Source organism: Diadema antillarum, unplaced genomic scaffold (genome assembly GCF_040938485.1).
Source record: "Diadema antillarum isolate AM-2024a unplaced genomic scaffold, OU_Dant_1.0 scf00000072, whole genome shotgun sequence".
NCBI lineage: Eukaryota > Metazoa > Echinodermata > Echinoidea > Diadematoida > Diadematidae > Diadema > Diadema antillarum.
Window position 1 is genome coordinate 2,207,558 of NW_027270961.1, and position 144,179 is coordinate 2,351,736.

General features: G+C 39.0%; 1 protein-coding gene across 3 annotated transcripts; it reads left to right on the forward strand.

The window, feature by feature from the left end:
• Positions 1 to 43,867: 43,867 nt before the first annotated feature.
• Positions 43,868 to 114,329, forward strand: LOC139717191 (metabotropic glutamate receptor 3-like). 3 transcript variants are annotated; one of them, XM_071628691.1, is made up of 6 exons: positions 43,868 to 43,898; positions 76,747 to 76,821; positions 94,904 to 96,448; positions 96,860 to 97,932; positions 112,993 to 113,166; positions 114,258 to 114,329. In XM_071628691.1, the coding sequence occupies exons 3-6, from the start codon at positions 95,101 to 95,103 to the stop codon at positions 114,291 to 114,293; spliced, it is 2,631 nt and encodes an 876-aa protein (XP_071484792.1). In that variant the 5' UTR covers positions 43,868 to 43,898; positions 76,747 to 76,821; positions 94,904 to 95,100; the 3' UTR covers positions 114,294 to 114,329. The 3 variants fall into 3 exon arrangements, with proteins under 3 accessions (XP_071484792.1, XP_071484794.1, XP_071484793.1); XM_071628693.1 differs by lacking the exon at positions 114,258 to 114,329 and adding an exon at positions 114,186 to 114,209 and having other exon boundaries at positions 112,993 to 113,235; XM_071628692.1 differs by lacking the exons at positions 43,868 to 43,898; positions 76,747 to 76,821 and adding an exon at positions 80,637 to 80,653.
• Positions 114,330 to 144,179: the final 29,850 nt, after the last annotated feature.

Below are 144,179 nucleotides of genomic sequence, written 5' to 3' on the forward strand. Positions count from 1 at the left end.
ATCTGTTGATCGAACATCGGGCTGTCTTCTCAAGGGGGCGAAGCCGCTGAACCAGTGGCCTATTACCCTCCTCTTGTCACTCTTCTCCTGTGGGCCGACAAATATCGCACTCATCAACCCCAGCCTATGTTTGTACTACATCAACCATACCTTCACCTCAAATACGTGTGTTTGTTTTTAGCGCCAAAGAGGTGAGAACGAGAAGGGAAGAAAGACAGGAAAATCGCGAGGTGTGAGACCATGTGCGTTTGCGCGTGTGTGCGTGAGAATGTGTGTATCTGCGCCCATGTGTGTTTGAGCAGTGACAGTTACATGATTATGGCGAGCCGACTGGGAAATCTCGCTGTGCGGTAGCCAGTGACAGGGAAGCATATATACCTCAAATTGGCAATCAGCAGTAACCCCCTCAAGAGGCGATTGCTATCAGCAAATATTCCATTCACTTTTTTTTTTTGTCAGCTTCGTTTCCGCAACTTGTCTGTCTCTCGATCAAACATAACCATTACTCCCTTTCATTTTTCCATCGATATGTCATCGCATTGTTGAGAAATTTGCAAAAAGACTGGAGTGATACGCATGGCCTAGTTCCTTTTTGGTAATATCAAAGACATTGAGCAAGTAATTAAGTGTAAAAAAAAAAACAAGCAACAGCCAGGCTGTAGAATTTTGTAATGATCCAGTTCGTTTCAAACTTTGACAGGGATTCGATATGGCTATACCTACTTTGCGCGCTTGATTGACGTGTCGTCTTGTGAACTTTCCATTATGAACAAGTGTTTGGCTAGTATATCAACCACATCCATAATTGACAAAAGTGTGAAAACTGCAGGTAGCAAGCTATGTAGTCACGCTCTTTATTAACAAGGTGGAGTTGAGATAACACTATACGTGCAGGATGAGGGGAGTTTTGGCAACACGAAGCCGCCTCAAACCAACAGCGGAAAGTCACTTTTGCTTGTACACTTTCCCCTTCTTTGTTTGAATTCCATTATAACACCCAAACCTTGCTCATACAGACTTACTTTGCTCCTCGATGTAATGTTAGATGACCAGAGGGGGAAAAGAGGGAAAGAAAGGAAAAGAAAAAGAAATTTCAAAAGGCGAAGTTTGTCTTCCATTACAAGCGATCCAACAGTAATTCCCGACCAAACTATAAAGCCATTTACGCTTTAGTTATGTGCTTTTGGCAACCTTTCAGGGATCACTAACGGAAACTCCCGGGAATTATGAAAACTTCTATGCTGTACCTACTCCCAAGAGTATCTACCCAAGCATACTTTACGGAAATTCCAGGGATTATGAAAAGTTCTACGTTGTAGCATCTCCCGAGAGAGTATATATAGTCAAGCATATTGTCGAATTACGTCAAACAAAACGTATACGCACGTGCTTGCTATTTCAGTTCTTCAAACTCATTATCGCTATGAGATCACTCTCATTATTGCACACATTATTGCACACAAGTGAGGCTTTATCAAAAAAAAGATCTTGATCCTATCACAGGGCAGGCATGCGTACCGCATAATTACAACGAAATCCGAAAAAAACCCTCCTTTTTTACGAGGTACCCCGGTTGCATTTTCAAGCAAAGATATTTTTAAACATTCTTGAACAAAAATACAAACATAATTGAAGAGAAAACCATCAGTAACAGAGTTTTCAGATCAGAGTTCCAAAACATAACGATCAAAAAATTATTATGAAAGTAATACCTACTATGTGATAAGTTGAATATGACTAAGATTTTTTTTAGGACTTCAGGTTGTGTGCTAGACGGTGTGAGGCATTCTATTAAGAAGTTCAGCAAGGCAAAAATCCAGAAAAGTGGAGAGAAATTACAGAGAGAATACAAAGTGATGTAGAAAAGGATAAGAAAACGGTTATGGAGCAATATAATCCGAGTACAAACGCACTCAGGGCCATTCATTAAAACTGAATATCCATTGGGATCACTTGTTACGTGACCGCCAAGTTATTATCCATTTGTAAATATGCTGGTATTTAGCGCATGGATTTGTTTCAGTGTTGAAACCATTATATTGGACTTAATGTATTTTCAAACATGGGAGCGTAAGCCTCTAACCCTCAGTAATTTTGTGATTTTAAGTTATAAGTTGTAACCTGTCATTTCAAAAATCACACTAGGCCTATACGACAAAGTAATCCTAAACAATTTGTGATTGACCTAGATTTACCGATTAAATGACATTCTTCATAATTCTATGCAGATCAAATTGAAGAAATATTTTAGGATGTTAAGGTCAGATAAACACAGTCGAAGTCATTACTTCACATTAACAGAAAATACGTCTGGAAAATGTTTATCCAGTCGCTCGTCATTGCTTTGGGGAGTGAAAGAAATGTGTGACGGCACAACCAATAAGTTAAAACCGCTTAAAACGAAGAGCATGTAAACATATAATGTTTACATGCTCTTTGCTTAAAGCCGTTTACCTTATGTCTCCAATTCAAACTGTAAGAATATATATATATATATATATATATATATATATATATATATATATATACAGTGCGAGAAGAAGAGCAATCGTGGACGTAGCTAGTGGTCAACGATTGCCCTTCTTCTCACACTGAATATAAATAATGAAGGAGCTACACTGGTGCTGTAAATGGTCGAGACTCCTTCTCGCAGTCTATATATATATATATATATATATATATATATATATATATATATATATAAATATACACATATATATATATATATATACAATATATGTGTATATGTGTGTGTCTGTGTGTGTGTGATGTTGGGCATGAATTAGTCAACATTCAAACACTGATGATGGACAGAGATATTTGGCAAGACATTTGTGTATTCAATCTCTGAAGCGTCCGTCAAGTAGTAATAGAGTATAGTAGTAGAAGAAGAAGAAGAAGTAGTAGTAGTACATTTGTAGTAGTAAAAAGTAGTAATATAGGAGTTCCAGCAGTAGTAGCAGTAGTGGTAGCAGCAGTAGAAGTAGTAGGAGTGTGGGTATACTCAATTCATATCTTCCGGAAAGGATTGTACAATGGTGCATTATCAAAAAAGAAGTCACTGCATCCTGTTCCTGAAATAATTATCAAAATAATGGTAATGATCCAAATGGAAGGTTGCTCTGTCTCCATTTAATAATCATTACAGTGTGGTGATGATATCCGAGGCGTTGGGTTCCGTCTTCTTTCTTTGAAACGGATCTTAACGAGCGCACGTCAGACCTGAATCAGATTATTTCGCCGATGATGGCTCCCTTTCTAGGCTAATTGATCTGATTGAATCGAGCCCTACACGTCTCTAGTTCTGGCTCCAGTGGCGAGGCGGGGGCTAAGCACATTAGGAGCTTTGGAATCCCACGAGCCTGCTAACTTCGTCTTGCTAATGCTTTGACGGAAAAAAGGGGGACCGCTGCAAAATTTAAACTGCAGAATTCACTCTAACTTTCATTGATATGCTGCTTGAGATAATGTACACGCCATAACAAACCAACAGCCAAACAGAGCTAAAAGGACCATCACAAAGACAGAAGAACTTTATATTATGTGGCTTTGGGTGAATGATACACGACTTATCCATGTCAAATTCATATCTTGGATCCCCTGCCATGTGACGAAGCTTTTGCAAGTTTAGAAGTGAAATTCAACACTCTGGTCCACACCTTTGGTGAAAAATTTTGAAACTTATTAAAAAGAAAGTCAGACAAATTAATATTCAAGGAAGATGTGAATGGCTTAAACGTATAGTATCTGCAACCACTTGATCCGCGTGTGCGTCTTCACTTTGTAATGGAGGTAGATTGAAGTGGGGAGAGTGTGTTTGTTGGAATATTTGGAATAGCGTTAACTAAACCAAATTTGTCCTTTAAACAGGCTCCCAGGTACAAAATCCACCAAAAGGGGAAAAATGAATGTCAAGCTTAAAAAAATCGGGTAGGGGGGTATATCCCCCTCCCCCCCCCCCCCCCCCCCCCCCCATCACCGCCTATGTTCCACACCTGGAGAATGTTGTTCATGTTGACAGTTTAATCAGTATGTAACAAGACATTATGTTCCCCGTTCCAAGTGATTAGTTTTTGAAATCAATATAATTATATACATGTCGCCATTTTGGCGGCCATTTTGAAAGTATTTTTAATGTCTTTGTCCCTATAGAGTGTAACATTTTCATCTCTTAAGAAACTGTTAATTTCAACCTTTTCTGCAGGAGTAAACACATCCTACAAGACGTAGAATTCAACGTCCTGAATCATAATTTCTCACTATTTATAAGACAATATATAGGAATTTCAGATTTTGATTTCAAAATCACAATTTCTCACTACATTGTATTTATAAGCCAATATACAGGATTTTGATTGAGGGTTCTGGAATTAGAAATTTCAAAATCTGAAATTCTGAAATTTGAAAAATATTGCCTTACAAACAAATTCTCACTGTTTATAGTATAATAAATTATTGTCTCATGAATAGTGAGAATTTCGGATTTTGACATTTCAAATTTCAGAATCACATATTCTCACTATTTATAGGACAATAAATACAGGAATTTCAGATTTTGAAATTTCAAATATCAGATTTGGAATCAGCACACTTGGAATTCACTTGACACCATTATAGCTGCTATCTTGAATAGCACAACTTGATTGTATGATTGTTCACAACTTTTGCGGCAATTACAGCTGCCATCTTGAATAGCTCAATTTGATTGCATGATTGTTCTGCTGTCTATCTAGTTTTGTGGTATCAATGGCAAAATGGATGGTTGCTGGGGAAGGATGAACATTGAGTCTTATCGTTGTTCAGGGTTGCGGTGGTGTCTGGTTGCTGGGTGTGGGTGTGGATAGTGGTGTGTGCGCATGTGTGTTTGTCCCGGTGTGTTCATTATTTTCTCGTTTGCGGAGGGTGCTTGTGCTGCACGTCCACTCATGGCGACCACCAGGGAGAATTCCGCCCGACCATCCGGGGGTTGCATCTCTTTTATTGACTTCTTGGTGTTCTGCATGAATGATTCTCGAGTAACCTAGTCTTTTTACGCCAGCCGTTTTCTCTAAAATCTAGAGAGGACGGTTTCTAAACGGCACAGCTACATTATGTTGGGTGATGCGAAAAAGTCTTGCGCGTGGCAACCAATCCCTTAATTGTCCGGATTAAGTGCCCACGACATACGTAGCCACAGAATAAAGAATTACTGTAACCCCCTCGAAACCACAAATTAAAAGCTATTAAAGCTATTGACCCCATCGACACAACAAAAATTGAAGCTATTCAGTAAAACCACAATCCCAGAGTTCCAGTGATTCTGAATACAACAGGTTGCGCATAGTGTTGGCATCAGTTTCAATACACCTGTAAGTAGGCCTTGGCCTTCCCTGAAAAGGAACTTTGACATCAAGCATTCTTCCAGTATTAAGGTCGAGGATTAAGGTTACAAAGACTGGAATGGACAATGGATAATGCCAGCCGGGTTTTCTAAACGGATTGAGTAAAAATACCACGGTTTAGTGTCGAGGCTTTCTGTACGTTATTTATTCGGTCCGCGATTAAGGCAGGACAGGCATAGGCGCAAACTGTAAGAATACAGCAATTTTAGTACGGCCATTTTAAAAACCATCTTTTTTGGGTGTTGGTATCGTGTCAGACTTTCATCTCTTCTAGAGAGGATGTTAGTATGAACACCTTTTCAGAACGTGTGGAAGAAATTTATGAGACTTACATTACTGAGATATCATAGCGTGAATTACCATTGTGACGGCTAGTTTGGATAACAAATTCATTCAACAAAAATTTGCATTAGAATAGATTTTTTAAAACTTAAAAATTCCTATAAATATTTTGTATGGAGGAATTTTAGATTTTGGCGACTATCTTGAATATCTGAAACTGCAAGAGTTCATCCAGATTCGGATTCAGCATCCTCTGATTTTGGCACCCAGAAAATGGTAAAACGGCAGGTATTTGTGTGGGGTGTGGATGCAAATCAAAGTACCCATGAAAACCTGAGTCTCCCCATAAACCACAGTGACACTCTTCCTATAGAACACACCGAGAGTCCTCTCTCGTGTACGATTTTTTTTTTATGTGCACACAAGCACACAAACATACAGACAGACACAAAGGCCCGAATTCACGAAGGTGGTACAATCTTGTCCATGGTTTAAACCATGGCATGGACAAAGACCGTAGTTTTTTCATGGGGTGCCAAGTGTCGCGTGGCCTATTTCGTTCATTTCGTTACGAAAGAGGCCGTGCGACACTTGGCGCCCCATACAAAACTATGGTCTTTGTTCATGGCTTAAACCATGGACAAGATTGTACCACTTTCGTGAATTCGGGCCTTACACAAAGAGCTCACAGGGCTTAATGATCCTCGCACTCGAATTATCTGATCTTTAGAGGAGAGGAGGAGGCTTTAACCCCATCACTGGACAGGAAATGTCTGAGCTCGAAGTAGAAATCTTGATTGACAGATTTGGATACCGGTTAAGAGACAGGAACACAACACGAGTATACCGGCGATGAGCAGTATGTGCTTACATGTTTGTACATGTTAGAAAAATATATGAACCGAGCATCTAGGGCACACCTCTCCTTACATGCCATACAGTCTGTCGAAAGTATACAGAGGGGTACTAGTAGTGACCTATTTACTTTAACAATCATGGATTTAATTTCATGAGTTTACTGGTACACAGATAGTTCGGTGGTTGGCTCGGAGTTGAAAGACGCTCCCGTTTGTGAATTGTTGAGGGGGATGGAGAGTTGTCTTTTTTACAACTTTGATATAAACGAGTAAAAAATAGTTGCTAGCACTATCATCAACATGAATATTCATGAATAGACTGACAGGTCAATAGACTAAGAACGATCCACAAATGGTGGACACATAATGCATATACACTTGTTTAATTCTTAAAATAAAGCGACGAATGTGAAACGTTCTAAATCTAAGACACGCAAACTTTGGGAAAGTAGTTGATTCATGATACAGATCTAGACGTTTGAATATTTTATGTCATTTGATGAGCTTCCGGAAGTAGCGAATATCGGACATGTTCATTTGTATTTTGAAGCCTTTTTCGTATCTCAACTTGATAATCAGAATCCAACACAAAATCATGAAGTAAAGCTGCAATGCATAGAAAGCACACTATACGTGTGCTTGATTATAATACTACACACACCGGTAATGAGCTCCTTTGTGGAGACAATATGAGCTCCCTCGTGGAGACGATATGAGCTCCCTCGTGGAGACTTGGTACATACATATATATTAGACAGGGCAGAGCCAGGCAAAAACTGCCTTTTTTTCCAGTCAAGGTTTTCTCACTTGATTCTGGTACTTTAGACCATACTTAACAAAATAAGCTTCTGCGCCATCTTGAAATCTGTCCCAAATCCAAGATGGCCGCCAAATATCCAAAATGGCCGCCAGAGGACCTAAAAAGTGCCTTCTGTGGTTAAGATTTGTCTGGGGATGGGTTTTTTTTCACTCTATTTGATGATAAATGGTAAGAGGAATAAGAATCAGTGAATTAAAATCAAAATCAGTTTCTTATTTATTGCGAAAATCCAACATGGCCGCCAGACGCAGCTCCCGAAATTAATAAATGTCATAATAACCGGAGGGCCAAACCCTAAAAACTTGCTTACTTAACAAGTGAGTTCCACTCTCTCTACAAACTAAGTAGACCATGCTTATTTTCAAATTTTTATTGTAACAAACAACATTCCACTGGTCTACCTCAAAAAATTTGTTGCGAAAGCCTCCAAATCCAAAATGGCGTCCAAGATGGCCGCCATATTTACTGAATTTGCTATTTGAAAGATAGAATTTGATAAAAACATCAGATTTCAACACATGTGATGTCATATGAAAGAGAATAAAATTTCCTACAAGTTGATACCATTTTTGTGGGCGATTGTGATACGTGAATTGAGATATAAAGGAAAAACACTAATTTTTTGATATTTTTCTGAAAAAAGGAAAATCATGAAAATGCTTGATTCAGCATAAATCAGAAAAATACAGAAGGATTATCTTGAAAAGTTTTTAAGAATTTTGCTTAACATATAATTAATATTTGGAGAAAATTAGGGGTCAGTACCATTTGCGGTTCAGGAGTTATAATGTCTCAAACTTGAAAACTCACTATGTAAAAATTTCCACTTTAGCTGTGACAAGACCTTGTTGGTCGTAAAGAGAGTCTGCACGCGCCAAGACTACTACAAGCACCACTGGCACTGACGCTTGTAGCAGTGCCAGTGGTGCGTGTAGTAGTCTTGGTGCGCGCAGACTTTTTTGACAAACAAGAGTTTGTGCCTGCAAACTAACTTTTCATACCAAGTGGTAGCTCAGGTGACGCTGATCATTATTATTTCAAAGTAGATTGTTCTGATATGTTTTTATGCCTCCGCCAACGAAGTGGCCGGAGGCATTATGTTTTCGGGTCGTCCGTCCGTCCGTCCGTCCGTCCGTCCGTACGTCCGGACGTCCGTACCGTTTTGTTTTTGTCGATATCTCAAGAACCGTGTGGCGGTTTTACATCAAACTTGGTATGAGGGTATATCCTGGGGGATAATACTTTGTTTGGATTTTAGGGTCATGGGGTCAAAGGTCAAAGGTCACAGGTTATTTTGTGAAAAAAGGTTGAAATTTCATGTTTTTCTCCATATCTCGCAAATGGTTAAGGGTATCTTCATGGAACTTAGTATATATATGCTTGTACCGATGGGCAGTGATTATCTAGGAAAGTTGGGGGTCATAGGTCAAAGTTCAGGGGGGTCAAAGGTCAAGGTCAACTCCTCAAAATATCACTACTTATATTTATGCAATGCCTGAAGGTTTTTTTTTTTAACTTGATGTATGCATGTATTACCAAATATACATTCTTTGGGAAGTTTTTGCCAAAAGGTCAAAAGTCAAAAGGTCGAAGGTCAAGTGAAAGTGCTAAATTGCACTTTTTCCTCCATATCTCGAAAGTAACTCAAGGTTTCATCATGAAACTTACATATTTATGCATGTTCTACCTGACAGTGATTCTCTTTGGAACTGTGAGGTCAAAGGTCAAAGGCCAGGTTTAGATAATGCTATTTGACCATTTGATACTGAAATTATACTTTTTCTCAATACCTTGAGAATTACTCAATGCATAAACTTATAAAAGGGTCAAAAGTCAAGTAAAAATCATCAGTTCCCGAATACCTGCACTCTGACATTTTAATCATTCATCCAATTGAACCTAGTTCTAAGAAAGTGAACATTCAGCACATTTGTGGCAAACCTGTCATTTTAATATCTTGCCAATTGTGTGAAACTGTCATCACGCATTGTCAAGACATTGATTTGTGGCAAACCTGTCATTTTAATATTGTGCCAATTGTGTGAAACTGTCATCACACATTGTCAAGACATTGTACTATAGACCTATTAGGAGAACCATGCAGTATGGCGGAGGCATACCAGTCGCCGTAGCGACATTTCTAGTTTTTTATACTAAGCTGTCAACAGTTATCAATGTTATGGTTTCTTGAAAAGAAATGGTGATATCTCCGTATGTTTTAGGCTTCATTATGTGTATATATATATATATATATATATTTTTTTTTGTACATGGTAGAATGTTTTGTGATACAACTAACCTGCACATATACATCGAATGTGATATCTCTTCCAATGGTAAACGATACCTTTAGTGTGTTGCGTCAGAGTCAAACCTTGATTAATAATTTGATATATTTTTAGAATTTCTTGTATTGCTGTCTATCATATATTGTCCTTGTTTAAACCATATTGAGGGTTTATTTATTTATTTATTTATTTTTTTTTTTGGGGGGGGGGGGGGAGAGGGGTGGAGCTCATTTTAGTGTTTGGGTAAGGCCCGATCTTTGATTTAAAAAAGAAATGCTTCTGTATCAAAGATATGCTTTTGTATACTTGTATGTTACTGTGCTGTTGTAGAAACGTGAATGATGGTGGCATATGTGTAGTAATATCTGATCCGTACATGTCCTTGAAATCCCTTCTGATCCGAGCACCCCCCCCCCCCCCGAAAAATCCGACATGGCAGCAATTTCTCAAAGTTGCTTTTAAATGTGTTGTGCGAAATTACTTTTCAGTATATTGTTCAAATAACACTGTCCAAAATGACTATTCGTGCTGTATATTCACATTTCTGAGGGGCCCACATTCTACAGGACTTGTCTTTTTAGTGGGTCCCTCCATTTTTCGAATTATCCACAATGTTTACTTACTTCAAATCACTCGAGTTTTATGATAATCTGTAATGATTGTAAGGTGCTACAATTATTGTATTCTTTTCATCCTACATAGTTTTCAGCACCTGATTTTCTGTTACCAAAAAAGAAGAAGTGATGTTTATATGTTCTTGTCGAAAAATGAAATAAAACATTGAATTGAATTTAATTGAATTTACAAATAAGCATGCTGGAAGTGTATTCACTGTGAATAGATTTTTCATACATCGTTTTAGGCTGATTTCATGTGGGTTATAGTGTCAAAATTAAATTGAACTAATGCCATTGGTAGATGCTTTCACATTTTAGATATCAGGATCACTCGAGAATGGAAATGTTCATTTTCATTCCTTTTAGAGTGATCTCAGGGATCACTCCAAGAGTGACGAGTGATCCCTAAGGTCACTCTAAAATGAGTGAAAATAAAAATTTTCACTCAAAATTCACTCCAATTTTACTTTAAATTTACTGATTTCCGTTATCAACTCCTTCAAAAATTAAACTTCCACTCCATTTTTTTTTCTTTTTTCGGAGTAGAATATCACTGGTTTTAAAAATATCTCCATAAAAACCCATGACGGTTTGAAATAGCACTACAATGTTCAAAATATATAAAAACTATAAATAGATAGCACAACAGACAAAATTGTACCAAAATTAAAATAATACATTTAATTTGGTGCAATAAACTATGTCAGCTTTGATGGCCTGCAATCTTGAAGTTTTTGAGTGATTGATCCCAATTTTGTTTTAAACTTTCTATAGCATGGTTGTTTCAAGCTTCTATCTCTATTTGAAAGACATTTGTTGTTTCATCTCATCTGCTCCAGAACAATCTACTTTGAAATGATAGCGATCGGCGTCACCTGAGCTACGTATGAAAAGTTAGTTTGCAGGCACACTCTTGTTTGTCAAAAAAAGTCTGCTCACAATAAGACTACTACACGCACCACTGGCACTGCTACAAGCGTCAGTGCCAGTGGTGCTTGTAGTAGTCTTGGCGCGTGCAGACTCTCTTTACGACCAACAAGGTCTTGTCACAGCTAAAGTGGAAATTTTTACATAGTGAGTTTTCAAGTTTGAGACATTATAACTCCTGAACCGCGTATGGTACTGACCCCTAATTTTCTCCAAATATTAATTATATGTTAAACAAAATTCTTAAAAACGTTTCAAGATAATCTTTCAGTCTTTTTCTGATTTATGCTGAATCAAGCATTTTCATGATTTTCCTTTTTTCAGAAAAATATCAAAAAATGAGTATTTTTCCTTAAAATCTCAATTCAGTTATCACGATCTCCCACAAAAATGGTATCAACTTCTAAGAAATTTTATTCTCTTTCATATGACATCACATTTGTTGAAATCTGATGTTTCTATCAAATTCTATCTTTCAAATAGCAAATTCAGTAAATATGGCGGCCATCTTGGACGCCATTTTGGATTTGGAGGCTTTCGCAACAAATTGTTTGAGGTAGACCAGTGGTATGTTGTTTGTTACAATAGATATTTGAAAATAAGCATGGTCTACTTAGTTTGTAGAGAGAGTGGAACTCACTCGTTAAGTAAGCGAGTTTTTAGGGTTTGGCCCTCCGGTTATTATGACATTTATCAATTTCGGGAGCTGCGTCTGGCGGCCATGTTGGATTTTCGCAATAAAAAAGAAACTGATTCTAATTTTAATCCACTGAATCGTATTTCTCTTACCACTTATCATCAAATAGAGTAAAAAAAAAAAACCCATCCCCAGACAAATCTTAACCACAGAAGGCACTTTTTAGGTCCTCTGGCGGCCATTTTGGATTTTTGGCGGCCATCTTGGATTCGGGACAGATTTCAAGATGGCGCAGAAGCTTATTTTGTTAAGTATGGTCTAAAGTACCAGAATCAAGTGAGAAAACCTTGACTGGAAAAAAAAGGCAGTTTTTGCCTGGCTCTGCCCTGTCTATATATATTTAATAATGTTTATATTTTTCTAAGATTTCTACTGTCTGTTTTATGTTAAGTGCTGTCTGGGGCAAATTGTTTGTATAGGGCCCCATTTTTTTTTCTCTCTCTCTTCTTTCTTTCTATAAAGCAACAACAACAACAACACCGGTGAAGACACAAATCACAATACAACTAAATAGCGCCCTCATAGATTTACTTCATTATATTGATTATTCTTTTTTTTCTTCAACGGAAAGTTGTATTTTGAAAACTGCGTAACATAAGCCTGCATTAGCGAATCCTATTAGGGTGTGCCTTTAAGTTCATAGTCAGGTCACCAGTATGGAAAAGCACTCATAAGCTTTTCCTGCAATAAACCTCCTCCATCAGCGTGTGGCGATTCGTATGTCACTGCTGCTTGCTGCCAGAATCTGCTATCAATGATATGATTTGAACTTCCTATTATGACGTAAACAAAAACATGTATTTCACGTCAGTGTTTATCCAAGTGTCCAAAACTCGCCGTAATGGCGTGGTCATTTTCTTTCTTTCTGTACAGTGTTTGTGTACACTGACTGCTGCTTGTTGTAGGCGGGGTGCAAGTCGTGAACGCTGAAGAAAAGCCATCGAGAAAACCTGGAATCTGCAAAATTATACCAAATGGCGTCAGGATGATGAATATTGTTCTTAATAAAAGGCACTCACATTACTTATATGTTACAATATAACGTATATTGGGCATTCACAAAAAGTGATTCAATATATTGAAACGTGCGGCACATGCAGACGGAATCATCGGCAGCTGAAAGGCCACTCACAGAGATACTCTGTGCATGTGTCGATGAATAAATGCATATGAATGTGATGAAAATGCAAGTTTGGAGAATCACAGTTCCTCTTACTCTCATATGCTTTAGTTGTATTCTATCGACGCATTTTGTGATTAATATGTTTGGCGGCCACCAATTTCGTCTCTCATGAGGGTGTAATGTGGGCGTGAAATATGGAGTGAAATATTTGATATCTTGAATTTCTATGAAAATCTACATCTTGCTGCAGCTTACACTCCTGTAGTTTCAGCACACTTCGCTATAATTATGATATGAATAGCGGGAAAAGAATGAAATAAAAATGAATTTAACGTTTTCCAAGAGTAGACAAACTCATCTTTTGATTTTGATTTCTTGATTTCCGTTCTAAATTTCAAGTTTTTGTTTTTAAAGGGATGGTACAGTATTGGTGGAGATGAGAATTGGGCTTTTCACTTTTTGCAAGATACCAAGAAAACACTTATGATATAGTACAGAACATACCATTTTAAGAGGAATTCAAAGTTTATTTGATGAAAATCGGGTTTGGAATGACTGAAACATCCAAAACAAAGTAAAACAGAGCGATCGTAATAAAGTGTGGGTCCCACACTTTATTAGAATCGCTCTTTTTTGGATATCTCAGCCATTTCAAAACCAATTTTCATCAAATTAAAGTTGAATTCCTCATAAAATTACATGCTCTTTCATATTTCATAAGAGGTTTCTCATTATCTCACCAAAAAATGTTAGAAACCTGAAATTAGGTCTCAACCAAAACTATACGATCCCTTTAAGATAACTGACATACTCGAAGGTCTTCAAGAATATTACACATTAGGCCTATAACACGCGCATGGTTTAAGTATATATTGCTGAAAAAAAGAAATAAGACAAAAAGGATAAACTAGTAGGTAATATACTCGTTACAAGAGTTGCATCCGTAATTTGCTTTTGTATATATTTCTTGGAATGCATATTTGGATTATAATTATAATGATTTACATACAGGACCTTGCTGAAAAAAGGACAACGCAATGAATAGTTGTCCAGACCTATGTTGAGACCCCAACCTCGGGGAATTGTATCCTGTATTCACCTGGAGAGTGAACCGCTGTTTTCTGACTAACATTTTAGAGGAATGTATTGGAAATATTGTGAGGATTGAAACGGTTGTATTTCGTGTAAAATCTGATAAGGAAGACCACAAATTCCCATTATTCATAAAAGGCGATTATTAACAATTCATTTTGAAGTATTCATCACTATCGACTCCTGAATATCATGTGGTTCTTCTATAGCTTCTCACGTCAATGTATGTCCGCGGAGTAGCGGAAAATTGTGCTCTGTATGATTCTATATTGTTCGTTGCGAGATAGGACAGCATGTTTTTACCAGGTTCAGGCTGAAAATGTGAACCATGAATTTAAGGTCCTCCAAGTATGTGGGAAATAGTTTCACGCGGATGATGAAGAAACTCATACCTCATTATTGTTGCTCATCAATTCTTTACATTCCTCCCACATACGTGTTTTTTCTTCTATAATAGTGACTAATGGGCCAGGCATATTCCAAATACACCTAGTCGCACACCCATTCCTCGTCATCTCAGCAAGCCATGGGTGTATATAAGTGTTCAATTATGGAAATGAGCTGACTTCTTAAGCGAGAAACTAGGAGTCCTGAATTACTCAGAGAGAGGCGCTCAAACGAGTTTCATCAATAACATTTAATCATCTAAAGTGTGGCTGCTATTTGTCTCTAGGGAATACGGGAAGGGATGGAAGAATTCTTCCCGCGGTGCTGAAGAAAACTGTAGGCATTGCCTCATCACTATGCCAAACAGATCTATGCGAGTCATCAGTTCTTTTCATGAGATGACGTCATTTGTAGGGAAACAATCAACCGCCTCTCTCTCCATCCCTCCCTCCCCCCCCCCTCTCTCTCTCTCTATCTCGCACTATCTCACTTTTTCTGTCTCTCAAAACAACCACAAAAAGGACCCAAATTTCAATCCGGGTTAAACTCAGCTCTTGCAGCTACCCTAAGCTCCCCAAGGAAAGCCCTCTGAAAATATCCATGGCCAATTTTGCACGCCCCTGGGGGTATTCAAATTGGAAGGGAAACTCTTTCTACAAAAAGTGACTGTGAGTTACGGCTATAGTGCTAGTCTTCGGGTAGGTTTAGCAGTATACAATCAACGACAAACTGCTTTCCCTGATAATATAATATCTTCAAGCAAAACAAAGCTCTAAGAAAAGGCATGTCTTTGGCCCTCAGTGCATTGCGAATTGCCAAATAATCTGTTGCCTGGGGTTCATTTGCTGAATGACGTCAGCCGGCCGGTGGAAATTACTTAATGAAATTGAGCATTAGATAGCGCTTCTATCGTTCCGTAATGGTTCACAGCAGGATTTTTGCATTTTTTCTTTCGTGGAAAACGACTATGGAGACAAACCATTGCACTCTGCAAAGAAGACATATCAAACACGTCAAAGAGAATGTTATCACTTAATTCCCCTCTTAGGGCCCCTTCACACTATCCGGGATGTCCAGTACTCCAGACCGTCTGACTACGAGCTCCCCAGAGGGTCCAAACCCTGAGTATTGACCACTGCTGAATTGCACCCAGGTCGATAATGGCATGACTACACGATGACGCGCCGGTATAAACGTGGCTTAACGAAGTGTAAACCTGAGTGCACCGTGAAGTCCTCCGAAATGGTCTCGGATTTTCAGGGAACCACTACGGAATTGCATGTCTCTTCAACACGGAAATGCTATCGTGCTAATCACGTGACGCTTTCTTTTTTTTTATTTATTCATTTCCTGACAGCGTCGTATTTGTCTTACATGCAATACGATATTAAAATCTTTAAGTGGTCAAATGTCATTATGATATATTTCCATTCATAACTAAACCTATACATTTAAGACAATGTCCGGGATTATAAACTGATGATCATTTCAATAATACGCGTGGCACTAATATTTCACATGCAATTTCTTACTTAATTTCTCTCTGTCACTATTTGCTTAGCAGACGATAATCTTCGCATGACCATCATGATGAACTCACTCGTTGAGCTTTTTTCCCTCCACAATATGGTGTGCTCGATTACTTAGATCATATAGTGTCTCTTGATAGATGTTCGCAGTCTTTTGATGATTTACTCTATTTTGAGGGTGCTGAATCCGAATCTATAGCTGATGCAACTGTCGCATACTTAATAGTGTTCTGAGGCATTCAAGATGACCTCCAAAATTGGCGCCAAAAATTGGGTGTTTCTATATATTCCTGATGAATGCTGAAAACTTGCATAATCTGTTCTTTTGTTCTACGATGAATTACGGATTGCATGAATTATAAAAAGTAATAATCAATATTTGTATTCACATTCCAGTCAAACATGTTTGCCAAATCAGTAAAACAAACAAACAAACAAACAAAAATATAACAATAGCAACAAGGAAATACTTATAATAAGGAAAGGACTATAGGTCAACAATGATATGTATGGCAAAATAATTTTGTACACATTAGTGTGTTTGTGTGTTAGTGCGTGATGTGCGTCATTTGAATCATCACAAACAGTAACTAACTATGGACCACGTTGGCTTAATGACCATCCTTCACCGGCAGTTTTTCCACTCTCGCGTGTTTGTTATTGGTGACGAATTCAATATTCAATGTTTTTCTGCCAAATTTGTCTTGATGAATTGACAGTTATTCGAATCTCCTCTGCACGTCAGAAGAGTGGCGAGATTCTATATTAAGAATACGGGCTATTGTTTGTTTCGATTGAAGTGCGGGAATGACGTTTGAAGAACAAGCAAGATGTCAGAATCACATCAGCGGAATAATTGAGAAAACACGTGAGGTCAGACCGACAATGTGTATTACTCCCTTCATTTTCCCCCCTCGTGCTCGATTATGTTTATTGGTTGCTATGGATACGCAAAATGGAGGTGAAGACCTGAAATCCATCGTCAGCTGTCATCCTCCTCCTCCTCCTCCATGAGAAAAAAGAAAGAAAGACGAAGAAACTGTTTCCCGGGGCAGGGATGGGAATATGTAATGGTTCGTTGAGCGGTCGATGCAAATTAAAGACTTGAACTGAAACATGTTTTTCTTCTTCTTCTTCTTCTTTTTGTTCCTCCGACCGGCCCAGTACCCCTGTCATAGTAACGTTGCATGACAGCCCATACACGCAGTGATGTTATCTCAATCTCACCCCGAGTTAGCAGACGAAGCAGAAACATTTTCTACTCCTGCAGCCCTCCTCCCCATCAATTATCTCTCCCCTCTATTCGCTTTCTCTTCTCCATATGTTTCTCTCTCTCTCCTCTATATCTTTCTCTGTCTCTTCTATATCTCTTTCTATCTCTTCTATATCTCTTTCTATCTCTTCTATATCTCTTTCTATCTCTTCTATATCTACCTTTCTCTCTCATCAAAAATATCATCCTACGCCTGATATAGAGTTACGCTCCAGCACAGATTTCTTCGCGCATCAATATTCATACACACACCTCCTTTCTCAAACAGTTTAATGTTGCGTGCAGGTGGATTCCCAACAGATCTATCGCTTGTCGTATGCCTGTTGACGGCGTCCACTTGTTTAGCATCATAAAACGACAAGGCTCAGCACGACATCTGGCACAAGTGCACTAGACAATAATTGGGACATCATGTGAGAAGAAATGCTCTAAAGACAACTGGTATTTGTTTGAGGAGAAAAAGAGGTATTAATTACTACACACGACAAGATTCAATTCAATTCAATTCTTATCGGAACAATACACACACACACAAACAAACAAACACACACACACACACACATAATTATGTAAAACTTAAAATGGCATGCGATTTGTGATTGCGTTTTCATATTACAGCAAAATAACTTTTATTCCAGTCAGGTTTTGCAATACAGAGTATATAGATGATTATGACATTTATTTTCACATGCTACTTTTGCATGTGTTTCCTTTGTCACCACGTGTTATGAATAACTGCATGATCAGCAAGGCCAGCCAGCTTATCATCGCACTCGTAAGAAGAATAATAGCCCTTGTGAGGGTCATTAGAGAAAACTCTTCTACAACCCATGCAATGATATGTCCCAAGCCAAGGTTTTGTAATAATTATTTCCCTAACGACACCTATCATTATTGTCCCTCGTCGCCCCCAACGCACAAACTGCGTAACGTAGATTATACACAGCTACATCGAGACACCAGTGAACTTGTAGTTGGCAGTTTCAATTCTGATTGAAGAGCGCATGCGCACAGTGCTAAACAACACGCCCGTGCCGCCTTCACTATTCCAACAATACCTATCGAATTTTAAGTGGCAGAGGAGCTCAGTGCGTATGAGACGCAGTTATCAATGTGTTATCAACACTTATCACCGCCTGCCAGCTTTGCTCTTGCCTGGACCACATTTTGCATTGTGTATAGCAGCGTGGATGAGCGTCCTGGTGTTATGTTGCCCTCGATCTGTGTGACATCTTAAATGTTTTATCGTCACCACGGCAGCGAAAGCACAATTCAAGTTTGTCATCTACGAGGTACGTTGGGGTTTCCCCTCTTTTCTTCCTTGTGAACCCGTGCTGATCTTATAGCAAAGCTTAAGTCTCATTACGGGTTTCGCTTTTTGTCGTCGGCAGAAGAAATCAATATAACTTTTCTAACATTTTCTAACAAATAATGAAGTCTAACTGGCGTTGAGGTTGACAAAGCAAAGATGGCAAAATAATGGTGAACATGGCATGGTTTCTACTTTGAAAATCTTTTGGGTTAATGCGCTTTCAACCAGTTTACAGTTTGACTAATAGCTATCTAAATATCGTTTTGAGGAATTTGCCATAAACTTGACAATGACTATATCCTGTTTTCAGATATCGAGGGCAAAGATAGAGAAAGCAATTTACGATTGCTGATTGTTTCAAAGATGTTTTTTTTTCTCATTTCAATATTTAGCATTTCGTCCTACGAGAATTCAAAGAGCAAAAGATATATATATACCCTTTTCTTGTCGGTACATTAGTTTCATTAACCTTATCGCCAATGTTTCCATGCTGTATTAAATGAAAAAATAACACTATCAAAATATCGCACATTTTGTGCATTCTATCCAGCCACATCATTGACTAAGAAGCTAGACTCGGATAACGGTTTGGTAGAAAGCCATTTGTGAGGCAGGAAATAAAATGTTGATGGAGAAATGGTTTCGCGTCTTGTTGAATCCCGGCAAGGAATCGAAAGAGCGGCTTGTAGCGGTTATTAGGGGGACAGGTGCGCCGTTTTTGTGTGTGGTAAAGACAGGTCTTTTCCCTGTAATCCAACCCAGTCAGCGCTTCAATTGGATACAATACTTGATACAGAGCAGAAGCTATCATACATACATACATCATGAATTGCAAACATTTCACAAAGTGAATGGACGGTAAAGATAGTTTTTTCAACTCTCCATGTGTGTGTTGGTGCGTGTGTGTGTGCCTGTGTGTGTTTGTTGTGTGTGTTTTAGGTGTGTGTTTTTGTGAAAGAGAGAGAGAGAGAGAGAAAGTGTAAGTGTGTGTGTGTGTGTGTGTGTGTGTGTGTCTGTGTGTCTGTGTCTGTATGTTTGTGTGTAAAGGCTATCAAGGGTAGATGTGAATATATTATGATTGCGTCGCCGGTTTGGATGTTCATGGAATACGTGATTGGAATGATATAAAAGAAAGAAACAAAATATAAGATTTCGCTAACAATGAATGCATCTCTTTACCGAAAGGAGAACATTGCGTTTTTGCACTCAAAATAGATAACAAGAGAATAAGATGATAACATTTTAAGAGAAGAATTTAAAACGTTTGTTATACAAATTCACCATTCACGGCAAACATTAACAAGATATGAATAAACCAATGATTTTGATCGAAGGGCGAATGAGAATGATACAGAACTCATGAATAATTGGAATACAGCCCAGTGAATAAGTACAAGGTTATTGTATTATTAATAAAACTTAACCAAACGCTGCAATATTTACTCTCTCTCTCTATTCTGCCGTCGACACAATGGTTGATTTATTACATGGTGTGATCAGAAGATTCATTTGTCTTGTAACAGGTTGATAAAAAGCTGTTCAGGTTTCCCTACTTGCTTCTAATTTGATCATGTGATGAACACGCTGATGCTTTTATCTCCTCGTTCATGACAGGCATAGATTTTATCGGCATATGAGAAAGGCTTACTATCTCGCCGCCCGCCCAGGGAAGCTACTTTTTAAGTGATGACGCACCCATCAATACTAGGCCTATTTGTTACACTTCTTCCCAGCACATTCACCTGACAGCAAAAGTTGTATTTAGCAATATCGATTTCTTTTTTAATAGAAAGAGATTGTTAATATACATCCAATGCAAAAATAATGAAATACTGTAGATGCTTTCCCAAGTGTTAGTTGACGGATCATTCTGGTCATCTGGTCTACGCAAGTTCATTCTCTAAGCGTTTTCCGCTCTCCACCATTTTAAACAGCCTACGTAATTACCAATTTCTTTTAATGCAGCGTAAAGTAATTCCGTATGATTTGGTATGAAAATTTGATACGCCCGGAGCAATTCACATACACATGTTAATATTAAGAATATCTCCAATCTTTATGATAATGTTGTGTTAATGACTGAAAATAATTTTTGTTGAAAATGGAAAATGAAAGAATTTGAATGAAATAAAATGAACTTTGCCAATCTTCACCTTTTATTTCCGGTGTCTACTTAGCCACTTCTTTCCAAGATACTTGTTGTAGAATTGGTGGGTTACATACAGATAGTGGTTAAAGTCAGCTATGGCATGGCTCGACACTAACTTTTTTGTTTGGTGGCCCGATGGGGCCACCAAAATCCTAAATTTCAAATTTTTGGTGGCCCGAGAGAAAAATTTGGTTTCCCGAAAAAAAAAATCATAAAAAACATTTAAAGTCCTTTTTTTTAGTCATATATTTAAGATTTATGATAGTAAGAATTAGAAGTTGGACATATCTACTCATAAATAAACTTCAACAAACTTGCAACATTCACTCTCAGGCATTCATTCAGTCCTTTTCATCCATCCTTTGAATAAATTTAACTGCTAATTTCCTGCGCAAAAATTTACGAATTTATTGACATACTTTTCAAAAAATTTTGGTGGCCCGAGGCGGGGCACCAAATTTGCCCTTTTTTGAAATTTGGTGGCCCGACTTTCATTTTTGGTGGCCCCGGGCCACCGGGCCACCTTTAGTGTCGAGCCCTGGCTATGGTATTCAAAACTGTTCAGATATTTTTGTTTCGCATATTGTTTTGCTTTCATGAGATAGACACAACAGAATGGAAAAACACAGTAACTTTCTATTTTCTAGTAATGTTGGTTGTGTGCTAATCATTGATCCATTTTTACAGCTCTTGCGAGACCGGTTGTCTTCATAAAGTAACTGATGACTATAATAAAGTCTCAATTCCTCTACGTAGACATGATTGATATTGATTCAGACAAGAGGCAAGATGATTGAGGAAAAATAACCTGTAAAAAGAAAGAGACAAAATATTACTTTAAAACTGTTTAGGACAGCTGTTTACCGCAACAGCAAAAAGTGATGAAATAGATTTTATGGGTTATATAATTATGCTCGACATGATGTATTGCCGAATATTAAAAAGGAAGTCAGTAAAAGGGTAAGCGTTGCGGTTTCTGTAGACATGATACTTGATATTCCTCATCATTTTTTTTCTTAATCTACCCATGAGACAATGATTATAATAGAATCTATCTCAAAGAGTCTCTTTGCCAGAACGGACGCAGCTAGCACCTGCGGTAACATGTCAAAATAGCACACTCACGGGCGGCTTTGTTCAAGTTCTCGACAACTTACAGTGAAACAGGTGTACGGAAGCGTGTTTCTGTGCAGAACCACCGGTGCGAGTAATGTCCAAGTGACGAAGCGCACCAGTAACTATTGTAGGACTTAGATCCCTATGTATACCTTTGCGCGCGCGCGCGTGTGTGGGTGTGTTGACTATGTGAGTGTGAAAAACTTCTGGTATTAAACAAACTTCATTGTACTCGTCTTGATCATAATACATGGGTGCCGCGGAAACGGGGAAGCGGTGCAGCCTACTCGCCCCCCCCCCCCTCATTTTTGACTCTTAAAAAAGGTCAGAAAATCAGAAAACAAACAAACTAACAAACTAACAAACTAACAAACTAACAAACAAAGAAAGCCCTGACTTTCCAGGAGTTTTACCTTGATAAAGAGAGGGGGGGGGGGGGAGGTCACATGGACCCTTTTTTGACCACCCAATGCAGGTTGTTCGTTTGTATGCACTTTCTTTCGGATTAAAAAGCTTTATTTTTTTTTTTATTCTTCGGAACAACGCACCCCATCTCTCTCTCTCTCTCTCTCTCTCTCTCTCTCTCTTTGTTTTTATCAACAAAAATGTAGGTATTGGGAATTCGGGTGTTTTGGAATAACTAACCTTCGGCATAATACCGAACTTTTTTTCATGCTCGGATTAACGAACAAGAAGGTATAAGGAATTTGGGTGTTTCGGAATAACGAACCTCAACTCAATTTCGGATTCTTCTTGTCCCTATTTATTGCAAATCCAGTTCTTTTTTATGCAACTCATGATTCATGTTACAGTGTATAACGACATACAGTTTTAATATTGTATATTTGCTCATGGGATCAGCCTCAAAAGGCCAATGGCCTACTGCGGATTTCCTCCACCATTTATTTTAATTGTTATGTCAATCTTGAACACACACTTTTTAACTTTTAACTGTGATTATGTACTTATCCAAAATAATTTTTGGTTTGTATATGTATGTGTTAGAACTGATTGATTGTATATTTATATGTTTTTACCTGAACTTGTGGAAATAAACTGAAACTGAAACTGAAACTGGATTAATGGACCTTCGGAATAACGAAATCATCCTTCTGGAGTAGCAGTAAGTTGAACAAATTTTACGAGAAAACCTGTTACATTGCCATGGAAACGTGAGAAAGGGAGGCTTTTGTGAACACATTCCCCATCACAAGTGTCTCCCGGCAAGTCAATATAGAGAATGTACATTACGGCCTTAGTCAACATGAATGTATCATCGAACTCAATTGCATTCTTAGTTTTAAAGCTGCCGCGATACCACTTTGTATAATCGAGGTCATATCGCACGTAACGAGAACTCAACGCATGCCCGCAGCGCGCTGCCGGGGTTTTCTCCCTATTGGATACCCAAATCAAATATCCAATATAAAACCATGTATACCTTCGGGAAAGTAAACGAACAACCGTCACTTTTCAGAATTGCAAACAAGTATCGACTGGCGCTGAATAAAATGACGAAGCTGTGTTAATATCATATTGAAAGTCATGGGCACGCGACACGATGCAAGGTAATTTGTAGCATGTTTGGAGTGATTTTGCGTGTATGTGTCGAGTGTGTGGGAACATTATATATATATATTATACATATATATATATATATATATATATATATATATATATATATATATATGATTTGCAGGGGAAAAGAAAAATTCCTCCGGAAACTTACCTTGCTGTCCGCAAAAAAGTTTTGGTATATACACAATTTTGGTCTGTTCTCTTGCCATTGATACTATTTGGCCAACAAGTGGACTATACGATACATATATATTTATATATATATATATATATATATATATATATATATATATATACATATATATACGTATATAATATATATAAATATATATATATATATAAATATATATACATATATACACATACATGTGTGTGTGTACGTATGTGCGTTCGTGTGTGTGTGTGTGTGTGTGTGTGTGTGTGTGCAAGTGTAATGGGCAGCATACAATTTCAAATGAGTTGTAAACATAAAAAGCACTTGGTAAGAATCAAGAATCAAGAAGACCACTCCCATTTGAGCGCATTCTTTAAACAAACAGAAAAGAGCAGCGCACATACATACACACATACACACACATATGGACACAAGTTCACATGCACACACACAAAAAAAAAAAAAACACGTGTGACATCTGTAGGGAATTATATTCGGCGTTGGTAAGACATTAGCGTTTGTCGGATGTATAGGAATACGCTTAATTCGTACGTGTGACTTACAAATTAAGCGCATCGGAAGACGAAATGTCAGTACTTATAAATATTCATGATTAAGCTTACCTGAAATGTTCCCCACATCGATCTGAGCAGGACGTAGAAATCTCTTATCAGGACAGCTTACGAATAGGAAGTACATTTTGAGCAATTACCTTATCACGCAGCACGTTGCCTTGGGTTGCATTGGATTTTACGGAATTTAATGTAATAAAGAGTATTGTGTATGGTATATATCTATCATTTAATCTTTGTCGAGACATATCACTACCTAATTTGGCCACTTGGGTTAGACACGTTGATTTGAGGTACCATTCAAGGGGAAATAACATTGCCGATACGGATAACAAAATAACGAAAAAATTAACATGATTACTACTGAACCATCATGTTTGAAACTTAAAGTAAGACTATAGATGCACTAGGCAACGGCAACTTTTACGCAACCATCCTGTACAACATTTTGAGTCAAATACATTTGCAAAACATGTCATGTCCTATACACCAATAGGGAATGCGACCTTAATTTTGATTCCTTGATGAATTTTTGATTACGGAAAACAAAGAAATAGGAATAAGGGCCTCATGTTGATTGTGCAATCAATTATACACATGTGCAATGTTTGAAGAATGAGGCTTTTACTTTCTTTTTTCTACACTTGTTTTATACAATTAATATATTGCTCATTTATTGGAGAACCAATACGAGATGATAAATTAGGATGAGTGAATGTAGGCATGCCTTAGCAACAGAGTAAAGATTATCGACATTGTATCTTTCGATAACACGTTTTCCTTGCTTAGAGGGGACCGCAGAGCTAAGGAAGACTTTCTTTTTATCTGTTATGCTTTAAAAAATGCCAATGAAATATCAATAACATGGCTATGATATCTGTGGAGAGAAAACCAAGAATATAATTAATTGGTGTTTACGGAATTTGTCGAATATCTGAATTCCACACGCGATTTTAATCTGTTTGTGTATGTTTAAAATTATCGGGTTCAGTGTATCGATGATAGTTAAGCATCGGCCGCAAGCAAGCGCAGCAGGCATAGACAAGTTTTTTCATCACACACGAACCGGCGCTGGTTCCGACTTTGTTCATGCATGGGTCAGCGATATATCGCTCTATTTTACATCGACTGCATTGATACAGTTATTGTTATAGAGCGTCAACATAAGGTAAAGTTTGTTACAAGTTAGTATTCTCACTGTGTTGAGTTGGTATAGGATTTTCCTTTCTTTAAATATAAAAATAGCGATTCGTTGATGTAGTGAATGACATTAATGTCAAACCAGCACCTTGCCTGGGGATATACCCTTTAAACTGTTTTATGCGTCTTAACATATGCTTCTCTTCTTTCCTGTTTCTAATGTATGTTAGTCTTGGATAATTCCACTATCCAGGCTAGAGAAGACCTTTGTTTATCTGGTTTTGCTGTAAAAATCATGTCAATGAAATATCTAGCGTGGCTACAATTAATGTCAAGAGAAATCAAAACATATCACTCATGGCATTCACGGAATGTCACCATTACTATAGTATACCTATACATGATTTCCGTGCATGTATTTCGTCTGTTTGTGCGTTTCCGTGATACACATACGTCCAAAGCTCATTACTTCTGAATTTCGGGTCCACGCCATGAACCGAAAACTCCATCACCAGTATCAACTCAGTGGACCTCCACTGATTTTTTTTTTTTCAGTTGGAAAAAAAGTTTTGAAATAGGGGAACGAATGGCGTATCTGTCATTTCATCACAACGAAAGGACTGTACTCTTTAACCGACAGATAATCTGGGGCGTATTCCATGAGTCGTAGTATGAAGCCATACCTTCTGTAGTGCTTATGGAATTCAGATTCTTCACCTCACAAAGTATACACACCAACACAAACACACAAACATGCAGACATACGTACACACACACACAAACATTCCAGACACGCAGACACGCAGACATACACACACACACACACACACACACACACACACACATGCAGACACGCAGACACGCACACACACACACACACACACACACATCACATTACCAAACCCTCAAGTAAAAACACGGAGATGCAGACATAATGACGAAAGAAAAGTAAACTACTCCTTGCTAGCAATAGCAAACAATGGCGCTACAGAATACTGCAACAACAACAACAACAGCTAAAACAACAAAGAAGAAGAATACACTTCGTTTAGATGTACAAGAAAGCAAACTTGTCAGACATGGTACACCATGAAATCCTATGTGGCGCTTGTCTCAGTAGGCAGAGTGAGGACTTCAATTATGAATCAATGAAGTGTGTTTAAGCGTCGTCTGCTCATCGGGAAGCGCCAAGGCAAAGTGTTCACGTATATCTTAACTGTCCGCTGGGCTTTTCTTCTTGATGTATACACAATTCTGATTTATGGAGATCCAAGAGTTCCCCTAAGATAAGTCTCCAGTTAGCGATTAACGTCAATACCGTATAATTATGACGGCATGTCCTTCTGCCTCCAGCGGTGTATGACTTTTTTCTGGCATTGCATTGATTGTTTCAAGGATTCATTTATCAAATTTCCTTTTTAATTTTAACAATATTCATGCATCTGGAGATACTTTTCAGGTTACTTACAACGAGGAGATCATCCAATCGTTTCTCCTTTTGTTTCTCAAGTTCGTTATATTTCCCAGAAGCAGGTTGCCCAGTTCCAATGCTCGTTCCCACTTTGTTAGAATATTGTGCATTTATGGGTGAATTTTCTATTGCATGTACATGCTGTATCTGTGAATAAATCCATCCCCTACACATGAGACATGGAGCACGTTGTCAATCATGCGTTAACATCACTGAATAATATCACTTCGTATGACTACGAACATCACCAATGAATCGGCTGGACTCTATACGATTTTTCCCCAACAAATCATCAAAGCAGTTTTCCAGATGATGTTTATACGTCCATTTATGAAAAAAATAAAAACAACAGATTGCGTTTCTTTATTCAGGGAAAAGCTGAGCGTCATCTTTTTGAAATTAAGGAAACATTTGATATCCAATTCTATATAATAATTTCGAAATTAATCTTTGAAGAAATAATGAGTTCATGTTTTGTAGGGATGAGATGGTGGAGACACGCAGCAGGACATTTCATGCTGGACGTATTAAAGATTCAAATCTAGATATTTGTAGAAGGGGGTGATTTGAGGACGCAAAAGTTTATGAACTTACAATAACACTTGCATGCCACTGTCATCATAAAGGGCTATGTAGAGAGAAAGGGGAGGGGTGGGGAAAGAGGTAGGCAAAAAGGTTAAAGGTCCTGTTTACCATTGGGAGCAGTGATTTGAAAAATGTTCGAGATAATTATCACATTTGATGCACATGCGCAAGTCAGTTGTATCACAAAACCTCCTAAAAATAAGAACTTCAAATAAAGCCTAAAATATAAGGAGATATCACTATATTTCCAACTAAACCATAACTGTAGAGGGTTTAGTTTAGGAACATTTTTATTATAATCATTGTTCATATTCTGTATGTTTTACAATACCTAACATTGATTATACTGATTCAATTTTTTACATTGTTTCTATCCCTACTCACATGTAAGAATATTTTGGAGCACTAAAGCTGAGTTTTTGTTTCATCTGCAAAATAATGGTAAATTATGCCTTTACGGAGAGATAAGGAGGGGGAATTTGAGAGAGTTTTAAGCTGCATTTTATAAAGATTTTTTAGGAGAGGTTGAGAAATGTAGAGTCTTGTATGGAGCATTCAAGCTCTTTGTTACTTTGTATGACCAATTTATGATAAAAGAATTAATTTGTCAAAGTAAATTCCACATGCTTAGTCCAAGTCCCAATTTCACGTTGCCATTTGAAGCAGAATGCAAATGAGCTCTTATTGGTATTTGCCTAGTCCACCGATAGACACACAATGAAATGCGACTGTTTCTACCGATATTGGACGACGTTGGAAGATCTAGGAGAGATTAAAAAAAAAAAAACCCGTCGTGAGTCATTCTTCTACGTCACTACATCTCCCAAGCCTTTTAAAAGGGCACAAAGAGTGATTTTGGCATTTGGTTCACCATGACAACGGTGCGTGCCAAAGACTGTACGCAATTCCAACGGTCACATTCACTGGCGAATCGCACATGACTGGCTGAGAAGAATGGAATGTGACTGGTAGTATGGCAGGAGTAAAACCTCAGTGCAGTCCCTTGCCGCTGTGTGAGGCGTGCCGAATACCCAAAGCACCAGTGAGGGTGGCAGTTAGGGTAAAAGCTGTTAACTTATCTGAACAGAAGTAAAGCGCGGGAAAAGGCCTACCTTAATTCTTTTTATCCCCCGGCATTTTTTTTTCCTTCACAGAGGGTCCTTAAGGGCCTCCGGACGATAGTGCATCGACCTTATTCTGACCGGTCGGAGAGAAAAGCTGGGTTATCTTGGAATCATGCGCAATTTCTCTTGCTATTCTTGCGTCAATAATTATGTTTACAGGAAATAAAAAAAGGTCTGTCATGGCGCTACCGGGCATGGTGTTACGGGGACGTTAGTTCTTCAAGCTTTTCCTTCAGTAGAGCTCAAATTAGATGGAAAATGTGAGTCGGCGGTTCCTGGAAACCGCTACAGACAACGAATGGACGAATACTGCATATATTACGTTAAAAATCTTGCCGCTTTTAACGTAAACACATCACATTGCAGCTACAAAAGCGCACACAATATAGAAGACATTGTATTTACATATTTCACTGAATTTGATAATATATTTCTGTGTCTACATATATATCATGCACATCTTTGTATTCTTATGCAAATATATACCCAGCAGGTGTATACGTATAAATAAATAAATATGTGCATCATGCGTATACGTGTCTCTGTATATACGTATGTAAGTACAGTATGTAATGCACACAATAGTGTAACCATTGGTAGAGAGCACTAAAGAAATTAGCGCCGAGGGTACCTCTGAGATCTACCGATCCATTTCTTGATCTGTGTTTTTATTTTTACTTCGACATACAACGATTGGGACTCACAGTTACGGCCGGGGGGGGGGGGGGGGCTCATGATTGTGCCGTGTAGAGTCAATTGATGATGGAGCATCGCTTTCCATTACTATGAAAGTGATTAGAGAGGAATACCATCATAATAACTTGAAGTCACAAGGAAGGATACATCAAGGAGTGTGATTTTTCACTGTCAATCATAATTATCATGTCCATCTTGCCATCAGGTGTACTGTAAGCCCTCTCAAACAGGCTCTCAATGATACCCCGCGATCCTCTTCACCAACATCTGACTGGTAGTATGACTATCATTTGTGATAATGTGAGTCTTTAGTTGTCCCTTCAGGGCTCAGCGAAGGGGGTCGTTGGTTCTTTCCTCGTTTAACCCATCGACATTTTTACAAATTGGGTCGCATACGTGCCCTGGAACATCAAATAAACTGTCAGACATGATTCATACTGTTTAGTATCAACTCGGGCTTTAATATACTTCGCTTCACTCTGCTTTCAGATCCAATGTCTTATTATACTTTGTGAGAAAGTCATTCCTTGTATACGAGGAGAAAGGAGCAGAAAAATGAAAAAGATCAAGAAGATAAAACAGAAATGCGGAGGAACATAAAAAACAGAAAAGGTGAAGGGAGGTGGAAGAGGAACGTAAAGAGGAGACACTTCCATTGGTACAGACATGGAAGAGGGATTTAATCCCCAGGTATGCAATACTTCAGCCAACACTGAGCATGACGAGTAATGGATAGGGAAAAAAAGGATCTCAGGAAGAATGCTTATGACTACGCATGTGTTAATAATTCAAACTTCATTTTCTCTCATTCTGTAATCAGCTGATGGCAAAACGAATTAGATTGATGACTTGCTTGTGGGAATATGACATGCATGAGGACGGAAGGGGGGGGTAGGGAAATAAATGAATATTCCATCATGAAGAGCAAAGGAGAATTTAGCTGCAACACTCGGAAACAGACACACACAAACAGACACACAAACGCGTACACACAGAAAAAAAGACTCGTGATTGCAAAGAGAAACAGAAAAGGCCTTAGACAACATAGAGGGGGAAAGGTTGTGTTTTATCGCATTAACATACAGTCAGTGACGAACTAATGCCGGCAGGAAAGTAACGTCATTGTGTTTGATATATTAAAGTAAAACATAAATCTGTCTTTACACTGTTGATATCTATTTTGCACTCTCAAAACGGAAGACACTGACATCGAGGCGTTGCTTCACTACACACTTTGAAATAGAAATGCCCATAGATTCTCATGGCCCACCAGAATTGTCTACTATCTGCGATGCTAAAGGAAAATTTGCGCATTATCCCACAGCGTAGAAACGATGGTTTCAGTTTACAATTTACAAATGAATTACATCCAAACACGAGGTTAGAAATCAAGAAATACTATATTTTGTAGGTTTTCAAGGTATCCATAGATAGTATGATAATCCGAAATATGATACCACAATATGAAAATAATCCCGGCAAAGTCCAGTAGACGGAATACCACTCCTTCCGGAGATTACATGCATTTCAAATGGTTCGCAAGATGATATCCCAAGTGACCTAAATCCACGCTGACTTGTTTTCATCTACGCTTCCGGAATTTCATATTCTGCCCTAAAAGTGTGGCATCTGTTAGAAATTTCCAAGGAGCCTAAATTATCTTTAGGTCGCGGTTTTATTCTTCAGGTTTTGCTTTGAAAAGTCATGTTAGACCTATTTTTTATGAAAATGCCCTTTGGACATAGTCAACATGCATCTCTTCTGATGCCGAAAAGCCCAGAACTTCACAATGGATACAATTCCCCGTATCGAGAAGGGATCTTAAAGTTGCGAAGATACGAGAACACGATGTGGATTAACAGTACAATGTCTCCGGTATAAGGTGCCATCAATGATACCGCGAGGTGATGTAACACGTCGTGAAAGTTTAAGATAGTTCGGCTGAGCAAAGATTTTCCTGAGACAGCGATGCGAGCCATGTAAATCTTCCACGCGTTCATGGAAGAATATTGATTTCTGGTCAGTCTTGAACGAGCGCTAGAATTCTTCCAGCAAGGTATTGAATGCCGATATCGAAAGAGGGAATAGTTTGATCACCTCTGTGGGGACGATGGTGTCGAGATAGAGTTATCTTTTTCTTGGTGTGCACCTGTTTCTCAGCCAAGCGCGGGTAATAGGTCCTGGCCGGACGAGCTGTGGTTAGTTGTCCTTCCCTGTAGTCAATACCTTCACACCTTGGATTAGATTGGTGGGATTTCAGTCGGGTAAGCCAAGGGGGTTGTTGTACTTGCTTAAACCACCACTCGTGACTGTCATGCCTCAACTGAAAGTCAAGTCTTGCATGACAAAAACGCTCAGATTTAGCAAATTCCTGCAGATCCTGGTCGTGTTTTACGTGATTCTGTTGATTTCGAGAGAACCCACAATCGCCCTTGGATTTCCCCTCATTCTTTAGTCATCGACTCTGTAAAAACGAGAAGAGAAACATAAAAAAGGAAAATCAAGTCTATGAAAATACATGAAAACGAAGAATACTTTATGACACGACATAAGCACAATCCAACAGAGTAAGTAACACGACACAATCGCTTGTTTGATGCGCGTTCAAGGTAAAAACAAACCTTTGCTTTCCTTGTATATAGAGAACAAAGCCTTCATTTCATGCAGCAGATTGCTTATTTGCACCGAATGTATGATCTAATCTATTTTTGGCGAGACCATCTATCAATACAGGTAATAATCAAGAACAATGAAAAATTATAGCAACAGTAAATTGCATTACGCATTACATCAGAATTCATATTTAAAAGAAAAAGACAGAAAGAGAGCGCATCATCCATATCTCGATACTGGAATATCAATCCCCGATTCATTACGGCTTGTCAAGTTGGGTAACCACCTTGTACTCCTGGGTAACGAGAATTCACCAGCCGAAAACGAATCTCCAACACAGAGCTAATCACCTTAGAGACTCAATTACCATAAATTCATTTTCTTTGTTCGGTGGGAGTGGGAGATGTCACTTTCAATTGGTGAATATGATGAACGGTTCGATTCCGACTCTTCGAGCGAAGACTACTGGGATCTCAGTGACGTCAGGGAGTCTTGCAGTATCTTTTTTTTTTAATGTGTGTGTGTCATTTTCCCAGTCCAGCTCTTTTTAATATTATTCAGCACTGTCTACAGACAGAAACAAACAAAATTTACCAACCACAATTGAGTTCTCACAATCAAATCATGACGGATTGTTTCTCGCTCTCAATACAAACCATGTTCATTCACCCGTCGCTCAGCCATGGTTACGTCAAGAGTTCGACTAGAATTTCCTACCACCGCTCATCCAGCTGCTATGTCTGGTGGTGTAGTTTTATACCATTGTTTTTTCCCTGCGACCAATATTACGAACAGTCATCAAACTTTCCCGTTGAAATTATCCAGTACGTTTGTGTACAAACGCACACACACACACACACAGATACATTACAAACACAGATATTTCCTCTGTCCATCTCCCTCCCTCCTCTTGCAAACTCTCGAAGTCTCTATTCTTATTCTATTTCTCTCTCCCTCGTTCGATACCTCTCCGTCGTACACACAGAAGCACAACCCAATATTACGCACACACACACACACACACACACACACACACAAACACACAAACGCACACACACACACACACACACACGAACACACACACTTTTTTCCAGGAATTGTTTTATTACGTCCTATCCAAGTTATACAATGATCTCATAACAATAGCTATAATGATACGCAAGCACACACACACATGTAATAATGCCATATTGTATTCACATGTTTAATACTTAGATAATAGGTAACAAGGGGGGGGGGATTTCAAAAAATACATCCTCTGAAAGGGGAGGGGTACGGAAACCTGTTTGATCGTCATAACTTGTCTTTTTAGTTTTGCTGCCGGCACTTTTTTTTTTCAGAACCTAGCTAATTTACCAAGAACTTCAAGCTGCTGTCTTCTCCCCCATGAAGGTGGAAATAAAATAATACAGTACATAATCTGCCCAATACAGTCCATATTTTCAATCTCGGCCATGCTTTACTGATCTATCCCGTCGTATTCCAAATGCCAGTAATCCATCTTTTGTGACGGGAAGAATGAATTATCTATATGTTTTAAAGAAACCTAAGGATTATGAGTGCAACCTGTAACTCTGACTCTTCCGATATAGGTAGGTTGGGACGCATATCAAGCAGATCTTATAAGAATACCCCGTGGATATGATGTATACCTGTGACCATAGATGTAATAAACTGGAACAAATGGTGATGACATTAAGAAAGAGTGCATGAATATACTTCAGCCGTTTCCTTCACTCTCTCAATGTTGGCTAACGTTGAATAGGCCTCTGTTGTAGCAATGATGACTCGTGAGCTATGACGGGTTTTATGGGTGGTAACACGCCGGTTACAGTTCGTTCGTTATGAAATGAGGTTCATATTCTACAGATTCTTTATTCCAAATGGTCCTTGATCCAGAAATGAAATAAGGTTCGTTATTCCGAAGGTTCGTTAGTACGTTCCTTGTTTTCATTTTCAGATTAAGCATTAACGAGCCATTGGAATGACGCTACAAAATGTCTGGATTAACAAACCCTTTTTCATTTTCGGATTAACGAACATCTAGGTATACGGAATTTGTGTCTTTCAGTGTGAATAACAGACCTTCGAAATAACAAACCATATTTCATTTTCGGATTAACGAACCTTCGAAATAACGAACATAAACAACATGCCTAAAGTTGTTCTGCATTGTATCACTTTCTTTCTCGATTGAATATTAAAGTTAGACAAATGGTAGCGATACAGACAATGTCACTCTTCGCTTCATGCAGCTTGGGCAGTTTCAAGGAGCCTACCATTGCCATGATAGTAGTGGTGGCGCAATTTGTTTCACGTAATATGCAAGAATTTTATATCTACATAGTGTCGTGAAATCGAACCTGTGTCATTTCAGCACGGATTTTTTTTAATGATATGACATTGAAATTATTTCTTAGCAGGCTATTTGTAAAACTTACAAACAGCCGCTATTACTTAGTCATTGCGTAGCGGGCACTGAACTCTTTCGTGTAGACTGTCTTGATCAATCACCCATGTTCACAACTCATTTGTATTCGGCAGGTATAGACCAATTCGGTTTGGATACTACTTTTTATGGTAATTTCTAACTGGGGGCTTCAGCCATGCCTAACAAAACAGTACATAGCAACGCACCTAGCTCATTGCATGACCCATTGAAAGTTCTTTTGTTCTCCCTTGGAACCCCCCAGGGATTCACAAAAGTAAGTTATTCTTGAAACATTGCATTTACGTGTTTTTTTTCTTTGGTTATTTTCTTTCTAGTATTTGAATCTTTTGGCAATTATGCAAACTTCCTACTCAGTTACAATCCACAACAGCCGTTCAGTTTGTCAGTTTATCTAGTACTTTTATTCATGGTCTATGCATACCTTCAAAACAAAGACTTTTTCGACAACAACTAAGAAATCTTGCCCGAGGCTAATATTAGACTGTTTCTGTAATGTATTACAATTCACGGATGTTGCTTATCCTACAGCCTTGTAACGAAGCATTTCATTTACCTGTTTCCTCCGAATTAAGTTCCTTAGGCAGGAATCCATTACAGAAGCGATCTATTGCCTGAGGCTTGACTTGACATAACACCAACTAGTGTGTCCAAAGTAAATTCCAGGTACTGAATGTTATTGAGTATGCATAGGTGAATGCGCTAGTTTGTTACAAGGTTCTTAGTGAAAAAAAATAGTTGGAAACTGCCCTACTAGGCAATTTGTCTATTGCTACAACAAAGGTTTCCCAAACAGGGAGAAAACTGTTCCAGGGTTTGTCAAAGATATCAACAACGACTGTCCTCGAACTTCGCAAGTCCAGATATCCGAACGTAAGCATAAGAAACAGTACGCCTGAAGAGAAAAAGTATACATAAGTACATTACTTGGTCTAGTAGTATACCTTCTTATTGCCTGACGATCATAATAAATGATTAGCAACATCGTTTCCGCACGAGACGAAATCCCCCTGAAAACCGGATGTACGTTGACAGAGCAATATTATAAGTTCATCTTTGTGGCAGAGATCTGTCAATATGAATAAGTTAAACATAAAAAGACATACCTTATTTTAAGATGGGATTTTTGGAGAGAGCTCATGACAAATACGAATGTCAATACATCCGAGTCTACTCAATGTAGTCTACTCAGAGTACCAATGCATCTCATAGTATCTACACTTGTGATCAGTATTTTGTGCAAAGGGACACTTCTGTAGGAGCCAGTGTTATTGATGGGCCATGCAATGTGGCTGGCAACCGCGAGATTAGCCTACACCTGTACCGTAACACCTGCCGCCCACGCATCCCCGCACCTGGTTGTCACCGCTGAGAGTTAGTTAGGAAATGCGTCTATGACTGTCACGTTATGTCAGGTGTAAAACGCTCGCCTGAGTGTGAGGCGAGAAAATCATCGCTTGCTCGAGGGTTGCGGGAGCTGGAAAAAAGTGCATCTCACGCGCTGGCAGACTGGTAAGGAATGGCCCTGCACGACCGTGGAGATAAAAACTAACAAAAACAGCAAAAACAAAAACAAAAAAGGGGGGCAAGGAGTGGAGAAGAAGAGGTAATCAGATGAATAGCCAAGACCTACCAAGTGACATCCACTATTGCCCAAAAGAACCTTTTGTCTTTACCAAACTAACTCCAGCTCACCTAGTGCACACTTAGGAAATTCAAACATAGACGATCGGCAATTACTCTTTTGAAGACTACCAGAAACTTGCAATCAGTGGTGTTAGTTACTTACACTTGGTTGAATAGAAAAAAGACGAGAAACCATATCATTAAGTCAGTTTGTAGTTCCACTTCGCGCATGAACAGAAAAAAAAAAAACATAAGTCATTTGCACTAACAGGCAGACAGGCATGTTGGTTTTTGAACTCATTGACATAAGCATCTGTGATATACTGATTACTCATGTCATTCCTTATAAATGGTGCTTGTCATAGCATGTACAAATGATAACAACAAAGTTTTCATAAATGCCTAGTGTGTGGCAATATTGACAGGAAAAGTTTGTTCATGCTTCGATGCATAGCAATGAAATGGATTCTTGCCGAATTGTTGATTGACAGACCATTCTGGTCACCCGCTACGTAACTTCATTCTTTGTTTGAACATGAATTCCATAAGTTTTATGTCGCTTTGAGAACGAGTGAAGTGTCTAACCAGCTGAGAAGGAGGTAAAATCATTTGTGTCAGTGTGCACACGAGCTAATAACAAAGTAGCTCATTCAACTGTATCAACTTCCAGAGCTTGGCTATCAGCATGGTATCTGCTTTGACATTCCTTAAAATGTACAGACATGTCAGGCACTAACAGTAACAGCTAACGTTCGCGAATTATATGCATGTATACATTTATCTCTACGATGTGTCTTCCTCCCAACGTTCTTACCTCTTTTTCCCCTCCCTTGATGAGTGTCGGAAAGAGAGGGAGTGAGAGAGAGAGAGAGAATGAGAGAGAGAGAGGGAGAGAGAGAGAGAGAGAGGGAGAGAGAGAGAGAGAGAGGGGGGGGGGGGAGGGGGAGGAGAAAGAGGGGCATAAAACGTGAGGAGGGAAAAGAGCTCGATCAATGAGATTGATGGAATGTCAACGACCCCAAAACTACCTTGCGCGCAGCCTGGATACGTAAATTGAATTAGGATGTAAATTTGGTTGCATCAAATAAATCAGTGGCAAGGATAGGCCGGCATTTCTAGCAGTTTTCGTTATCCTGGCAATGATTTCAACAATAAAACTGTCATTTGAGAGAGAAGTCACTTTTCTTCAAAGGATGCATTTCAAGTCTTTTTCAAGTTGACATACGATGATATAGCGAAATAAAAAGGGAGCAGATATCAAGGAATTATGTTTTTCTGAGAAAAGTTTTACTGCTCGCCTGTATATCCTTACAGTCAGCACTCACCTTGTCCAATAGACAGAGAGAGATAGAGAGAGATTGAGATGGAGGGAGAGAGAGAAGAGAGGAAGAGATAAAAAGAGGTGGAAAGGTGCATATCCTCGGAAATCACGCAGTTGCGAAGTGAGAAAAAAATTCAACAGAATAACGAATTACAGATATTACTTTGACTCACCAGCAGTTTTCAGTCTTTCTTCTAGACTTCCAGCTATTTTCTTTGCACGTCGCGACGTGTTATTGATTTTTTGATACATGCTAAGACTAGTGAATAGGCAAAGTATATGGCTATAAATGCAAAATAATATCAAAGTAACCTTCATATCATACAGCATCACGTCAATTCTGTTTATTTTTACCTCAACGTCTTAGAGACAGGTCAGTGTTATCTTCCGAAGATATGAAATAACTATTCTGATTGAAAAGTGACGCCTGATTCGGTATCTAATGGCAGATGATGAAAAGGAAAGAAAGAAGCTAACTTTGTTTTATTTTTCGACAGTATAAGATGTCCAACACTGACCTTTTCTACTTGTTTGTTGCGGATAGCCTTATAAGAAGAGTCTTTGTTTAAAAAGAGATTTTCAACGAAGAGTGTTTTTCTTTGGTTATTGCATGTGAGGAGTATTGTTTGTTTACAGTGACGGAACCAAGAACATGATTTGAGGGGAGCTGAAACCGTGTATATCTACCAGCCCTTGGTTCATGAGTAGAATGGGAATTAACATAATGGACTCAGTCTGTGATTGTCCGTGACAAATGACTTACCCGTCACAGTCCCCTGATCAGCGGTGATTGAACGGCTGGTGATAATCCTGGTAACACGACTCATGTTTAGCATACAGACTCCTAACGAGATTCAAGCAGACATATCCATCTCCTCTCCCCCAGTACCCCACCCCCTCTCTGTCTCTTTCTGCCACCCTTGTGCATTTAAAGGTGAACATTACAAGAAAAACAAGCAGGAAGTTGCTTGATAGTATCGGGGTATCGGGTGACGCAATGAAAAGCTAAATATTGTACCGCAAGAGGGCTTGAGCAGAGTAAAAATGCCTTGCATTTTACTCGCAAATCTCTTTCAGGATCCGCTCGTGGAAGCGGCGAGTGCTCACCGGGACTTTGATTTCACCATGCAGACGATATCGCTACTTGTCTAGGGTTACCGCTTTTAAGCGAGGTAACTGCAGGGTGCTGAGGGCTAAGATTTCCTGCAGTTTGCATCAGTTCGCTGCCCAGGGTGGTAATGAGAGTAGGGTTAGTGATTGGAGAGAGCCCTAAGTGAGTTTGCTACACTAATTGGAGACACAGTAATACCAGGGTTATACCAATCCAACGATTTGATACACAACATCGAAGGTAGGCCGTGGCACACGTCGCTGAATGTGCCATTTTGTGGACGGCAGCGCGTGGGAAATTGGGTCACGAAACAACCATGCTTGTAGCTCCATCAAACAACTATGAAAGTTCGACCTGTTTATCTGTCAGAAACAAGGGTAAATAATGGGGTAAGAGAAGCCGAGAGACGCTCTAATCATGAATGACAACCCCAGGCGAGCAGATAGTTGACATAGAGGTAAACACAGAAATGAAGAAAGAGAAATACAAAGAATACAACGACGGTATGAACAGACAGACGGACAGACAATGCCAATGTCTTTTCCAACTTATGTTTCGGAAGTTGTTTCGTAGATTTCATATATACAATACGAATTTAGATAATAAACACATGAAAACGTATGTCTCCCCTTGTTTCACGTGCTTACGAAAGTGACCACTGACCACAGTAATCAACCCCCCCCCCCAAAAAAAAAAAAAAAAAAAACGTTCGACAGATACGACGCTGGATGCTATAAAGAAATTAGTTGTTTGATTCTGCCGGAGAAGTGGAATAAGTTGCCAAAATATTTGCAACAAAATATACGTCGTTTCTGGTGTTTGTTGACAAAAAGACGAAAATAAGAAGTGAATGTAGAGCATTATACATTGTACATTCTTGTTAAGTATGACTATACGAAATGAGCTAAAAACGAAGATACCCCATAAGCGAACTCTGGAATACTGGAAAGGCTGCACGCCAAACATTTCAACGTACCATTACTGTGCTCAACACTCATGACAGTACAGTCATGCTCACATAAATTATGTAAGTTGTGTTACTATGTGCTATACATCACCGACTGCATTCTATATTAATGTCCATTAAACAAATTGATTGTCATCTACGGTACGCTGGCTCTTCTATATATATATATTTTTTTTACTCCTCGTTGCTGATTGAATATACTCTTTTAATATTGTATAGTACCTGATGGCAGTGGCCTTGAGCAATGACCTTGTTGCCAGACGATATCAAATCTTATATGATCAAAGTCCCAGAAATCAGCTTGTGATTTTTTTTTTTTTTACTTTTTTTTTACGCGGGTAAGTGACTTTGCTAAAGGCTACCTTGATTCGTTTTCAAATGCAACACTGAGTTTCTTCTCGCTCTCACATGCTCGTAATCTCCACGTGTCCAGCTTTTGATATTGTTATTTTGCAATTTGTTGTGTGTGTGTGTGTGTGTGTGTGTACATTTAAGATCATTTGTAGTAGTGGCAAACAGGTGAATGGATTATTTAGCTGAGTGGTTTATTTAGATCTTGCGTTTCGTTTCAGAAGATACGAATAAAAAAAGACAATACGCTATAAAGAGACACAGAAAAACACACGCCTTGATAATATTGTTCTTTCAATGGGAATTACCATGCCTAGGGTAAGTAAACTGGCACAAACAGCAACGTGGAAAGTAACCACTAAGTGCATTGTTCAGCCAAGCCGTCGGCTATTTTGAGTGGTGGGACAAGATTCACCCACACGCATGAAATCCCTTCCGAGGCGTTACACTCCCAAGTAACCCTCAGGAATGGTTCGACAGACCAACTCCTGATGCCGTCATGTGAGAAGCAAAACTGTGCCATTTGGAAGACAGAATTATTATCTTTCATGATCGGCCGTACAATGTTTATTTTACAACCCAAGACGATGAAATCTTCCCGGACCTACTTTAGAACGTCAACGCATTGCTGACAGACGATATGATTGATGGTTTTAAAGATATTTTTTGTCTCTTGACACAATGTCACTTCGGTGTGGAGCCACTAATACGGGTACAAATTGAAAGTGGTGTAAGATGACAAGAAAGTATCGACATGTTCTCTAAACTGGAGATGATTTTGCGGGTGAACCCAGGATGAATCTTCTAACCAAAGTGTCCAGAATTGTGAAGATTTTCCAGACTGTCCACCAGAGCTGCAAACAGACACAGTAGCGTCTCCCAGGTCCTTATGTACAGGCAAACAATATCACAGCTGATCACAGTATCTTGCGTCTTACTGTGGAATAATGAAGGAAAGCTAGGAGGAGGCGCACGGGGAGGGTATGGTACAGAGAATCATGATCACCCTTTCCGCAACGTATCGGGTTCTCCACTTCATGTCTCCAGGGAGCAGTTGGAGGTCTGGTCCTTTACACCATTTTTTTCTCCTCTTTTCGAAAGAGGCGCTTAAGTTTTGTGTCTGTTCACCGATGACGTCACCCTCTAGCTTGCTCGGCGGGGCTCGAGTGGCAGACACACGACTACTGCAGACGAATTCCGACTTTTAACATGAATGGTTGGATTTCGCATGTCCTTCTGTTGGCTTTCTCAGCCAAGGGTCGTTTTTTGCTGCTGTTGTTGTTCTTTTGTCAGTGCTTGCGCAGTCCGTCGTAACCGACTCACCTCACCTTTCCGGTGATAGTGTTCCCCTTCCAATTCAGCAGTACATTAACATCTCAAAACTTTGTTTCACAGAAGAAGTGGTTAACTCACACCTTACTGTAGTTGACCGACAGCTCCTCTGGTTTCTTGCAGTTGTAATTATCAATTTGAATGAAGCATATCAATTTTTCATAAGAACTCTGAATAAATATCAATAACTACGTCAATACGTTACTATGATTATTTCAAGTAGTTTACCACCTGTTCTTCATGTATTATTATGTCAATTACGTATATTGAATTCGGTCTGACCGAAGGTATCTAACATCATTTGAGATTAGTGAAACAAGCGCTAAAGGCGAAAGTAATATCAGAACAAGTACAATAAAGAGTGTGTGTGTGTGTGTGTGTTTTTTTGTTTTTTTTTTTTGGGGGGGGGGTGGAGTTGCAAACATATTTTTTCTGCTCGGAATGTGAAAGAACATTGAAATGAGATGAATGAATTGATGCAGTTGAAAAGTCTGATGAATACGACAAAAAAAAAAAAAAACAACAGCCAGGTATCTGATATACAAGGCCAAAATACTACAAAAATAAAATAAGACTACTGCGATGTTGGTAACAATTTCCCGTTTCTCGTCCAATCATGAGCGTCGACAGTAGGAGGCCGTTCAGACGGAGAAAACCGGATCTACAGATTCAGCTCTGAGGGGGCCGAAGTGATAGGCTCAGCCTCAGCCGCTGCTTCATTTCGAATGCCAGTGACGATAAAGATCAATCCGATTAATTGTGTGTTCACGAAATCGTGAGGTTCTCAAAGTAGTTGGGAAGAAGGAGAAGAAAGGGAGAGAAAGAGAGAAAGAGAGACACAGGGAAAAAGAGAGATGAAGAGATGAATAGAGGGAGAGAGATACTCTGTTGGAGTTTGACTTCATCATTTCTCCACCTTGAAGAGCCCTGATTTGTTGTTGTTACGGGGAAAGCAATTAAGGCGTTTTTCTTCCACGCAATGCGTTCCCGTGTGAGGATTACCTGACGTTGATGAAACGCGTTGACAATTGGCTTAGACGCGGCGCTCGATCAACGCTCCTCTATACAAAGTTTCCTCCCATCTGAAGGTGATTCCATGAAGTCTACTGTCGGCTCGCCCCATAGATAGCCCCGCAAATGTTGCAGGGAAAACTGATTTGGAGTGGGGGCCTAATAACCACTGCTGTTGAGGCTATTAAGGTCAGGCCAAAATCACGCCATAAGAACAAAATCCGCCTGATGTCTTCGCCAACTGAACTGGCGGGTGGTTTTACACATCTTGGTTGCCGTTCTGCTTTTTTTCCCCCCAGGACTTCATCTCCGTGGATGCTCTCGTCTTCTGCAGAAAATTTGAGCTACAAACGAATCAGGTTGAACCAGCTGAGGGTTTTCAGGGTAAAATCAACAAAAGGCATAATGAGAGGAGATGTAAACTAAATATCGATTGGTTTGACATTACAGTGACAGCAAGTGCGAAACTAATAAAGCCATTCCAATACAAACTGTTAACAATTTCCCCCATGATGCGAGTCGGTTTAGGCTATTCGTGGCTCAAATCTTACAGTTTACTGAGAGTAGACGTAAAATCAAGTAATTTAATCTTATTTCAAATTTTGTCGTCAATTATCAACTGATGATTTTACCTTTGGCCTAATGTAAAGCAAAGGAAAGGTTCATAAGGTCAAAGTTCATTGTATGCTCCGTGGGCAGTGCAGTCTATTTTCTAGGGGATTTTTTTTTTTCGGCGGTAAGTCATGGATTTCTGCTCATCTTCAATTCAACAAAACTGCAACAACCCCATAATTTTCTTTTTTACTAGATTATTCATTCATAAATTACATGATGCCATCACAGGTGTGTTTCCGTTTCAATCCCATATAAACGGTATTGTTTATTTTGTGTAGTTTAACTGCATTCCAAACATTGCCTGCACAGTCATTCCCAGAATTTTCGTGAAAATTTTAGTTCATTCAACCACTCACCTAGGTATTATGCTTAAATTTGACGATATAAACCCTCTCGTGGAGAAGATACACAGTTATGAATGCAATTATAATGTACCTCTGTGCATTTTTTTTTTAAAGAAAACGTGACATGATAGATGATGACGTGCGGTTTTGATTGGTGGAAAGAGCGCGTAAATATCTAACAGCCAAACTTTGTCAGTATTTATTTTTCTTTTGATTTTGTTTAGTTATGAAAGTCTTCGATGAAATAGTAATGTCATCATGAAAATCGAAATGAATCTGAAATCAAACTAATTAATGAACCTCCTGGAAGGCAGAGCCAGATTAGGAAAAACTTGAACAACAACAAAACAGAACCCTGTGTAGACCAAAAGTGAGCAAATCAGCTCACTATGCCTCCATATTAAATGGAACAAAATTGGGATATTCACTCTCCAACTCCTCCAATCCATCAGTCCAATTATGAAGTAGATAGGTAAACGTTATTCTGTCTGTTTGCCGGTAATGTTCCGGGCTTGAAACGTGTACGTCGGGAAGAGGAGACTCCGCCGTGGTTTTCTGATACTGTCTCGTCTTCCTTTTCCGGGCTTCATTCGAAAGGTAATCAGAGAAGAGGAGAACGAGCACGCGACGAGGACCACAATACTGCTCTAGTATGTGTAAACGGAACCGTTCATAACGATCCACAATTGAATGAAGAGATATGGAAGGACTTTACAGCGCGGGTGGAGTATTGCTATATATAGCCAGCGTGTTTGATGTGAGGCCACATAAACAACATTGAGAGAGGTGAGCCTAAACGCCCCGCTTGGCTGCCCCTTGTCAACACAATCTATGGATCAATGTGATCCTTTTCCTCTCATCTCTGCATCAGTCACTGGTTCTCTTCGAGAGAGTTAAAGTGTGAATTTTTCCGGATAAGCCCCCAGTTTGTTGCGTCACGTTGCCAAACGTCAAACTCGATGCCCATGATTCATCAACGCGTTCCTAGGTAAGTAGTGACTTGCCTGCAGAGGCTCGGCAGCAATTAAATTGATGCATGTTTCTTTTGTCTTATCCCCTGAACGGGGTAAATGGGTCGTGATTGGATGCCCGCTCCAAGCTGCAATCAGTCTTCCACTGACTTACGGTCAACACAGGAAAGAAAACGAAGACACGACACATGGAATTCAAGCCGCCATTGCAAACTTCGTCATTAATGTGTGTTATGTTTGAAGTCATCTTCAGCCCTCTGAGGGAATATCAAGAAATGCTTTGCCACGAGCAGAATGTCAGATTTTAATGGCAAAAGTCTCCCCCCTAATACTGACATGCTTTGATTGATAGATAGCCCGCCAAAAGAAGAACAAGACAGTGAGTGAAATTGTCTGCAAATATTGATGGCACAAAGGAAAATATTTGATCAGCATTGATATTGAGGTCTTTCTACCACTAAATTTTGTTGCTGCATAATTGACAATTTATCATTTTAACGCGTAACAGTGCTATTGGTATTCTGTTCGACAGTCAATATTTGTGTAGTAAAGCCGCGGAGGGTGTAAAGTGTTGCGGAGAGATTTTTTTGTTTTCATTTCGTCAGGCAAACTATGATTAATCGTCGAGGAAAACAATACGGAATTTTCTTTTCTTTAATTCCTCACACTTTGTAGGAAAGAAAAACATTGATCTCATTTATAATTGTTTCTTTAAAAATCTACAATCAATGAAGAACAACTGCGACATTGCTAAATCCGAGGTATCCCTACCTTGTCCATGTATGCTCTGTACGAGAATGACTTGCCTGCATTGAACGTGTAATCATCACCAAAACCACCAACTGATTAACCCTGGCTGGTGTCTGCATTGATAATCACACAGAGAACGTTACAACCAATACATTATTGACGCTCGCGGCTATCATTAGGCAACAATGCGTGTCTTCATGCAAAGATGAATGAGGCCGTCTCCGTTATTGACATCCTGTTTGCATAACAAAGACATGACTTAATGATTGAATAGGAGGAGCCCAGCCTTTCTCACTCCACCGACTATAATTTATCATTTTATCATCCTGCTAACATAGCTGCCATCAAGGACATACCATTTATTATACCATCAACACTTCTCGGCCTATTTTTAGGAGCTTGATGACTTTTCAACCTTAACTTTAAAATGCTCTTTTTAACTCAATGTTTAAGCTTTGTTTCACTATGTGTTAATAAATATTAACTAGTCATTCAATTGACCGGCACAAAGAGTTTCTTAAAAATTTCAGTAGACTCTACTCCTCTCAAATTAGCCGTGGTACAGTCACAAAGTCGTAACCATTATCAGCTGATTATCGAAGGCGTGAACGCAGCATCCGTGTATGATATGCATGCAGTCTTCTGCAGCACAACTTTAACAGTTTGGGAAAAGTTGCTTAATGACCGATAGGAATCCAACATGACTCTTTTCTTAGGTAGTTAATTCCACAAATAGATTGACTTGAGTTTTCGGGGCTTCGTGAGCCAATTTCCGGTTCCCTACTATAGGACCTGCGTACAAACTATTCGCCTGTCATCTTGCATACAAAAAAGAAACCTCAACCAGTAAACGAAAGGACATCTTTTTTTCTTCAAGGGACTGTGCAATATGCTCTTTTGTCTCAAAGTTACTGGGCATTCTCCTAATCAAAATCGCGAACTGATTTATCATTCATATTTCTCTTATCACAATCTCAGCTTCAGCTTAATCCTTAAAGGGACTGTATAGTATTGGTTGAGGTGAGGATTTAACTTTGAACGTTTTGCGAGATATTTAGAAACCACTCTATGAAATAAGAGCATACAATATTCTGAGGGAAATTGAAATTTTGTTTGATAAAAGTCGGTTTTGAAATGACTGGGATATCAAAAAAAAAAAAAGATAAGGTAACACAAATAGATCCTAACAAAAGTCGTAGCCTGTCGCATTTTATTAGGATTGCTATTTTTGGATATCACAGCCATTTCAAGACCAACTTTTATCAAATAAGCTGTGAATTCCTCTATGAATTGCATGTTTTGTTCATATTTCATAGATAAGAGGTTTCTCCTCATCTCACAAGCAAACACACACACACACACACACAAACTTGGAAACCTGCAGCCCCATCTAAACCATAATCATGACAGAATTGCAGTGCCTATATGTCTCCTAATGTTTATACACTTGTACATTTTTGTTCTTTTCTTATGAAGCATTTCGTAACAAAAGCGAAACGCAACGTAATGATAGTATTATGTTATGCTGTATTTTATACCTTGCAGCCGTACGCCATGTTTAAGCGTGTGTTTTTGTTTGTCTGTGTGTGTCAGATTGAGTGCGAATTATTGTATTGACTAAACTACTTAATGATGATTACCAGGGCAATCATAGTGATGATTATGGTGGTCATAAGTAATGAGGTTTGAGGATACCCTGAGGTATACCACGTTGAAGATTTTTACCGTTAAATACCTCCGTTTCTGTGAAAAACGCTACCAACTGTAGTATAACAATGGCAAGCTGCACATTGATTAGTAATATGCGTGTTGGTAAAATAGACACTGTTTACGTGAAACATCCATATGATCATATAAAATTGACGGAATAACGTTAACGAAAACAAACATTAAAATGTGAAGGTTTTTTTTTAAAGCTGCCTAAAAAAAGAATGTTAGGATATTTTAAAGCTTTATTTTCTTTCCCTAGAACAGTAATATCGGTCACTGTCACGCTTGCAAAACAAGGCAATGTCTCTGTCAAGGAATAAGCAAGAGCTGCCCTTTCGCCCTTTCATCGTCATCATTGCTGACCATCATAACCGTAGAAAAATTTGATTCCAAGTGTTTATTATAATATATCACATATATATATATATCTATATATGTATAAATATAATATATATATATATATATATATATATATCCCATATTCATGTCCAAATTGTAAATTTGTCAAGATTTATATCTACGCGACCGGGAGACTTGTCTGACCAAGACATCAATCAGTTGTCTACTGGTCTATGCACGTTTAATCTAATCGATCTCAGTACTTGGAAAGTCCTTTAGATTTGATTGTTTCCGGTTGTTTGCGCTTCTTTTAGTTGCCCTTTTTACACCAACTTGAACTTTGAGCGGAGTTGCCCTTTAAGACAGAGACGGAAATAGACGGACAGAAAGAATCATAATACAACCAATCATATAGCCGGATGTCAGATGGGAAAAAGTCAACTAAATCAAATTAGTTTACGCACCGTATGGCGCCCCTGGAAGCGTTTAACCGTAAAACTCTTTGACAGGCCGTCACAGGCATTGTAGGAGCTGAATGTTTCGATTGGCGATCTTCATTAACGGAAGTCAGTCGACCAAAACACACACACATACACACACACCCTCATATATGTACACACACATATATATATATATATATATATATATATATATCAATAACACATATAATGTAAATGAATGCATGTTTTGCAATCTGTACAGCTTCGAAAGGTAAGTTTGAAGCATCGGGGTTGTTTTTTGTTTTTGTTTTTTTATTTAATAAAGTCGAATACTTTATTCCTTATGATTTTGATAGATTTTCTTTTATTTTACTGCGTAGGCCTACATGTCGACTGAAAGAGCAGTTGGTCATGTAGGCCCTACATGTGTCTGGAACACTGCGATAAACTATATCTATATTGGTAGTATGTACTATACGTGATGTTTATGTGTATGTGTGTATATAATGTATGCATACGTACAAACAAAGTTACATGCGTAGCATGTGTGTTTTAGTTCATTTTTTCTTTTTATTCGAGTAAAATTTATCATCATACCTTTGAACATATGTCACGTCCTTGACGATATTAAGTGTTTTGTCATATCTCTTACCCTAGTATGTTTTATGGCCTATGAATATCAAAATATTTACTTTGAAGTATGAGTTACGATCAGCTGATTGCAACCTTGTACGCCAACACATGAATGGTACGTGATACTTAGTTCAATTAAAGTCTGTTGTATTAAGCAACCTATACACGTAGATATCCCAGCACACAATACCGCATAACGGTCACTCCGACGGTGCGCCGAATCTATTGAAGTCACAGAATGGTCAGCATTGAATAGAACCAGGTCAGCTGTAATTAATTGCGAATCTATAGAAAGGAAGGACCCCATAGCACGGCACAGCATAGTATGTTGCTTCCTGTAAATGGAGTGTAGGAAACTTTTCTAGAATTTGAAAATCAATAGGCTTGGGAGTATCTCCACCTGTGTTGGTGTTGATTCTTTTCACCTTGCAGAGTCACCAGTTATATTTCAGTTTGACAATGGCTCAAATGATAAATGTAGATTGCATTCCAGAGATTGCAATCTTGACATTTGGCAGAGTGTCTGGAAGAGGAGGAGCGAAGAATTGCGAATCTAGAATTTGCTTACATGACATCAAGGCTCACTGTCAGTTAACCATATCCAGGTCAGAGTTTCCGACAAGTCTTTTCACATTTAGACTTTGAAAAGATGCAGAAGAAAGGTGAGATATTTTGCGGCGAGGTTTTCCACTCTTTTAACATGTCATTTTGCCGCCTTTAGTGAGAGAAATAGCGGAAGTAATGGTGAACAGGCGAAAAGGCCGTGGCCTAGAAAGCACAATGCTCTGACGTCATCATCCATCACCATGGTGATAAATCAAGATGCCTAGCTCGTGTCCTTAGCGGAATTGAAAAGGTGTTCGCCGCCGTTATACACCAAGACCACGCCTAGAAGGTGGACGAAATAACGACTTCAAAAGAGACAAAACATTGAATTCATCTACAGCTCGACTATCCGGAACTATACATCTCATTTGTTCGATGCTCAATGCTTCCTTGACGGTCTTGACTAAAATGTAAAGGCCAGTAAGAAAGGAACGCTGACTTAAGTGTTGACGTACGATTTCTGTATTCACAATGGTATTTTCGTGGTTAAAGACTTTACGATAAACTCACTCAAGAAAGCTATTTGGATCGTACGTGAAGCATGAGCAAGTATTAGTCGTGAATGACTGAGCCGAGTTTAGGTCAGCCTCATCTGTTTACCTATCCAGACATCTCGGAATACCGGATGGAACTTTGTATCCAGAGGCTTGGTGTTTCCAATGTGCACGTTTTCGTTGATATGTTGTTGTTGTTGTTGTAGTTGATGTTGTTGTTGTTGTTGCTGCTGCTGCTGTTGTTGTTGTTGTTGTTGTGGGGGTATTTAAGAAACCCGCTGGCCAAGTTTTCATTTAGAGAGAGACAGATGCTAAACTTACTGTAAATCGTGGGTCTGTTCAACAAGTTTCAAAGTTTTGTAGTTCATCTCTTTATCTGTGTATGACGAGTTTCTACGCTTTATACATAAAACAATGTACTCTCATGATTATCTTTTCTGTTAACCTTGCAATTTTGTGTTACTCAGAAAAAAGGAAATACGATATATAAACATATACTTGTTGTTTCTTGGTATCCCTGTCAAAGCAAAGGCCAAAAATAGTTTAGGAGATTCGTACATCAGTTAATTATATCATAGAGATTCTGTGAGCAGTATGATAACATACAATAATTTAAAATGGCGCGCTTTTGATATGTCTTCCTAACCGTGAGGTGAACAGGTAGCAGTGATGTTTTTTTTTCCCTTCCAAATACATCAGTCATTTTGCCGTTCCTCCATTTCTAGCGTGGGCAAGGTGTTCGCGCAGTATTGAGCATGTTGAAACTCGCAAGGAAATTGACACTCAGTTTCTATGACAGTATACTTCGTAAAATTCAAACACGTAAATGAGTTAAGTGCAAAAGTAATCCAAGGATTTTTACGGGAGAAGTACAACCATAGCAATTGCATGGAAATAAAATAACATTGCATGATCATTCCAATCAAAGTGTTTGTTTTTCATCGGGGTGGATGGACTTTACTCATAAAATGTTGTCTGAGCTTGTATGAACTCATGAAATAAAAACAGAAATATAGCATGACCTTTTGAAGAATCCTTGTACTGCGGGGCACTGTTCGCCTCCAAATTTGATACATTGCATATACAAGTGCGGAAATGCAGCATTAATCTTATGTTCGCATTTTAAAGTAGTACATCTGACGCCACTAAAAGCCGCAAGTTCTAGTATCGTTGATGAGATTATCACGGATGGTGTATTTTTTTTTTTTTTTTTTGGAGTTTGCGCATTAATCAAATTTATTCCTGCAGTGCTCCCATTTGATGCGAACGAATCCCATAGTCGCCATATTGTAACACTTTCCTTCTGCCTGTGACTATATTTCAAAGTTTCATTTAAACAAAATGCCTCCTTGTTTTCAAACTGACGGACAGACGCAATTATGAGTTTGTTCATTGTGACGTCATTTACCATGACACGCACTTAAATCCTAAACACGAATTGTACCAAATACCTTACAGGCCTACATTATATACGTACATACTATATCCCGAAATACTGTACAAAACACCAAATGATGTACTTTTCATGTTTTGCGTGGAAACTGCTTCAAGGACTCTAGCTTCTGTTCGTATCCGTTACAGATTTCAATGAGAACGAGGAGCGTAATTTTCCTCGCGCATCACTTCGGTGACCCTGCACTATTTCGGCATTGAGCTTTGCATTATCACATAATCGTCAAATTTAAAAGATTAAGATAAAGTATGTGAAAGACGGGAAAGTTCATGGGCATTATTCTGAGCGGTATACCCGAGTCAGTGTGATCTCCTATTACCGATGTTACAGTTAATAGGATAATGCACCGAAAATTGGGCGAGATTGCATATCCAAACATAACTCGTCGAGCTGACTGCAGATTGATAACATGGTTAGCTTTCCACTTTTCACATCATTCAATCCATCAACCCTATTACTTCAAGCCATGCCTCATGTTATGACTGCTTTATGATACTTTCTTATCTACATCAGGAGGTTCATTAGCCCAGTCAATCTTGCAAAGTGTCATGTGAAAGACATGCTGATGTCTCTGAGAGTATGAATTTGTTTTTATGATTAGTGGGTTTTCGACAAAAAGAAAATAAAAGAATATGTTACATACTAGTAGGCCAAACTTGACCCTATTTCTGCCACTATCTGTCACAAAATTCCGGAATGGCTCAATTTTCGACTTGCCAGCAATCGTAAAGGTCATCGCAACCAGGATTAGAATAGTCAAAGGGGAGCAGAAGATCTCTATCTAGCGTTTGGAACTCCCTCCTTTCTCCGTTTTCGACTGAACATATGAATATTCGATCCCACCCGGCCGCACTGGGACGCCTGGCCGCAAAGACAGGGACACACACTCATGAAGTCACTGTATCTTGTCCCGATCTGCTTCGCCATACTTCATATGCAAATCGGTCCAATAAGCACTGCTGGTGACATCTTGATATTATGGAAAAAGACAACATCTTGTTAAAAAATCTTGTCTCTGGTAACATCACTTCTAGCCATCTTGGCGGTTAACGAAACGCAGAGCACGTACATTGTTTTTTTTTAACGACCACCAGAAATGACAATTGAATAAAGCAGTTGCCTAACAGAGAAAACAATGACAACAGTGCCATCAGTGTGCAGATAAAAAAAATATAATTAAAAGGAGCGAGTGCGACATCTGAAACTTTCACAATTTATCTCATGAAGATATCTGCACTCTATGCCAGTATTCTCGAGACAAAGTGTTTGAACTATGCAGAGACCAGCTCGCAGAACAACAACAAAAATCCCACCCATATCCGCTCGCTCGGGAGTGTTACGTCAATGTCAAACCATACCTACGGTGTGGTTTGCCACGAATTCACACTGCATCAGTTTAGGACCTCTCCGACGAAGCGTTTTCCTAGGAGTGGTCCTGGTGGGTAATAAGGGAAAAGATTCCCAGTCACACAGCGCTGTTTACGCAGCTTTTGGGCACAATCCCGCACCGCATTCATTACCTTGAACCCTTGGCCTGGCGCCTTTACAAAAACGAAACTCCCCATAGCCAAAGGACCTACTACTCGTCTTTTGCTCTCACTTTCTTCGCCCATCTCCTTCTCTCTTTCCTTCTCTTCCCATTTTCCCCTCTCCTCTCTCTATTTTCATCTTCATTCTCATCTTCCTCTACCTCTCTATCACTCATTCCCTCCTCGTCTCTGATTCCTCCATTCTCGGTTCATGCTTTTCTTCGACTATCTCTCACCGTCTCGGTGTTTGGTAATGTAATTTGTCGATTTTCATGGAAAGAAGAATGTTATTAAGAATACAATGCTTGTAGCAGCTGCGACAACGATATTGTGCGATTTTACCAGGTACTTATAGGGGTGCAGGGACACAGAATGATACCAAGGGAGAAAGGTCGTTCTTTTGACGACACGGCACTTATGCAAATCCCACCTTGCCGACCTCTCATCTGACAAGCGACCGCTGAACTGAACTGGAAGCACCTAGAGTAGCAGCCAATCGTGAGATGTGTCTTCTCTGGAAAACCTGGAGAATGATGACTTTTCAGGAAAGAAAAAAAAGAGAAGGTAAAGATGTGAAGGGAGGGGCAGGGATGCCCGGTGATGCTGCTTAATCGCGAAGCTACTTGCAGCGTCACGTTGGTATGATCGCACGCCTCGAGTTGGAATTTCCAAAATCTACCGTCAACCTGCTCAATGGCCAGAGTCGTCGTATTTTATGAATTATCCTTTCAATGTTTCCGGGGGGGGGGGGAGGGGAGGTGCGGAGGAGGAAGAAATAAAATGGTCTGCAAAGAGTCTTGAAAATCATCCCACTCGTATGCATGTGGTGAGGCGGTACGCCTAGTCTTTTTTTTTTTACTTTAAAAATGCCAGTTTAAAGAATAGGCTTGAGCTCCTATAGGGGTACTCCCGTAGAATGCAAATCTGTAATTAGAACAAGGACGACGTCCCTCCTGGTGTATCCCGTTACAGCTAATAACTGTTCCAATGATCTCCGTCGGGCTGACAAAATGTTATGGCATTAAAGGCATGATGTTTCATATGTGTCAAATAGGAAGGTTGGTTGTTTGGTGAGTGATTATAAGAATTCAAGAATAAGCAAATATCTGAATTAGTAAATGAACGAATTCATATTTCGTCATAAAGACCTCAGTATAATCAAATGCGTTTGCATGATATAGGAAATGCTTCTACAGATACACACGATAAAGTTGAAGCGAAATTAAGTACTCAAAATAATAAACGAAATTTAATGTTCTGTAAGATAGGACCTGATAAGATTCAACTATAAAAACATATTTCTAAAGAAATCAAAGAATAGAAACAATAACTGCTAGTACTACTTTTGGACTTTATACTTTAAGTATCCCAGTAAAAGAAATCTTTGTAAAATGTTCCGTGAAGGTTAACTCTGATATAGGTGGCAAAAATGTTGGCACCTCACTGAATTTTGTTTTAGAAATGCATTGGGAGAGGGAGATTCGTATTTGTATTACACGATTTAAAGTATATGCATGCTATATCTGCATTGCATTTGATCATGTCTTTCGCTTTAAGATATAACTTCCTCTTAATTTTGGATGACGTAGAACAGTGACACTTCCGGCAGTGTTCTGTATCCCTTGCTGATGTTTGCATTACATTTCATAGTTGGCATATTGATAGGAATTGGGGTGTAATCGCATTTGCGCAACATTCATAAGACTCCAAAGGTAAACACCCTAAAAGCCATCAGGATGCAATATCTCCGAAGCACCACCAACCGTTCGTACTACTGGACCATCGAGGATGCCCGAATTGAGGTTGGAAAGCAGATGAGTCCTTCAGGCTTCTGGCGTTCCTTCTATTTGGCAATCGATATCCATTTTCAGTTTCAGAATAAACCAATCACCGTGGGGAGGGCCGTACTGTTTGAACATGCTTCTGCGCTGTACGGTGAGACTCATCCGAAGTACACGATTGCTTTTTAAAGATCGTTTTAGTGGACAAGCAGCTAGTTTAATTCATTAATGTGTTTAATCAAAGCAATAAATATTTACCCCCGCAATGGGGCCGGAGATATCGCCATTGTGTTCGGGGAGCTGGGATCGCATCGATTTGGCTTTGGAAAGGAGGGTGGGTTTGCTTGGGGGGAGGCTGCGGAAAGACGGAGTTGTTTTAATAGCCCTGTAGGTATTTACCGATGAGCTGTCCCCGGCTGGCGAGGCAAACAGGAGGGTAGGTCATGATCATTATTCCTCCGGCTGTTAGCCGTCGTCATCAGGGGTAGCCATGCATGTATGTGGGTTGGAAAAGGGTGTAGCTGGGATGGTCACCGAGGAGAGCTGCATGAACTTGTTGGGGTTGGAATGGGGTGATGTTGGAGTTGGGGTGGGGCAGGAATGAGACACTTGTGGAATGGAAACGGTATTAAATATAGAATGTTCCGGCAAGATATGGACAGGTGGTAGGGAGGGGAATATATACAATAATGTCCGCCAAGTCTACCGCAGTGTTTCTTATGTGATCGGTTGATATTGCCACTTCTTGGTGACAGCGGCAAGCAATTATTCATGTTTCTTCCCTAACGCCATGGGCTAGATATCACATCCGAATCTTCACCGCTTCGATTGACCGACAAAGCTCCGAAAATGTCTCCGTTGTTCACACTGGTCATATCACGAGTAAGCTTATAGATCGGGCTGCCTCCAGTGGCTCTATTTATACATTCATCTTGTCTTATGACATGTTCTTTTAAGAGGTTTGTTCTCATATCTATGTCGTGTTAAGAGTATTCAAGCCGTCCCGGTCTTAGTATGTACACATCTCGTGAATATCTTGTTTGTCGTCCGTGACTGTCACGACCATTTGTTTCACAATCCCAGATTAAAATAGATAAGAAGATGAGAAAGATTATACGATTTCGACAGAGATTCCTCATGACAGGCTAGGAACTGAAGTAAAAGCGGCTGCACTGCACATCGGTTCGTCTATTCTGGGAGCTCGTGAAGGAATATCGATTGGAATACTCAAGAGGATCCCAGATCCGCCATTGAAGAGCAGTCTTGGGTATCTACGATGCAGGCTGCTAAAGGTACCAAGTGTGATGCATGCACGTTGGAGGAAATACCACGTGACCCCGTCCACGTGACATTCTGTGATTGGCCCCTCCTCTAAGTGGATGATGATCAATCGCGTTTCCCGCCTTTATACTCTTTTCTTTTTTTCATCATCAATATTTGAGGTACAGTGGTGCGATGTTCTGTGTCTTTATAGTCTGTACAGGTCATCGGGTCATGACAAACTACGTCATCCCGTGTCCAGGAATATTCCAAATCTAACGCTTGAAACACCTTCAGCATTTCATCTTATCGTATATTAATGTGCGGGGTTTTTTTAAAACTCAAATGGATTTGTTTTCGTGCATCCTGTCTGCAAGAGGCTTATCTAAGAACATCATAATTTCGTAAGTGACCTGATAAGGTACAAAGAGTATATACGTACCTATAGATCTGCACTATTGTCGACAGTGTTTAGCTTTTGCAAGAACTTTTGGATTGACGTAACGCATATTTATAAGTCACGTATCATTAGGCAAGCGTGAGATTCTTTGCAAACACATGACATAAACCTTGACAGAAAACAATAAATTACGTATTTTGAAGGAGTATTTAAGGCAAAAAAAAATGACAATCAATTTCCCAAAGGGTCGGAGATCAAGACTCGTGACCTGTTGAAGTGATATCTTATGTCTGTTACTTCTCGCATGCACATTAGCAAGTCATGTGCTAATTCTTATTGGCATCTTATTAAGGTTATTTGTGGTGAGTTGGAAAGTGCTCCTACAGTTCAAACGAAGTAGGTCTACCGTGATGTAAACTTTCCATAGTGCGATAACTTCACGACGAATATGATCTTCTTGTCCAGGGATGGTTTGCTTGAACTCTGACTGTCCCTCTTCAGTCTGTTTGTCATTCCTGGTTTAGATGATACCCATTTGTGGGATTTCATGATATTTACAATATTCATCAAGGAGGCTTTGGGCAGAGAGAGGGGGTCAGCATTTCCCCCTTGGGAAATATCCAAGCAGAATTCAAGCACGATGACGGCGTATTATCAGTGGACCTGAATCGGGATGACACGATATCCTAACCGGGACAATTATGCAAATGAGCTTTTTGGGAGATCATCTTGACCCCAAATCATGGAGCTGTGTAAACCGGGTAAGGAGCCGCCCCCTTAGAGCACGTCTCCTATTTGTGCAAGGTGGATCAAAACATATCCCTCCCTCCAGAGGAAGAGATGGAGTGGTCTCCAGTGATGCCTTCCAGACGTGATGGACAGAACGCCATTGTGTGCACCTGCGGATGGTCCTCCCGCTAAAGACGTCACATACCTGCTGCCTGAGAGAAGAGCAATCTCAGTAATATGATTTTCTGTAGAAAATAACTTTCATGCAAACACGACCACACACGTACCTGTTCGCCTCCCCTTTTTACACTGTGCGAAAATATGATCTTGCGATCATTTAAGCACGTTGGTATCAAACGCTTCTATTATTCATCATAGGATACACCCCAGTGGGATCACAAATTTAACAAAATAAATCATGATTACACTGTATCTAAATATAATGATATTATGTCGTAACCATTTGCGATTTGTTATTTGTAGTGGTGACTGGAGTTGTAGAGATGTAATGTAACATTTAATGACAATATCGTCGAATTCCATGCATGTTTTGGCAATGAAAAAAAGAACATCGTGGCAGCAAGCGATCTGTCCACTCTTTCTAGGAAGCAGAACATCATATATCATCATGGCAGTTTGGTAGGATGGATCTTGAAACCTGTGAAAACGATGTCTTTAATCATCGTTCAATTGTGTATTCATCATGTATATAGGTGATTCCAGCTGGTGCCGCATCGTCCTATATACTGATCATTTTAGCCATTGTCCGGTTCATCAAACAGTGATTTGTAGTATGCTGCAGCTTTTGGACCAGACCGTAGGCTAAGAATTGTGAGACTGTCAAAAAAAAATCTCTCGACACCCTCACCGTGATTGACGCTAACAAGAAGCCTGCCTTATCATTTTTATGTGTGTAATTCAACAAAATGAAATCATATTTTGTTCCTTTTCATTAGACTCATACACCCAAAACCGTTCGAACTTCTTGTCGCTTTTGTAAAATCTTCAGTTTTGAAATGTAATGTATCCCTTTTATGATGGAATTTGAAACACATCCTGAGCTCGGCTGCATAGAGGATATTCCTTGGACTTTTTTCGTCACACATGTGTTATTTTGTAACCATGAGCGCCACATATATTTCCGGATAATCTGTAAACCTGTCCAGAGATGAGATGTTACGACCGGGGAGCTCACCTTTGGTTTATTTCTGGTCGTCTGGATCCCCTCCGTTGATAATTACCAATCCTGTTTTCCAGATTCTCACAACCTGACAATGACGCTGTAGTGACATTCAAGTAATCAATACTTGTTGCTCGTACACAAAGAGGTGAGATGTCGTATGTTTTCCATTGTCCACGGTAGGACCACTATCCCTGCTACCAGCTCCGGGGGATGAATAGAAGCGTCTTTGCTTACTCCAACAAAATATAAATCTCGAGGCTATATGGAGCGATGTTGTCTTCCGTTGCCTCTTTTCTCGGTTGTCGACACTGCGATCAGAGCGATACTGCCACCAGCGGAAATTAATCTTTGCAGCTCAGGGTTGTTTTCTTGTAGTTGCTTCTCCGGTATACGAACGGAACTCTACTTACACGGTGAAATGCAATTTGGCTGGCAGGAACCTTCTAAACCCGGAAGTAGTCGCTCAGTCAAAGAAATTCCACACCCTCTCACAACAACTACCTAGAGTACTTAATCATTCATTATGAAATAAAGTAATAATAAAGGTCTTTTTAATACGAACGAACCCAACTTACACGGTGAAACGCAATTTGGCTGGCAGGAACCTTCTAAACCTGGAAGTAGTCGCTCAGTCAAAGAAATTCCACACCCTCTCACAACAATCACCTAGAGTACTTAATCATTCATTATGAAATAAAGTAATAATAAAGGTCTTTTTAAGGGATTTTTGGCTGATGTTACATAATCTCCATTTAAATTTGATACTCTTTCCACTCATATTTAAAATTCTTTATTCAGAAAACTTTGTCACAGAATTATATAGATGTACAGATGTATTAAATTACTTGATTAGATTGTGAAAAAGACATCAACATGCCTATCATAATGATCATCTTTGGTTTGGGTCAACCATACTATTATCGAGTATCAGTGTCTTTCAGCAGGTAAAGAGATTGAGCCGCAGTTGGTCAAGTAAAAATTTTGCGGCTTTCATTCTTACTTAACCAATATTTCGTTGCTGGACATCTCCAGAAAAAAGAAACATCCCCAGCCATTGTTTATACATTAACTTCTTGAAACTTTGTGAAATGTTTTTGAGAAACTACAAACGCGATGAACCCTTTGCATTTGAAAACTTTTACATCCTACATCATGAGAAAATCGAAACTAGGATCGGCAATCAGGTTTGGTGAAGTGGTTTGAACTCGTAGCAATTTAGACCAAATATTCCCAACATTTCGCTTATTTTGAACCTATTCGAACAATTTGAAAATGTAATTTACTTTTCATCAACGCAGTAATGAAAAAATGATGATAAAATATCTGGAGGTCTCTCATCCTATCTAAGAACTACGTTCGTTTACATTCTGAGACGCACAACTAGATGATGTAGTCATTTTTTGTGCACTGCTTGCAGTGACAGAGAAAAACTTAGGTTACAGGTTGACCCTAATTTGGTTTTAGACGAGGCGAGACTACATAAACGCCCCGATCGGAACGCAAATTTTCGAGATTCGTATATTTAGACCCCCCTTTTCGCGCCTTAATTTTTTTAGATGGTTATCAGTCATTGTATCTTTCGCGGCATTACCTTACTGGCACTCCCTGTCAGACATCCGTTAAGAATGCAAGGTTTGGAGGCACAAGTGAAGCATGGTGTAAATCGGCGACAGGATGTTATTAGTTACCATGGTGACAGTTTAGGGATAAGATGAATTTAGCATGCTTCACTGAGGAGAAGCTGGCGCGCGCTGTGTACAGCCGACTAAAGCGTTTGGCGCCATTTTGTCAATGTCACAATGCTGACACTGAGAAAGACACCAGATACAGTATGCAAAGACAACATATTTGTGAGTGCGATATATCACTTATATATCATCAAGGGCACAAGTTATGATTCTCATGCCTCAGGAACTCACTGGCTGACGAAATAAATAGGTGAAGATTGACGAAATTTTACATCACTCTCATCATGCCGCAAACCCCTGGGAGCCGAACCATGCTGAAACCGAAGAAATGTCCACTGGTAGTGTTCTGTTCGGCAGATTCTATTCGGTTTGAATACTGTGGGATGAAGCATGTTCAACCTACGTTCACCTATAGCTGCTGCATGACTGAGAGGAAGTCACTCCAGGATTTAAAGAGAAGAGGTTAGAAAAACGGAATTTTGTGTCTTAACACTGATAAAAAGATGACGTCGAGTCTGCAACATATACGATGTTTCTCAAAAATGTATATCAGTCCACTAGAATCTCTGAAATAATTTTGGCCCTATCAGTGCTGCAAATCGTACCTCGCAGAATTAACAATCTTTTTAACGTGTACGAGTTGATCTCAAGTCAGAGGCTGACTTGGAGAAGGTTTCGCCCACACAGGGAATTATGGGAAGTACCTCCGGATAGTGATCAGCAATAATCACTTCCGGGTCGTTATTCTACCGCCTCTGTAATTTCACGGCGCCATTCGTTCTCATCCGAAATATTATTGCAGGCCATTACGCATCATACGCTGAAACCGCTTTCTATTGTTTTACCTGATTTCTAATTTTACAGGCTATTTCATTCAGGTCCCACCGGTATGGCGAAGCCGCTTCACCCTCCTTGACGGAAGGATGCAAAAAGATCGAGTACAGTTGTCAAAACAAACCGCTCCGTCGCAATTGCGGTTAGATGCGCTAACCATATCCATGTTCTGGATGGTTGATTATCACCTCTGATACCCGCAACATCATCTCGTGGCTTTTCTGCCGAGACATTAAGTTGCTGATGGTTTCTGGCGAAACTTTGGTACTCTTCGCTCGGCTTTTATTTCATTCTTCTTTCAAGCAGTGTTGGAAAATGCAGCGTGACATGAAAAGAGCACAACGGCCTGAAAGAGAGAGAGAGAGAGAGAGAGAGAGAGAGAGAGAGATAGAGATAGAACTGGATAAAAAAGAAGATGGAAAGAGCTTGCAATTTTACACTCGGAAGATCAATAATCACCTTTATGCCCTCGACTCCAACAAAAATGTAGATGATGTTTTCGTTTTTTCTACCGCATTTAGTTTTGGGAGCGAAGTCGCAGTAAAGGATGTCTGCCAAGCCGAAAGCAATAGGGAGAGTTGGTTACTAATATACCAACACGCCATCATCACAAGCCTTAATTTGCTTTGAGCGAGTGAAATTTATCATACCTTAAAGGCGTGCCCTAGAGGGAGCACTTCATTCCCATTTGGCGGAACACTTTGTTCTTGTTGGTACGGTAAATAATAGGATCTGTCCTTGCTGTTTTTTATCGAGTTTTGCCTAGATTCCAAGATCTATTTTCTTATCCTTGTCTGTAGGCCAGTAAAGTATCTCAGAGCTACAAACTATCCCACATGTTGGCAGTAGAGGCAATGAATATGTACCATTATGCAGAAAAAAGGAGAAAATTCTTAATAAATGCAGTAATAAAACAGGTAAATGGACATTACCTGCAGTTTCTTTGAAGTTTCCGCATACTCATCAGAGAGTCAAGCTCATCTTATGGAAGAAATTACAAATTGACCAATCTAGATGACTAAGTGTATGATGGACATCGTCCTTTGGTAAATTACATTACTGGTCACAGAACACCAACTTGACAACACGTTATTTGCAACAACGTTGCCTGTAGTCCACCTTGTCTATCCTAACGTTGGGGCTTTCTCGGTGTTTGTGATTTTTCCCGTTTCCCTTTACATTGATATACGCGTAAATATATTATGCTATACGTAAGGACTATGATACGCATCAAAACTGTGGACCGTTTAGCTAAGACAGTCTCCTCAGCATGTTTACTTGACAAAGAGAAACATACAGACAAACAAACAAACAAGCCAAGTAACTATGACACAACGTTATCCCAAGATTCTCTAACCAGAAGAAAGCAGTTTCTTGAGGCATCTCTGTCACATGATTTGCTGTAACCACCGATAATTTGTCACACATTAGCACACATAATACACACATAAACACGCAATCTTACGAACCTTTGAGCAAATAGACACATTCTATATTCTCACACGGAAACGAGACATCTCTACTTCTGAGAGAAGAAAAACGATGGACAGGGAAAGTTATTGATTATATCTTCAGGATGTGTGGTATGGAATTCCAAACGACGGCTGTCCGGCGGATGCAAGCGAAGTTCTTCGGGCAGTTAACAAGCAGGAGTAGCTGACCTATACTGTCGTTCTCCTCTTAAAGGGAGAACTCATCGATTGCTCAAAGCCACAGAAAATCTTAAATTCGATCCGGGTTGGTCGTGATAGTTAAGGCTCATTTTGGAAGTTCATCCACAAAAGTGGATTCCGGTTATGTACTTAGCGTTTCCCTGCTTGCATGAAAAACAGGTTCTTGGAAAGTTAAGCTAAGACGATCATCCTTCAGTTGCTAATGAAAGATGGCTTTAAGTTAAAATGAGACAGCTCATCTATATCTGGTTGTCGCAAGCTGTGTGGAGGCGTTGTTGATCAGATGCTAGATGTTAGATGTGACAGAAAACAGGTATTATTAGAGCTTATAGAAGAGCTCAGAAGAAGGAAGTTTGAGAAGTTAATTTCGTTATTTTTAGCACATTATTATATTGATTAACTGATAAACAATGCTGTAACTTGACATTATGCGGCACTGGAGTATTCATGCAGGGCGGTAAGCATGTACGGAAAATCCCCTCTTCTTTATATTTTTGGTTCCTGGACAAAGACGTTACTCTTCCCAAACGAAATCAATCAATTTTAATCAGTCTCCCAGGGCTCATCTTAGATTACAAAACACAATCCCACTCGTGTATTTTTCATCATAATTTCAGCGATGTATTCAGTGATAATGATTGTCAGGCATGAAATAACAGGTGTATTTTTACATCGACTGTTTGTATCTCATCTTTGACAGACAAGGACTTCTCTTCAGTCTCTGAGGATCTTCTTTAGTGGCGGTGTTGGTCGATTTGCTCTAGGACAGCGAGCTCGGAGCGGGAGTGGCTCAACCAAACACGACCGCGTCAATTAGGAGCTGAATTTGTTCTTAAACGATCGTTATAAAATCTAGGGGGCCCCCATCACTTGCGGTGATTTCAGGGGCATTTGAGTGGAAACCAAAGGATTAACTTAGCGGAACACACTTCCCAATTTAGTGCATTTCGTATCTTTATCCGAAAAAAAAAAATAAAGAAACGCTGCGCCCTGCTAAAACTTGGAGGAATGCATCAGCGAATTACAAACAACGGCAATAGCTGTCCATGTATGTATGTATGTATGTAGATATATATATATATATATATATATATATATATATATATATATATATATATGTGTGTGTGTGTGTGTGTGTGTGTGTGTGTGTGTGTGTGTGCATGTGTGCTTAAAACTCTATAAGTATGAGGAGCTCGGACATCCTCACTAATCATGATTAGAATACCCAGGCTGTTGTGTAAACCCAATTCCGGTCATTTTTCGCTCCTGAAGTGCTCCATACCGCAAAGTCATTTTATAATCTTTTGAATCCTTTTTTTTTCTCATGATACAATACTTTTCTGGAAAATCGTGATTGAAGATGACTGGACTAAGAGCGTAAGATGATGTCATATATGCTCGATATCGTAACTGAAACGTGTTTCATAGTAACGGTTAGCTGATCATTGCGAGAAATCATCATCATGACTACGGCAAAAATTAAAACCGTAAGTTAAAATGTGACTTAAGCCCCCCCCCCCAAAAAAAAGAGGAAACAACAACAACAACAACAACACACACACACACACACGCACACACACACACACACACTAATGATAATACTGCTTCATATCACGTGTCTTCGCCTAGCCGATAGCACCGTGGAAGACATTGCCAATTTGATGCACTGCAAACCTCGATCTTACTTAGATAATCATTAGGAGGCCAACCATTATGCAGGTTGTGAAGTAACCCCGCCAGGCGCACGAGGAAAAAAAAATAAGGCAACACGATACACGCCATGTCTTTCAGGAATCTTGCGTCCCCAAGGAAATTAATTTTGCGAGCTTTCCTTCGCAACATTTATCTTGTCTTTCTACGAGCAAGATTGACATTTTATTGGATTCAAACTGCCACGAAATGGCCTCAAGATATAGACAGGCTGATGTCAAAATACTTCTCTCCGGAAAGAAATAGTTGCAAGATATTTTCTTTAATAGTGAGAATCACTTTTGAGTGGCATTTCCCAGGCGTTTTTACTATCATTCTGCATGGTCGGAGTCGCCATTGTAGAAAGTGATATTATATACGTGCGGACATAAAACAAGAGTGGTCGTTAGATTTTCCTCCCGTAGGCTCATCGAGCGACATTCATCTTGCACTTGAAGCTATTACAACCTTGTTTACTCTCTCTTTAAGGGCATCAACTCCAGAGTTGTGGCCAGACACAGAATTTCGTGATGATTTTGTTTCCGTCCTACAAAATGAAAGGTAAAAGTCAAGCATTTTATTTTCTTGTTGTATGTTATTTTCTTTGGTTTGTAGGTTATAACGTTGCAGTTAAATGCAATATGTGTACTTGCGAGATTTTCTTTTCAGTGAAGCGTTTGACAGGTGAATCATTCACGAGTCATTCACATTGCAGACAAAGTAAACAAACGCTTGAGAGATGTAAAGTGGCTCTTTGCGTGCTTCATGAACACTACACTGTTTAACAATCTCTGATTAACCCTGAATCAGCACTAAAAAAAGAGAGAGTGATGTAAATGCCATAGGACTGTGAGGTTTTCAGTCCAGCATTCAGTTAGAGTAAATCAAGCCGTTTAAACAAGAAGAATTTCCTATATGGACAATAAATGAATCTGAATCTGAATTTGAATCTGAAATTGAAAAAAAATATGATGAACGATAGAACACTGTCTGACTGTTGTTTATCAGAGTAGACTATCACCTGCCTTTTTATTACAATTGAAGCAACTTTTAGATGTTCACTTGATTCTAGGTGTGCCCTATTTTTACGGCATGGTAGGTATCATTTACAATTTATTCTCCCCAAGTAAGATGGACACATTTTTTTTTTCTCTTTTTTATCGTGATAACCAAATTGTGCACCTTGCTACAGTGATCCTACTTTGGATGATATTTTTAGGACGCTTATTTCATAGACGAGAGATATAGAGAACGATTGAAGGGAAAATAGATATAAATCGATCAAATATTCGGGGAGCATCCGTTCCGATGACATCGCTATTGTTAGCAGTCCAACTTCTGAGGGTATATATCAAAACCTCGCATGACGACAAAGCTAGCCTCTCTCTCTCTCTCCCTCTCTTTCATTCCAGCTCAATCTCTCTTTCTTACGTTGTAAGGGATCGCCTTTCGTACAATCGCTGTGTCGTTGTGTCGGGGATTCGTGCATTGCTACAGGCGAGACACGAACCAGTTATATTCTCTTTTTATACTCCAGGAGAAAAATATAGCGGGCTTTTCTCCTATAGAGCCAATTGATACGCGTCAATTAAAAATTATTCTCGCGAGGAACATATCACATGGAAGACGCTGGTTATGGTATTCATAACCACCTGTAAATGTGCGGTAGTGCTACTCTATCTGTGTGTGTGTGTGTGTGTGTGTGTGTGTGTGTTTGCATGTGTTTGCGGGGTACTCCTTCAAGTACCTATTGCTAGTTTGTGTTTGTGTGTGTGTGTGTGTGTGTATGCGTTAGCATGTAGATTAGAATTGTGGATTTCATGCGCTTCACGCGTTCAGAATACAATGTGTACAATTATGTCACCGAATAGCACGTGTTGTGTTTATGCTGCTTCAAAGAATACAACTGTGTAAATCATGATATTTGGAGTCGTCAGATCCGATGTGATTTGGGATTTTCGCTAGCTATCATTTTTACCCTACTAGAAAAAATTTGTAAAGTGCTTGAGTAGAGAGTACGGAATTACTGTTTAGAGTCTTTTTAAGGAGAAATTTCTCATGCCTACGATACACTTAAATATTTCAGCTCCTTAGTGAATATTACTGTGAGTGAGAAGAAAATGCTAACTAACTAGATCTCAAACGGCCAGATTAGAGCAAAAAAAAAAAAAACAACACAACAACCCACAGAATTACGGTTGGAAGTTTGACAGAAATATTTCTGTGGCTAGAACTATCAGTCAGGGATTTTCAGCTGTGACATTTTCCCAACGTTTTGAATATAGTCATAATCAAGTCACTTAAGTCACTTCAAGAGAGTATCAAAGACGCAATGTCTGCAGCTGTAGCTTCTTTCGCTTTACGGAGTATGTTTGGCCGCCTCCGTTGATGTGGAGCAGTCGAAGAAAGCAGGCGCCACTACAAAAACCTGATCATTGCCTACTTACTGGTGAACACACATTATCAAAATGAGTCTGACTTCTAGATAAATGATAACTCAACAACCGCAACATACTTTCAATCATGCAGTAACCAAATCCTCGGGACACTTGTCTGACTTCCTGAACATTCACAGGAAACCGGTCCGTGATTGTCTCATGAGGATCTTGGCTCTTCCCTTTTTCTTTTTCTTTTCCGACGTTGCGAATAATTCATAACTCTTAGCTCGGGGCTCCTCTACTTTGGCGCGTCCTTAAGAGCGCTGAACCTTCGCGTCTTTACAACGTCAGAGTCCTTGTCTGGGAACCATTTCAAGAGCGAGCTTGTATCACAAGGGTCGACCTCCCCTCCCCCCTCCCCGCCTCCTCCCCACCCTAAACACCCCACTGCTGCTGTCCTTTTGACGTCAAGATTCAGAGATTGAGTTCTATGTCTCTTGTGTGTGCAATAGTGTTTTCCCCCTCCCACACACACATTCACACAATCCCACTATCACACTTATCACCATTCATCGGAGCGTGACAGCTACATTTGCAGCCATTGGCAGGATCCTCCAAGTCTAATTTTGGAGGGTACAAACATCCTCTGGTAAACGCTGTGAAACGATTAGGAGTTAAATTTTGAGTGTACATTTTAAGATCCTGGCAAGCCAAAGTATTCTCTGGTGATGCGGTTGGCTACAGCAGAAAAGAACTTGCATGCTGTACAAGCACTTTGAGGGTAAAGCCTTGTGATAAACCGTTGCATTTATTCTATGTATTGATTTTTAACCTGGCAGCAGGCATGCCTGAGTTCGTTAAGACTTGGTACTTGAGTTCAAACTTCCGACCTCTGCATCCATTTATTGTTCGACAAACATTAAATAGTCAACCAAGAGCAAAATGCGATAAGATCTTCGATAGTCGACTACTCGTTGTTTGCAAGAAACTGACCTCAGAAGGTGTTTATCTGTTTGTGGTTCTTCTCCATCTCACAAATCTCTCTTCCAGTGCCGCCCCCCCCCCCCCGCTGCCCACATTCTCACTTTGCATTTCATTCTCAACATCCATGTCGTTCCACCCGACCCATGTTACTCCACTATTGACCACCACCTGTTGTCTTGTCTCGTCTTATTCACATTCCATCTCTTCTTCTACGACATTTCTTTTCATCTTCCTGTTACGTAACCCTCGCTGAACCGTAGACTACGTTAACCTTGTCCTTGTATGTCCTTCAGTGTGGTCAAGATTTGTTGTCACGACTCAACCCAAATTCAGCAAACGTGGAATGCGTTCCTAACAGGATGACGTTGCCTTTTCCACTGCCCTGGGTCTCAATGACCCAATTAACTGACCAAGGTTAGACCGAGCAGGTGTATTACCCCACATTCCTGGTGAGGAACACTCCAGTAGATAGATAGTCGATAGCTTCATATTTGGGTACTAGTATGCGAATGTTCTGACCCTAAACAAGTGCTATAAGAAAGTGTTTAGGGAAGTACGTAGGAACTGGGTTCTGACTCTGCTGAGCTGCTTTTCACTGGACGAGGTAGTATTGGCAGCAGTGGGCGTGGACGTGGTGGTAACAGCCACAGAGAGTGTTCATGCAGACACCAACTTGCACCATAAACGTTGCTTGCAAACTCGACTACACACCTTAGAATGGCGAGGTAATCAAACTAATAAACAAACAAATTACCAAGGACCGACGTTTGCCAGCGATCGGTGAGAGTATAAGAAAAAAAGGTCTGCGACGAAAAAAAAAATCGTTTCACTGTCGTGACTGTGGAAGATGATCAAAGTACCTCGACATGAGTATTTGTGATTCTACACATTACAAAATTTGATGTTACAGCAACCCCTAATGAAATCGAATAATCGTATTGTTCATGCTACTCAGATGTTTCCGTATCATCAAATACCTGTTAGTAATTGAATCACAAGTGAAATCAGGGACATTAGCGTTGTCGATATCAGACTTTCCAGCGAAGGGGTCCAAAGACAAAAGTGCAGTAATCATACTTCCGCATTCCTGCTGAATTATCAACTTGAAATCAGAACCAAAATCAGGGAACGTGAAAATTCTACAGTGTTCCAAAAACTGTTATTACTTGGGGAGGAACGTGTCCGGCATTTCCCTACTTTCAAACCACAATCCGATTCCTTTACAAGTGATGCCATTATGACACCACTCGGGAGTTGAATTCTCATGAGTATCGTTAATCATCAGCTATTGCACTGTGGATATGTTAACAAAAACAAAACAAAACAGACTGCACTACAAATGAGGTCGGACAAATGTGGAGGAATTGAGACTTTGATGTCTGAGCGGAATATCAATCATGTTGTATAATTCTTAATATCGTCGTGATTACAGCATCTCTACCAATCAGTATTCTGTAACAGGTTCAGCAGGGTATTTCTGCTGTTTCCTAAAAAAAAGTTCCCCTTGTGAAGGAGCATTTCTAATTTACCCGTTTTCTTGCTGGGGTATAGTTTGTTCTGAGGGAAGTTGTCGATTAGTATGGACATGCTGTATCCAATCACTGGCGCCCTAACGACATGGGAGCCGCAGGGAACCGTTTCAAACAGACGATGGCTGAAGGACCACGTGACAGCCGCTATCACGACAGTATCTTTATCGAACGCTTTCGTCTAGAAAAAAAAAAAAGACTCGTGTTTGGTCTCATGTCGTGCAAGTCGCACTGCATTGGATCAATACGAACAGTAGTAATTTCGTCGAAAATTGGGACGGTCCATTTATCATCATTCATCATCTATTGCCTATCAATTTGTGAAATGGAGAACATGTCTGCCCACCCATTATCGAGTGCTTGTACAAGTGATTCGATGCGTATTACATCTACAAACAACTGAGCGAGATAATTGTTTATTCTGAGCGGGACTGTAGGGAGTCTAGTCCCAAGTCACGGGATGCCAGTGGGGCAGACAACCCGCTCCATCTGGACAGCAGGGACGTGCTGAGTCGACTGACTCATTCAAACAACTCCCTAAGTGCGGATGAAATCCGTGCAGCCATCGCGCTTCTCAGTAAGCATTAATGGGTAATGATGCTTTTTAGTATCATGAAATGAATGCCTACCATTATTCTGGTCTGGTATAATCGATTGAAGCAGGGTTTGTTCAGTAAACGAAATCTGATCGAAATATTTGGCCGTTTACGCTGAACAAAAGAGTTCCATTACTGTTCCGTTTGATGCGATACTGCGAAATGAAACGCGATTGCTTAGCAAAGGTAATTGACAAATAAGTTATACAACAATGATGAGATAAAGCGGCCCTTACTCATTCTTTTCTCGGCAAACATGCAACGCACACTCACACAAACATACACACACACACACATTATGTACATGTGTGTGTGTGTGTGTATGTTCGGAACCTGAAGAGGCTGCAGAGTGAACGAAACTCGATGAGAGATGGGAATGTTTTCATTCACACAAATTTCGTATCCCATGCAGGGGCGGATCCAGGATTTCCGTAAAGAGGGGGCACCTTTACAAAATTAAGGGGGGGGGGGCGCACGCACCCCTCCCCATTTGTTTTTAACCGTGCGCTCCTCCCTGGATCCGCCACTGCCATGTTTTCCTTCTCTCTCTTATATTAGAATCGGGAAGAAAAAGAATGACATGTTTAACAGAACATTATTACAGATATATAGTACCTGAGCGGATTAAAAAAGGAAGTGTTGTTTGCGGTATAAGTTTGCGGTATAAACAATGAGAGAAAATGCATTTTTTGTTTAAAATTCAAATCGACATTTGTATACTTTAATCAGTGGTGTTTATTTGATCATCATTCAAATCACAAACTTCATTCATGTCTGCATCGTATGTCACTAAAATAGATGATATTCTTTCTATTTTTAAAGGTTCTTTAAAGGAATAAAAGCGGTAGAAGGATGACGTAGAAATCTAAAAAAAAAAATAGGAGAGGAAAGAGGCTCAGATATTGGATAAAAGCAGCTGACATTGATTTCAGTATTTTAAAGATTCATAGCAGAGAGATGGCAGTGCCCGAAATGCGAATAGGAAGTAGATAGAAGTACATCTGACAACCACAAGAAAACTTACCTTTTTTCTTAGCTTGTTATATAGGAAAAGATGTAGTCATGCATGCCCATAATTTGAGGTGATGGTAGTGTTCTATTTGTCTCTCTCTTTCAATATGAAACTTTGGACGAAAAACAAGAACAAAAAGCACACATGCATGATCTCATAGGGATCAAGGTAACGGAGTTGATGAGAGTGAAAGTAATGGCCTCTAGCATACAGCTTTCGGAGGTTGAGACAGAAAATAATCGTCCACTGTAGCTTCAAAGCTCACACTACCTCTTTCTTTTTCTCTCTGTCTCTTTGTGTCTATGTCTGTTTGTCTGTCTCTCCAACAAACACACACATACACACACACACACACATATATATATATATATATATATATATATATATATGGGGTATATATATTCTACTCATATAATTGTGACAGAGAGAGAGAGAGAGAGATATGGAAGGGGTGTGCTAGATATTCGTGGTTCACATAATCTTAGTTACACAGTCCTTGCATGGAGATAATCTAAGTAGCGTATAGCAACACAACATGTTTCCTTCACAATAAAACACGTAACAATGTGGACTGAGATATGTTTTGCATTTACCAGTAATTAAACGTGAAACCTCCTGTGGCGCATCAGTCTGAAAGCGTGAAAGTAGTTTCGGTTTGCACTTCGGCCGGAGTGATTGGGAAAATTTCACGTTTTGCACGATCTCTTTTCCTTTACATGTCGATACATTGTACTCCATTCCCACTACTTCTCACCTCTCTACCTTTTCTCCACTCAGCATCTCCGGAGCTCTCCACTTTCAATCTCTTTCTCTCTGTCTATTACATCTCTTCATTTCTTCCATGTCTTTGCTTCAAGAGCATCTATTCCTATTTGTTTCGTTTCTCTTTCCCTGTTTAATGTTCTCCTCCCTACTAATACATCTCTACATTTTGTTCAAACGACTCTCTTCAGTCGCTAGATTTTTTTTTTGTCTGTTCCCTCCTTGTTTCCCATTCTCCCTGCTCAATATATTTATTCATGTATTCGCCATTCCCGCCTCTAACTTTAACTCTTTGATATTTTCTTCTCCGCTGCGCTTCCGCTTGAATATCCATCACGTCACGTGATTTTGTTAGCATGATGCTAGAACCGAGCCGCGCTATTCGTTTACCGTGTAGTAAATGTGCGATATCAGGTTACGCCGCTGTAGTTTGTGAGGAATTTAAGACAGAGTCCCACGCCTCCTTCTTTCTTTGCTCTTCTTCGACGGTAGCGAACATGGAGCAAACATAATGGACGAGCCGTGTTTCGGCGGGAAGGCATACCTCTTTTTTGTCGTCATTCATGTTTTATTAAATCGGTGCGCCCTAAAGCTGTTGTGACTGATGCTTGAAACGCCGTATTTTGGAAAAAAAGACCAAGCTTTCAGCTACAAACGTATATTCTATGAGAACTACCTTTGTGTCCTTAAAGTGCAATCCCATATCATGCTCAAGTTGACCTGGACAAGAAGAGTAAAATCAGGCAAACAAAATCGTAGAAATTTCATTAAGATCGAATCAGATTAAAGAAAATTGTGGAATTTAAAGTTTTGAATGTTTTCCTGAAAAAGGTTGTGACAGGAGGAGCAGCCACGTGCGCAAATTAGAGATAGCGATGATACCATTTCCTCACAAGTTGCCCCTTAATTTCATTTCATTTCATTTCATTTTATTTCATTTGATTTGATTTTATTTCATTTATCTCCACTTTAAATCATCATTGAATTTATATTTGTACATAGACCCTCACTAAATATTCCGTTTGGGAGAAAGAAAACGACAGCAGCAACAACAAAACACATACACACATACACAGAACAGATATCGACGTAGCACTAGGAATGGTATCTTTCTCAATAAATAATTTCTGTTTTGCAATACCATAAGCTCTTTTATTTTCAAGGTTTTCCGGCATTGGCCTCTTACGAATTGAATATGTGATTGAGGCCACATTGATAATACATTTTGGTAAATATGTGAACATTGATTTGTATTCCACTACATTATTATTTCATATCTTACCTTGATGAGGCATCTATAATTTTTTTCGCCTGGTTTCATTTTACCCATTGCATTCAACTTACTCAATGTGGAGTGGAACTTTGAAATTAGAGTTTCATGATGTTTCTACAAAATCACACGTTTTCAAAAGTTAAAAAAGGGAATTTTATCGTAAGTTGTTTGACAAAAAGTACATGCTTTTAACATGGATGTAATGAACATAACTGATTGGCTTTCATATCCATTTCCGAAGAAATGATGAACTCCTAGATTATTGCTTAAAATGCATTTTTTGTTTAATTTTAATTCCAAAGAAATATAAAAGTGATAGATTAATGCTCAAAATTTGGAGATATGTGGACATTAACATAATCATTCTGAACTGTTGTGTCTACTCTACATAGCAAGAACACGTCTATAAATATTGTCAACCATTCTCTGGTCAATGGCAGTCTAGCATTCGTGATGTCTCGTCGGCATGGTAGGTCATTCTGACAGAAACTTTGAAGTAAGTGATCCTTGAATCAAGTCTATCCTTGATAAAGTGGTTACCTCAGCATTACTCCTTTAAAAGATTAACGACGAGTGAAATGCATGCAGCTGATATCATTTACATTCGCTCTTAAAAAAGCACAAGATTTAATTTTTTGGATTGCACGGTGTGAGCGATTTCTCTAGCTCCATTGATTTTCTATGAGGACTAGGCGATGCTATTCTTAGGTCGAAGCAACATGAATGCTCTTGAACAGAGACTAGCTGAGGCTGAGGGAATTTGGTCTCTTTTAGCTCAAGCACGCCACGCTGAATAACTAATGGCTGCCTAAGAACGAATTCTATCCGCTCTAATCACGGCGATGTGAGAACAAACAAAGGACTCATGCGATGTGTAGGGACAACATAGCCATCCAGGTTCCAAAGATATCCTTGACGTCTGTGTGCAAATTGCATGAGCGATATGATGACGGAACCGTCTGCTAAATTATCCCCCTAAGCCCTGACGTGGTACATACTAGGTAGACCTCACCCCCCTGTATATATGTATATAAATATATATATATATATATATATATATATATATATATATATATATATATACATATATATACATACATATAATATATATATATATATATATATGTATATATATCTATATGTATATATATTGTAGTTGTTCCGCGTATTGGCAGTACTAGAAATAGCAATAATAAAGTCACAACAGAGGAATGCAGGGAATGCATTGATAGCCAATCTTGATTTAATGAATAATCCGAATTTTCGAGGAACCTTCCTCTTCTTCAGGGATGACAGTGCGAAAGTCATCCCTGAAGAAGAGGAAGGTTCCTCGAAAATTCGGATTATTCATTAAATCAAGATTGACTATCAATGCATTCCCTGCATTCCTCTATATGTATATATATATGTATATATATGTATATATATATATATATATATATATATATATATGTGTGTGTGTGTGTGTGTGTGTGTGTGTGTGTGCAGTGGCGGATCCAGGGAGGACCACAACCGGCGCACGCCCCCCTTTATTTTTTGTTGAAACAAAAGAAATAAAAAGAAAAAATGGGGGAGGGGTGCGTGCGCCCCCCTTTAATTTTGTAAACGCGCCCCCTCTTTACGGAATTCCTGGATCCGCCCCTGGTGTGTGTGTAAAACTTCTTATCCACTGAAGATGTGAACATATCAAATTGCGAAGGATAATCATATGGTTCCATGACAGTTTCTCGTGCGACAATATTGCTCCCATGGAATAATTATCTGCACGCGAAGCCAAACATAAATTCTACCAAGAAACATATCCTAATCCTAATCCTAATCCTTAAATCAAACTAAATCTAAAACCCTATCACAACCTTAATTCCCTGGAGAAAATAAGACCACGAGCAATTGTCACAGGAGTATCATGCCATGTCACGTAATAAATACACATTAATAATTCATGAAGATACACTATCCACTGAAGATATGAAACCAGTTTCAGTTTCAGTTTCAGTTTATTTTATTTAATCACGGCAATTTGCTTCAGCAAAGCTGTTCTTCTGCAAATCCGTGAACAACATAAAAATAGCAGAAATACATACAAACTGCATATACAATGATAAAGAAAGGAACAAGTGTCAGGTAACAACAAAAACAACGATAAATTAAAATATGTACTATACAAAAAAAAAAAAAGGAAAACGGAACATATACCTACGGTAACATGTTATGTTAACAATATCAAATAGAGAAAGAGAGAAAAAAAAATCCTGGGCAGTTGCTTAGGCTACAGCATAGATATATCAAGAGCTCGTTTGAAACTGGTGAGAGAGAGCTTACTTTTCAAGTCATAGGCTAACTGATTCCAACTCTGGACTCCTCTAAAGGAAAGAGTTCTTTTTCCAACTTCTGTTTTTACCTTATACAATACAATTTTTTTCATACTGTTTCTCAGAAAATAATTTGTTACATATTCTTCAAAATATTGCAATACATACTCTGGAAGCATTCCATTAGAAATTTTATACATAACATGTAGTAATTGTTTATACCTTCGTTTTTCCAAAGTATCTAATGACAAACAATTGTAGATTGCTGAGGTCGAATATCTTGGTTCAACCAAAAGGACAGTTTTTAAAGCTCTATTTTGAATGATTTGCAATTTTTCAGAATCCGTTTTTCGCAAATTACCCCATACAACGCTGCAATAATCGAATTTGCTCTGAATAATGGACTTGTAGAATACAAGAGCAGTTTTTTCAGTTATACAAAATCTTATTCTTTTCAATAAATAAAGACTTTTCACTGTGCTTTTTATCACCTTATCCACCTGTTGGCTCCAATCAAGATGTTGGTCAAGATAAACTCCTAAGTATTTACAACAAGTAACAGAGGGAACCTCACATTCGTCAATGCTGACTCTCAATACCTTGTTCCCAATCCTCTTTCTGGAACCTATTAACATCGCTTCACACTTTTTCACATTCAAAGCAAGTGAGTTTACTTCCAACCATTGTGACAAGCACGTCAAGTCTTTATTGAGACCTCTTTGTATTTGACCGAGATCTTTGCCAGGTAAATAAAGACATGTATCGTCAGCGTATAAATGGACCTTACATTCCTTAATGCAATCAGGCAAATCGTTGATGTATACATTGAATAACAAGGGCCCTAACGTAGAGCCCTGTGGGATTCCACATGTTACATACATAGGCTCGGATATGGAGCCATCAATAGTAGTATATTGAACACGATCACGGAGATAATTACCAAACCATTTACATGCATTACTATTCAATCCAAGGAGAGATAACTTATGAAGAAGTGTCGCATGATTGACTGTGTCGAATGCCTTTTTGAGGTCAATGGAGACCATTCCAACCATTTCACCCTTATCTAAGCTACGAAGCATTTCTTCTGTGACACAAAGTAAAGCAGTCATTGTGGAATGGGCAGGTCTGAAGCCTGATTGATTTGGGTTAATAATATCATTCTATGCAAATAATCATACAACTGATTAAAGATGAGCTTTTCGATTACTTTTGTAATAACAGACAAAACAGATATCGGTCTGTAATTACCCATCTCACTTCGACTACCACTTTTATACACTGGTGTAACTTTTGACACCTTCCATTGTTCTGGAATGCAACCACAATTCAAAGAAAGATTAAATATGTACCTAAGTGGTTTTGCAATTATACGTATAACAGGCTTTATCAATGTCATTGGAATAGTGTCCATTCCGTATGAGTTTTTCATTGGCATACTTTCAACCACTTTCACAATGTCTTCTTCAGTAACATCTTCAAATGAGAACATGGAACTCCTTTTCGGTACATATTTTGCAATCTCTTCCTCTGTTCTTTGATCATGACTCTTGCAAATCGCATCTCCTATTTTTGTGAAATATGCATTAAAACAATTTGACATATCAGTTTTACACTTGACCTGTGTGTTATTTTAATATAACCATTAAACAATATACGGATTGCGGATCATGGATAATGTATGTTCACGTTTACACACACACACACACACACACATTATATATATATATATATACATATACATATACATATATAATTTGAAAACATTGTACGTGAAACTTCATATCCACGAGAGATGTGAACACATCAGAGCTGTCGGATTCAACCTGGTCTAACTTTAGGGTCTGACATGCTATTGAGGGAGGTTTGCGTTTATCAAGAGACTGATAATCTCCCACACCCTCCGGTCAGAACATTGTGTATTAAAAGTCATTATCTCTTATACCAAGTGGGTGTAGTATAATAGAAGAGCTTTGAGAAAGCACGCCTGCACCTCCAGTTTTCCATGATTACTTCCCGTTGCATAAGGAATGACTGGCGGGAGATTCTACATACAATAACCATGGTGTTTTACCCGAAGGATTTGAAGTGCATTGAGAAAGGCATTAAGCCCCTAAGGACTTATACTCTATAGGGACTCATAAGCTTCCAGAATAGCATATCAAGCTTGTATGGTCCTTTCGGCAAAACTCATCATCTGCTTTATTGTAAGGTTTAGTTCCAACCACAAATACATTCAACTCGAATTTTCCCTGGTAGTCATTGTCGCACCGCCTAGGCCAGAGCACGCACAATGCAGCCTTTGTGCCACATGCGCGCGATGGGTATCAAACATTTAAATTTTGCTATTTCCTGATTCCCTGAATAGCATGTATTGATCGCTCCGTTTTCAGCATTGCATAGAATACGATTGCAAAGATTGCGCTCATGATATCTTTCCAGCGCTTGATACCATTTAGCGTTTGTTTACATTAAAGTGTTTGCCTATGTAGTGGAAGAACAGTTTCAGAATCCTCTGCGGTTGAGGATCATCATAAATTGATCCACTATTGCAAGATTATATTTATGTAATCTTTGACGAGTATTATCTTGACTGACCCATGCAGTAAATCGAAATATTTTGACGTCCGTCGGCAACATAAATTTCTGTGCTGCATTGTGTGGGCTCACCTGATGTGGAAATAACATACAGATGTCCGTTCTTGTCCCATTACAGTGTGTATTGTCATAGCAACGGCTCCTTCATGCTGCTCTGCTGCTTCATCGTAGATTGGAATATCTGTCGCTCCTTGTTGAAAATCAATTCTATTTTTCTTGTTTCTACGCAGAATGAAGAGTTCGTTCTCTTGGCAACCGTTGACAACTAGGACTCTTTATGATTGTCTTTCAACAGCGGAAGGTAGGTAAGTGGCCGCTCTCATGACATGGAGAAATTCAAACTTAAAGTAATTTCAATGAGAAAGTCAAACACATGAACATTCTTTTAATAATAGGAGGGGAAATAACGAAAACAAAAACCAAGCTTGTGTGATGATTGCCAGTTTAAGAAAAAGGATATGGGACAAAGCGGGTGACGGTAAATGCGGAAGAAGGAAACTCCACAATTGCTTCTGCTCGATTGTTCTAACAGTGTGATTTTTATTGTTAAAAAAAGTACAAAGTGAAATAGAATCTTGTTCACAAGGAACTGTATGTGGCTCTTTATTTCTCATCACACATTTGGTAGATTCGAGGAATGAGATGGACATGACAAGAGTATGACAAGTAAAGACAGTAAAATACAAATAGTCTTATTGAATCATACTTGGCGTCATTCTGTACAAATATAGATTACGGTTTGCATTATCCTATCGTGAAAACTTGGTCTTGTTTTTTTCTGAATCCGTTTACCCATATTTATGACATGTGTGATTTTAGTTTCTCCCTCAGACCAATGCGAAGTGAAAAATGAAATGCATTGTTTTTTTGGCATGGTTGCAAAATGCATTATGAGTCACTAATACTGGAGGGGAAACAGTGTGGTGAAGACACAAACATGACCACACTAATGGTTGTCCGGTTCGCCCAAATTTCCTTGATGGAACGTCTATCTAACCTGTTAAGAAAAAAAAAAAAGGTCACTACCACTCACGCCTCAAATCGATTGATGGACGGATTCAGGAGATGGAACGGTGGCGTAATAGGCTGGTTTCCTAATGTATTCAATTGTACGGATGCTTTTTTACCCCCTAGAATTGTTCAAGTCGTCCATTTCCACTAACGTTTGGTTGTCAGGCCTTACCGGTTTTCAGATGTTTTGAATATATTACTATTTTGTACATCACCGTTGTATTACAAGATTCCAAACAATAACAAGCATACTAATTTTGGTTGCATGTGATAAGAAAATTGTGGTAGATCTTGATGTCTAATTAAATGTCTTTTGATACATTCACGGAGGAGTCAGGTATAAGCTTTATCTAAAATATGTAATGACATACTGTAAGCATGGTAAGGACACATTAATTTCTAGCGGTCAATCCAGGAAGCTACTGGATTTCCTCCGTTGGTCATTGATGAGGATTGTAAAAATAATGGGCACAAAATCTGATTGAATTACAATATTAAGAGTTTGAGCGCAAAAACGGCTTAAGTGCCATTTTTAACGTTTTAAAGTAAGACCGTCGTCAGACAGAACAAAATACAACCTTTTCAATGTTGCCTCACTTGCTATAAAAACAAGAAACGTTCTTGGTGTTACGCTTGAAAAAATTCCATAATTTATTTAGATTTTCTGTTTTTCGTCATCTTTCACCGCAAATATCTCAAATTGACAGAAATCGAGTTAACTCGTTTTGTTACCAAACTCTTCACACATTGCGATCAAATGCTCAATTAATGTTCCTTCGTATATATATATATATATATATATATATATATATATATGCGAAGAATCAAATATAAACACCATGATGAATGGAGGAATTAAACGCCATGAAACAAGCATACAACAAACTAAAATAGACGTTCCAACACAGTAGGTGAAAAAATACAAGAAACAAGGAAATAACAAGAGCACTATACTTTCACACTATTATCTAAAGTAGTTTAAGAGAGTTCAGTTCAGTTCAGTTCAGGTCAGTTTTTATTCACCATCAATTTAGGAGTATATAATAAAAAGATACACAGAGATACATAACTATATCTTCTTCTTCTTCTTCTTCTTCTTCTTCTTCTTCTTCTTCCGGATGAAGTACTGACCTCTGGAAAGAGTATTTTCGTACTTTGTGCAGTGCTGAAGCTAGTGTGCCACGCTGCATTGTTTGATGCTTTTTTTGTGCAATTGATGTAATATACGCTATAAAAAGTTAAAAAGTGATCTTTGTGCAAGTAGAATTAGCTTCTCTTCCAACTAGATTTGACGCAGTGTCACCGCAGTGACGGAGAATGTATATCAATATACATTTCAAGTTTGTACATTTGGTTTGGTGGGAGAGGGAAAAAACAGCATGCATATATATATATATATATATATATATATATATATATATGTATATGCATAGATACCATGGCAAACAACGGCGAAAATCCAGGAGAGATGAAAAAAGAGTAGAAAACGAGGTGAGTATGATTGGAAAGATGGGAGTATATAAGCGAAAGATGGACTCGAGACATAGGTGCTCGCAACCGATGATTTTCATTCATGTGAGTACAAAGTGTGAGTAGGATGACAATAGATTTGTCAATTTCCCCTCGGGAGGAGCATGTTAAAGGACAATCTCTCAAATCGTGATAAAGTAGAACTATGCTTTATGTCTTCTGGAAGAGCATTCCATAGTTTGGGGAATTTTACTTAGAATGAGTTCAGGGCTAATGTTGTGCGTACCTTTGGTTGTCTCCGTTAATTCCTCTGACGGGTATCATACAAATGAACAGAGCTAACTAATACGAATAAATCATTAAACACATTTGGTAATAATAAAGGGATCTTTAGTTTGTAAAAATACTGTGAGAAATTACACCTTTAAATGTTGATAATTTAATGTCTCCTTTACTCACATTCTTTGATTTGTTGGCAGTGCTTTACAAATTATGAAACGTCATTTCGCTGTAAATTTACTCGAGGTTATACAATAATAGAAAAATGTTGTTAGTCAAAATATATCTATGCAACACATCCCCTTGAGAACATGATTTTGACTTTAAAAGTTATTTTATTCACAAGAAGGTTTCCCTTTATCATGTTTATCGTTTCTCCTTAAATATTGATACTGGATAAAATTTCACCACCCAAGGCTATTACTTAACATGAAAAAAAAATGCCAAAATGATAGAATCTTTAGATCCTGTAATGATAACAGTTTTCAAAGTTTCCTAAGGACTTCTGCGGTAGTCAAAGTGACAGGGAAATTGATAATGCAAGGAAGAGGACAGCATCAATCTCCACCGACCCTTTTATATAGCACATCCATCCTTCACTTAGATTTGTCTGTATTTGATTATTAAATGCAGGTAAATAATTTCGCATCTTGAAGATCACTACAATGTAGAGAGAGTTGCTAGGCACTTGAATTATTAAACGGCATGAGATCCATCAATGTGTAGTATGACACCATAAAGGTAAGATACTATTAAAATGAGCAGGTAGCACAAGAATTATTCTTATCATAAATGCAGCACCATTCCTCTCACTTGCATTGCGGACCAAGTTGAAAAAAAAAAAACACGGAGAAAAACTTGTGTGAACAGCACGCTCGCCAGCTTGCCATCACAGACGCTGTGCGCATGCGTCCCAAACCACCACCGTATGAAGAAGCTGCTTCCCGTTACTCTTTAAAGCGACTTGAGAGCTAGGCGGAGCAAGAGCACACCGTCGACCACCACTCTCGTTAGCTAATAAGCCTCAAAAGCAGCTATAGGGAAGGTTGGCTCTCTCTCTCTCCTCTCTCTCTCCCTCTCATTCCGGGTAATGCGTGTGTTGATAAAGTCCGTTGTTTGACCAGGCTTGTCACACGGATACCGTCGCCGAGTTCCATCTTGGAGTGGCGCGCCGCGCGCTTCTTTTGTGAGCCTAATGCAATTTTCATCATTTGTGAGTCTGAAATGCCTGCAGTAACGATATAACGTCGTCCTTGAGCGTACATACCTGATCATTTGCAGCGGATTTATGCAAGGAATCGCAAGAAAAGAACTCATCCTGGTACTTGATTGAAGGATATAAGCCACGCGAACCTGTAATGGATATTCCTGGTCTTGGTAAGTGTGTTCACATAGAAAAAGAATGTCTCGCATAAAGAAGTAAAAGGATATGTTGCTCTAGAGAAAGTTAAACAAACATCTTAATCCAAAGCGACGTAACATCTTGTAGTTTTTTTTTTTTTTAACGTAACTTCATGGATTATCGGTTAGAAAAAAAAAAACTATTCAGGTCTGAATGTCATTAACTTGCAATTGTAAACTTTACACTGTCTTTTTCGTCGGGTTTGTCGCTGTTTGTTCCGTCAGATTTATTTTGTTACTTACCTTCTTTTGTTACTTATCTACTTAAACAGCCGGTCCTATTGCTAGTAATAGGTGCTTGCGTTTGTATGTTCTGCAAAATTTTGCATATTGGGAGAAAAGCGACTGGCATTACTCATAAAATGTAGTTTTCAAGGCCTCTACTCTTCATTTCATAGCCGTTTCGGCCCTTTGAATATCTAATTTTAATTGACACTGTCTCCACTCGCGTACCCATGGTAACATAATAAGAGAGAGAGAGAGAGAGAGAGAGAGAGAGGGAGAGACGGGTCAAAAGAGGATATAGTTTAATGATAATTTTTTCTTTCTCCGCGTGATCTCTTTGGAATTGGACTTAAAAATTGGAGTCAAGGCGTTCGTTAATAATGGATACATGCTGTGACGTGAGAATCAAATCAGTGGCTAGCTTGCTGTGGGTAACAGTTCATTAAGCACACTCTAAGGAAATGGAGGAATGGCGAGCTATACACTGCCGGCGACTCGTTCTCTTCCTCCGCCACGGAGAATCCGCAGCTATTCTTTTCTTCGCAGACTACAGCAGCCTGCATCTGCCGTTCGAATCTGATATTCATCAGAATACCTTTCCTTTGCTCATCTAACAGACAATGAGAGTTTGCCGTCAACAATGGGTCACGTGAAAGATGAGATCCAACGCCTGAATGACATGGCAAAAGGGGTGATTCGATGGAATGGGTCTGCTTTTTCCAACATACGACTTGTTCTCAAAGCGACCATCATTTTTACCCCCGATAAAGGCCGCCCCTTGACGTATGTTAGCAGTTTCCTTTATGTGCCGTGAGCCATGACGCGTGGCGAGACTTTTTATTTTTGTTCCTTCGTAGAGAATAATTCATACCAATCTGACGGTTTGAATGGAGCTCACAATCCCATATGAAGCGATAAATTATCTAGATGCAATTTGCGTTTTGGAATTTAGTTGCTTTTTTTCATCAGGAACAAAATTTAAGTAAACGTCGAGCTGCACAATATTATACTGATAAAAATTTGTCGTGATGCTAGTTGATGAAAGTGTCATTGACTTATCCTTCCCGTTGGACTCACAATCACTGTAAATAACTGAAAATGTGAATTATACGTAAGTGTATCAGATGCTACCTTTCCTAGACCTCAAAATGATATTTTGATGATAATGAGGATAAAATCGGCTAAAAGGAATGCTCGTGGACAAATCTACTTCACTGCGTTTTCAAAGTACATTGATGGACAAATCCATTGCATGACCATAATTCTTCAGGTATTAAAAAATACTTGAGGATGATGCGGTATGAGTGTTTTAATGGGAATTCCAGAGGGGATGTACATGAGCTCAGAAAACATAGTCGTCTGATACTGTAGACGTTATTGTACTGTCTGTGAATGAGGTAATACGGCGTCGTGCAGAGTGACAAGATGAGAGACACCGCGATACGAAGGAGATTGATTGCGGAGACACGTGTATGACCTGCAGAGGCTAGGGCACCATGGAGGGGGTCTCATGGTCTTGTTTTCGGGCTTTAAAGAACCCTGTGTGAAAGTTTCACAAGTGAAACTTAAATAAAATCTGTCGTGTACATGAAAACAGGCACCTACGCAAGCATTTGAAGTACAGCCACTTTGTGTAGAGTAGAGTGAGTAGAGAAGAGTGCATGACGCTCAATGATATCAGGACTTCAAATAAGATCAAAGTATGATGGTAGAAGTTTCAAAAAGACCGGTTACTGTTTAAAAAAATGGTGACTGTAGGGCGATGATATCAACAAATAATCTACTGAAATATAAATTCGTGGCGGCGACTGACATTACTGTTCCATGAAGACATGAACAGTGTGAAATTTCATAAATCTAAGTCCTATCTAGATAAGGTATTTATAATTCTGTCGTTTGGTTTACCCTTGTAATGTTCAAGTGTGTATGGAGTGGTGTTCGACCTTGATATATCACTTTTTTCTCTATGTCAAATAGCCACACATACATAATATTCCAGTCGAATTGACTTCTCAACATTTTCCAGATGATAATCAAAATGGTCATGTATATCTCATAGAAGATTAAAGAATAGCCTTGCATTCGCTACTGTACAATTATGTTAATCGCGCGAAACATTTCAAGCGTTTCTGATCCCTTTTCGTTAAAAAAAAGTGAAAAGTTGAAGTTCAAGGAGACACCGCGGGCGTATTTTTCTGCCGACTTGATTTGAAATGCTGTTATAGCTCGACGACAGCACTGTGGAAGATCAGTAAACCGATTGGAAAAGGAAAGGGTAATCTATGGATAGGAAACTCTATGGTTGACTTAACCGACTCATGAAGTGAGAATTTTCAGCTCTAAATCCATAAACATGATTTTCCGTGAATTCCTCAGGGTCTGTTTCTCTTAGGAAGAGTACGCTGGTTAGTATAAGACTATTCTTGGTGGCATTCGTATGAGAAAAAAAATCTTTCAGTGAAGCATGTGAGATTTTCACCAAGGTAACAGGGAGGTTTAAAAGGGAAACCTACAGTTCCAAAGCAAGATTGACGATGATGCAAACCACAATTGCTGGCCAAACTAAATTCTCACTTCATGTCCACTTGTCTTTTCCTTGCCAATAGCTCATTTTTACCTACTTGAGGTACCATCTTGCTCAAATTAACCTTGTGTATCACGGGATTGTGAAATTCGTATGCTGAATCATGAGATGAAATTAAGACTACGTCATTACTGGCACCGGCATGTGAAAGTGTTGTTACATGGTGAATAATATCATGCAATATATTAGTCCATTGTCCCTAACTGTTTAGATATTAACTTTTTACGAAAAATGAAAACAATAACAGCAAGAGATGGAGACATGACATCTGGTTTATGAATAACACAAATATCAGTCGGTTTAGTAGGTTGATAATTATATAGCTTGACACGAACTATAGTTTGCATTTCGACCTTATAATATTTGTGGTTAGAATGATGCCAACATGATGTCAACAGATAAATACTCATTTCGGTCGTGTTGGTGTAATCATTATTTGTAAGCATTTGTCTGAGATCCGTTCCTCTTATATCTATATCTCTAGCATTCCTAAAGACCCCTGATGAAAATGTTCCTTTGTAAGATTGTCCGAAAAGATAAGAAAATTATCCAAGCCAGAAATCTACCAGTTACAAAAAATAAACATTTCCCGATGCGTGGTACAAGCTCTATAATGACTGTTTGAATGTAGGCCTTTCCCAGGTATACCAAAGTCTTATACATGTATCATATCGATTGCTTTGTGGCGTATTTAGGGATCAATTCTTTCTCTGCACACTTTTCCCGTTTCTACAAGTTAACCTGTATCTGTTAGGCGCAATTAGAATGACACGCCTCGACTCTTGGATAGAAATTACGCTTGCAATGGAAATCGGAGAAGAAGTCGTTTTGTGAGTTGATTCGGAGTGAATGATGACGAGATTTCTCCTTGTCAAAGTCGCCTTGAGACTGTACCGCCATCATGCAAATCTGACATTCTAACCATGTCGTCGTTTATTAATCTGACGATTCGTCAGCAGTTGCTGTAAGTGAACTCATTCAGAATGAAACTTTGACATTGTGATAAAGGCTCCCTACGATGGAAAAGTAGATAGATAGATAAATAGATAGATAGGGAGAGAGAGGGAGGGAAGGAAGGGAAAGGGGCTTACTGGGGAAAGAGAATGGATGCGATTGTAATTTCCAGTAGAGATGAGGTTTCGTGACTCCACATTCCCGGCAATCATGTGCGTTACTGGCTATTAGCGAGGCCAAAAGTCTCTCACCCTCGCAACCGCCTTGCGGACGGAATAGCATTTTATCGGCATTAATGCCCACCACTCCTCGCTGTGTACACATTCATGCATCACGCCAGTTTTCAAAATAAGCAAACATGCGTGATTACACATATCGTATCTCTCAAAGACTGCGTGATTACTCTCAGACCCCAGCATCTGACAGGGAACAGCCTCAAATGATAAATGGGTATTGCAGTTTGAAGCGTCAACGACTACTTATCTTTATCACGTACTATTTTGAACGTTATTGAATGCTTTCTTTCATTCTAAAGCTCTTCCAATTATCTTTGTAACTTTACAGAAACTATCCATTAACATTTACGGCCAATTGGACTGGTGTATTGTCTTTAAGATCGTATGTGTCTGCTGCAAATGCCCACACCCCCTTTCCTGAGACAGTGAAAGTGAAATGACTGCAACACTTCATTTCTATAAATGTTGCAGTTCCTAAGAAGGGGCAAGACTATGATCACGTTGGGGGAACTTTTTCTCGAGCCATTGCTTGAACGGCACTCTTGACACTGTTTCCAAGTCTGGATAGAAAAATCCTCAAGATGCTCATATTATTTTGAGCGCTACCCAGGGAATTAAAATTTTAGAAGACCGTGCACATTATGACCACTCTCCCGCAATATATCGATGTATATATTACCTTCTTCATGCATTGAATAGTAGCAACCCAACAACAACAACAACAACAACAACAACAACAACAACAACAACAATAATAATAATAATAATAATAATAATAATAATAATAATAATAATAACAACAACAACAACAACAACAACAACAGCAGCAACAACCAAAACACCAAAGGCTCTGTCGAGCCTTGTCCGACATAGCATAGTCAATGTATGGATTCAATCTGGAGGCCTGGAAATTATGCATTCACTCAAACTTCTACGACATTGATACATTGTGATATGTATTTGTAAAACCGCTGTGGTACATTGCAGTCGATAAAACACTGGCCATGTGCCTAGCAGGTTCTGGGGTCGAATCTTGCATGCTGTATCCCCTCTTAACCCAGGTGAATGAACGCGTACATGGCGTTGCTTGGGTATCGGACTGGCAGGGCATTGTTGGGAAGCAGAGTGTTTACATTGAAGACACTTTCCCGGGCAAGTCTGCCAATTCCCGGACGGACGGATATCAATATAACATCATTTCCACATTATTGCTCCCCATCAAAACCACTCTGGTACTGATGTGATTGAGGCTCAGTAGAGTCGGCCATTCATCTTTCGGTTTTTCAACCCACCAAAACGTTCTGCTCAGGGCATAGTGCTGAAATGTAGAGCCGTAATCCGATTTCAGTCGGAAGTCTATATTGAATTCATCATAAATCGCAGGTGGGATTTGGGGATTACGAAGGACTTAACCCATATTTGGAGAGAATGTGGAGGAGATGACTTTATGGAAGTAATCAATTAAAGGTCCTGTTTACCCTTGGGAACAGTAATTAAAAAAATCAAGATATGACATTTAATGCATATGTGTAGGTCTGTTGTACCACAAAACATTCTATCATATAACATTTTCGCGATGTAGCCTAAAATATATGGAGATATCTGTATTTTTCTCATTAAATCGTAACTGTATAGACGGTTTAATCTGGAAGCATTTTTATTACAACTATTGTTCGCATTTTGTATATTTAACAATACTTAACATCGATTTTAGTGATTCATTTTTACAGTGGTTGTTTCTGTTCCTAAGTCACATTTTAGAACTATTTTAAAGCACTAATGCTGGGTTTTTGTTTCATCTGCAAATGGTAAAATATGCCTTTAAGACTAAACTCTATCAACAAAATCTGATATACTGTAGTTATTTAAGAATTCGTCTGTACAAACTAGCTCCTAGGCGTTCAAATTTAGGGCTAGTCTAAGAGGTCCGAGTATTCAAAGGGGTAAAGGTCCATGGGTGTCGGGGTCTTGTGCCATGTATTCTGTATTCACAGTATGAAAGGTTTGGAATTCTAGGCCCGTTATATCACCTAAAGTATGTCCTTGACCAAGACACTTCGTCCCAACGCCACTCTTCTAAGGAACATAAATAACGGTCTTTGTTTGCAAGGTTAACGTTATCTAAGTTGGATTCAACAGTCTGACGATGGGGGTAGTCATATATGTCGTAACGCGGTAAAGAGGTACTTAACTGAGACGACATTATCATATTACGATGTCATGTGTTATGATGTCATAATCACAACGGCGATGACATGAACGATGATTAGTTCTACCAATCGGGGGGGGGGGGGGGGGGGGGGGTTGAACTCAGACATTACACACCGTGCCACGCTATGTACTGTGATGTCAAATGCCATGCACAGAGTTTCAAGGTTAGACAAAGTAGACTTTTCTGGAGCGTGGGAGTTTGGTTATCATGATTCACGTTAGAACATTAAGATCGTAAGATGGCGTTTCCGGATAATCTAATCTTTGGATAAGATGTGATGGAATTTGAGCGATGAGACGGATAGCAAACACAGTTAAATGCTAAATTGGCTTAGTTAACTGGTTGCCGTCGATACTATTCTGATAATTCCCGATTCTCATAAGATAATTACACGGAACATGCTTTTCTCATAAGCAGCGGGTACTCGACAGCACGTTACTGTTTTCGGGTGGAAAAAAAACCAGGTGTAACTAAAATGTTGTTGATGACATCTAATGGAAAGAGAAAGAAGTCGTGAAGGGGTCTTATCACGTGTCTATGACGTTTGTCTCTAGAGCAAATTGTACGTTTGGAGCGCGGGAGTTTAATTATACTCTGGGAGACACCGACTCTGTAATCTATCCAAGAGTTTCGATCTTAATGCACATATCAAATAGATTCAGGCGAAAGTGAATGGATCATCCTCTGATTAGATTAATTGCTGATTGAAATTTAATGCTCTTTAGGGTTTTATTTGCGCCCAGCTGTATTTTTCAACGTAACTATTAACATCAGTGTGAAATGGGCTGGATACGCGACCGGCCAACATAATATTGTTGGTGTGTAATTTATGAGCGAAGTCTTCATCATGGGGTCTGTTTCAGAAGGGAAAAAAAAGAATCAGCATCAGGATATGCTTTATTATCTTTCCGATCGGGGCAGTTCGTCTCGAGAAACCCACACGACCTGTTTGTCAATCCATTTTTGATACCCAGTAAATCTTTTTCACATTTCGACGTCGGCGACTCTAGAATTAGCCTAGATAAATTACATCGAATGTGCATGATGTGACTTGGAAAGTCCTAAATATTATCTTGCTTGGAATCGGATGGTGTTTATGTGTGCGTCAATGTCAAAATCAAGCTCCGGTTAGAGTTTAAAATTGATAAAGGAAAGGGGTGGGGAGATTAAATGGAAAGAACACAGATGATTATTAACAACGGTTGCAAATCCTGCTGCCCAGTTGTTAACTTTCACTAAAAAGCTTTATTCCATATCACCAAGTCTTCGTTCTTTACATTGGCTGCCAGTTAAAAAGAAAAGGACCACATTAAGATTATGTTATTGGTACATCATTCAATTAACTGTTTTTCCCCCGCATACCTGCGTGACTTTATTTCAAAATACTGTACAATCCGACACAAACTCTGCGTTTGTGTACAGATGCACTGTTACTTCAAAACCCAGAATAAAACATGGATGGGAAATCGTACTTTCTCAGTTATGGGACCAAAACTGTGGATTCAATTACCTATTCAGCTAGGCCAATTATTATTATCTACAGGAACATTCAAATCCAAACTAAAAACCTATTTGTTCGTCTCACATTGATGATTATCTAACTGCAATGTTCAGAAAATTGTGTTCTTTATCTGGTATGTGTTTGTTTGTTGTTTGATATTTTCTTCCCTCCTGTCATGTTTGTACATATATATATATATATATATATATATATATATATATATATATTTCTTTTCTTCTTTGAAGTGCCATGAGCACCGAAAGGCGCTATAAAAAAGCCACTATTATCATTATCAACAAAGCAGTACGATGAGAGAAAGGAGCTTTAGAAAGCATGGCTATGTTCAGGTCGCGTCAGCCATGTTTCACCAGTGTTCGGGGCGCACTTTCATTTCACATACGAGATACGAACATCAATGGCTACATTTCGTTACATAAAATTCTTGCTGTCTGGCAGGCAAAAATACCCACATAATACACCAACGGGCACGGCGCAGTTTAGGAACACAGTCTGATGAAAAATGGTCTTCCTTTATTCACCCTCATGTACCCCTCATGGGCTGATTTAGCCGATGACCGACATGATGTACCCTTTTTCAAGTTCAAGTCCTGTTTCTGCAAGATTCTATATAGGCCTATGTGTCAGTACGCTTTTACTTCTCATCCCTTTTGTGAAACTAATTGTGGAGCTTAACACTACCTAGACATCCAAGCAGACGGCAAAATACTCAAGTGCAGGAGATGCCTGGATTGCGCATTACATAGTCTCGGGCCTATCAATAATCAACGCGTCTCAAAATAGCACGTGAGCTGTTGCAAGACGTAAGAAATTGGCCATCAATGACAGTGTCATGTGGTCGCCAACAGAAAATTGAATTTCAAACCGAGGCTTATGACATAAGCGTAGGCGTGCATTTCCAATATTTAATCTTTAGCAAAACCCTGAACAATATGCCACCAACACCACCAACTTTATAACCACAAAAAAGGAAAACATTATACGTGATTATCTGTGTCATTTTTATAAATTAACTTATGTATATCATGCATATGATACAGTATATATACATTCATATAATTATTTTCTATCTGTAGAAATAAGTTCAGATAAGAACTGTGGCGATACAGTATACATAGAGAAAGAAAAGAGGGCGTACTTTTGGCTGACTGGTGAAAAAAAAAATATTCCTGAAATTATCACACAGAAGACGCCCCTGGCAAAAAAGAAGAAGAGAAGCCTCGAAGCAGGTATAAATGGCTCACAGGGTTAGCGAGAATAGGAACCTTTTCTTGAAGGAGTGGGCCTTGAGAAGCGAGTAATTATTAAAGTCTTGGAGGAAAGACATGAGGAAGGGGGGGGGGGGAGAAAGAGTCTCTAATATCTCCAGAAGGTTGACAGACAAGGTTTATCTTCAGTACAAGTGCATATTTTAGAATGTATATAAGCGGCTTTTTTTAAGAAAGAGAGAAAGAGAGGGAGAGAGAGTTCTGAATACCATCACTTTCTTACTTCTTTTTCCCAATCAGTATTATACCCCTTTTCTTTCATCTGCTCTTGTGCCGCTCACGAAAAGTTTGCTTATTCCCTTGCAAGGAGAGTATATAGGTGTACATTTCCGATGCCATTTACTATTAAAGGACATAGATAGGTTGCCGACTGTGATGGTAGACTTACCTAAACCAGATAAAGGACTTAGTGACATTGTATCACACCGATCTCAGCATTCACCGGGCATGGCTCTTCCGGAGAGCTGCAAACAATATCCCATGATCAGGTAATCATTATGATAGGTCCAAGACCGAGTGTAACAGTCGCTCCCTTTGCAAGGAAATGTCCCTGACCATCTTTTTTTTTAATATTCATAGTAATAGGCGCTGATACTGACTATGGTTTTAGAATCAACATGCTATGGCATCACAAGAACATGTGAAGCTAGTCGCAGACCGGTACACGGAAGCACCTGTTCGATCCAGTCCCGTCTCGGGCATTAGTTACAGCCACCCTTCCGTACTCTGAGCGAAGTTTTGCTTCCGCTTTCTTGAAATGTTCAACAGGAGCTAGGCATCGGAAAGTAAGGGGCTCTTACTCTCTTCCATAACCAAAAGCTCGGAATTCTGGTGACCAAGGAAACTTGCTAAAGACAGAAATGTGTAAAAGATGACGTGTTACAGCTTGTTACAATGCAAGGTGTGATGTAAAGTCAAACTTGAACACTGGATTGTCAAGTAATGGGAAACACCAAATTAGTTGACTTGAGAAATACATTCGCATTCAATATGTGATGTGTCATAATATCTGACACACTGATGTACAGCTTGATATCCAACGCGCAAACGCTGTTCACTTTTAGATGTCGCTAGCTACCATCATAAGTGTGCAAATTTAATAAGTGTGGTGCGGATCCGTCAGTGTTTAGATCAGCAGCCAACATCACAGGGGAGATGATGTAGTACATCTAGAAATCTACGTAGGTCCAACCATTCGGTGCAGATTTTCGGTGATAATGACAATGAATAGCTGTACCTAAAGGCAATTCAGTCGATTACGGAAATTTCGAGGAGAGTTCTAACTACGTGTGATGGCGGGTATTAAACTCTCTTGAAAATCAAGTCGAATTTCCATCTCCCTTATCCGTGAAATCCTCGCTGTAGCGCTTGTCAACCTGCCGGAAGCAGAAAGAGGCGGGGCGATGAAAATCACCGAAGTACAATTAATAACAAATAAGCATCAAGTCTAATCTAGATATCATCTTCAATTAGTCGCTTGACGTCATATGATGGATGTCGCGGAAATGTGCGAACTCTTCCGCAGCGTAACGAAACTGAGTTGCATGGAACCCGACGGCAGAGCCTCATCTTGCATGGCAAGTGATGTGACGTGCGTGGGACTAAGGGCGTCGTATAGATGATCAGGTTTAATCTTAACCCTTTCGCATTGCCGCGAATGCATTTAACAGAATTGTGGCTGGTCTTCGCATAGGGCCTGGAGAAATCATAAAAATAAAATGATGTTGGAAGACTCGCTGGTGGACTCCGCCTCCAAGTTGACGATCATATTCTTCATCACACCCGGCCGGGGCAAACCGGCCGCGTTGAAAAACCATGTTTACCATTCTTAGCGTATCAGCGGCTTTCCTCTGTCCCAGTTAAGACTTGTCCAAGGGGAATGCAGAACCCTTCAAATCTCTCAGCTTTTCCTGAACTTTTCCCCTGAAAGGCATAAGTATAAGCCATTAAAAAAAGACACACACACAAGGTAATATTACATTCAAGCTTACTGGTCAGGACACATTACCTAAATAGAGAAATGTAGGTTTTGCTGAAAATATACAATTTATAAACCGATTATCAATCGTAGTTGATGGAGATATTCATGCTGGATGTCATTATAGCTGCCAATAATGTTAGTTCCAACAGCAGAGACAAAACAATGAGAAGAATCAAGGTATAATAATCACTGCACTCAGCCGATAATCCGTCTAGATATAGAACTTTTCTAAAGTTCTTCACACGGCTTTCTTCAACCTCTCTCACCTCTTTCTCTCTCCTTCCCTCTCTCTCTCTCTCTCTCTTTAGCTCTCTTTCTCTTTATGTCTCATTCTCTCTTCGTTTTAACCCTCATCACTTTTGACATCAGCGTCAAATGGTGGCCGACAAAAACAGGCTCCATTAGTGGAGTTAAGCCGGGAACATACAATAACTAAAAAATGGGTTAATGCTTTTTACGCATCAAGCCTTCAAAATAATGTCAATAGCATACACACCATGGGAGGGGATCGGCGAAAGAACCGCTGTATATCAGATTTGATGTCCTTGCGTTATTTCAAGCAGTTCCCAATAGTGGTTTAAGATTCTTTACCTCCTGTTGAACAAATCACATTCAGGCGCCTGGCATATACGACAAGAAATCTTCATCTTCAGCGTAATAACCACTGAGTGACGTCATTGCGAATTAATGTTGGTCTGCTAATATGGTTCACGCGTTGTGTATATCATTAAGAACAATAATCTGAGCAAAAAGATGCTCTATATTTCTCGAATAATGAATCACCACAAAAAAGTAATAACCTGTTATGAGTAAACTCCCTTCGTCAAGTTTTTGCTAAACTTCGTTCAAAGCTGACCATTATTAGTGGAAGAGTGTAATGTGGAAACATAATCTCATCTTAGATATAAACCAATGTTTTAATATCCTTTAATTACATGTAAGCATAGAATCTGAAATAACAATAATTCCTAATATTATTTTGATTGACAGATAATAAACCGTTTTTATTATGGAGAGATAGTGTACAATTTCAAGCATATTAACCACATTATATACTGCCTTTGAGAAAGCACTGTCTAGATCGAGGTCATATTTTCGGACAAATGCAATGTCGCCAGCGATGTTTGGATTGATTATGATATATAATTATGAGCAGAAATTTCTACAATTTGTTGAAAGATTTTTTCATACACACGATGTACTATCACTGCTTCTTCCACTGCAGGTACAAATGGCACAACGCGTATCATACTGAGAAGGGTTCATGAGAGTGCGTGTTTTTGTGTGTTATCATGTTCCAAGCTCGTGTTAGGTCTCTCCAGTAATTGCGTTTAATTGCAATATCTAATATCATTATGAAACGACTTTTTACTTATTCCCCACAAGAAATTGGATATCTGAGCAAGCTTTGCACGTTGAAAACAACCAGGGGACTAGGGAAGTGAACATTTAATTCATAGAGAAGAAACAACAACAACAACAAATGGACCGTGAGGGTATTACCCCACCCCCATACCTGCCAACATGAGATCAAAAGAACGTAAGGCATGTTTTCTGACAAGACGTAGCCGTTTAAAGGGATTGATGAAGCTGTTTCATAATTCCGTCGAACAACCGTTGCTCTTTTCCTTTTGATAGTGTAGAAGGAAGTCCAAGAGACAAGACGACATAAATGTCTTATAATATTATCATAACGTTGTCGCAAAAACGCATGGGGCTACCTAGTCACTAAAACATCGACGGACGCACAGAGTACAATATACATAGGTACATACACATAGAAAGACACAACCGCTAACACACACACACACACACACACACACACAGAGGAAAATGGAAAGAGCAGGGATACGTTGCATGAGAAGAAGGAAAGTATATTCCAACTTCTCGCGAACATTCTTTGCGCATAATCAAAGGGGGAAAATGGTACCTGAAGCAGAATACTCCCTTTCCCTTTAATGCTCGTACGGTATTATCGTGGAGACTGCTGCATTATTCAAGGTCAAGATGAGTAATAAGATTACAGTTTTACTACCTACCCGCGCCCTCTACACACACCCCTCACACACACACACACACACACACACTCACACATACACGCTCATCTCGAGTTTCTGCAGCGTCATTCTATTCTCGTGACATAATCAATAATTAAGTTCCTATAAAATATCGCCATATGAACGGCCGACCAAGGAAACAAAATTTTGCAGTGTATAAAAATCCTGCATGAGTGATAAAAGTTGCCGGTTTAAAGGGATATGAAGCTATTCGTGATTATTTGTTGTTGTAGCTTGAACGACCTTTCTTATTTTGTTCTTCTCTTCAGAATACCCATTCCCCAAAGCTTATTTCCACTCTAGGCCTTCTCCTCTTTGTCTAGTTATTGAGAGGAAGATTCGCTGCGATATAGGTCAATTTAGTGAAAGCAAACAAGAAATATAAAGGCGCAGTCATAAAAAGCCCACTATATAATGTCCCACTTGACCTGAGTTTATGAATAGGAAATAGGCAGCATCGGGTAATAATCATAGCAGAACCCCTTGGGAAGAGGGACGGTGGATCTAGTGAAGCTTCCTTCGGTTTAGAAGACCATAATCCCATCGGTATATGTTATCAAGGTTGTTATTGCTATCAATCAAATCTGGTGGTTAAGCCTTGACAAATGCGAATCAAGAGAATTTGTCGATGAAACAAAAATTTCGAATTTAATTGACATACCTTCCCAGAAGGAACGGGAACAGTGTAAAAACGACAGAAATTATGTCAGATATGCAATACTCTGTATGTGATTTTCGAGTCTTGTGCTATCTCTCATACATTGTGAGAAATGCACAATGATATTTTTTCATATATGCTATAGGAACGATAAGTGTCATTTGGAATGTCCCCGCGGATCGTCACATTCCATCAAATTTAGCTGTATCAATAATCCAAGAGTTGGCTTTAGTTCATTAGGAGTCCAGTTTAGGTAACAGATGTTTCCCTTCCAAATGACTCACTTTATTCAAGCTGTTCGTTTCACTCTCACAAGCCATTAATTGGCATTCTTAGTTAATGAATAGCTAGAAAAGACTAATACCTACTGTTTGTATCTACTCAAACAGATGCTAAGACACTTACAACTTGTCATCTATCATATCACATCGTAACTCGTTTTGTTGACAGTGACATTCAAAACTGCTTTAGAATCGTTGGACACATTGTCATAAAGTCATTTTTTAAATATATCTATCTTTCCCCTGTTCAGGATGACTCCAGGGGCAGGACGTATCCGTTTTGCCAGCATTCTCCGTTACTTTGGAAACCACTGAATAGACATCACTTCACGAGTGCGATTGCCTAAGATTTCAGCAACTCAAATGTTTGCACGGGAACAAAACATCGCCACGCTATCTCATTGTGGATATTTTCTTCTTTCGCGTGGCTGCACTTTTTGGAGAGAAGATGGGGATACCGACCGTACCAGCAATCCTGATGTTGTTATGTCTTCTGTATGTGGCAGCAATGGTGCGGCTGGGTGGAGGGGTTGCCTCGACGACCACGGCGGAGATACCCGGAGACATTGTAATCGGTGGGCTATTTCCGATTCATGAAAAAGGCTCACCGCACGTCGGGTCGACACCTGATGAACGATGTGGTCTTATCAACGAAGATAGAGGCATCCAGCGCGTGGAAGCCATGCTCTTCGCCATTGATAAGGTCAACAATGATTCTTCGCTTTTGCCAGGAATCCAGCTCGGTGCGAGTGTCAGGGACACGTGTTCAGTGGATACCTTCGCCCTGGAGCAATCTCTTGAATTTGTCAGGAGTTCTCTGACGACGTCATCTAGACAAAATTGCTTCAACCAGAGCGCGAGCGCGAAATCGAAGCCCTCTCAGAGCGTGGTCGGGGTCGTAGGTGGCTCCTACTCTACCGTATCTATGCAGGTGTCTAATTTGCTGCGTTTGTTTGAAATCCCGCAGATAAGTTATGCTTCAACCAGCGCAAGATTGTCAGACAAATCTCGCTTTGAGTTCTTTGCGAGGACAGTCCCGCCCGATACACTCCAAGCTAAAGCAATTGCCGATATTCTATCGCTGTTCAATTGGACGTATGTGTCGACTGTTTCATCGGAGGGAGAATACGGGGAGTCGGGAATGGACCAATTCGAAAAAGAACGGGTCATGCGAAATATCTGCATTGCCGCTTCTGAGAAGATCCCTTATTCCTCCGATGCGATCACATACGATCGTATCATTACGAACCTACGCCGGAAGAAAGCCGCTCGGGTTGTTGTTCTGTTTACACGAGATGTGGATGCCCGTGACTTGTTGGAAGCAGCGCATCGTGCCAACGCCACAGAGAAGTTCGTCTGGATTGCCAGTGATGGATGGGGAGTCCAGGCCATGCCTGTTAATGGACGTGAAGCTGTCGCGGAGGGCGCTATAACTATCGAACTTCAGACAAAACAAGTGAAAGAATTCGATGAATATTTCTTAAAACTTAATCCTTTGACATACAAACGAAATCCTTGGTTCAAGAAATTTTGGGAACAGAAATTCAACTGTGTGGTGGATCTTAGGACTAATGGAAATCATTCAAAGGTCTGTTCCGGACTTAGTCTCAATGAAAAGAATCACCACCAAGAGAAGAAGACTCAGTTTGTTGTAGATGCTGTGTTCGCAATGGCGCATGCTTTGCACTCTATGCATGAAGACCTTTGCCCTGGAACAGAAAAGCTCTGTGACAAAATGACCCCAGTCAATGGCGTAAGCCTCTTCAAAGACTACATATTGAATACATCGTTTGTCGGTGAGTATACGCAGAACTCCACATGCAAAGTGATTGATAACCGTCACCATTGATGACCAATGAATGGTAGCATTACGCATTAGAGATTGTCATTCCAGATATTTCGTCATAAAGGTTGACATGAATTGTTATTCACTGGAAATAACACATAAAGTTTTTTTCCCGTAATCATGCAGAATGTGAGGGAAAAGAGGGTTCCATTTCTAAACACAGGTCAATAATGCAGTGTGTTCGGATGCAAGATTTGCACTTATGGCACTGCTAACAATGTATGCAGTTCAAGTATAATGGTGGCGTTAAAATATAATTCAACTTACTTCAATGGGTGCTTTCTATCATTATGTTTGCATGTCATCGAAAGTGTTGAAATGAGGAATCATAATAGTTCGAAGCATATGTTCTTGTTCTCAGATCTTGCAGACACGGAAGTAACATTTGACGCCCAGGGTGACGGACCTGGACGTTATGACGTCATGAACTTCCGACCAATCGAGGGCACCGACAAGTACCACTACGTCCGGGTGGGAGAATGGGCCCAAACCCTCTCAATGGATCCTTCTGCCGTTCATTTCCACCCTGGGCTGGATAGCTACAGTCCCCATGGTGCTCCCTACTCCCAGTGCAGCCTCCCCTGTGGACCAGGTGAGATGAAACTCCTTCAGGACGACCAGATCTGTTGCTGGGTGTGCATCAGGTGCAAACCTCGTGAGTACCTGGAAAACGAGTACAACTGTCAACCTTGCGAGGTAGGGTACTGGCCCACAGCCGACCTCACCGGATGCTACAAACTAAAGGAGGAACACATGGAATGGGTGTCTGTCCACAGTTTCGTCCCAATGATTCTTTCTTTACTGGGAATTGTAGCCACCTGTGGAGTTATCGTGATATTCTTCCAGTATAGCGACACGCCGCTTGTGAAGGCCTCAAGTCGCGAGCTCAGCTTTCTTCTTCTTGGAGGGATCCTAATGTGCTACTCCATGACCTTCCCACTTGTGGCCAAGCCCTCAGTCATTGTATGCTCCATCCAGAGACTTGGTCTGGGATTATCTTTCTGCATATGCTACGCTGCCATGCTGACAAAGACCAGTCGGATTGCGCGCATATTCGACAGTGCGTCGCGCTCCGCAAAGCGGCCTAAGTACATCAGCCCCTGCTCCCAGCTCGTGATATGTCTGGGTTTAATCAGCATACAGATCTTCGGGGAACTTGTGTGGTTGGCCGTGGATCCACCGCGAAAAGTTGTGAGATTCTCGGAAAACAAGTCGGAAGCGATTTTGAAGTGTGAAATCACAGAGATCAGCCTTGTCTTGTCACTTGTGTACGACATGTTTCTTATAGCAATGTGTACGGTATACGCATTTAAGACCCGGAAGATACCTGAAAATTTCAACGAAGCCAAATTCATTAGTTTTACCATGTACACAACATGTATTGTGTGGTTTGCCTTTGTACCAGTCTACTTCGTCACCAAGGATGATTTCAGAGTAAGTAACCACAGACTCTTTCTCTTCTTGGTAGTATTGTTTTCTTGAATCCTTGTCATATTTCACTAGTATTGTCTCTCTCATCATGGAGTGTACCATCTCCTACTTTCCTCAACACTGTTGATGTACTGAACAGCACATCGATTTGTTTTTACGTGTTACTGTACAATGTATACTAAATAATATCTTTGAAAGAGCTTTCCCTTTCCGATTTTCTGTCATCAATCAAAGCACACTCCCTTCAGGTGTCAAGTACAAACTGTGGTTGTTTTATGTAGGTAATGATATTAAATAAACCTAATGAATGCATCACTCTTTACATAATGCTAACGAAATATCAATTCACGCTTACTTTAAGAAATGTTCTACTGCGTTAATCCAGGCTGAATCATCAGGTAAGATGAGTTGTTTTGTTTGTTGGTTGTTGTTGTTGTTGTTGTTTTTTTTTTTTTTGGGGGGGGGCACTAAAAGATACCGAGAAAGACGTCTTTCGATCTGGTCAATTTTTAATAGAGTTTTCCAGGACAGTCAAGTACAGACAGATCCTTAAACAAATGATCGTACTTCTAAGAAAAGGTCAATTGTCTTGCACTTTCTCAAGATAAACAACCACAGAGGCATAGCATACGAGTTTGTTCTTAAGTGGCCGTCCGTATTTGTGTCGTCTGTCAATATCATATTCTTTATATTCCGTCAAAGTGTCACGTGATATAGCAATACTGTCTATCTTGATCAAGACTGTACCACAACCGGGCGATACGAAATGAAAGTCATCCTGTCAGTCAGAACACAGACAAACTCTAGATTTCATGTAGACGTGTATTATGCAGTGTACTCTCAGAGATTTTAGTATTAATCAAGGAATGGTACAGATGTTGAATGTTTACCTCGAATGCTATCATTTGATATGCAGCCAGACAATTTTGCCCAGGAACTCAGAAAAAAGATTCATGCTTTGGACGTGCATATTAGATCTTTCCGTCATCCTGAGTAGATTTATCATGACGGTTGGCTTGGAGTAATGAAATCACGAACCTACAATGTGCAGTGGCCTTTATGGGTCTGCCATTGCTTTATCATGACATTCTTGATCGATTTGTTTTATATTTTGCTTTTTTTCATTGTTTTCGCTTGTTTTTGTGGTGAAATGTCAACATTCTCCGATGATGATTCTCCTTGTTTCAGACTCATGCCCCAAATCCCCAGCGAGATCGCAAAGAGGATACGTCCAATGCGATTTCAGGTAACCCGAGCAAGGGCCCTGTATATCAGCCAGTGGGAGAGATCTTCCATGACGTTCTCGTCCATTTTGTTTTCGTCTTCGTGCAATGAATCAAACTTCTGAGATTCTCCATCCCCTGAGGCACGAATCTCGTCTCTTTGAGAAGACAATCTCATGTAGCCTTTGAATCGAATGAAAACAAACCGATCCCATTTCGCACGCACGATAAATTTCCTTGCCGATATGCGATAGAATTCGATTTGAAATTCAGCTTAGAGAGCGCCTTCCTCCGTACTTGTTACGTCAGTATTTCGTGTAACGACCCGGATTGGACCAATCCCGTGAGACTGATAATCGGCGCACAATCAGTGACGTCCACGAGCCTAGATCGTCTCTTCTCACAGATTGCTAAATTGACGTCTACATGTGTCTCCACACTGATATGGCTTTCCATATCGTTTGGTAAAATTTGGGAAAACCATAATCACACGACTGTGTCTTCACGTAATGAGTGGGGCAGAAAAAAAAGTTGTAGATGGGGACAAACTGATCGAAAATCGGAGCAATTCAGTTACCAAGACGGATTTAGTTGGAAGCAAGACAGTGTCTTTGAGAGTCAGGGGTAGGGGTAATAATCATTTGGAGTGTAACGAGGCTTGTCACAGCGAAGGAAGAGCTAGTCGCTCTCCTCCGACTCCCGCTGAAAACAACTCAGAGTCTTGTTATTCTTTGAGCGACTAATTTTTATGGCATCTTCCCTTGGTTACAAGCTTGATAGGGACAAACATGAACGCTTCGACTCATTTCCGACTCGGAATGGGCGAACGTGATCATAGCACGCCGTCTTGCTTTCTGCGGTAGATGTAGCCTTATTGTTGAAAGGCACCGCCAGGGGTCCGGGGCATATTATAGTCCAAGTGTCGCTGCAAACGCCCTAAAGACACGACGCGAAAGACGATACCGTTCAAAGCAACCCACAAAGTCCTAGCGTTATCAAGTTACCACTTTACAATTGTCTGGTGATCATATATATATCTCCCCTGCTCGCCTTTTTCTCTTTTTTAGAGGTATCAGATGGTACCCGTAGTCGGGAGAAAAGCAAGGTACCTGTTTTATCTTAGAATCCTACAGTGCGTAGGCCAAAAGAAAGGATAAAATGATAGCTACACCCAATGACGTGCATGTGTTCATTTATTTCATCATACTTATTTCGCAGGGGTTATCACAGTACGTGTAATATTCGTAGACTGAGAAGATGTGCTAAATGTTAAAAAGAAGAAAGAAAAAGGTTTTATAGTATCATGTATCTTATTTGTCCCCATGTAGAATTTGTGTTGAAATTGTGTTTCAATGACGCTTAGCCACAGGCATCAAAGCAATACCGCTGTAAATGTCAGTTTTCTCACAACATTCAACTTTTTTTTTTCTAAAGAAGCTATACCGTGACCTTTCAGTGTCTGACGACAAGATAAAACTGATAATGATAATGATATCGGTGTCGAAACGAAAAACAAAAATGTTAAGACTGTTTAGTGCTCCGTTGAATAGCAAAGCGGTGAATTCAGAATAAATGACCTGCGATACACGAAAAATGGTGTTTAAAGTATGTGTTTGATTTTTGCTCCAGAAAAAAAATATTGAATTATATTGAAAACAATCATGAAACATGCCTGTGGTTGTCTGTAAGGGTATTTGCTTCGTATCATGGCCCGATGAGTGACTGGTATATCTAATCAGCTCTAGATTATTTGTTTACCTATTCCACTTAATTCCCGGAGCCGAGTTTCTTCTCCCCAATGACGAGTGAGCGGCAGACAAAGACAGTTCTTAGCTGAAAAAAAAAAGATCGCTGTCGAGAGTTCGTCGAAGCAAAATTGCTTTGGCTCAAATCTGAGGAAGCAGAATTCAATTCAGAAATTCGGAATTTCACGATCTAGTTGAGGTCCATCTCACCACACGCTTGGTTTGGCTGATCGAGTTGTATCTGTATGGAGTGTGTATCGGCCGCGTGTCTCTAGAGAGAGCCTTTAGCGGCCAAGCACCCCCTGGATGATGATTGCTGGAAATTAAAACTCTACCGGTTAAGTGTCACCTATACGGAAATCACATTTCCTGAAAACACATGAGAATTCTGCGGGATCGAATTCTTGCCGGTCTATAATTGCTTTATTTCACGCCAAACAAGTTCAGTCCTGGGATTTAAACTGCTACGATAAAATGATTAATACATAATATGGGAGCTTTGCATGCATCAATGTTTCCCCTTGCATGTGGTGAATAAATTGAAGAAGCCTTGCATCGAATGCATTGATCATACATGATAGACAAATGTGATGACTAATTTATTTCATTTTGATTTGTGTGACTCTTTCCGAGAAAAGTAAAATGCTTATCCATGTAGGAAATGGTGCACCACGACAACTTTTTGTACAACTTTTATTTTATTTTGTCTTCAGTTTTCTTGTCCAGAAGTTTCTTCAAAGACCAATTTGTTTCAGTAGAAATTATTGCCATTAAAATTTGAACTAGGAGGGTGCAAAGGCATAAACATAGCGTCGGCTATCATTGCCTATCTGGTATCGTGTGAAAATCAATTCATGATAAAAACGATCATCAAATTCTTGAAACGGTGAAAATCTTAGCGTGCCTGGATTTACCAGACATTAGAGTCGTCATTGACTGCAGTGTAAGATAGTTATTGGAATGGTTTAACAACATGGAGTCGACATTTCGCTCATGGACAAATAGTTCAGCTCATATTGACAGCATCATTATTTTCAAAACTTGCCCATGTGCTTGTGTGTGTTTTTATTCTTTGAATGATTATATGACGGCTCGGTCAGCCCTGTTCCACAACGATTTCTTTTTTTAAATTAGACCCTATAAGCTCCGACAAAATTAGACAGTTTCCTCAAGATTCCTTTGACTCTGTGGTGGTTACCGGTTACTTTCTGTGCGTACCGCAGTGGCTGTAGTTAAGAATTAAACGAACACGGCTTATTAACATAGCACGTCACAAACGTGCGTGCCATCTCCTGGGTTATTGATACAGGAGATGCGTTACCTACCGACCTTAAAAAGTACGCTGTCGAAAGCTCGCATTTTTAGAACGGCATTTTGTATACTGCGCCAGCAGACGTTAGGATGCTGCGCGGGAAGTGTTCGATTTATGACACCGGCAAAGTGTCGGTACAGCTCAAGCGGCCAAGTGCTTCTCGTAAGCATGGTGTCGGGAGATTCTAAGCGACAAAGCGATGAATTGGCGGGTTGCTTTTCATTTGGTCGGACGGTGTTCTTTTGACATTCCGTGTCATATTCGTCACCTCTGTGAAATCGATCCTGAAAAACAGCCCGAAATGGTTGTCAAAGAGAAGGCAGGACGAACCATGCCTCACCAGACTTTTTTTTAGGCTACTGAGTGGACAAGCCAACGTTTTGTCATGTAGGGGTCGGTAGGCAAATATGAAAAGTAAAGCAACGCTACGTGACGGCGATGCATAAAGATGGTTGTAAGACAGGACCCAAGACACACCACCCAAGAAATGAAGGCCTCCGCAATCTGTTGTCGTTGCAAACTGACGTCAATTCATAACTGTATTGATCGCATTCCTTGAACATCAGTGAATACTATCACAATATATCGTATTACTGCTACACTTGATATTTCCCCTATTCTTTCATGGCATACAATGTTGAAAACAGTCACCGAAATTTTTTTTTTTATGATAACACACCATGCAAACTGTACATGGCACCAACTACATGAACTTGAGCTATAGTTCTATGAACTTTCAACTATCCGGAAAAACACTAATGGCGGAATATTCACTCTAATGAAATTTCCTGTGATCAAACTGTCATAGAAACTTTAAATCATGCAATAAAACTAATGGGTTCTTCAATAACTATATGCTCGCCTCTTCTCGAGGCTGTAGATGTACTCTGACTATTTTCTGAACATATGAGAATTAAAAGAAAAGGAAAGATAATGTTTTTAGTCAATTTTGTGTAAAGAGAAGAGGATATCTCTTTCGAGCATTGCTATGAAATAAAGATGATTATTGCAAAACTGATACTTAGTCATGTTTAAGCTATTGGTTTATCCTTTTCATGAGAACATGTTTACGGGATTTTGATAAATAAGTCATTTAGTTAAGCAGTGCAGTAACCGATGAAATCTTATGAAGTATGTACTATACTCCTTGTGTACTGGCTTGCATTGTCTAGACTCTAGACTATCAGATACGACAGGAGTCTCGAGTTGTTTTCTTGCATGAGCAAATTGCCAGACATCTCGAGTTTACTTTATGGAAAATGAAATCAAGATTGAATTGGGAGCTTTCTTTCACCGGTGCTCAAACCCGCAGAGGGCGTGCTATCATGGGGGTCAGCAGACTTTCTTTGGAGGTATTTCCACCCTAGGATAAAACGAAGAAATTAACACAAGTTCCTGTCGATCGTCCGTGTTTACATTCCTGATGTTTGACTGCCACGTCAAATCAACAACGAGCATTTTAGTGACGTCATCAATGGGAGATAGACATAACCAAGGCTGCCTGCGGTTTACTTAGTTTACGAATTAGTAAGAGTCCTATGAAAACAAGCATCAGGCTCAGACGCTCGGGTCGAACGTATTGAGTTACAGGGACCATCTTGTGATTATTGTTGACTGACTTTTCGTAGAAGACACCATGTAGTAGAGTTTGAAGAACTTCTCCTCCCAACTTCTGTTTATCGGAGTCATGTTTAAAAAAAATCTCTCTTTGGGTGTAAATAGATCAGCAAGAGCAACAGTCTTAAAGCTAAAAGCGCATGATGTATTTCAATTTCTGAGAAAAAAACACGGTATTATCTGAACAACATTTGTTTTCAGATATTTGATCGGAAATACAATGATGTTTTGAACGAAATCATGCAATCAAAACACAGTATCGCGTCCCATTTTCCCTTTCATAAATGTATTATGCCATAGACATTCTCCGACGTCAATATTGCATGCAGCCTCTCCCGTTTCAACGGGCATTACAAGCATTGGGATGGAAAATGAGGTTAAAGGTCATCTGAAATGGGGTATGGAGATGTCGAACTCGACAGGTACTGTCATGGATGTCCCCCCCCCCCAACTCCCTTCTCCCGACGCCCTCCAGAGGCCGAGAATTGATATATACGATTTTTTCCCCCCAGCTCAGCTCGAGAGGTGGTGCGAGCGGGCGAGTTATTCCGTGAAGAGTCCGAGCTGTCAGTATGATGTGCAGGGGGCGAAATGCGATGCCCGCAGATTTTTTTTCTTTCATTTTTTTCCTCCTAAGTTTTAATTTAATCGGTCGCAGGTGCAAATGGCTCCGACTCGAAAGAGCCAAAATTATCCCCTCTACGGGCTGCTGCTCAAGACAGTCGAGACGAGTACATGAACCCCAGGGAAGTTTTCAGGGGAGGCCCACACAACCCATCGAAACACCCACGGATGTTAACTTTGTCTTGTCAATCATATGCCCACTACCTAATGACGTCAAAAGAGGAGCAAAGTGCTATACAGCATAAATACTATAAATACTATATTACATTAATCATAGCGTGCTCTCCCTCTCTCTTCCTCTATCACACAAGCTAAATGCATTCTCACCCTCGCCATAAAAACCTGATAAAATGTTCAAAAACAAGAATTATAAATTAAGGATCAATTTCATCCCCTGACGTCAATCCTTCAGGTATTATATGCTCTAGAATCCACTGAATGCCACACTGGTAATTAAAGTTGTTCAACGTGATGATCAAGATTCAAACTTCACGCCTAGCAAAACTTGCCAGCACACCGACCTTTGCTAATTTTAGGCACTGCCAGAGGAGCTATTTCCATCACAAACCCTTCCGCCTTTTTGCACTTTGTGATAGCCGGTTAATTACATTTTTTTTTGTCCTTATTCCATTTACGTAAGCCATGCATCCATGCATGAGCTCTAAAGAAATCGTAATGATAATAGCTTCAATAAGAGAACTGACTCTTCTAGGTTTGGTACGACAGAGGGATATTGTGAAATGAGGCAGTGTGAAATAGTGTTAAATTTGTCCTGACGCTAATGATTATGGTCGGTATTCATAATTAACTTCAGCTCTGACAAACACCTGATGATATTTGGTAACTGTTCTGACGTTTACATACTATTTACACTTATGGGCAATGTCTCCCTATTGTTCCTTGATTCAAGCCTTCTTCGATTGTACAGTGCGTATAAAAAAAAATCCCAACTATAGAGGGCTACTATTCCATGATTGTCAACTATAGAGAGTCCAATGATGGCCGTGAGGATAGGAGATGCATGACATTTGTTAACACAATTAGGTACCAATGGGAAGAAGGAGAGTCCCTCTTTCCTCACGACCTTCATTGGGCGCTCTACTGTTGACAAGTATGGAAAAATAGCCCTCTGAAGTTGAATTACGGGTGTTGTTTATACGCACTGTATATCGTTGGAGTTTCACACTTTCATTCTAGGAGCGTTTGAATAGCAGTTTTGTTTTGATAGAGAAGTGTGATTTTCCTGTAGGGTATATTTCATTTTTATGTTTGTTTGTTTGTTTGTTTATTTGTTGTTGTTCTTTTGTGGGACAGACAGTGAAAAGTTGGGGATGTGTCAATAATGTCGCCCCTCATTGTATCAAGAGTCTTAGTACAGAGGATGTAAAGTTGCTGGCAGTTGGGTGCTGACACCATGAACAGTTCATCATTAGGGGGCAAAAACAAAAACGTGGTCACAAAACATTTGCTTTATGTGCTAACTGATATTCAGTTCAGGGCCAGGGATGCCGAGTCCAAGTTGATAGCCATTTTGTCTATTAATATACTTTTCTAGCTCTGTGTGATCCACAGTGCCTCTGAATTGCTCACTAAATGAATGGACGGATATTGTTCCGCTAATTTGACGCCAACATTTATTTTCTGCCAAGCAATTTAAGTGAAATATGCTTGGTGCTTAAACTTTTATTACCCTGTCTTACAAATACAGTACCAGATAATCTACATAGTACAAGTCAAGAAATGATGACGAAAACAGCCTCGAAAAGCGATGCCACTTTCAAAGAAAAAAGAAAATAAGAAAAGTGAAAATAGGAAAAGACTTACATGACTTATATGATTGCTAAGGAGAAAACGACACTGTTCTTAACAGGACTATTTTAGGACGAAACCAAATCGTCGGATCTGTTATTTTCAACAGCACACGGTTCGTGTTTTGCGTCTGTGAGCATTGGTAAGGGAACAAGGTAGAGATTAAATGTTCAACATTAAGAGTGCCATAAATGTGGTTGGTTTTGGTTTTTCAGACAAAATCAGTACTTTCCGGTTTTCAATCGTCTCCTTAAAAAAAACACGAACGTAATACTGCGACGCACAAACCATCGGAAGAGTTAAGCAATAACTTAGTTGTAATGGAAACACACACACACACACACACACACACACACACACACACACACAGTTTCTTTGGACAGCATGAATGATACGAATGCTTTCTACCTGTTTGGTAATGACAATATATCGATCGATCACACACGTAGAATATTCCTATCTCTAGATATGATCTGGACCGATATCTTTTCTTCTTACAGTTAAAATGAACAACAAAACAATTATCTTGAGGATGGACAACAGTGATCAATAATTTTTATATTCGAAGCTGAGCCGTATCCGTCCGCGTTGACGGATCGTTGGCACACGTACGCCCGTGGTCATTTTCCTGTGTGTTTTTTTTTTAAATATCATTATTCGACATATTGTAGCCAATATATCTTGCATCCTTACGAACTAGTGGTGCTAGCCTACTTTAGATATAAGTGCACATCATTCGATTCTCTATAACTGATCTTCTCAGCCATCAACATCATGTTTTCATATGCGCTGGAAACATGAATGTGCATAAATTCATCTTAGAGGTGTTTTCTCTCTAGTACACTGATAAGTTTAGAATGTTGGGCATTCACATCACTGGAATAAAATAATAGATTTGATAATCAGCAGTGTGTGAGGTGAAAAGCAAATGCTCACTATTGCTTTAAATCATTTTTTCCTGAAAAGTCTTGATTATAATTATTTGTGTTGAAATGAGAGAGGTTGTAGATGTTGTTTGTGTGATGGGGTCATACGTATTGATTTATTGCTACTTTTTATAGGGCATTGAGGAGAATCCAGAAATCTAGAATCTCTCTTCATATGTCAGAAGAAAGACAAAAATCAACATAAAAAATTGATATATCAATGTACTAATGGAAGTCATGAAATTCTTTAGAAAAATAGGCCCAGTCCGTGATGCTGCAAGCGGTGTGATCGCACCACGATGATATTGAATGATATATGCTTCAAAGCTAGGAGCAGTTCCCTCATATTTGCTGCCCCCTTGATTGTCTATCACATATTTGTCTATCCGTCAATCAAATAGAAATTGTTTTTATTAGTTACTCCTGCGTCAAGCAGCGAAAAAGCATACAGTGTTCAGAGAGAAAAAAAAAAGGACATTACTAAATTACCGCCGCTGCTCCAAAATGGTTGACTGAAATAATGTGATGAAATGAAAGACAAATAGAATGACAATATTGTCATGTTTCAGAGGAAAACAACGTTGAGTACACAATCAGTAATTTGCGATCAGACATGTCAAGTTCATTCTTATTCTTATGATTTTCTTCATTAATCTTATTCATGTAAACTGCTCACATTGTAACAACATGTATGATATTACTTTGCTGGATGATTATTCCTTAAGCAAGTGTTGCAGATAAACCCATTAAGCAACATTGCCTAAGTAGAGTCGTGTTTTGTAGATTTCTCTCGTTTTGATCTAGGATTAGACTCTACACATGATGCAATGGATTATGACGGTGGAATCGCAGTCACAAAAAAAGGTCGTTACCAATAATTCTTTCGCATCATTTTCTCTGTCGTTTCCACTTTTCTTCAATCTGCAATACGTGTTTGCAATCACGTGACGTAGATGAGCCAATCAGCGACGAATAGCTTTTTGCAGACAATTATGACGTCAGTATCTTTCTAACATTCAATTCAGATTGCCGTTTACGTCTACAGCTGGTCTAGGTCATTATTCTTCTCGATCATTGTTTATAAACTAGAGAGTCAGAAGTATCTTTTCGGATTTCCGACAGACTTTCGAGGAGTTTGTAGACCAAATAGTTCGGCCGATTGCTGCTTTATTTCAAGCAAATGCTGTCACTGGTATTTAAAAAATCGTACCAGAGTCTTGCCACACAACCACTTGTACTCCACATAGGTTCTGAATACTGAAAGGTATGTCAGATTAATTGGATAACCTGTTTGCTACGGATTTTATGAATACGCACCTTGACTACTTTACGCCAAGGCCAAATTGCGTTTGCAATCAAATGTGAAAATCCAATATAACTGGCAGTTTAACCACTCACACTAACGCATTTCATGATTGCAAATTCATTTTCAGATTTTCAAATTGAATCATTCATGCAACATTGGTGATTTAAGCAATGAGGTTGGGCTCATCTAGAAAACTGTAAACTGGAATTCTTACTTCAGAAGTATTTAGTTCAGATAGCTTTTCAGAATAAACTCTTTATCATAATATGTATTGCATATTTTTGCGGGGTTTTTTTTTTCTCGTCAAAACGCACAATAAACCACTTACTGGCGCCAACAGAATACACATGGGTATGCATCGTTTGTGTAATACATCAATACATTAGAGCTTTGGGAAATGTTTACAGGTGGTACATCTTCATACAGATTTCTAACTGAGTTATGGCAAAATCACAGTAGAGACATATTTATCGACGCTTGCGGGATATTGAGTGATTTTTCTCCCCAAATGAGATAAATGGAATGGCGCTGAAAGCTGGGTATCGATCTGCGTTCAGGCTATCTGCCAAGTTTCCGATGGTTGGGATGAAGTCTTGCTTGGTGTAATTCGGAGGTGTGAAGACAGGTTGATTTCTACCCGGAGTGTGGCGGGAAGATTCATAATGCAAGTGTATAGGCCTAAACAATATTCAAGGCGAATTTCGTGAATAGAGTAAAATCAGATGTACGGAATGATGTTATGACAGTAGTAAAGCTATGTAATCTGGAAATCTGACATGATTTCACACAAAAAAGTAGCATTAGCCTCAAATTACAAATTTGTGCTGATACAAATAACAAAGGGATGATGTCAAGGCCTCAAATTGCAACTTAATTTCCCTTTGGGACATGAAATCAATCAGACAAATTTTAATCCCTCAAATTTACTGTAATATTTTTACGTTTGTTTGTTTGTTTGTTTTTTTCCCAAAACTTAGCAATGATGACTTCTAGCTGGTGAAAGGTTATTGCTTGAAAAAAAAGCAAGACATGATCTTGGTATCATTTTGTACGCAATAGTAATCTCATGTACATTTAGGCGGTGTCCGACATCAGTTTCGGTGAAAACATGCACTGACATGGGGAACTTCAACATTTCGTACCCGCTGCTTTTGTTTTGTGTTTTAGCTTTAATGAACTTTCATAATTCCGATCTTCTGACTTCACTCAACTTGAACAGTATGGTGTAGAGTTGTAACTTGACTTGTCGGAGATGCTACATGAACCCATCTTTGATTGGCTCTTTCGCCGCTTGATAAATCATCACATGGATGCATGTACGAATACTAGGCACTGAAAGAGCAATCTACCGTTTCTTGTTTATAGTGCCGTAGAGTTTACCCAGTATTTTGTGTCTGCTAACTTCTCCAAACTAAGGACGAAACGGAACACCATATCTCAGCATAATGATTGGAAACTTATGACGACGGGAAAGACCAAATGAAATCTTTAAAATAGCAGCACGACTTTCTTTTTTCATACCCAGATTCAAGTGGGTGATTACTTGTGAACTCATTGCTTTCTAAAAAAAAAACCCACACAAACAAACAAACAAACAACAAGCAAACAAAAATATATAAAGATTTGCTGTGTGTGTGTAATGATTATTAAGATTACAAAATGTTATTAAGAGTTCATTAAACTCTATCGACCCCCGATCAGGAGTATGGAAATCTCAACAAGAATGTATTTACAATAATGAGTAAGTGTTTAAAAGTTAATATATTTATAGTAATGAATATGTGTATAAATATGAACATATTTACAATAATGAATACAAATGTTTGCATTGTGAATACATTAATAAAAAAACTATAAACTAATAAATTGTTGGTTTAACGAAATCACATTGTAAAACCCACTGGTTTTTTAACCACCCTGCCTCTTCTAGTAGTTATATTCACCATGGTAACTGTATTATTATCAAGAAACCTTTCATTAATAATAAACATTACTATGATGAGGTGCAAAAGTCCTTCTTTGCACTTTGGTGTTCCTAAATCAGCTTGTGAAAATCAAAAGATATGACATGTTTCTTGTTGCAGTTACAGTATGATACGGACAATTACGAATAAGAATACCAAAAACAAAAGATGAAAAGATATGACAACCCTCTTTCGGAAGGCTACCCATGTTAATGACGAAAAACCGTCCTGATAAGCAATAAGTGCGCATTCATGTCTCTCAATGGAGAAACAACGTCAGGAACAAATTAACGTAAAACTGGAAGCCTGGGACAATGCTTTCCGAAGAATTTGCAGTAATGAAGTATGCAGCTTTGGTTGATAAAGCCTCAGTGCTGTGTAAACAGACCCGTGAGTGATTCCTTCTTGTGATTCATCTTCATATATCTCAAGTGCACACGCGTGACTATGTTGCCGAATGATAGCATGCATCAGCAACCTAATCAAAATGTCCCAGTGTGTCGGGACAAGCTGGCATATGCTCTCTTCCCAGCCACACTCAGTCATCCGACCCGGGAGACGGCGGCCTTTCTTGCCGGCCCCGGCCAGGTTGAGGGCTTGACGTTTGCTGAGAGAGAATTGTGTATTCGAGGCCAGGAAATATATCGATCGGTGACTCAAATATATGAGCCCTCTTGACTCGAAGCAGAAAAAAGAGCAATTGCATACTCCGGGACCATATATCTTGGCATCCTTTCATTACTAAATAAATCAGTTCTTTTAGAAGCAGCTGCGGACGAATGACACGGAGGCAGAGATGTAAGGTGCTCTTTGCAAATACCAAGTAAATCCCCGCTCCATTATTTCACACAAAGGTAGGAAAGAGCTGTAAGCGACTTTGACGAGATGAGTGGAGCTAGTAGGCAAGACAGCCACTTTCTCTGGTATCAACCTGTGATCTCTAAACGCGGTAGTAGTCCAATTTGTTGTCAATCCCTCAACGAACCGCTGTGGAACAAATCAATCCAAGCAAAACTACTCTTCAAATACGGCTGTCTTAAATCACATAACGGGTATAGTCTTGGCATAGGTACGTTAATATCATTCTTGTGCATATCCTCCGATCCTCTTTCTCTTTCGAAAAAAAGACATGTCTTACATGTCAGACTGATAGAAATGAGGGGAATGGCATGATTTCAGATGCACAATAAGTTTCAGTTTCAGTTTGTTTATTTCTCCACTTGTACAAATGAAATCATTGTGACAAATCAATTACATTCTTAATCTGAATATAGATAGAGTATTCTAAAAACATAAATACGTATAATTTAGTCTATACAAAAACATGCACTATATCGCATCTGAAGGTACAGGTGGAGGAGACCGTCCTCAATAAGCAGTTTACTTGACTGGTATAACGGTCTCACGCAGGAGCAAAAGCAATTAAAGTCGTTGTCGTTTGGTTGACCAACGTGATCATGGGCACAAAAAAATGCTTGCGCGTGTGAGCTGTGGGTAAAGAGGTCGGAGGAAGAGAGAAAAGGTGATTATCAGACGATATCAGCCTAAGATATCTTGGAGCTTTTGATCTGGAGGACGAATATCTCTGTTTCGACTATGAGAGGAAACTCGTCCGATATCTATCAACCACTTGAGACTGATGTAGCAATGCAAGCAGTCCATGAAAGCGCCATCTTCATTTGGAGCAACATGGAGTGTCAGGTGGCTTTTGGTGCATTACTGAGGGGAAAAAAGGAAGCAACAATCACAATAGAGATCGGGGGAAAGGAAGAAATCAGGGGGAAAAAGAATAAGAGAAAATAGAATGACAAATAAGAGGAACAAGCAACTATCCGTGCCATTAATTTTCTCGCCATTCATTGAATTCAGTTATCATTTTTTCGGCTGCTCCTCCGTTTATTGTCATTCTTTAAAAAAACAAAACAGGAATGAGTTTGATCAGAGACATTAATTTTAATCAATGGTGCAGTGTTACTGTTGTCGTGTTTTGAAGGAAGAAGAAAGAGAGAGAAAAAATGGGGCCCTATACAACAAATAATTTGCCCCAGACAATACTGATATAAATCAAACATAATAAATCTTTAAAGTATCAAACAAGAATATTAGATATACCATAATGTTTCTATGTCTTGCCACCTTTCACATATTGCACAGTTGCAAAATGGAATGTAAAAATGCGGAGTGTGTTTTCATTGTCGCATTGCTGTGCAAGGCATATGAATCGTTTAAAATGATTCTAATATGTACAGCTTGCCAAGAAGTCGAAATCCTTACCATAACGAGCTAGCATTTTTAGCGGAAACACACCTGTCAGAAGAAACTTTATACTCTCAAATCTAATTCCGCAATCGGAACATTACCCTACATTCTTGGTAACTAAAGCCCCTGAGCATGATGGCCACAACGACAAGAAGACTGACATTTCAACCCATGTTTGTTCCCCTCAAGACGTATAGATTTCGTTTCGCTGTTCGCCTTAAAAAACAATTCGTTCATTACCACATGCCTTTCTCTCTTCGCCAATGTTTGTTTCTCAGTTGCAGACGACCACCTTGTGCGTGTCCGTCAGCCTGTGTGCGTCCGTTGCGCTCGCCTGTCTTTTCGCGCCCAAAGTTTACATCATCGTCTTCCAGCCGCACAAGAACGTTCGTCGACTCAGCTCACACTCGTCGCGGCGCTCGCAGTACGACGGAGCACGGTTTCGCGACGAGGTGAACAATCACAGTCTATACCACAGTGGTTAGTCCGGCATGGAAATGCCGATGCCTGCTGCATGCATTGTGAGCATGTATCATCATGTATTATGCCTTGAAATGATTTTTAGTACGACTGTATTATTCCCCTTACCCATCCTCGTCCCAGTGTATTCCTTTCAACCCCGTAGAAAACCAGTAATTTTGATTCTCACTTGCAATGCTGACACTGGTGCAGAAATATGGTAGTTTTGTTTATTTCTAATTTTACGTGTTAATTTATCAAATGAACGTTCGTACTTTCTTACTTCATTGTTTCTTTTTGAACAAACATCATGATTAATTCGTTGCCAAAGTGAACACTATAAACAAGACGAAAGCATGTTGTGCAAAATAATGCCTTGAAAGTGAATCTGTGAAATTCGTCCTTATACTTGGAGATTTTGATTTTCTCTGTATGTTTGTCAGGGTGTACGTGTGTTTTGTCGTTGTCGAATAGCATTGAAGGAATCGATTCTTAACTTTGTGATTAATTAAAAACTTTAACTCTCATAATTATGTTGTAAACTATAGATATATTCAATTCCTGGGTTGATTTCGTAGACACGGCGGAAGGGGGGGGGGGTGCCGTGAATGTATTAATATGATGCATAATAATGGCGATAGAAATATCCCTACTGCAGAGTAAAGTAATGATCTGCTCTTGAATTATTCATGTCATGATCTGACAACACATGATGATACACCAATGGCCCCCTTTAGTTGAAAATTATCAAACGATACTTTCTGTTTCCTTTAATCCTGGAATGTTCTCATACCTGATGACGAATGTATCGATCCGTGATTACACCCAGAATGAATTAACAAAGATGACCAAATATCCAAATTGCAGGTTTCTTGACTCAAACACATCATGGCATTTTTCTGTCAATCATACTTTGGTAATTTTGGCGGTAAGACGTGATAATCAGAACTCTAACTTGACATTTACCAGGGTACTTACAACGGCTTCTTTTCGGCTGTGATTGTTATTATAGGTAATGGACCGACCTCAGTTTAAGGCAAGCTCTAAGGAGGATTTGGACTTTGCTTCTTTTTCACCTATACAGTTTCAGTCCAAAGACCCCGCCCTAGAGTCAAACTGATGGCTCATTCGACACACAACGATAGTCAGGACACAGACGGTGAAACCAGCCAGACTTTTCTCTGACACTGTCACGTGACTGCCAGCACCCAATCAAACGAAGATCTCGTCGGCCGAGATGAACTTCGCGTCAAGATGACGTCATGGACGGTCTGGTGGCTATGACGGTTGCTAGGCACGGCATCAAACCAGCCTCGCGGTGCAATCTTCATCAGCTTTCCGAGAAGCACTGGGGCTGGATCGTGACGAGAACCCTTGGGCGGTCTCGATGGATGAATATGTCACGGAATAATGACAGGTCCGCGATTCTTGGGATTAAAAGAATGGAGTCGCTTTCGCTGCCATCCTAGCGGTGATGAGGTGTTTCAAAGTAATTTCGGAGAACTGATTCCATGATACCCACATCAGGACATCATAAGGGTGATGAGCGATTTAGTTGTCGCATAGAAAAGGAAAAACGAAATATCTTGCAGAGACATGACATCAGGTGTCGAACTGTGGAATGCAGCTGACTGTGTTAACGCCATTGCGTTTGAAATGATAAAGTGCACGTCCGGGGTGCACGTCTAACGTCCTACGCTAGCTGGCGTTAACACAATAACAGACTTCTTTTTAAGTTTGACTTTGCGGGCAGTGAACAAGAGAGGGCGTTATTCCTATAGTGTACACCGAGCAGCAGCAGCAGCTGTGCACAACTCTGAGTGTGCATCAATGAGCAGTAATGTCGAGATACAAGACTTGGAATGGCGTACAATGTATGTCTCAATAAACATCCGGTAAAGAACCAGGTTATATATGTATTGAAAAACAGAAATTCAAGACCGTTCTTTCTTTTTGTTGAATTCACAGCAGGATTTACATTAGGTAGTGATACAAATGTAAAAAGGGAGAATATAAAGGTGCTGTGCAGGGAGAAAGACGCAGAGAGAGGGTAGACATCCTGTCCAAATGGGGCGTTTGTTCGTTCCTCGGCGACCAACGTGCGAATGTGCGATGTATAGAATGATATTATGATGACACACCAGATTATTAGTCATGTGATGCAGCTGCATAGAGGCTCGTTATAATATCTGGTAAACGGATGTAGGCGAGTGATACGTATATGTATGTGTGTCCGGGCTCGCTTATGTTCTTCAGCTACGTTCAGATGCACACAAGAGCAATGCTTACCGTCCGTGTATAGGGAAGCGCGCCAGCTTTCGATGAGACACAACATAGTACGATTGCCTTGCCGTCGCATGGCCCTCGGTGAAACGATACTGAAAGCGTCTGTATCGGACACTTCGACTATTATACAACACATGCTGGAAACGCTTCTTGTACACTGGCATTTTGCCACATTATCTATTTTATATTCGTCCCATATCAGAACATATTGTCTGATACAGGCTGGCATTGCCTTGCACACCTTGCTGGCTCTTTATCATCATTGTTATTATTATTATTATTATTATTATTACTACTATTATTATTATAATTTGACCATTCTGTCTCACCCAATTAATTCCATATCTCATGTTATTTTTTTTGGGACAAACACCCCGAATCCTTGACATACACTGTCTACAGAACGTGCAGCTTGACACTATGGGATAGAAATTGTTTGGCGCTCATTATTGCACATCTATGCCGTTTCTCAACATTGTACATTGTTTAGAGATAACGTCATCAATGACCATGCCCTATTGCATGTTGTTTATTGTTTATTATTATTGTTTATTGTTGTTTATTGCCAGCTTTTGTCGACTTAAGACAGTGCTAATGCTGTATCTATTATTTTGACTTTTCAAGAAGTGTTTATAAAAGGATAAAAGATTGCATTATGACGCTTCAAAGAGAGTTTGTATATGGTTTAATTCACGTAAGACAAAAAAGCCCTTTTCAAACAATTTGAATGATGACTGAGTTCTTACATCTCTATGACTCTGGTGCATCCCGTTAGATGGGCAAAAATGTATGTATGAAATTGTTTGTTTAATTTGATTAACAATATGACTAATTCGTTTAATGTTACTCTCAGATTACACCAATCCAAGCGCATTTTGGCTTCTTGGAACTATTCTAAAATCGAACACTTTGATTATGAATGTAATAAGTCAGAAAAGTATCTCCAGCTCAAATTGCTAAAATTCTTGTGCTGAGTTTTTTTGTTTTGTTTTGTTTTGTTTTTTTGCAACTGATTGCAATTGCCCTACATCGACATAACCAAGCACCGATTATTCTGTGATATTAGTAGAACCCATGACAGAAAAAAAAAAAATCCTGGGCTACATCCTTACAAGAGATTATTGGTTCAAGTCCAATCCAGGTATGTATGCCTGTGGATTTTTTTTTAATCATGTCTACCACAAAAAAACTCTGAATAATCCGTGCTTATTTACGTTGATGAAGGGTATTTCGTCCCTTAGTTGTAAGTACCTCCCTGAGTTGTTCTGAATAAAGGAATGTTCACAGCGACCATATTAACCTGTAGAAGACTGGAAACGAGCGTTCTATGAATAAATAGCCCTGTGAGATGTGTGGTATCATAGGAGGCATCGGGTTAAGTCTCGTAAACGCTAACCACACTGCTTTTGTTGTAAATTGAATTTAGTATGTACACTTCTTTACTACTGTATGTTTATGGATTTGAAAACCGACCATTACCTCATGTGAATATTTATTTTATTCAAAATCACATTTGTGTTTTTAACTTTGAAAAATACAATCACACTGTTTACAAATTAATCGCATATTTAAATAGATACAATCAAGTGAAAAAAAAAGTGAGACATCTACCTTGCGTTACCTGGCAATTTGTAGAGTTTAAATGCAAATATATATATCCATTTCTATCAATTTGAGACATTTGAGATGAAAGCTGTTGAAAAACAAATACAACGATTAAAGTAAGTGTGATAATTCTGATGGTATCTTTAAATACTGTCTTCTTGTTATGTAACGAGTGTAGTCAGGTAGTATCATTGAAAAAATAGTTTGCCTATTAATTTTGATGATGACCTCACTTTAAATATTGTGAAAATGGTGTTTCTATTTTTGCATTCAAACTCATCATTTGTTTTTAATCACTCTTGCCGTTATTTGGAGATTTCGCTATTTCTAAAACTATCCCGATTTACTCCAAATTTCTCCCAAAAATTGTTTCGATGTATTTTGTGCCGCATGCAGCTCATGAGATATGTGTTGCCAAATTTATAATGATATGAAAACCAGAAATAAAAAACAACAACTGAGCACCAAATATCACCTAAGGCTGAATTGATGAAGCGAGAAATGACGTCTATATTAATGATGAATATTTTTTGTTTATTCACATTCATGTATATGAGATATTTATTCTGTTGTTAAATAATAACTAAAGTTGTTTCCTAAGCTTGTGGAATCTGAATTCAATAAAATAGCAATGACAGAGGAAACTAAACTTTTTTCAAAGTTTCAACCTTGAGTGTACTGAGGTTGCAGGCACAATTCGAAGTCACTAGTCATTGCTCAACAATATTCTGTGTAATTATTAGTATACAGGCTTCCAGGTTTTCGATTGTCTAAATGATTTGTTTGTTTTTTTCCTTGTTTTTCTTGTTTTTGTTTTGTTTTTTGCTGTAAAAATGAAAAACATGTCAAAGAGGGTTGCTAGGCAACGATAGAATGCAATACTCGATACGGCAAACAGGGACCTAACATATTTATTTATAGTAAATAAACAAAATATAGATTTTGTGTAGGAGTTAGATTCTCAATGTTTAAAGAATGTTACTCACATCTGTTGATATTACTAATCAAAATATGTGTAAATAATGGATTGTAGAAATCGGTGCGTGGCGTAATACCGATGTTGAAGAGAATGCATGATCTGTTTGATTTTCACGTAGCTGTTACTTTTATGCATGATTTTTTTTTCTGAGTGATTTACACATTTGTATATTTTGTCAATCTTGTCAATGATTAATAAATAAACACTTACTTGAAATGTTTGAAGGCTCTTACCATTTCTTGTGTTCTTAAATGAAGGTTGTTGAAGGGTTTTTGTATCCCTCTTTCTCTCTGTTTTGGTTTTTTTTTTTGGGTTTTTCTGGATACAAGGGAAAGTATGTCTACATCTCCATCAAGATTATCACATGCAAGGACATCATTTATACCGGTATAAGCAGAAAAATCTCATATACGGTAAAAAATAAAAAGGAAAATCGTTAATCGGAAAAGTCGTTCATAATATGGAATCTTAGTATACAGCAATGTCCGTAGATCCAGGTAGATCACCACTCGAAAGTATGTTTGCATATTATATATATATATATACATATATATATATTAGTCTAGCAGCCAAAAAGGGTCCCCGTGCACCCCCCTAAAACAAAATTCTATGTTATATGTTCGAAGATAGTCAGAACCTGTATTTTCCAAATCCGGTTGTCGCCAGCTGAAAAAAAAAAGGTTGCGCGCGCGTCTAATTTGCATATGTGGGGTTTGTTGTAAATCACTGCTATCTATTGATCAAATCTCATCGAAATCGGCGAAGAAAGAAAGAAAAATTACACTTTCTATTCCTTATATGAAATAAAAATGTTTTTTTTTTCTATTATGTGTTACCAAACTCAATCCATTCAGCTTACCATATCAACAGTTTCTTATCTTTTTGGATTCCCTCCAAGAACGTGGAATTAATCACAACTTGTCTGATATTAAAAAGTTAAAGAAAAAATTAGACATGACAGTTTCCTCTTATTGGAAGATTAAAGTGAAAAAAAGAAGAATCTTATGCTAAAAGCGCTAAGAAATAAAGGTAATCCAACTTTGGCGGGCTACTACTTTACAATTGTCAGCTATGGAGAGCTCAATGTTTTAAGTCTAATGATATCACAAGCAATCGAAAGCTATGCTGCCGGCTGAAAGCAATAACAAATTTACTTCTTGTACATTATAGAAAGAAAGGCCACGCGAAAGTAACAAGATTAAATGCCCTGTTATTCGGAATTTGAAAACGATAATGACATTGTTTCGATTCGTGTTGTGTCGTTGGTTGGGCCCGTTTATCTATATCATGACGTGAGTTCGCTCAGTCGGTAGCGCGTCTGCCTCACGATCACGCGGCCCGGGTTCGAACCCGAGTCTGGACTGAGCAATGTTGTGTGTAAGCATACCGCCCCTCTAGCAAGAGGCAAAACACTCTGTCCCTCGGATAGGACATAAAATGGAGGTCCCGTGTATGAGAGAGTAACAACTCATGCACGTAAAAGATCCAGCTTCATTCATTCATCGCAAAGTGCAGGGTGTTTAACCCGGTGCAGTGGTCGCACCTCACATCCAACTGGACCCTATGGAAGACCAGCTTAACGTAGCTGAATATGGGCTATCCAGCCATCTTCTCAGATGGAAATGAACAATAACAACAACAACAACAACAACAACAACGAACCTCCGGAATAACGAACCTTTGGGGAAAAAAATGAACCTTCGGAATAATAAGCTGTGACCAATATTGTTATATTGCACAAGCTTTAACGCCGACATCTATTAACCTACTAATCACACTCTTTGAAAGGAAATAACCAACGACACAACAAGAATGGAAACAATGTCATTATCGTTTTAAAATACCCAGTAACAGGGCATTTAATCTTGTTACTTTCGCGTGGCCTTTCTTTCTATAATATACAAGAAGTAAATTTGTTATTGCTTTCAGCCGGCAGCATAGCTTTCGATTGCTTGTGATATCATTACTTTTAAAACATTGAGCTCTCCATAGCTGACAATTGTAAAGTAGTAGCCCGCCAAAGTTGGATTACATTTTTTTTTTGATACGCACTGTATAACCTGACAAACAGATTTATTGGGGTTTTATCAATTGTACATTACAATAGCCCCTCAAATAATGATGTATTGTTTGAGTTAGTCTTCGTACACCACTTAATTACCAATTGCTAATAATAGTCTTAATCTTCGTTGTAATATTAAACTAGAAATGTCGCTATGACGACTAGTATGCCTCCACCATAATGCATGATTCTCCTAATAGGTCTATAGTATATGTGGACAATGTGTGATTACATTTTCACAAAATTGGCAAAATATTATAATGGCAAGTTTGTCCCAAATGTGTTGAATGTTCACCTTCCTTGACCTAGGTTTAATTGGATAAATAGGAGAGCATGTATTAAGGGATTTTAGGCCTTAAACTTGACTTTGACCCTTTCATAAGTTTATGCATTGAGAAATTTTCAAGGTATGGAGAAAAAGTGCAATTTCTGTATTGAGTAGAAAATTGTTACCATTTTCATCTGGCCTTTGACCCTAAAATTCATAAGAGAATCACTGTCAGGCAGAACATGCATAAATATGTACTAAGTTTCAAGATACCATGAGCCACTTCCGAGACATGGAGGAAGAAGTAAGTTCAGCACTTTCACTTGATCTTTGACCTTTGACCTTTTTGGCAAAAAAAAAAAATTGCCAGAGAATCTCTATTTTGGGTTATACATGTATACACCAAGTTGAAAAAAAGTCCTGCTGGCATTGCATGAATATGAGGGGAAATAGTAACATTTTGAAGTGTTGCCCTTGACCTTTGACCCCATGAACCCCAAATTCCCTAGATAATCACTTCCAGTCAGTACATGCATATATACTATGTTCCATGAAGATACCTTGAACAATATCCAAGATACAGAGAAAAAAAAGTAAAATTTTAAAATTTTCACTCGACCTTTTCACATTTAACCTTAACCTCATGACCCCAAACTTTTACCAGTAAATTTTAATTGGGTAATACCTGTATACACTAAGTTTCAAGAAAATATCTTCAGGCATTGCAGAGATATGGGGAAATTTTAAGCATTTGACCTCGACCTTTTGACTTTTGACCTTGAGCATGTGCACCCAAAAGTTGATAGGCACAATTTCACCCCAATACACATACATGCCAAGTTTCATTAGGATACCTCAAAAGGTTTTTTAGTTACGCTGTCCACAATATTCATTACGGACGGACAGAAGGACGGACGGAAGGACGGACAACCCGAAAACATAATGCCTCTGGCACCACTTCGTGGCGGAGGCATAAAAAAGAATTTAGATTACATAGGTGAAGTAATCTTTGAAAATATGTAAATATTGATATGTACGGTATTGAAACTGTCGTGTTGATTATCCTTTATGGTACATTACCACTCTCGTGGAACTCATTAAGCTGGTTCCACCTTCTCTATTCGCCCGAAATCGTGGTCTTACTCGGGGACTAATCGTGCTGATCATCAGATAATCAAATCTTGATGTCAGTCAAAGACATTGTGTTGATCGTAGTAATTTTTCGAACAGTCCAATAATTCTTCTACGATCAACACGATTACCACCATAGACCTCAAGATATGTGATAAGCCATGATAAGATCACCACGATCACTCGTAAACTAAGAATCGATTTGTGGTAGATAGTATACATACATGTATTAGCATATCGAGACGCGCGACAATGGGAACCTAGTGATAGTGTTTAACGTGCAATGTCAATAATCTTTTGGGTATCGATCATGCACATTTATATATTTACTCTATCTAAAAAGGATCGGCGGACGAGTAGGGCATGGATGTCTGAAAACACTGGATGGTGTATTTGATTCATGCATGAGTTGTTATTCCAGCGGAACTTACATGCGCTCTATAAAGTGGATTGCACGTCAGATAGCAGATACACTTCAAATCATTTTATCAAATTTATCTAAATTATAATAGATGTCTAATTTCTGTGGAAAACATGAAAATATTGTATTCGTTGTGGTTAAACATTTACACTCTTTAACATATCTAATGTTTAACACATTAGTCATACACATACATCCTTGAACACAAACACACACAACACAAACGTATACAAACCTGCATAAATATAAACGTGATATATACACTCAGCAAAAAAAGTAAGTTCCCCCCTAGCATTTGTGGATATATCTCAAAAAGTATTCAACCGATTTTCATAATTCAAACGGAAATGGATAAAGAATTTTATTACTCATAACATGAGTGGAAAATCATTGCCACCAGATATCATTATTGGTGTGAAAAAATGCATTTTATGTCAAAATGCATGGAAACGAAAGTTGCACTTTAGTGATTTGCAATGACTTTTACACAAATAATCAAACAATCACTCATGATTCTGAACATTTAAGCATGGGTTATTGCATATTTCTCTATCTTTTTCTTTTCATGAGCATATAGTGAAGTATTTGATAATTGATATGTCCACCACCCGCAATGACCAGCCGCCATCTCCTCCTCAAACTGTTAACTAAAGTTTGTACTTGGCGCTGCTCAATGTTGGTCTATGCTCTCTGCAAGATGCGCTGAAATTCTTGCAGTGAAGTGTCATCTTTCAACTTCTTGCTCGCTTTCCACTTAATGATATCCCAAAGATTCTCTACTGGATTACAGTCAGGGGATCTTGCAGGCCATTCCATACGTTCGATGCCATTTCCCTCAGCAAACTGATCTACAACTTGAGGGCATGATGCAAAATGCCCACAGGCACATTAATGTGATCAACCTGAGTTGGAATTACAAATCACATGGCTTCTACCAATATTTTCATATTGAGAAGGCCTATTGTTCAAAAAGTATGCATAACATCTGTTTAATAGGGAAGCACATTGTACCTGAAGAAATTCCTGAGAATTACACAATTTAATGGTATGGTATGGTAATTTATTTCCGTAAATATAAAAATCAACATTACAAATCATGTGATACAAAAACTCATAAATAATACGGCTGGATAGCCTCACTCAGCGAAGAGGACCATTATGGTCCCGCTGTTTTACAGGAGGGTCCAGTATAAATTAAAGTAATGCAGTTTCTTCAATTAAACAGCAAATCAAATTATATGCAATGAGAAGAAAGAAAAAAAAACACAAGAAAAAAAAAAGAAAAGGAAAAAGAAAGAAATTGAAAAATATTCATTTCCCATCAATTTATGTATTAGTAATCTGTCATGTACTGAGTTATATCAAACATAAGAAGAGATGTGCTCTTGCAGTGATCGCTTGAAAATAACTATACTGGTTGCCTTTTTTATTGACAAAGGGAGTGAATTGAACTCCCTACTACCTCTGTATGAAACCATTCTCTTACAATAATTTGTTCTTGGAATATTAAGGTGTAAATTGAAATTAGACCGCAATGAATACGAATTTTCTTTGGGTTCAAATTTATCGGTCAAATAAGACGGTGTCATGTCATGTAATGCCTTGTAAACTAATTGCAGTAGATGCTGTTTACGTCGAGAGACAAGATAATCCCATTGGAGAGTTTGGTGCACTTGATGGGTAGACGTGTGAGAATATGGATTTATGTTCAAATAATTCTTCCAGCTCTATTCTGAAGTTTTTGAATCATATTTACATGATTACGCTTTCCAGAATCCCAAACAATGTCGGCATAATCAAACTGTGGTAAAATGAAAGACTTGTATATCAAATTCATACTTTGTTCATTGATTATATGCCTAAGTCTGCCCATGAAACTCACCATTTTACTCACATTTTTACAAACTCTTTCAACTTGTGTATTCCAATTTAATTCCGAATCTACTGATACCCCTAAATATTTCACATGATTTACCTGTTCCGATTTTTTCCCATTTATATTCAAATCTAATTTATTACATTTATTCAGTGACTTTCTATTGCCAATAAACATACATACTGTTTTATCACAGTTTAAACTCAGTCTGTTTTTACACATCCAGTCAGAGATCGTATTCAATTCCTGTTGCAATTTCTGTCGAACAGTATAAGGATTTTTACTTGAAAAATACAAAACAGTGTCATCAGCATATAGGTGGATTTTACAATTTTCAACAGTTTTAACCATGTCATTTATATAGAGGGCAAACAGTAAAGGTCCCAGTATTGATCCTTGCGGTACGCCATATGAAATGCATTGTTCGCGTGATAATGTGTTTCCTACTTGAGTTACAATTCGTCGATTTTGTAAATATTCCCTAAACCATATTACACTGGAGTCACTCATTCCTATGCGCTTTAATTTGTCTAATAACATTGCATGGTCAACAGTGTCGAACGCTTTTCTCAGGTCGACAAATACTACTCCCGTGTAACATTGCTTATCCATGGCATCAAGCCATTCATCTGTAACGTTTACGAGGGCTGTAAGTGTGGAGTGTAATAGTCTGAATCCAGACTGTTCCATTGCTAATAAACTATTAACTCGAATATAGTTAAACAATTGCTTGTGCACAACACGTTCTAACACTTTAGATACTACTGGCAATAAAGATATTGGCCTGTAATTATCTGGGCTACTTTTATCCCCTTTCTTGAACAAAGGAATAATTTTTGCTAATTTCCATCGGGATGGAACATTTTTTTCAACAATTGACCTATTTATTAGATATGTTAAAGTAGGTGCTATTACTCCAGCTGACATTTTTAGAATGGCAGATGAGATTCCGTCAATACCAGTGGATTTCTTATTTTTTAGTTTCCAAAGTTCTGTTAATACTTCATTTTCAGAAACGGGGGCCAACTCAAACTTATTTTCATTTGACAAATCCCCTGCTGAGACTAGATTTGGGCTATCAATGTCACACCTAGGTATTAATTCAGACAAATTCTGACCTACATTACAGAAGAATGAATAAAACAAATTTGCTATCTGTTCATTATCCTTATCTAAATTTAAATTAAAAGATTTCTTTTTTGGTAATAAATTGTTTAATGTTTTCCACACCTGATCTGGTTTATTATCATTACTGGTTAATTTATTAACAAAATAATTTTTCTTTAATTTTCTTACTTCTGCTGTAACCTTATTCCTCAGTTGCTTATATTGATCCATCAAATTAGGGTCTTTCTTTTTCCAAGCCCCTTTTTTTTAGTTTATCCCGCTCTTTCATGAGTTTATGTATGTTTGAGTTCATCCAGGGGCATACTTGATTCCTAACTCGTTTTTTCTTTATAGGTATATGTTTATTTACTACTTGCATTAACAGTTCTTCCCACTTACAAACAGCATCATCTAAGTTTGAACAGTCCTTAACACTTTGCCATGGTTGATTCCTTAAATCTTGTTTAAAATCATCCATATCAATCTTATTCATATTTCTATATTGAATAAAACGAGGTTCAGATTTAGAGGATTTCCCTTTCCACACCACATAACTCATTGAGTGATCACTCATACCTACATACCTAAAAAGATCATTTGATAACTTACATAGGAAATGTATACAATGCTCTCTATGGCCTAAAGTGCAACTTTTTTTCCCATGCATTTTGACATAAAATGCGATTTTTTACACCAAAAATGATATCTGGTGGCAATGATATGCCATTCATGTTATGAGTAATGAAATTCCCTATCCATTCCCGTTCGAATTATGAACATCCGTAAAATACTTTTTGAGATATATCCAAAAATGTTAGGGGGGAACTTACTTTTTTTGCTGAGTATATATATATATATATAGTTATAGTATATACACGCACACATACATACACGCATGCTTGGTTAATGTTCCCTCTGACATTTCCCTCATGTTTTATAGATCCATGCATTAAGGTCTACTTAACCAGAACATTTCCAGTATCACACACAGGCATTCATGCAGGGGAAATGAGCTCAGGCGTGTATTTCGTGAATTTATTGAATACGCCATTAATGCCTCCATGGAACATCAAACTCGAATGCTTTATTTAGATGTCGAAATAAGAGATACATGTATACCGCACAAGCGAAATAATTCTCACCATGCTCTAGCATGAAATCAATTTATTCTTACATCATAAGATCGCACATACGTGTTCTCATTCTTTGGTGGTCCGCCTGATGGTTTTTAATCATATTACTCATACGTTTATTATTGCCAAGAAACTAATAGATAGATTACAAATACCAAGGAATGGCATTGATGAAAACGAATAGTTGCAAGTCAAATCCAGTCGCTTTCAAAAAATGATTTCATGCACTTAACTTTATTACATGGGTTGATTTAAATGCAATACAATGTAAACTTGGTTGTTAAATCCGTTAGGAGTGACTAATAATCAATATTATACAAAATTAGAGAGAGATATATATCATATTATATATATATATAATATAAATATAATATAATATCATAAATATACATCATTTGTGTAGATATGTCAAAAAGAAGAGAATGCTTAGATGAACTAATACATAACTTTACAGCTAATACAATCATATATGTATATATATATACATATATATATATATATATATATATATATATATATATATATATATTGTGTCTGTGTGTGTGTGTGTGTGTGTACGCCCATTCGCTTAGATTTATACGTGTACTTACCAACTGGTATAATGTATTAGATATTCTAAAAGTGTGTTGCATGAATTTTTCCACAAAAGGTGAATCATACAGGAAACCAAAGTCTAAATACTTCTTCGGTTCTGTAACATTCTTTGTAGATTATTGTTCAATAGAGTCACAGTCAGCCAAAAAGGCTAATTGTTCATAGGAGCGCAGGCAAAATGCACTTTGATATATGGTAACTGTATTTAATGGATACAGTGATATCAATTATTAAGCAGAATTAAGGAAAAGGCGACTTGATAGATAATACCATTGAGGACTTTGGGACAATGGCAAATAAATCCTCTTTATTGGTTTTACAATAAATCATCTTTATATAGTCTATAGTTCACTGAAAAATACATCGTATTGACTGGTAAAGAATGACCCCACGACTAAACAAACCAACAGTACAGCGGATGAGTGGTACAGTTGGTTTGATTGCTGTCTCTTTAATACAAAGGAGAGAAAACTAGACCATCGTAGACCTCCTGGGTGAATTACCCACGATCACTAGGCACAAAGGTTGCTTGTACATTTTGGTGCTGTTTCACATTCACTGGGCGTGCGTGCAGCGCGTCACCATCCGTGAAATGTCACGTGACTGCTTTTTATGTCGCGCCATGCTGTTTACACCTGTCTGTGAACCTGACAAAAAAAAAACAGGATAGACGTTAATACATGAAAACAAACAACAATAACTGACAACTAAATCTATTTTTCTGTTTGTGACTATTTGTTTTGGAATATTCACAAAGACAGTGAAGGAGACAAGCCGACGTAGAATACCAACTCTGGATTTCGACAGTATATTGAAATGGAAAAGAGAAAGGATCGCGAGGTACATAAGGGGTTACCATCCACCCCTCCGAGATGGCGGAAGAGATCTGTCGGTCGATATTATACCGCATTGGGGTTACCGGTGTCTAGAGCGTGGTCGGATGTTGGTCTCAAGACAGCGACGATGCCATGCAGTGCTCTTCAAACTAAAACCGTGAAAATCAGATAAACCTCACGTAGGGTAATACCAAAGTGCGACATGCTACTGAAAATGAGCTCCCACGCTTATTTATTTTCTTTTTTTTTTTGTTAAATCTTATGCCTTTGTCATACTTTCGGAAGTGCCATAGGTCGTCATGAGAGAGAAAAGAAAAAAAAGTAAAACACACAACAAAACATATGGCGTTTAGAAGAATCTCCTAGAAGAACCTTTAAGTGTACATTCAACATTTCTTTGCTTTATGTCTTTAGTTTAAACGTTTTCTGACGTATAGGTATTGCATAATGATGTATGTTAATTTTCCGTATAATTACGCCGACACTTTGTTAGATCTTGTATCACAAAATTAACAATGAATGCCGAACTAGAACTGAACTGAAATGAAATGAACTTCTAAAAGTATTTTTTTCTTCCATCACTACGGTTATCATTGGTGCCATCGGATGTCTGCCAAAATGACGTTAAATAATGTGATGTACAGTTGAAATAAACTCCTCGTATGAAATGTGCTTCGCATAATGGATACTGATTTGGATTGATTTTCACACTGTTATGAGAAAACAAGTAGTTACCTAAGAGCAAGGCATGCAAAAAAACAACCCCAACAACAACAACATACAAACTAACAAAAACAGAAACGCCAGCTGGGAGCTTCTTTGATTTATAGGAAATTTGACATTCATAACACATCAGCAAGCAACTGCATTATGAGGTTTTCATGATGAACTTTCAACAATTGAGTAATCGAGAAGGGAGAAGGTTAGACAATGTTTATGACGAACAAAGAATGTAGAGCATACAACATTATAGGCTGCGTTAAATGAGAGCGAAAACATAGATGAAGGCTATGATTAAAATGATGATATTGTTTCATGTTATGTTCATATTTCATAGTATAATTAGCGATAGTAGTAGCAGGAGAGGACAACGAACGGAGGAGATGATGAGAGTGATTTTCACAGAGATATGTGAGAATCCTCAAAAGTCAGATTTTCAATGCTGAAGCTTCATCGTGAAAGAAAAGGCGTAAAGATCATAACATGAAAAGAGATGAAACCCAACACGAATGAACGGTTGGAAGTATAAATGCATTGTGACCATACACGTAGGTGTCGTTCAAGCAAATGGTGTGTTTTTTCGAAGGTTGACCAGGCATTTTAAAGCATTTCTTTTTTTAAACTATGTCAATATCTTAGAAACATTATAAACTGCGACAAATCCTATAACATGCTGACGATGATCTCCATAACATGTAAAAGAACAAGCGAATGTAGATATCAACTGGATGTTTCAGAATTATGGATCAAAGAGAAACGATAACAACGCAGAGGAAGCAGTGTTTAAAAAAAACACACATTCACACAAACACTCATACACACAAACAAACAAAAACAAATCGGTTGTCCTTTCTTCTCTCTGGCTGTGGCCAAAGTGCACCTTACCACAGCTCACGGAAGAGTTGTTCGCAGCACAGACCGATGATCAGGAACACCGCAAGCCAGGCCGACCATGGGAATCGTCCCCTCAAATGGCGCCTTGAAACCCCCTGCTTAATTCAAGTCATCGAATCAAGCCTGATTTTGCTAAACACGCTAGAGGGCGTTCTATTTTCCTCTTCTCTTTATATTCGTTTTGTCTTGTTTTGTCTTTGTTTTATTCTTTTCTCAGTCACCTTTCCATAGAATGCATCTGGCTGTATTCATGGCACCAACAAATCGTGTGCTTATAATAGGGGTGAGAGTAAAGCACATTGGGCCGGATGCATAAACGCTAGCAATTGCTTGTGCTAGCCTTTTACTCGAATCCGTATGCATAAAAACAAGCAATTGCTTGCGAGCAAAAGCTTTTGCTAGCAAGCACAAGCAATTGCTTAGAGACTAAGCATTTGCTTAAAAACGTATCCATAAAACGGACCCCTTGCTTGTGTTTGCTAGCAATTGCTTACGATATTCCAAGCTCTGTAAAAAGAGCTTGAGCTTTTGCTTAACTGGGACGTTCGCTTTTAAGTATCATTATCATATTCATAAAAGAAAGACCAACTTTGTGCAGGAGTGGAATAAATCTACAAGAAAATCCTCCTAAGTAGTGTAAGAAACTTTCAACTTTCGTTTCAACAACGTGAATGTCCAGCGTATAGCACGCAAAATAAACAGGTAACATCTGTGGAGAGTAAGGAGATCTCTCTCCATGTGCGACCTGGCAAATCCGGGCTACAATAAGCAGTGATGGGAATCAGCCAGTACGTGTGTGTGTTCATTTATGAGTGTCATTTCGCAGTTCTTGTGCTATGTCAGGAAAGGTTTTCCCACACACACGCCCTTTCAAATACATGCTGTCACACCCGCCTATGTTTTTGTGTTCGCACAGGCGTGACGTCCCTTTTGTTGAAATGCAAGCAATTGCTTGTGCGGGACAAGCAAAAGGTATAAGTACAAGCAATAGGTAATGCATATGGATTTAAGCAATTGCTTGAGCTAGACCTTTTACTAGACGAGCTTGTGCTTGAGATAGAAGCTATTGCTTACAAGCAATTGCTAGTTTTATGCAATCGACCTACTACTTTTGAGATCGTCGACCCACTTATTTTCCTTTCTGCTTAATCTTTACGTGGATCATTTTCCATTGTTGGAATTCTTTGTCATCGTGGTCATTGTTCTTTAATCTATTTGTCACTTGTTTTGGTCAAATAAGTAATGATGATACATTACAGTAATGATAATGATAATAATAGTAATAATAATAATAATAATAGTAATAATAATAATAATAATAATAATAATAATAATAATAATAATAATAATAATCATTATTATTATTATTATCATCATCATCATTATTATTATTATTATTGTTATTATTATTATTAGAGCAATGATGATAATGATAATAATGACAGTAACAAAATGACCGTAGATATTATTGCTCATCATCATGCGAGGCGCTGTTTAAGGGGAAACAATGGATTGTCAATGATTTTTTTATCTCGGAGTATGCACAAAGCGTAGCTACAATATGTAATGAATGCTTGCAGATATTGCACTATGGGAAAAAAAAATACTCAAATGTTTAATTGAGTGTCATTGAGAGATTTTTTTCTTTGTTCATTTTCTCCTTAAGCCTCACATTACCATTGGTTTATCTTTTTTTCATGTCATTCACGTCAATTATACGTTTTGTGTTAATGGGTTTGAGAAGATAATGGAAAAATGGTGAATACAAGACATTCTTACTAGGTTGTGTATAATCTATTTAGGTGTGTGTGTGTGTGTGTGTGTGTGTGTGTGTGTGTGTATGTGTGTGTGTGTGTGTAGCTACAGGCATGTGGGTGTATACATTTCTTCTTGTTGAGGTATAGCCAAAAGGTGTTGGGCAAAGTGCTGAAGGTATCTTTGACTTCTTGTCGTCACACCATGAGCCACAAGCCATCCACCCACCGACTCATCAAGTATTCGATACTCCAAACCGCATGATGATAAAACCTTTAAGGCGACTCAACTTGATTAAATTTCCCTTTTTTATCGTAAATAGATTAGATAAAAATGCGCTAGGTGTGATGGGAATAAGACAGAGGGAATTGAAAACTAAGTTCGTTCTACACGTAAATTATCGATTTTTCCCCCAAAGGAATCCCCTCCCTACTTCGCGGTCATCTCATTTTCCCCATGAAACGCAGAATACAGAATGAGAAATTCATCATATTTTGTGTTAAGACAAGGGAATGTTATTTACATAATTGTACAGGCTGGTATTGACATTCGAAAAGAGACCGTTTCGTTCAAATAGATTCCTTGACCGGCGGTCTCGTTCGCCTCGGGTTTGAGAGTCGCTTCTTCATGATCGATATCAGGCGATGGCGGGAAAATTCACGTCAGAAAGGCACATTCTCGACGGTCGTCTGCCAGGATAAGGAAGGCAATGATGCTAGTAACAAGTATTTGGATGGTTTTATGGAAAGTCTTTTTTCTTGCTGTTGTCGTTGTATTCTGAAAGGAGGTCGCTGGCTATTTTTCCCCCTTTCTCTTTTCCTTTCAAGTTCAAACGACTAGGGAGAATCGAGTATTTGCTGTTGATGGCGCTTGACCGAGGCACACTGGACATGGCGACATTTATCGAGATATTTGGCGGGAAGCGTGCCACCCTTGAAATATATCAAGGACGACTGGCGGCGCTTTTTACACCTTCCACTAAACATTGATGGTCGGCTGAGGCGAATGATATTGATCTCGTGTTGTTGCAAGACTTATAAGGGTAAGTCCAATATCTGATCGTGGATATTCTCGCAGAGAAACTTATCCGGTTACACATTACCGGGGTTTCCTGTGTTGAAAAAAGTAATTTCGTCAGGGTTTCACCAAGCTAAACATTGGCGGTAAAGCGACTGTTCTTGTTCTTCAATACATGAACGAATTTACGGACAAAACCTACCTATTTTTTTCTTAGTAGGAATGTATTGCCTGTAGCTGACTGAAAAATCAGTGATTGGATTTTTTTTCATAGTAGCGTGAAAAATGTTACCACAGAAACATAAGTTATGGGTATGTAAAATGTGATGACTATTACAGTTCCATACTTAGAATTTTGAATAACTAAATTATGCTTGTGATTAAGATCATTCATTCACCCTCAAGAAGAACAAATGATGAAAATGTCACTGTTCAAGATATTTAGCAATATATATATATATATATATATATATATATATATATATATATATATAATGTATTGTGACCAGTGAGATGCGAGGAAATAATGACTTCAATCATAACTGTGTCATATAAAGAAGTACTGTATGCTATGTCTCCGTAAAGACTACCTTATCATTACAGACAAAGAGAATGTGCATGGTATTGGGTTAGTGTGAATAAAAAACATGTATCACAATGAAATATTAAGATATTGTGCCTGAAACGTAAACTCTGTTTTCTTTTCATTCATGCATGCATTCATTCATTCACTCATTCATTCATTCATTCATTCATTTTTTCTATTTCCAACAGATTTTTTTCTTTTTTTTACAGAAACGGAATGCATGAATTAACATTACGATGTCCAATGCACGAAATATATTAAGTTTGAAAAACATCTTGACACACAAATGAATGGAATGCAGTCAGCTCTGTATTCTGTGAAATAAACCAGAACATAGATGCCGAAATCTTGTTTTGGTAATGATGGAATGCTATGCATGTCTTCGTGAAAAGCCAATGGCCTTATGAATGTCACACATCCCCTGCATGGCTTTTACGCCCTTTCTGTACTGATGAAACGAAAGAAATCACTCACATTCAAACCGAATGCGCCCATGACATCTCACCCCAATATTGTGCAAGACGCTCCATGACAATGAAAGCTGCGTGAGTCTTCAATGCGGTTTGACAAAACAATACAATGTCTAGTCCATGCCCTTGCAAGTACATTGTAAATGTTTACATCACTGCGATAGATACTAAAATTGATGTACTTCACATCTTCATCGTATTACTGTTCAGTGTCTAGGCATCACAATAGTAACGGCTGTTCGTGTTTCACCAATAAGACAATCTTACAGTGCCCCATTTTAAAACGAACAGGATAATTATACGGAAGATATTGTTTCATCTGTTGCTCTTGAAAGTAGAAGAATACGACACCATCAGCAAGGGCAAACTGGCACTCGCTTGGCAGGAAATACTATACAGCTCTCATAATATGACCGGCGGTGGCGCTCATACAAGAGACCTACCCGCGGGAAAGGTTAGTGGCGTACAAGTGTGCACCTGCGTCTCACTAAAAATGTAGAATACTGTGGAAAATAGAGCCGAAGCACTCGAGCTATGTATGTCAGAAAGATATATTACTAGTACGTCTTTGCCTGTCAGGGTTCTAACCTTTTACCACTGATATACATACTCGATTTATAAAGCACAAAAAAAAAGAGAAAAGAATAGAGCTCAAAGTTATCCGTATTGGTGGAGGAGAAAGCTCCAAATTTCTTTCAAATCAAAACGTGTGCCGCAGTATCAAAGTAGGGGGCAAAATGTGAAGATGTATAACGATGATGATAACAACGATTTAATTAATGATAATAATGTTAATGATGATGATAATGATAGTAGTAATCAGGATCTACTCAAGACCCAGCTGTTGAGAATGAAAAGGGCGTTAAGTTGTCTTGAACACTATGGGTTTAGTGGCAACTTAACGCCCTTATCATTCTCAACCGACGTCAAAAGATGATAATACCAATGAATAACGATGTAACAATAATGGCAACCTTTATCATAATGTATGTACGCTTGTGTGGGTGGGTGTGTGTGTGTGTGTGTGTGTGTGTGTGTTGAGAATGTGTATGTGCGTAGTGTTGTTTGCTAGGCTTGCTAGGTTTGGTAGAATGATGAGAATCGGGTTAAGAAGAGCAGGTCCTGTGATTTATACCCAAGTCGATATAATTATCTGATGTGGTAACGATTTCGTGTCATTCCATCGCGCCATCTTCCGACCCTCCCCGCGCAGTGACGATGTATTCGTAGGGCTAAAAAACGGGCACCGGATCAATAGCCGGCGTCAAATTAAAATGCCTGTTGAGCTGCGAATCCCTTTCCCGACTAAAGACACTAATAAAATGAAATTGATCGCCCTCTCCCGGTGGCTTTTAACGTATTTTTGATTAACGTGGAGAAGATGATCCCAGTAACGCTCAAATCTGCTCAAAAGGCGGATTGGGCGAGCCAGTCCGGGATGGGAGGGAGCTCGGAGTCTACGTTGGGTGATTTCCACAGGCGATGCCTTATATATTGGCTGATCGGCAGAACGAAAATAATCTTGAGTAATGTCGAACCTAATTAAATTTGACGGGGCTTGCCCGGGGAAGGAAGGCGAGTACATATCAATTGAGTTGCTCTCTGTACCAAATATTTCTGGATGTTGAGGTCCTCTTTCCGGTCGCTGCTCCCCTCCATGTACACATTATATAGCAAACTCTGAGGCCAATAAACTGCCCCTATTACTCACCTCACTGCATCCTGGCCCCTGTGAATTTGAAGATTTCCACCATGCACCACCGGAAAGATGATTGGCAACAAGGAACGTCACGTCAATACACATGTCATATACGGCGACCTTTCTTAGGACAGGTTCAAGTGAAAAGTGATGAAAGTGTAAACAAAAACCAACAGTTAAGAGTTCACGTGACAATTCCATTGCAAGTTTTCATAATCATTTACTTTTGAGTGAATGTCATGACTGATCCCAAGAATTGTGGTAGTTTAACTCGAAAGTTCATGCAAACGACTCTTTGCATACTTATAATAACTTGGGAGTGGTGCGACTATCAATTGCTGATTACGATAAGACAACATAAACAAAGATGACACAATGTTCTTATTTTCAAGAGGTACTCTCACTGGCTAAAGTACATCGAACCTTATTTAGCTACTAGAATATCTCTCGTATCATTCACACTGTTGTGACCTATTTGTAGTATATAGATGTTTATATCATTGGTCATATCCTAAATATGGCGCTTTTCTAACATATGTATATACATACACACACATACATACACACACACACACACACACACACACACACATATATATATATATATACATATATATATTTATATATATATATATATATATATATATATATATATATATATATATATATATATATATACATAATCTTATATAACTTATACAACTTTAAAAAAAGTGTCTCAATAACATTATCGTCACTGATCAGTGTTTGAGAGATAGATAATGAAGACCTTTTTTCCGCAATTTGAGTAAGGACGTCCTGTAGTATATAGGAGTTATGACAAGGCTCGTTGATCGAGAAATAGTCAACAGTCCTTAAAAAGGACAAGTTCACCTTCATAAACATAAGGATTGAGAGAATGCAACAATATTAGTAGAACACATCAGTGAAAGTTTGAGGAAAATTGGACAATCGATGCAAAAGTTATGAATTTTTAAAATTTTTGTGTTGGAACCGCTGGATGAGGAGACTACTACAGCTTGTGAGTCATATGCGTACAACAGTATAAAGAAAATGTAAAAGAAAATTCAACATATTTTCACTTTTTTCGCATAATAAAAGAGCTCTTGACTTGCCACTTTCTAAAGGCAGGGGGAATAATATTACCCATAACATTTGTCGGTAACGAGTCAGGGGAATGTGTACTTTTTTCAAAAGATGGCATTTTGTGAAATTCTCTTTATATTTTCCTTATATTGTTGTACGCATGTGACATCTAAGTTATTCATACACTGCAGTAGTCTTCTCATCCAGCGGTTACTGCACAAAAACTTCAAAAATTCATAACTTTTGAACGGATTGTCTGATTTTCCTCAAACTTTCAATGATGTGTTCTACTAATATTGCTACATTCTCTCAATCCTTATGTTTATGAAGGTGAACTTGTCTGCTCCCCGTGTACGTGGGCTGGCTGGCTGAATGATCTCCTATCTGGATGTATATTATACCACCGACAGTAGTCTGAGGTAACATCAATACAATACACTCTGCTCGGATTCACTTTATTTGGAACAATACCTCGACGTTCGACAACGGGCAGCACCGAAATATTATCCTAGTTTCTACTTCAAGACATTTCTATTGTGGGTTGCATGGGAGAATCACAGTTCTCACCGTCGATGTAACCAATAGTAAGAATAGTAATAGTAGCAGCGGATGATGTTCATTTTTCAGTTGTTTTTTATTCTAAAACCCACAACCCGAAATTGAAGTAAGGTTTACTAATCCAAAGATTTTGTGACGCTGTTCTGAAGGTTCGTTGATCCGAAAATGGAAAAAAAAAGTGCGTACTAACGAACCTTCGGAATGACAAACTGTAACCGTAGTAGCATTGACACTGAAAATGAAAATGAAAATAAAAGAATATTTAGTGCCTGTCACAGAATGTTTTTAAGTGCTCTGCACTGTTTCATGTATTATTTTCAAAGACGGTAGCATTTGATCTTATTGGATAAATAGCAAGCAAAATCCTTTTTTAGATTGTCAAACACAGATTAAAGTAGTAGTGTTTTAGTAAATATAGTTTTAATGCAATATTGTTCTGCGAATATGTTTCGTCAGTGTTTGTTGGAAGTATGAAAGGAAAACATGAAGGAGTGAACAAAGAGGATAATAAGGTATATAACACAAAGAGAAAAAACTGACAAGTGTTATAGAAAAAAAAATCTCTCAATGACATCAGAATTGGTTCTACATGAAGGGAATATTCGTTACATTTATTTAACATGGAGGAAATGAACAACCTCGCTTGATTCTCAACAGACATGCACTACAAATAAGTAATATTTATATGAATATAATACTTCTTATATACATATATATTTGGCGGGTTGCAATAAGAAACACTGTGGTAACCTGACGTCACAATTGACATTATACATTATCAAATCGTTACACTTGTCTGCTTGTCGGTATACATTATTGGGATCATAGTCATTAGTCTAGCGTGTCTAGAGATAGAAATACCATTAATGTTCGCTGTGGTACCACGAATTCAGTTCATGAACACGACAAACGATTGTACTATTACGATATTTTCCATTCATCACTCCATTGCCCCGCACTGTTATCGCACGGATACTATTTATGACTACTTAAAGCATCAATCTTGCTTGTGTAGTCCGAAATGACTTAGGTCTGAACCATTCAAACGGGGGGCTAGAGGTGATCACATGCAATCAAATCGTAGGTTATCTTCTCAATCAGACAGATAAATGGAGCGCACAGACCTACATTACGCCTCCTCATTTACTTCGGGTCAGCGTACCCGAAACCTCCCTCCGCATATGAGCTGAGGCTGAGTAACTTCTTAAAATGGCGATTTTGGAAGAATCGTTTCTGACGATGTCCACGAACATTATAGGTGCCTTCAAGAGCTGATTTTTCGACATGAACCCGTCCTGTGCGAAGCTCTACCTAGTCTGGATTCCAGACCCTCTGTTCGTACTATTTCGCTATTCAGGATATTGACGCCCTCAACGTCGAAAACGGGTATAGTTTAAGGTGGTGTTGTCCTGCCAGTTGGCGAAGGGTCTGGCAACCAGACTAAGCTCTACCCTGAAAGTTACGCTTCCCACAACTCATTTCGAAATAGAATCACGACTGATGGAAAACTAGTTTTCGATAATCCATCGATATGACATATTTTGATGGATTGTGAGTTATCCTGTTTGATTCCAGTGTGCCGATTCGGATTTTTTTTTTTTTTTTTGATTTCCCGCAATAGTTCTCACAGGGCTTGTTATTTAGAAGCATTCGCCGATGCCGAAATGTATTGTTAACAATCACAGTGCATACTCTGGTCTGATCGTTATTTTTTATTCGTGCACCGAATATGTACAACCACGATTGTTCTCGCATCGTTCTCATATTTTGTCTTGTTTTCTATTCCATTTAGACAAGGTCAAACTATTCAGTGTGAAACGCATACACCTAAATTCAGGTGTGCGTTTTCACCTTGCCCTATATCCTACTCAGGCCAGCACTCTGTCAAATTCAATTACAAAACATGCTGTCATGCTCAAAAGCGCGCGGGTGTGCAACCGTGTGAACGAGCCAGTTGTGAATTTTAAGTTGTGAATTTCAGCGAACGAGGCTAAAGAGGGTAATGAAAGGAACGGAGGAAGGAAGGACTCAGTAATTTCTCCCTACCCCCCCCCCCCCCCCCCCGTCTCTCTTTCTTATTTGGCCCAGTAGATGTGAGGCCAATACAGCAGGCTGTGGTACACGTAGTCATCTTACCTTTTGCCGATGCCTGGATCAATAATATGCCAATGAAATGCCTTGTACTGAGAATACCAACTACATGTATACAGAAAGGTGCTGTATCATAAGCTAGCCACCGAACAATTAATTCGTCTTTCTCTTCTTACTGCATGTCACTAGGGTGATGTGTTTTCATCAGTCCTGATATAAATTTCTGTGGAAGTGCTGTGGTATGTCTGGTTAATCATGCAACATGGTTGTCGCCTGACTTTGTTTATGACAAGCTATCATTACGCAGCACTGAACGCGAGTCAGCACTTGAAGCTCCTTGGTATTATACGATGCGTGTGCTCGAAAGGTTGCCATCTTATATCGGATGATGCAATGCTAAAAAAAACACTTACGAGCCTCAAAATGCTCGGCGTCATCAGATACGTATGAAAGAAAACTCTTTATATCTGAAGCTAGTGCTCCAGAGAGCCATATTCCTGCTCTGTTTTTGTTCATCCAAATGACAATAGAACACCATGCGATAAAAGTGAATCCGCCCTTCTAAGTTCACATCAGCAAAGTTCCACAAGCAGCTAAGCATCTTTCAGCTGTTCTGAGGCAAAGAGTTTGATTTCACACTAGAGGGTTTATGTAATGATCATAATTCAGTTATTAAATGCTGTTATTTTCAACCATACTAGTTGTTGAATATGCTACAGTGGCATTTATTTCTGTGATTTAACCACGTCTGTGCCACGGACTTTGGACAGTGTGCGCAATGCTGTGTGGTTTTCTATGCCAATCGGCAATCAAAGTGTTAATAGCCACCACAACCAGACCCTCTAAAGCGTGAAGACGGCAGCATGTTGTCCTAGAAGAAAACACTGTATGTTAAGGGAAGAGGGAATGACGAGTAAGTCACGGCTCTTGAGATATACAAGACATGAAGGGTGTAAACACTTAACGTAAGTGGTCTCAGCGGAAGAGTGGATACGGTGTAGCAATCGCACCCTTCTAATCGTGTTCGTTGGCTCTTAGTTGAACACTGCATAATGCTGTGCTGGCTTGCTTTCTACCCGAGTCTTTGAATGGTCTGCTTGGTGCTTGGTATGCGCTTTAAAATGACATGGTTTTCAACCGATGGTAGAGAAAGTGAAGGTCAGAATGGAAGACAAATTAATCTTTAACTCCAAAAATGAATGGAAAGAAACATGGTGAACCGAATTTAAGCAACCCTGTCAACCTCACACAGACGAACCTAAATCAGTAAATCATTCATTCAATCAATCAATCAATCAATCAATCAATCAATCAATCTATCTATCTATCTATCTATCTATCTATCTATCAATCAATCAATCATTCAATCTTGTTTTCCACACATAGGCTGGAAAAATCTCATTAGCCAAAGACTGGTTTTCAGAGAGGTCCACAGATTTTAAAAAAAAATACAAACATAGCAGTCACAATGTGCACATGACCATAAAAAAAGACAAGAAGAACATCAATAAGTGTATAACATTACGCTCAGTCAATATTTTGAGTCAGTTTCATAAGCTGGTTTAACAGTTTGTTTACCCTGAATGATGAGCATACATGGACTTTTCTCGTCATTACATGAAAGTATCTGCCTTGATAGACGTCGTATCAAGGTTCAACCTTAGTTCTTGCCGACAATAATCATGTCCTTCGACAGCATCAAAACATGCGCCCGCTCCAGCGTTTCCATGGAGACGAAGTTTTACACCTTGCACGCATCTTTTTGTCCTGGTGGCTTCCCACTTATTGTAGCATGGACTAATGTGGCGCTTCTGTGCTGTCACGTGCATGTGAAGGGCAACGTGTGCATATCGCTCGATTCCCACAATCCCCCCCCCCCCCCAGAAGGGAGATCAACGAAGCACTCTGGAGAAGAAGTCATTTATACCCCTCGACTGTTGGGTGCTCAAATTGATTCAGCCATTTTCAAGGATGATGGATACGAGTCTTTGAACTCTTCGCAGAGCCGACCACGGTTCACCTGTCCTGCGTAAATACAATGCTGCAATTGCCTTTCACTGGAGAGTTCTCCCGACCACTTGCGCGCTCTTTAACGACGTCTCTGCAGCACAAGTGGGTGATTATAAGGCAAAACTTTCTATCACACAAAAACCCCTGTCTGATCATACGTACCAAAGTCTGCTGCTGACTATTAGGAAGTATGTAAGGGCTCACACAGGCAGGACTGCTCGCAAGCGAGGCACAACGACGCATACAATGTTAACGTTTCGCCCTGAAGACAAAAATAACAGCACCTGTTTAATCGTCTGATATGGAAGTGTCATAGCTTGGCTTCTTGGCAGTGTGTAGTGTATGATGTCACATGCGTAGAACCATATAAGGAAAATTAAAAGAGAATTTCACAAAATTGTACTTTTTGAATAAAGTGCACATTTCTTCGACTTGTCACTGATATAATTATGTTAAGGGTAATATTATTCCCCCTGCCTTCTGAAAGAGAGAAGTTGAGTGTTCTTTTGTTATGCGAGAAAAGTGAGAATATGTTGAATTTTCTTTATACTTTCTTTATATAGTTGTACTCATATGACATCACAAGCTAGAGTAGTCTTCTCATCCAGCTGCGACTGAGCAGAAACTTCAAAAATTCATAACTTTTGAACCGATTGTCCGATTTTACTCAAACTCTCATTGAATTGTTCTACTAATATTGCTGCTTTCACTCAACCCACATGTCTATGAAGGTGAACTTGTCCTTTAAAATTCCCCAAGAAAATGTTTTGCTTATTATAAGATTTACATTATTTTCTTGACTTGTTCCCGGCAACATCCTTTCGGACTTATTAACAAAGCTGGACCTGCTTTAAAAGAGTGACCGCATCAATAGAGAACAAGGCAAACACAATTCTAAATCAAACTCCTGTATCGATACAAAAACACATTGTCAAAATGCGGAACGTACATTTATGAAGCGCGAATCACAAAGTTTCATTATAGAGACGAAAATCAAAAGAAAACTGAGTAAACAAATACGAAACATAGCGGGTAATGTCTATTGAGAAACATGAATGAGATTGTTCAGGAATATAACGAATGTATTTGTAAGTAATGCTGCGAAGCAATGAACAGAAGAACGCTTTAGTAAAATGAATAAATAAATACATAAACTATCGTTGAGAAATTGTGCTTATGTATCATTACAAGTTTAACGGAGTCCTCCGGATGATTTTCAGATTTTTACATTTGAACAACTATAAATTAGTTATACCGAGGACAAAGTTTCAGAATTTGTGATAATTGGGATGAAGAATAAGAATATTTTCAAAATTTAGAACAATTGCAATGAACAAGGATGATGACATGGCAGAGTCACCATAAGAATGCATGAGTTGGGGCTCAAGGAATCAGAACAAACGAAGAAGGCATGCATAGATTATACACAGGTGAACTCGCAAGCAAGCGGTATTGTAATGGAATTACACTGCTACATTTCTGAAATATGTGAACCTCCTATATCATCCTTGTTCAGTGTAATTTGTTAAAAGGTTTTTCAAAGTATTGTTTCTCTGCTCAAGAACCACAATAAATTCCACAAATCTATACATGGAGTTGTCGATTTATGTACTGTGTAATGTGAAATTATGAAAATCGTCTGGAATGTCCCTTTAAGGACGACAGTTTTAAAAACAGTGCTATATTAAGTCCAAGGTTGCGGGAGGGGAATGATGATTATATCAAAAGCGTATTGTGAATTGATGGCGGATGAGTCTTAAAGGAGCTAGGATGAGTATGTCTGGGATCTACCTTTGATGAAATGCCTCACCGTGACGTCATCTGTTCCCCAATTGAGCGGCATTCAACCGCTCTCAAGTGTAATAAACGTATTAACGTTCGTGAACCACGTGACATCAACAGTCACTACTCTGAGATAGAGGGGTCTTGTATACCAGCAGTGTGTTGACTTGGTTTGTGCTTGAACAAGTTCAAAGATACGAAGAAAGAAAAATACAAGGCCTGATCTCGACATGATACGGACTCACGTGGCTACCTCTCTTGAAATGTTCAAAGAATATAGGGCGTGAAGTAACCATTCAAATAGTGTGCATATTATTCACAATTGTTCATTGTTAAACACATACTACAACGAATAAAAAGCTGTATAAGAAACGTCATTTTTATTTTCTGTTGTTATTGTTTATCATATTTTTCATTTATTTTGTCAATTATCACATTGAGTGCGGAAAAGTTGAAATGATTTACAGTCGTGTGCAAAGCTTACTACCTGACAGCATTCAGGAACCTATCTGTCATCTTAAAACACCCCTTTTCAGCACACAGATTTCTCGTGTCATAACTACTGCTGACCCAAAATCTGAATGCGAAGTATGATCCATATTCTCCGCCATTGCTGGGCATGTCTAACTTTTGTACAGTATGCGGCTACAGCCCATGCGATTGTGTTTATTTGGCATACTTTACAATATTTATGCATCTCCTTTTTGAATCCGATTATTTCTAGCTGGTTTCTCTCTGACGTGATTTTCATGAGACGAGGGAAGTGTACAGCTTGCAGCCTTCTCGGTAGGATAAACAACTCTTTATTTCTTTGAAGACAGAATAGTTTGTCACATGATCATCCCTTGCCTAAGGTTGCGGACTCCAGCATGTTTTCTTTAATCTGCTTGTAGAGAGTAGACATCTTGGGTTGCCCACACCGCCTAGGGCGTTGCCAGTGTTTTTAATCCCACAGATATTACTTGTAGTCTCCTACTCTGTCCGCCATGCGATCAAGAATTCAGGATCCAAGCTCCTCTGCATGAGACGATCCAGCTCTGTTGGACCTGACGTGTGATGAGACGAGAAAAGAAGGTAATGAAAAGTTCACGCGTCAGCGAGGGAAAACCATTTATATTCGATTTCTGCCATTATAGGACAGGAATTCCGCTTCGGTGGGGGTGTTCCATCTCTCTCTGTTTGCAGGTGTGGCTGAGTAAGATCGGGGAGGGGTGGGGTGGGTGGGGGGGGGGGGTAAAGGGCAGAGAATGGGAAAATGAACGTTGAATTGTGCTGAGGTCTTTGGCGATTTGCCGGTCATCTTAGATGGCTAATAGACGGCGAAGTCAACGCACTGTTCGCAGTCCCCCTCGACGCTCGATTCAGACATGATCCTCGAATCGGGATGGCGCGCACGAAAATGTCCAGACGAATGATTGCTTCGTGACAGCGGGACAGACCCGACGACCGGCGCCAACATGTGTGGCGCGAACTCTCTGAGAGGTCGTGCGCATGGTTAGGGAATAATTCCCTGACATGGTTACATGCATTACCTTTGATGCTGACAAGAATTCGACGGACTTGAGACTTTTGTTTTTAACTTTGCTCATGCAGTTCAAGTCTGGTTTGGAGAAGGCAATTACTGTCATATTCCAATACTGATTTTAGCACTGTCTCTTAAAACTGCTTTTAATCATTATCTGATTACAATCGTCTTCCTCATCATCTGCGTAATTTAATGTGCTTGTCCTAGGTCTCAGCCAAACTTGGCCAAATCACGTTCATATTTGTACTGAAAGCATACATAGACCCTATATAGGTGAAAATGAATTGTTTACTGTTTATCTTATAGGACTGATACGCTGAGAGGAACAAAGAATACTTTGATAAAGGACAAGACAATCAATAACAATACGACTTTGATGTCAACGTATTTGATATCCTATACACAGTCATATCGTATTTATGGAGTGGCCATTTTGTTACTGGGGAGTGTTCTGAAGTGATCGGATTTCCAACGCATAAAAGAAATTCCTCACTCCCACGGAGTCTAAACGAAGG

What these genes read in the sequence shown, in the direction of transcription:
- LOC139717191 (XM_071628691.1), top strand. Translation starts at nt 95,101, where the DNA reads ATGGGGATACCGACCGTACCAGCAATCCTGATGTTGTTATGTCTTCTG. An exon ending in ATTGAATACATCGTTTGTCG is followed by an intron (nt 96,449 to 96,859) that starts GTGAGTATACGC and finishes TCTTGTTCTCAG; the next exon opens with ATCTTGCAGACACGGAAGTA. An exon ending in GAGCACGGTTTCGCGACGAG is followed by an intron (nt 113,167 to 114,257) that starts GTGAACAATCAC and finishes TCACCTATACAG; the next exon opens with TTTCAGTCCAAAGACCCCGC.